This window comes from Fringilla coelebs (assembly GCF_963513975.1).
Source record: "Fringilla coelebs genome assembly, chromosome: 5".
Classification (NCBI taxonomy): domain Eukaryota; kingdom Metazoa; phylum Chordata; class Aves; order Passeriformes; family Fringillidae; genus Fringilla; species Fringilla coelebs.
In genome coordinates this window covers 35,469,539-35,581,330 of record NC_140033.1, presented here as the reverse complement: position 1 = coordinate 35,581,330, position 111,792 = coordinate 35,469,539, and the positions used below count along the sequence as shown (strand labels likewise).

The 111,792-nt window shown below is 38.7% G+C and overlaps 1 protein-coding gene across 1 annotated transcript; it reads right to left on the bottom strand.

Annotated features, from left to right (window-relative positions):
- Positions 1-19,578: 19,578 nt before the first annotated feature.
- On the bottom strand, positions 19,579-107,607 carry LGR5 (leucine rich repeat containing G protein-coupled receptor 5; the record flags this gene model as incomplete). Its single annotated transcript, XM_084206025.1, has 18 exons — positions 19,579-20,669; positions 22,292-22,375; positions 24,054-24,199; positions 28,996-29,121; positions 30,951-31,022; positions 31,894-31,965; positions 32,162-32,227; positions 35,137-35,208; positions 35,339-35,407; positions 35,514-35,585; positions 36,407-36,478; positions 38,823-38,891; positions 41,284-41,355; positions 43,708-43,923; positions 53,964-54,035; positions 55,600-55,671; positions 70,048-70,119; positions 107,393-107,607. The coding sequence occupies 18 exons, from the start codon at positions 107,605-107,607 to the stop codon at positions 19,579-19,581; spliced, it is 2,730 nt and encodes a 909-aa protein (XP_084062151.1).
- Positions 107,608-111,792: the final 4,185 nt, after the last annotated feature.

Sequence of the window (111,792 nt, the reverse complement as noted above, 5' to 3'; positions counted from 1 at the left end):
GTTTGTCCCACAACAGCTATTCCTATCAACAATACCACTTCAGTAAAGGAAAATGCACTTTATCTTTTTTGCCCTTAATGAAATGAGACCCACTTTCTGAAGTTGATACATATACACTGTAGAGAGAGAGAAAATGTGTGAAATCATACCAAAAGGTGGCTGTAGTACCTGTTGCATAGGTGTTTCATTAAGATGCCAGTAAATGAGTGGTCTTCATGGTAGAAAATGAGGCAAAGTAGTTTGACATGTTTCTAGTAGCTTTCAAACCCCTTACTTTATCTGAACCTAAATGTGACGCAGCTCTCTTAAAGGAGGAAAAAGTGAGAAATACTGGTTTTCATCCAGGGGAATGGAGTGTGTTTGTGCACCTTAAGTTCTTTTAAACAGCTCATACTTAATTTTATAATTCATGCTTAAGTATAAATCTTAAAGTACTCAGTTTAATGGCCAAGTTTTCCTGCAGACTACAGAACCAGTATTTGAAAACTGACTCAAACCCTGTTCTTTCCTGGAGTAGGGTGGTGTCCTGATTTTTTTTTCCCCACACTTATGTGGTATGACACATTCCACATAAGTGCAGCATTCAATTGTTCTACTGAAAACTCCTTAAGTTTGATGAATGCTGTCTTACATAACTAGCCAAATATTTTTTCATAGTTTTTCTTTAAAATTTTCCAGATAAGTAGTTGATATTTTTCTGCAGCAGTGTTTTTTAGCGGGATACTATTTTACCTATTCCACTGTTAGCTGTCAAGGGCTAGAGCACTTGCAGTGCTGTCCTGTGTGATCCTTACCTGAGTCTCATATTGCACTTAGGGCTGTTAGTTTGTGACCTTCTTCCCTTGCTGTATAGTGACTTTATAGTGGAAGACGTTTATAAAGGAGACATGAAACTTTACATTTTCATCAGGGATCAATCATGTATACTCTGCCTTAATGGCTTCTCAACATACGTGGAGGTAGGGAAGAGGAAACCAAAAGCCTACGATGTTCTGATTTCCATTGGCCTTTATCCATATTGTTCTGATTAAAATACTCGTGCTGCATGAGCCTTTGACCCAATTGATGCGTGTGTGGCCTTTGACCCAGTCTTGCTTGATGTATATATAAAAGTGGTTGATCGTAATGAAAAAGTATGAAGAAGAAGCTGTATGGTCTTCAGAGCAGCACCATTTATTTTTTACCAAGAAAGAAAAGCAAAAAGCACTTGTGGGTAATGTAGAAGTTCGAGGAAAGAGTTTGTGCTTCTACAGATCTGTCTCCAGGCTCTGGTATTCTAGTAAAAGAGCTTTCTGTTCCAGAAACTCGCTTTCTAGCTATCATTTGCAAAACTTCACTAATTATTTACCGGGAAGCCTTAAATTTACTGAGGGTATTAATTTAATCTACATACTTGTCTTTCAAATTAGTGATCTTTCCTGATCTTTTCTGTTCTACAAGCAATTTCTGATTACAGGCAATGGTGGTGAAGAATTGTGAATAAAGGATAATTCTAGTCAATCAAGCAAACTACTAGCTGCTTAAGAGGAAAAATAAGGGGAAAGCACAGTAACCTGTTCCATAAAGTTATGCTGCTACTTGTTCTCTGCTCAGAACAGCTACTTTATGAAGGGTGGTTTGATTGTTTGGTATTTAGTTTAGGTCTCTGTGGAAATCAAGTGTAGATCTTTAATGGTACTGGACCAAACTACTCCCACTACAGTATTTTTCATTTCCTGGCTCTTGCAAAGGCCCATTAGTATGAGCAAAACATTCAGCTGCATTTGTTAGGAAGAATAAATGGAAATTTTTGTTTTGTTTATCTTCATGTAGGTCTGCATTGAATCAGCTAATCTCATTTGCTGTTGGTTATTTTAGTGCTTGCTAGTTCCCATGGGACAGCTCTTACATTCAGCTGTGGCAAAGGCCCTTACCTCCCTCCTGTACTCCCTTAGGTAAAACATGGCCAGCAGGTTCAGGCAGGTGATCTTTCTCATCCACACTGGCAAAGCCATTCCTGCAGCCATGCATCCTAGTCTGGCTTCCTGGTTCAAAAGAGGTATGGAGTTACTGAAGAGAGCTACTGAGTGGCCACACAGATAAATAATGGATGAACATCCCACATATATGGAAAGGCTGCAAGAGGTGGGCCTTTTCAGCCTGAAGAAACCTCAGGAAGAGCTTCTCAGCGTGTACAAAAGGAGGATGTAAAGAGCCAAGCTCTTAAGCTCTTCTTAATGGTGCCCAGTGGCAGGGCTAGGACCATTTGGTATAAACTGAAATGTGGGAGGTTTTGGGTGAATGTCAAGAGAGACCCTTTTTTCAGCTGTGAAAGTGACTGAGCACTGGTGCAGGTGGCCATAGAGGCAGTGGAAACATTAAAAAGCTGCCTCTGAGAGGGGAAGGCGTAGGACAGGCTTTCAAAATCCTTCAGGCATGTTCCTTGTGCACCTGTACTGTTACTGCTGTGCTCAGTAGCTACAACTCAAAGGGGTAGCTCGTTTCGCAAAGTAGCAATATCCCACCAAACGTTAGAAATTCACATAATCTTCAGACCCAGCCGTGTGAAAAGCACCTTTGAAAACTTCCACATCCTGCAGCTTCCCTGAAGAGCCCAATACAGCCCAAACCCCCATACATTCACTGGTCTGTGCTGCTGTTCTGCATGTATACCCTGTCCAACTGGATGCTTGGATCCAATTTTACAATATACCCAAGGTCAAGATTTATGTTGATCATGAAAGGGTGTTTTTCCTTGGCTCGCTGTTCTCTTGGATTTTGCTATAAATGTTCTGTGAAATGAGGTTTTTTTTTTCCTGTGAGGCTCCAGAGAGCTCACATTGAATTTTTAAGGTTGGAAAAGACTTGCAAAATCAAGTTCAATATTTGCCCTAATACCAGCATGCCCACTAAACCCTATCAAGAACTGTTAGGCCCATTCATTTTTTTTAACAGCTCCAGGGATGGTGACTCCACCACTTCCCTGGGCAGCCTGAATCTCATTATGCTGGTCAGACCGTGACTAAGCCCTTTCCTCCTCGCAGGTAATTTCAGTTCACATCCCATTAAATGTCATTTAGAATTACAGAGCAGTGAGCTGCCTCTTACCTGGGAAGTCTAGACTATGTCCTTATGTGACCTGCTGTTTCACCTGAGACTGGGAAGCATCCTGTCATTTTAAGGAGCAGTCAAAAAGGAGGCGAGAGCAGAAAAGGTTTGTTTTCCAGAACAGAGCAGGAGTGTCAGCTTATCCTTATCTGTAAGGTGACTTACTGTTTGCAAGGAGCCCAAGATCACAATTTAGCTTAAAAGAGGATATAAACTTTAACTGCTGCTTTTTTATTGCATGCAGCTATTTGTTATTGTCCTACCAGTGCAGCAGATAATAAAGCGGAGTATGGCCTGTAACTGAAACTCAAACCTTGTAAAGCTGTTAGCAATGAATTACCAATGTGTCTGTTTGTTCTCTGTTAATGGGAGCATAAAATGCCACCATAAAGTTTGCACTGCTGCACCTGGGGTACTGGCAGCAGTGATTGTATGATGGCTCAGTAAAATGTTGACAAAGATTAAATGGGAAGAAGCCTCTCAGTGTAGTCAGGAAAGCTTGATCTAGCAGAAAATAAGACAGAAAAGACAGTGATGTTGTTATATAAATGACTTGCTTCAGAGTGAGCTGGGGAAAACTATCTGTGGAAAAGGTGATGATTTAAGTAATTTCTCAGTGCTGCTACAGCATGTGATGGCCACAGGTGAGGAACTCCGCCATAAGATAATAATTCTTATTGATTTCTATCTCTGTTTATTTTCATGACTGTCAATCTGGCTTCCATTTGTGACCCTCAGAGTTAGGTTTTCTGATCAGTTTGAGAAAAGTGTGTGGCTGAGGAAAGGTGGTTGAGGAACTTTTAAGAAGGGGTCTTCAGGGCAGTGATGTTTTCTCTTGTTTTGACCGGGGTTAATACAGCATGAGTAGGAAGACAGAAGAACTGCTTCTACTAGCTTCCAATAGGAAGTTTTAGTTGTGATTTTATGTGATGTGGAAATAGTCCATATATTTTCAGCATGTATCTGTAATCACATCAGCTCTCACCTTTCCCTCCTGAGGCTTTCTTTGCCCTTTGTGTTGTGGTTTAACCCCAGTCAGCGACCAAGTACTACACAGCCACTTGCTAATACTTCTCCCTTTTCCATTGGGTTGGGGAGAAAAATGGGAAAGAAGGTAAAATCCATGGGCTGAGATAAGAAATGTGTAATAATAAATAATAGCTTGTAGTATTTTCCTTCCTTTCTCAAAAGATTCTGCTGTTTAGTGCCTCACATGATGACATCATCAATATATTGCAGGTTTTCCAGAGCTTAGAAGGTGATCCCAGCTGGTTGTTTTCCCTATCCTCTAATTGCAGAGGAATTCTAATTTCCCTAGCCTACTAATTCTAACTCCTAGCCTTGTTCCCCAGCATCCAAGCAGTCAGCTGATCACCTGCTCACCTGGGTGATGGCTGAAATCTTTTTGCATATCCCAAAGCTCTCTCAGGGACAGGGACTGAGTGGTTCCCTTTTGTTCTGCCTCTTCCTCCTGCTCTTGTGATGGCCCTGCTTTATTCTCCTTTCCTAAACAAGCTCTCTTGTGTCCATTTCTTCTGGTGAGAAGGGGTGACTGATGCCAGCAGGGGCTGGTGCTCTGGTCAGCTGCAGGGCCTGGGGCCAGGGTTGGAGCTGCAGTGCCTGTCACTACCATCAAATCCAGGGAGGTTCTTTTCCCATGAGGATCCTGGATGGTGCTGAACTGGGCTCATAGCCAGGACCCAGCACGCTGCAGTGATTTGTGTCTCTCTGGAATTGCCAGGCTGATGGCATCCTTTTTCCAAGTATTTTCCTAGTTTTTCTGGATCCTGTGCTTGTTCAGGGGGAAGTTCCAAAATGCTGGAGGTGCCCACTGTCCTCAGCACTTGCCCACACTATCCCACACACCCACCCACTCAGAGCTGTCCAGTCTCAGGGCAGATCTCTGGGTGGTTTTCTTAAGTAGGTGTTCAACAAGACCTGGAGCACAGTCAGAAGACATAGCAATAAAACTGTGCTGGTTTGAGCATCCCAAGGATATTTGGCATTTGCAAGAGCTGTAGTAACTAGCCTGGAGGAGAAGAGGAAGACAAGTGGAGATGTTTCTCCCATGGATTGGCTCTCTGAGGAGAAAAGGTAAAAGATATCGTTATGAATAGTTCCAATAGACGGCTCACAAAGTACGAAGATGACAGCGGTGCTGAGTACAAGTAACGGATTCGTTTCATAACCAGCAATTCTCTCATATCATACACCAGCATTAAAGTACAACGTGATGCAACTCAGATAACAAGCACAACAGCTCTGAGAGCAAGTAAATCAACGTTGTGATCAGGGACTTAATAATGAATGTTTATAACCGGTTTGTTCTAACATGCTATAATCGTTTTTGTTGTTATCTTGACCCTGCATTGCCCCATGTCGGGCACCAAAAAAAAAAAAAAGGACTTTTGTGGTTTAACCAGCCAGCAACTCAGTACCACACAACGGCTTACTCGTGCCCCCTCCCTCCCTGATGTGAAGAGGAGAATCAGAAAGAAAGTAAAATGCATGGGTTGTGTGAGAACAGTTGGAAGTTTAGGAACATATTAATAATTAAAATATAATATGCTAACAATTACAATGACAGTTATAATGAAAAGGGAGAAAACAAAAATAACCCACTTGCCCCAAACCCCCCCACCCACACTCCCAGTGATGTACAGTGCAGTTACTCATCACCCACTGATTGATGCCTGGCCCATCCTTGAGCAGGGATCCCCTTATCCTGACCAGTTACAGTTTTATTGTTCAGCATGGTACCATAGGGCCTGGAATATCCATTTGGCCAGTTTGAGTCAGCTGTCCTGGCTGACCACAAGAAGCTGAAGAGACCTTGACTTTTTATAAGCATTACATGGCAACAACCAAAAAAACCCAGTGTATTATCAACATAATTCTCATACTGTGTCCAAAACACACCACCATAGCAGCTACTAGGAAGAAAATTAACTCTACCCCAGCCAAAATCAGGACTTTGAAGCATTCTGTCATCTTCCTTTGTCTTCTAGAAGAGACCTTAAAGCACTTTTCTCTGCCAGGATAGGTTGGATAGATTTCAGTAGGGAGATTAACACCAGGAATTGCACTGTTCAAAACTCTGTACAGTCAAGAGAAGTCAAACTTTGAAAACCCTTGTTGGGACAGCAGGGAAGAATGGCAGTACATTCTTTACATCACCTGACATAGACCAAAACCACGGAAGAATGCTTTCAAAAGGACAGTGGTTCCAAACTGTGCAATTACAGGTATGATACCATAATTTCTAAAGTGATTGAGAGAGGATCAACTAAGAATCTCTCTACTCAGAGGACAAATTCCATGGTTAAAAAAATTATTATCACAAAAGGCATAAAATGGCTGAGGCTATGCATAGAGACTGCCCTGCAGTGTGTGCAGAGGGTTTGATGATGGATGCAGAAGATAGTGCATAGCATTCTTCTGACTGTGCACCTGTAGCAGGTGCATACCATGGTGCTGTGTTGTCAGAAGCCAAAAGTAGGGGACTTGGATAAAGCCAAAGACTGAATTATGGGTAACAATCTCGTTCAGACTGCAAAGAACTTGGTTTTAGAGTGCATCTGTTTGCTTCAGCTGAGACATGCCGAGGAGGACTGGCATGTGGTGCTTGTGCACCAGCTCAGTGGAGTAGTTTTGACTTTGTAAGTAGGAACTCCTACTTCCATGTGTTTTCTGCCTGTAAAGCCTCAGCATAATCTGATGGATTATGTGGAGATTATTGTGGAGAGAGAAAGATGCCACACCACATCTAATGTAAGTGGCTTTATAATTACATGATAGGAAAATGACCAGTGGAATTCATCTGGGAGGCAAAAAGTATGTGTTTTTTGTCTGAAATCAGCACACATGAGAGGGTCAGGGTTTGTAAAGTGCCAATGAAAATAAAGCACGTGCTTTTATCACTTGTTCAGCGTAATCCTTCCAGAGTTCTATATTGAGTTATTTTTGAAGGCCTTGTGCCAGGGCTTTATCAGATGAACTGAGATCAAAGGTTAGGCTTGATTATTTTTTTTGTGTCTTTCTGCCTCTTTTTCTGCCCAATTCTACTAAGCAGTCCAGAGGCTTTATGTAATGAAAAGCTTTTGTGGCAATGGAGTGATAAAAACTCTCAGCCTGGCCTTCTCAGCTAGCACTTAGAGGGGCACAGAACATGCAGGTACAATGCCAGGATCTGAGCTCGCTCTCTGTACCAAACACTGATTTTTGATGCAGTGGAACTCCTAAGTTGTAATATGAAGAAAAGGCTGAACAATCATCCATAGTAACTTGGAGTCAAGAAGCCTTGATCCAGTCACAAAGCACCCACTGATGAGCCTGGCCTCATCCAGCGCTGGGTTTTGTGTTTCCTAGATTGCACCCAACGGGACAATGGAGTGGACTGGAAGGTCCCTAAGCAAAGTCAAGAAATACACCTAGTTTCCTTGGATATACTGCACCCAGTCCTGCTGGCCACCCTGATAGGATACTAAACCTACACCTTGGACTCCATCCCTGTGAGCCACTGGACTTGTGCCAGAAACTCCAGAAAGATTGGTTGTATTAATGTGGTTGGGCAAGACACAGACTTAAGCTGAGGCTAATAGTTCAGCCTGCTGTTAGCAGGCTTCTGGCATGGTTTGGGCCCATACAGCATCTGTCCCAGTTTTGTTTGGTAAATCAATGTGTGGATCAAACACTGTTCCTGAGACAGTTTATGGACAAGACCATTCTGTTTTGGGGGAAAGAAGGATTGGAGTGAGTGTGTGTAGCTACACCTGGATGATGCTTTGAGGGCAGACAATATCCCCAGGCAGTTTAATTCACAGTACAGAAGTAGCCACTGTGTCTAGAGGTAGGTGGCAAGTTGTGTGCTGGGACTCTGGAGCCAGAGGAGCTCACAGAACCAAGCACACTAACTGAAGGCTCCTGTCTCTTTGCTGGATGGAACTGGGATCCTGGAAGTCTTGAGTGCCCATGTCAACCTTCCCAGGACTGTAGGGTTTAAAAACAAGTATATAAACAGTTATACAGGGCGAAAGAGGGGATGCTTTCTTAATAAAATTATTACTTTTCCATAAAACCTATAGAAACTGTGGTGGTGGTGATGGCAATAAGATTCCAACTTGACTGAGCAGTCAAATGTGTGCAGATGGAGGCACTTTCTAAGACATTTCTGGTTTTGAGGAGAGGTCTTACATTCTTACTGTGATTTGCCCACCTGCACACTTGCTGGGCTGCAAGCATTTAGGTTGTGCACATGGGGGCAAAGCCAGCTGCAGTACTGACCATCTCCTTGGCTTCTCCAGCACAGTTTCTAAGGTCCCACCTGCTGCATGATTTTGGAATCATGAACTGTAAGACATCCATAGATTCAGGACATCCCTGTCCTATCTTCAGCCGTCCAAACACTCTGGATTTAAAGCTTACCTTTTTAGATAGCTGAAGAAAACAGGAATATGGCCTTTCATAAATAATAAACACAGATGTGAATAACAGTGTCCATACACTTAGTTTCCTTGATTTCCTGACCATTCTTCTGTATGGACATGGGAGTCCTCTGCACATGATTTCTTAGCCAGTGTTTTCCCAGATCTGCTTGGCTGGGGTCTGGTTTCTTTGCCTTTGGCTTTCCTGATGTAATTTTCCTCATGCTGCTGCTGAGATCCTTTTCTCTTGTAACACTGGAGTCCTTTGATCAGTTTATCAGTTGATCTATTCTTTGATTGTTTCCCTTCTGCATGCAAAAGGTTTTGCTGTGACTTTCAACCACCTTGCCGATCAAGGATGCTGTTTCGGACTGGAAAACCATTGAAGCCGAAGGGCTTCTGTTGCCATCCTTCTGTCCATCTCCACCCCCACCAAGGCTGGAGAGGCTGGAAAGGTGCCTTCTGACAGAATTCCTCCAATTTGCACGGGGAGTTTTCTCAAACTGCCCCTCTGAGCCTTTCAGAGAAGGGAGGACTCGCTGACCAGAAGCTGCAGAGGAGTGTTTCCCAGCGCAGTGAGGCACACTTGGGCACATGGTGGCACTAAGTGCCTGGCAAAAAGAGGCTGGCGTTCTCCACCCAGCCCTGACTGCCCACGACCTCAGAGCTACTTCCCTGATGGAAGAGGCAAGAGGCTGAGTACTGGAGAGCAACAGAAAGCTGAGCTTCCAATAGGATGTCTGGGAATACTCTCTTAGCAAGTGTCTTCCTCTGTCTGTCATCTGTCCTGCGAATTCTGCTTCTGGTCATATAACACCCTCAAATCCCTTGGGGAAGCTTTTCCTGGAGTGTTTTCTCATGTCTCCCTTGCAAATAAAGCCAGGCCACATTTCTGCTACGTTATTAAAAGATCTATGACATTTATAGAAAATCTCACTCACATTTTAAAAATACATTATTTTTAGAAGGTGATGGCTTACTTTTTAGTCTGGATCCTTCTTCTGAATCTTTTAATGGCTGGTTAACATCACATTGGCAGCCTAGACTTCTGAGCCATAAAAAGTGAAACTTTAATAATTTTTTCCTTATGACAGAGGTATTTGGGATAGAAAATCTGAATGACACAAAAGGAGAAATTTGCCAGGGAGCTCTAAGGCGGAAATGGAGTTGAACAATCTTTTTCTAATTACTGTAATAAGAGTGCCATTATCAGAAATGCTCTGTGCTCTATTGGGAAAGAGAGTTATGTTAATAGGAAACAAAGATATTTGATCCTTCATAGATCAAAGCACTTTTAAGGTGCTGCTGTCATTATGAAAGTCTCTTGGTGTAAGAATGGTACTTAGTGGACAATAGCTCTATTGTTTGTCATTTATTTAAAAAAAAATTAAAAATCAGACCTAACGTTTTATTTATGAGGGCCCAGATTTGAAGAGAAGTGCTTCACTCTACCATAAAGCAACAGTTTTTAGGACTAGGCTGCAGTTCACTGCCTACAAATGTGAGAAATTCTACTGTGCAAATAGGAATATTTGGTATGGGAATAAACACTTACTGAAATCCACTGAAGTGAAGAAAGCTTCTGAATTCTATGCTGCAAAGTCTGTGAGCTTTTTTACCCATTTTTCTTCTTTCTCTTTTTGCTCACTTGTGTTCATGACATAGCTCTGAGAGCTTCCAACTACGCTTTTTGCTTTTTGTGGTGCTTAGACCAGTCAGATTCTGGTCTGAGACCAAAGCTCCAAAGGGCACTCCTAACACATATAATAATAAAAGAACGGAGAAACTGATACTGAGAACAGTTCATCTATGGCTCACAAAATGGATTTCTCACTGTTCAATCCTCTGGGGGGGGAATTGCTTAAAGACCTGGAAAGTCCTACATACAACCATTGTCAACAAATGCCCACAGTCTCATATAAAGAAGAGTGTCAAGAGAATGGGGAAAAGAGAGATAACCTTTTAAAGGGAAAGCAAATCAGTTTTTGTAGGTAGAAAAGCAGTATTCATGGATAAAAACAAAATTATAAATACTGATATTTTACTTTGACCTGCATTTAATTTCTGTCCAAGCTGGTATTACCTATTTCTATTTAAGTGGAGTGAATAGAAGTGTAAAGCTATTTGAATTTTGAATAGTCTGTCAGTTCACCAAACCTAACACTTGATGAACCCAATAAAACACAATTATTTATTGGTTTGTTTGTTTTCTACCATTTCTGTAATACCAATAAAAGGTGTAGTACAATCCTCCCCTGTGTCCAGCACATGGGGCCATACACAGTCTGCCCACTGTCATTTTGGTTTCTCTTTGCTGCTTTTTTGAATGAGAAACTTGATGACTATGAGATTTTTTTAAAGTGTTTTTGCTCCAGCATCTTCAAAGCTTTTTTCTTGTGGGGTTTTTTTTTCCCCCCCACAAAAAGAAACTCAATCTCTATACAACCTCTCTATGTTTGCTCTCCTAGGGATGGGCAAACTCATGTTAAATGCTTTGCTGGTACTTTTAAGCCCAGAGCAAGGAGGGCTCATGACTTTCAGTTGCAAAGTGGTTTGTTTCAGGAAGCCACGGAGGCTGCTTTCAGTTCCAGAGGTGGCATTTCCTGAGGCTCATATTTTGGCACCACTCACTGCACAGACAGAAACCTCTTACTGGAGAGCTTGGGCTGGAGAGCTGGGCACTTTCTCTGAAGAAAACTCCAAAAGAGTATTTTTCTGATATGAAGTCTCTATTTTTCTAAGGTAATTGCACAAGTTTTCTGACCCATGGTGATCCTCCAGAGTTTCCAGTCTGCTCTGACTTTACCTCCCTGCCAAGTTAAAGTGTATTTTTCTCTGACAGAGCACATTGTCTCCTTGTCTTTGTGGTAATGAACACATGCCAAACCCTGCTGTCAGTGGTCCTATCTTCCATCCTGTGTGCTTTATTGCCTTATTTCAGCTCAGCAAGAATGTCACTGTCCCTTAGAGACATAGTCTTCAATGTCTTAGGATTTGGTGTCTTTAGCTCTCCAAGTCCTCCAGTACAGGATGGAGAAAGTCTCCTGGGTGGCCAGGTTGAGCAGGACTGGGTATCCAGGGGAGCACAAGCTTTTCCAGAATGTGTCCTGTTGTCCAAACCTACCAAAAAACACAGAAAAAACACAAAGCCCAGCAAAACCCCCCTAACAAAAAAACCCATGGGAAATTCCAACAATTTGGAGGATTATCTGTACACTGGGACAAATATATATCAAATAAAGCAAATTTCCTCATACTTTGCATTCACAGTAAGGCATTCTGTTATGTCAGGAAACTGTTTTCCCACTTCATGCATTAAAATGTTTTGCTGCAATCCACTCCATGGGTTTAGGGGAATGTTGTTGGATTCATTTTGGATGGTGCACAGAAGAAACAACAAAATTCTCAAGAGGTTGAATAACAAGCATTTGCTTGAAAACTTTAGAACATTAAGACAGACTAAGGTACTTGTCACATTTTAAAAACAGATCTAGACAAAGTAATGAACTTCACAAACTTAAGTGTAACCACCTTTAACTTATCCAGACATAACAAGTCACTTACTGAGGCACTGAATAGAAGTTTTTAGCCTGGATTACAATATATTTTGAGCAGAAGTTAGGAGAAGAAAGAGAGAAAAAGAGAAAGTAGAGAGGAAGAAAAAGGAGGGAGAAAGGTATACAGTCACCATCCTTGGATGCAGTGATGAGACTTTAAATGTCTGCTGTTTGAAGTGATGGTGGCAGTCTTGATCTGCCAGGGCTGGGGGAAGCCCATGAAACCCAAAGTCCAGTGTGTTAATATATGCTCAGGCTCAGGGGGAACACCCAGGTACCTCCTCTGACAGGGCAGTTTGACACTGTCTGATGCAACACTGTGGATCAGGTGGCACTTCAGGGGTCTTGATGGCTTATGACACCTCCTAAGATATGTCAGCTGCCTCTCACATCAGCACAGTTGAGCCACTTATAGCCCATCACAAGGGATGAACCTTCAGACCTACCTGTAAATGCCCCAGTATCTCCCTCAGAGGTAAGTTTTACACCTGAGCCAGTTATGCAATGTAGGATTCTGGGATGATAAAAAGCACTATCCCATCTCCCAGGATCTGCTTCTTATAGGCCCCTCCCTTATCGAGCTCAAACCCCCATTTGTGGCCTCTGGTGGAGGGTGTTCAGCCCCTCTGCACCTGGGCTCTTCCCTCGCATGTCTTTGTCAGCAAAGCACCTGCTGCTTATGCAAATGGCCAACTGCTTCAGCCATTCACCACCTGCATTTCAGTGTCTCACACTGAAGCACTGATTTCCTATTCCAGAATTCATTCTCTGGCCACACAAAGCTCTCTGGAGCTCATTTCCGTAGCCAATCACTAAAGAGACCCAGAAGGAGTTCCCAGAGGGCCGTGGTACTTCCTATGAGAGATGAAACACCTGTTTGGAGTAGAACAATCTCCCCTCTTACTTTTTTCTTAGAAGGCTGGGAGAGCTCCTTCCTCCAGGAATAGGTTAATTCATGAATGGGAAATGCTGAGAATAACTGCAGTGACCTCTATAGATAGTCCTGAGAAGCTGTTGTGATGTATGGAACCAAATTAGTAACTGCAGACACCTGTCAAAACAGTGATTGCATATAGAGAATGACACCAGATGCAGAAGGAGATGTTTGGAACTTCCTTCAAGAATTAGTTTTGGAGTCCTGAGACCTTCAAGGCTGCCTGCAGAAGACTCTGGTATGTACATGCATAAAACTTAGTGGAAGTATTTAGATTCACAGATGGACAGTTTTCCTCTTGTAAACAAAGCATATTTTTTACTTGACAAGTGGAAGTAAAGGTGACAAGTTGCCACCTGTGGACTCTTTGTCTGTGACTAAAGTTTTTAGAAATCCTGGCTATGGGCCAGCTCTCAAGAGGAATATTCTTAATGTTTGTTTTTTCTTATGACTGAGATTGGATCTTTAGATAATTTTGAAAATGCCACAACAAATTTTTTAATGGAGAGAACATACTCATGTTTCCTATGTCTCCAGAGTCACTGGAGCACAAGTCTGTGATTCTCATTATATGAACAAGATGTTCCTAATGTTGATACTGCCTTTTCTTTCCAGTATATTTGCCAGGGTTAGGTATAACACATGGAATCTCTTCTGCTTTATATATTAGCATGGGTAAATTTGCATTTTCCTTTAAAATTTCTAATCACATGTAGCTGGGATTCTGTTCAAGCAGAGACATATAAAGTGTTCAATCAGTTTTCCAGGCTTGGCTTCACATTATTTTTCACAATAACATTGTTGCAGAAGGACAGACTTATCCCTTGTTTGGCACATGTCAGTGAAGGAGAACATGAGGTGCTTATTATGGCTGGTGGGGATCCTGGCCCCTCCCTTGCTGGTGGAAGCAGTACAGCCCTCCTGCAGTTTGAGAGCTGCCTTCTGCAGCACCTGAGCATCTGCACAATTACTCTGCTTCATAGACCTGGAAAGAATTTTCTGACATGCTGCTGCTCTTGTGATTCTACTTCTGTTTTTATATTGTTAGCTTTTTATATCCATGTTCTTTCCCTTCTGCTAACCACTACCTTGTCTTCCAGTGTTTTCCTAAGGAAAACATTACTTTTACTACATTTTAAATTACTTAAGCCCTTCTTAAATGGTCAATCAATGAAATTTTCAGCAGCTGACCTTTAATATAGCAACCTAAACTACAACAGAGAAATGTCTGATTATGATATTTTTATTACAGTTTTACACAACAGTCAGAGGAAAAAGTGGTGCCCCTGATAAGCTGAAATTCCTGTTACAGATGATTTGGATAGGAAACAGTTTGGTATTTTATATGGTAGCAGCTTTCTTGCTGACTTGTACATATAGGTCACTACTGCTGCCTAGGGCATGTAGGTCACAGAGAGAGGAAGCAAATACGGAGCAGCAGCAACAGCAAGGACTGCACAAGTGGCTGGTCTCCATTTGAGATCAATTATGATCACCAGATTAGTCAGGGATATTCTCCCCTCTTTTAGGGGCAGAGACTGAAGCTGCATGCCCACCTGGTACAGCACTGCTTATGTGGTGTCATTCTCTGTGCTTCTCTGCTAGTGTCTGCTCAGGCTTGGCCTTTATCCCCATCCATCATTTTGCAGGCAATCCCATCTTCTTTATGGCTTTCACTGGATCTCTGACTAGCTCTTTTTTCTTGGCCATCTGCAACTTTTCTGGGGACTGAGTTCCCAAATAAAACTCAGTGATGTGTCTAGTGAGCCCGAGTAGAGGCATGCTCTGTCCAGCCTCCCTAAATGACCCACTGCACAAGCCTGCAATAAACTCTCCCTCAGTTGTTACTGCAGAGAACACTACAGGTCTGTAGACGAGTGCTTCCAGAGAGAAGTCCCCTGTGAATGTGGGCTAGCACATTGCCCAGAGCACTGAAATTGTGACCTCAGGCACCACTGCTCACTATTTGATACATAATTAATTAAAGTCGTTCTTCCACCTATCAAGATGTATAACCCTGGTGTCTGTTCTTCCCTTCTGCAGCGAGGCTTTCACCAACCAGCTCATTCTTCCTTTGTAGGTACTCCCTTTCTCTTCATTACTCAAGTTGTACTATCCACTTCCTAAAATAATGCAATTTCATTCTTCTTCCTTATGGTTCCTGGCTCTGATATTGCTTACACTGTCTGGTGCACACATGCATGTGAAATTATCTTTACTTGCTTGTTTTCTCACCATTTCAATGTCCTTAGCCATTACAACACTTCCATCTTTTTGTATCCACTCTGAGCTCCCCATTCCTCACAAAAGTCCATCATGCTTCTTAAAATCTCATGAATATTCATTAATATCTCATTAAATCCCATCCATTTGCATCCTGTCTCCTGAAGGCCTCTGTCCTCCCTGAGTTATGCATTCCCCTATGCTCTTTGTCATACTTCTGGTTTTTGATCCTAAAGAAAATTAATGACTTTCTTATTCCCATTTTCTGCTGGTCCTGTCCTATCCCTAAAAGACTATTGTAAAACTCACCCAGCAAACTTCTTCTGCACAGGCTCATATTCATATGGCAAGTAATGAACAGCAAGGACTTTTTTAAAAAAGAAAGTAGAATTGTCCTGTATTTCAATGGACTTTAGACTAGCATGCAGGTTCTCAGGATAGATGGGGCTGAAATGACCTTCCCCCCAAAGTAGCCCCATCTATCCTGAGAACCTGCATGCTAGTCTAAAGTCCATTGAAATACAGGACAATTCTACTTTCTTTTTTAAAAAAGTCCTTGCTGTTCATTACTTGCCATATGAATTCCTGACTAAACAATTAATTTCTGAGAGTTTTTGCTTCATTGGCATTTTGCTTCTTTCTTTCAGGTACTTCATAGGAACAACCTACCATTGCCATCTCTGCAGAACAAAGTAGGTGTGACTGCTCTGTGCTGCAGTATCTCTTACAAGAACGCATGCACTGTTTCACCTGTTCTTGTCGCCTACAAAATGACAACAAGCTGTGCTTAGCTGCTGCCTGCCTTTAATTCAGCTGAGCTGGGAGTTCTGGTGCAGCCTGAGCAACCTCTTTTAGGCCCCACCTTTCACTGGCCCTCAGCACCTGCATCCATTTCATTCCTGATGGTGCTGCTGCCCTCTGTCACATATCAGATGAGCTCTGCCAGATGCTGGACTATCCCCTCACCGGCCTCACCTGCCACATCAGGGGGCAGAGAGAAAAGAAGGAATGATGTGGCAGAATTCACTGCCTTATGAGAAGCAGCAGGATTAGAAGAGCAACTGAATTGCACCTCTCTTGTGTAGGGTCTGCAGGTTGTGGGTGACTCGTGCCTGACCTGATGCACACCCTTCACAGCTGTGTCACACAGCTGGGGGTGCTGCTGTCACCTGTGGCAATTGTGAGAGGTCATCAGCGAGGCACAGCAGCATGACAGGGAGTGGCATCTGTTCATAAGGGTCTGTGAGTGAAGGTTTGGGAAAAGATTTAGTCTGTGTTGAAATGAAATACTACTATTCTTCTTTTTTCTTTTTTTTTTTTTTTTCTTTTTTTTATGGCACACAACCCGTAACTTATATTTTGTCAAGAATTTCAGACACCTAGGGAGGTTAGTGTAAGCATTGCAATAAATTGGAAAGGATTAATTGAGAAAGCACACCATTTTGTGAGGTGTTAGGTAGTGATTAAATGCTCTTTACTGTGTAGTCACACTTTAATACAACTTATGTATGTTCAGAACACTGGTAGAAAAGAAAGCATGTCACCTATTTACAATCACTACACATTTACATTATATTATTTACAGATAATGAACCTAGTAACATATATGAGCGGAAAATATAGCAAATATCAATATGAAACTGTACAGGGCTTAATCTCATGTCCTTTACTGTAGTTGCATTTCACTGTAATAATAAATACAGTTCTATATTTACACATTTTACTTTAAAAATCTGTTAAATGAATTTTAACAATTTCAAGTTAAAAATATCTGATCAAAATATTTCAAACATGCTTATAAAAATAAGTCACAAAGCCTTTAGGACCTTCTGCAAGCTAGAAAAGTTCTGATAAAAGAAGCTTTTTTAAACTAGCTTTCAGAATTATAACATTATTTTGCTTCTCAAATTTCTTTACAAACTTCTTAAATATAGCAAGCTGAAAGGAACCTCACTGACATTAAGCAGAGCAGCACAGATGGACCCCAGTTAAATTAAAGCTAAGTAAACATGGTAATAGGTATTGTGCAATGGTTGACTGATCCTCTGTTTAATCCAAAGTGGTTTCAGGCATTGTTTCTGCAGCTGTGTGCTGCACTGCTTCAAAAGCCACAACAGATAAAGGATTAAGATAAGTACCCAGCTGACTTTATCATACATAATTTCAGAATTGGTTCATTTTTTTCTCCCTGAAGGATGAACATGTCAGCCAAAGTCAACTGATGCCATCTGTAACCGCAAAACTAAAAATATGCCAGTGTGAATGGACAAGAAAATTAAGGCATATGCACTGTTGGCAGCAAATTCTTCATTGTGAAAATCCATCCTTGGAGTCCCAGGAAGTTTTATATACAGGAACAGATGAACAACAGAGATCATCTGTAACGGATTACCTTAATTGCTGGGCCTAGCCTAACCTTCCTAATGTTAAAAAATTAGTCTCATTCACCTGGAGGCTGAGTGGCCATTAACTGAGCAGTGAATACTGGGCTATTAAATGTTGCTCCTCAGGGAGCTCTTTTTAACAACAAAAATGGGTAAATTTGTGCATTTTTCTGTCTCAAATGATCAGCTTACTTAAGCAAAAGCTGCCAGCTCTGAGAAGAGAATACTGAGATATCCCCTGATGGCTTGGATGACGTCAAAGAATGAGGATGAGGTCTAGTGGCTTTGTTGTCTGAGATATTTTAACAGTAGACTTGGCAAGGACTGAAGTCTCTTCTTTCTAACTAGGATGCTTCTGATGTGTAAACATACATGCCTTGATTCAGCAAAGAATTAACAGTTTTAAAGTCAGAGAACTCTGTTAACCTAATTAAGCCTTTTCCTAAACTAAAGCCATCAGAAGCCCCTGAATTTCAGCAGCTGCTCCAGTATCTTTTTGGCAATACATCCCATATGAATGTAGAGATTTTTTGTGACAGTAATTTCACTAGCTAATGACCATCTCTATTAACAATTTTCACCTTTATTTCTGTGCTGCATATCCCTAATGTCAATTTCCAGTTAAGCATACCAGATTCTTCTCCTCTCAGATAAGTAGTCCTCTGCCTTCAAACTTCTGTATCCCAGAAGGAGCTGCTTATAAACTGTGATAAAATCACTTATTTCTTAAGTTCTTTTAAATTTATGATATTCATATCCTTTTCAATTTCACAGTGTTCTTTACAACATGTGAATGCAATAAGTGTTTGAAATATCCCAGGAGTGCTTGCATCAGTGCTAAGAACACAGATCACACAACCTCTTCACTCCTACTTGATATTGCCTTGGCTAAGGATATTGGCTACCCATATCCAAAAGGACACTGTGACCTCTAAGCCTTCAATTGACTAGTGACTAAGAACTAGCAGCTTTCTAGAATCCCTATTTCATGAGACAGAGATCATGCCATGAGCAGGATTACAGTTTTTGTTCCTAGACAAATTACCTTGAATTAACATTTCTGTCTGAGTGCCTTTGGTGTCCTTTAATAGTTCTCAGCATGCCAATATTTTTACATTGATGACTTTCTATGTAGTATTTTCCACCTTCAGATTAAACAAGTCACCTGCCAATTTTATCATCAGTAATTCTGGGAGTAATTCTACTGGCATGAAAGCAATTCAGGAGCAAACTGTGCAGAACCTCATTAGAAAAATACCCATGTGACAATGCCTTGCCATTTACAATTACATTTTAAATGCTTGACAGGTTTTTGATTAACTTCTTTCACATCATGTTAATTTTTTAGCTTTTGCTAGCAATTAAAAATGTTTTGTCAAGTTAGATGACTTCCAAAATCCAAACCCAGTGCCAGTTAAACCATTTAATCAGCTTTATCAAACATGGAACTCCATTAAAGGGTATTCTGCAGAAACCTTTAGGACTTGAACACGACTACTCTTCCATTTAGATACCTTGCTGAGCAAAGGCCATACACAGATGTTCAGAAAAAACAATCATGGCACTGAAAAACTATTATGAAAACCGAATTGCAATAAACAGGAAAATAATAACCCAAGCCCTGAAAACATCAGGTGATGCTTTGAAAAAATATTACAACTTTAATATGCTATTTTTGTTCTTGACCAACTGATGCCCTTTCTGAGTAGTGCTGCTTTAAAAGAGAGCAGCTGATACAACTGCACAAACTTCAGCAGCTCTCATTTCCTCTCTTCATCCCAGCACTTTGGGAGCAGGCTGAGCAGGCTCAAGTACTGGATTTTCAGCCGGCCGCAAGTTTTGTGGTTGTCTGTTTTCTGAGGTGTGTTGTAATAATTTAGAGGCACTCTACACTCGTATGCACACATTCACACTTACTTTTGGGATTAAAAATTTTGTAAACAGAGGTATTTCCTGTACTGTTTCTGCAACTAGCGACAGGGAACAAACGCGACTGACGAAAGATTGCAGCCTTCTGTCATTTGATAAGAGGGTGGCATTAGGGAACTGCTGGTGGGCATATCATATGATATGCTGGCACTTGTGAAGGTTACCAGTGCCTGTGTTGAGTCACAAGATTGTTTTTCTATGTCTTCTGAATTCACAGAGATCAGACTGGCATGTTTTGATCTCCTCCATATCAAAGTTTGCTTTCGCAGACTTCCCAAATCCTCCTTAAAATGTGGATTGAAAAGTATATAAAGCAGTGGGTTTAGACATGCTGGCAGTGGGACAATCACTAGAAGTATTGACTTAATCACTTCTGGGCTGATAAAAGTGAGGTTTAGTAAGGAGGAAAAAGATAAGAAGGCCACAGGGCAATAAAGAATGCAATTAGTAAAAAGTAGCAAGGCTATATGTTTGACCATAGAGCAATCCCAAATGTTGTCTAGTTCTCCCTTTTCTAAACTGCAGTAGAGCTTTGTATAAGCAACAGTCATTACCAGAAAGCAGAGGGAGTTCAGCAATACCAGCGCTACCATGTAGCCCATAGCGCTGGACTCTCCAAAGGGGAGCGGCAAACAAAGAGGAGAAACCCCATACTCAGTTCCAGTGAGAAGGGGGATCCCTGCAATGATTAGAGCCAGCATAAAGCAAAAGCAAATGGCAAGCTTTATGCTAGCGGCGGAGGATTTTGTTTCAAACTTTGTAGCATGCTTTACAGAGAAGGCACGTTCCAGTGCAGCCAGGGTAAGGAGGAATATGGAAGCCTCTGAAGCAAAAATGGAGAGAAGGCCAGTTATTTGGCAACCGATCCCGCTTTCCCATTGCGCTCCGTACTGAGCAAAGCTGCCAAAAGTGGAGGCATCCACACCAGCCAGCACCCCGCTGGCCAGGCCCATCAGGGCATTTACAATGGCCATCAAACCAATCAGAAGTTTTATGGAGGACATATACAATGGAGACCTGAAAACTGTAGCAGACACCAGTGCATTGCAAATAAAGGTCAAACCCACTATGGTCCACACTCCAATTCTGATCAGCCAGCTACCAAACAGATGGTCACATGGTTTGAAGGGACCTGAAATGCCAAAATAAAAAGGGTAAGGGAAGCCCATGTAAACAAAAAAACCCCCATGGTTTCTAAGACACTAAAGTTCATGCTTCTTGCAGATTCTCAGAACAGCCAAAGAGTGAATTTTTGTATAAAAAGGGAGCTGGAAATTTGCTCTTTCTCTGGAGTAACCTGAGACCTTGATAACATGCTGCTAAATGTGTGATGCATATTGCATTAGTGGTGCACATGAGCCTTGTCCTTCATCACAAGTAGTCTATGAGCTTCTTTTTGTGCCTGGCAGTACTACTGCAATGTGAATGTCAGCTCTTGTAGTTTCAAGAAATGCTGTGATATTTGTCAGTGTGTGAAAAAAGCTGAAAATGTTACCTGTAACTAAATTAAAACAGGTTCCTAATGAGTCCTGGTGATGTAATGGATACGGATGGATGTACTTTGGCTACCTTATAACACGTTATTACACAGTGCAAGGAATCTGTCTCTCTTTGCCTTTGGGAGTGCTGCCTTTTTGGATCTCCTGTGTCTGAAGTCAGGTCATTATGACTGAAGCTTGCTGAATACTTGAAGTATTCTCTATATACTGAGGTGCATATTCTGTGCAGTTGAAGCTGATTGCTCTGCAGTCAGAGAAACATTACGTGTCTTGGTATGAGCCAGCTAGGCAAGCCCCTCACAGCGGCCTGTGCTTTTCCATGAAGACATAAACCCTGCAGCTGAAATGACTTCCCTATAACTATGGCTGTTGCCATAAACATAAGGATCTATTGCATCAGTTTGCAAGTTTTTCTAAGATACTATTTGAAAAATCCAAGCTAAAATGCCTCTCAGGTCTGGAGACAGCTTACCTTGAAGACAGCAATGTTTTAATAAACTCAGAACTTTAGGCCATTGGAGAATATGTGACAGTCAACTAACTCTATTCTTTGACTTTCTGCCTTTTCTATTCCTCTTTATGTAACTTTAAAAAATTTACTGTTAGTGTCTGTTGCAAACAAGAATCATGGTTTAAAATGAATGCTGAAGTACAAGTTGTCACTCGGGGTTTTTTTGTTCATGTTTCACAATGAAAGAAATGCTAGTGAAAATGTTTGCTGAATCAAACAAACAAAACTTATGACTATGGCTGGCTACATTCTACGAAGACAATAACAGTGCTGGGTGTCCTTTGTGAGGGACTGTGCACACCAATGCAGTAGTGATTGCTATTTCCTAGACATAGACCTAAACTGTGTGTTGTTCAAGTTGCTCACGTGTAAAATAACTCTGTGACATTCAGAAGAACTACTTTAGCTTTGCAAAAGACTGAGAGAGCAAAGATTCTGCTGCCTTTATCATCTGCCTCTTAGTAGAAGAGTCTTTCCTCTCTCATTTTCTTGACTGGGTATCAATTCTGGTGAAAAGGGGCCCAGAGCTTGGTGACTGGGCAAAACTTGCTACACTCATGGTGGCTGAATAGTTTTGTGGAATTCAATGCAAAACTGTATATTACAGTGCAATGTATGTGTATTACACTCATCAAATTACTGCACATCATGTGGCTGTCCTAGTGTCTGATTCACAATTTGTTCTGCATCTCAAATATCTACTAACACTGTCCTCGAATTCCTGTCTGTCTGGCAGTTTCATACCTGGAGAAGGTGAGCATTGCACTGAATGATGAGATTTCAAATCTTCTTCAAAGTCAAGAAAAAAGTCCTCAAAATCACGTTCATCTATTGGGGAGAGAAAAACCCAGAACTGTTACTGCAATTTTCAGGAGAAGTTTTTTTAGTAAAAGTTGCAAAAATGACTGTGGTATTTAAGCTCTGGTTCTTGTCTCTTTCCTGCTGAACTGTGAGCAGAAGCAGACATATGCCTACTTGGTTTTGAATTAATGTACTTAGGATTATTTTAAAAGTGGCATCTTCACTTCTGTGAAAATGATCACGTACAGGTACATTCTCTATTGCCTAATTTGCAGCGTGATGACTGCCTAGGAAGGAGTTTAAAATACGAATTCTGCTGTTGTGCCATACTACTAAGAATTAATCAAGTGTTCTGTGTTTCTTTTGTCATCACTAGCACATATTCTTGCCTCTATTCTTGATGAACTCTGAGACCTACTGGTTTGCAAGGGCAGAGATAGCACAGAAAGCAACAGTAAATGTATGTGTGCCCCTACATAACAGATCCAGTAACAGACCTAGTGCTGAAGGGGAAGAAAAAACCAGTAGTCTCATGTCCTGCAGAACAAATGCACTCTGGTAACCCTGGTTATGTGCACAGACTGGGAACAAGAGGCTGGAGAGCAGTGCCATGAAAAGGGACCTGGGGGTCCTGGTCTGTGGCAAGCTGAACAGAGTCAGCAGTGCCCTGGCAGCCAGGAGAGGCCAACCCTGTCCTGGGCTCCACCAGGCACAGCATCTCCAGCTGGGCAAGGGAGGGGATTGTCCTGCTCTACTCTGCACTGGGGCAGCCTCACCTCGAGTGCTGGGGGCAGGTTTGGGTGCCACAGTATAAGAAATAAAGCTGAAGATGTTAGAGAGCTTGCAAAGGAGGGCCACGAGGTTGGTGAAGGGGCTTGAGGGGAAGCTGTATGAGGAGCTGAGGTCACTTGGTCTGTTCAGCCTGAAGAACAGGAGACTGAGGGGAGACCTCATTGTGTCTTCAACATCCTTACAAAGGGAGGCAGAGGTGCAGGCACCAAACTCTCCCTCTCATGACCAGGGACAGGACTCAAGGAAATGCCATGCAGCTAAACCACGTTTAGGTTGGATATCAAGAAAAGGTTTTTCACCCAGAGGGTGACTGAGCATTGGAAGAGGCTCCAAAGGAAAATGGTCACAGCACCAAGCCTGTCAGAGATCAAGAAGTGTTTGGAGAATGCTCTCAGGCACATGGAGTGATTCTTGGGGCTGTCCTGTGCATGGTTAGGAGTTGGACTGGATGATCCTTGTGGGTCCCTTCTAATTCAGCATATTCGATGATTCTATGAAAAAATATGGCAAAGTAGCCACATATTTTGGCTACTACTCATCCTGAAGCCTGTGGGTAAGCCTAGGATGTGTTCCATTCTGAGGCTGGAAAGAAACTACATCTTTGCTGGCCTGCTCTTGTATGGAGTTACGTAGCAGCTGAACTACCCTGCCTCTCATATAAAGGAAAGATTTAATTCACCACATTATTATGGCTGTTATTTGGATGAAAAGATGAGTGAATAAGTGAGTGAGATTTTTGAATGGCAGATCTAAAATAATGAGTTTGCTAAGCACAGGTATACTTAGAAAACATCTTATTAAGCAAGAGACAGGGAGGGGCCACGTCTATGACTGTAAAGAGTATTGGATTTATTTAAAAGCACAGGTTGCTCACAGCCTTCAGGTAGACTTAAAAGCCTAAGATGATGGTTACCTTGAATTTGTAACAGTCCAGCATCCTTTCTATGCAAGTCATCAAGGCTGCTATTATCATCTTTGTTCCATTGGCTGGAGATTCTGTAGTGGCTCTCACAAGCTCCAAAGGCACAGCACTGATAGGCATAAGGCATTTCCATGACCCTGCAGAAGAATAAGGCAGCATACCATGATAGTGGTGAAGCACCAGAGTTACTGGATTGTACTGCTCCTCTACAGTTAACACAAAGGAAATAGTTTAAATATCCACAACTGAAAGCAAAAACATCTCTGAGTAAAAACTGGTCATGATAACGCAAAATGAGAATTCACAAATAAAATTCCTCATTGGAAATGCAGATGGCTTCTAGGCTAATTTTAGAAAAAGCATACTGAAGTTTTCTTATGTGTTTTCATAGGAGACATGTCTTGCTGTTGAGTGAATGTTACTCAGAACTGTATTTCTGCTTTTATAATTTTCAACGATTTTACTGTGTAAATCAACTGTTTCTCCAACAGTTATTTTCTTAATGGTTTCTTTAAAAAAAAAAAAAAAGCACATCCAAAGATCACAGCCCGCCTACCAGGAAAAACCAAAACACTTCTCAAATTAAATTTCTCCACTTCAGGAAGAATGAGATCTTTTGGAAATCAAGCTTTATTCACCTCTCTCCACCTTCAACTCATTTCACAGTAAGATGGCAAAAAGGAGATTGTTTCTTGCGCAGAAGATCAAGAAAGCAGAGTTCTAAACCAAAAGGTGAGTGAATCAGGCATTGTGTGTGAAATGTCACTGAGAGAAAGGTTTTACTGTATTAATTATCTTAAAAAGGAGAACAGTCATTGCAGGACACAGCATACTGAATTCTTTTAGGATCATTTTTATTTCTAGCACTAATATATGTCAGTGAGTTCCAATGATTATGAAGGCTCCTGTTGTCAGAAAAGTGCACATTTCTGCTACACTGTGAATTTAATTCCTTTGTGGAAATGTAAATTCTGGGGGAGCATGGAAGAACTACTTTCTGAGTTCTATAGACTACTTCTATTCCATAGATATATTTAATGCTTTGGAAGCAAAGCTATCTAATTTGCACAGTTCACCAACAGCACATAGCAAAACCTAACAGCTCACCTTAATTCTAAAAGCCCAATATACCAAAAAGTTCAAAGATAAAGAGGTGATTAGAAGTTATTCTGAATTAACTTAAAAGGAATAAAGTAGAACTAGATTCTCCTATCAGATTACTTTCAACAGGTTAATCATGTAAATTAACATAATGAGTGTAATAAGCAACCTCTAACCCCCTGGGAAATCTGCAGAGAAATCAAGCTGAATCAGGCCCAGTGCCAACAGGACTTAGACTTGTGCACTAGCCAAAAGCTCGGTACAAAGGGGAACAAACGGAATCTTAAGTTCTAAAGTGATTTTTTAAATTAGTGCATTTGGAGGCATTTAGGTTCTATAACCTTACATTTCTGTTGGAAATTAACCACAAGAATCTGTACCCTTGTACCCAATACAAAATTTTTAGGGTACTCAATAAAAGTTGAAGATAACCAAGATCCAACTGTCAAGCAACCTCAGGCCAGGATATTTAAATATTTAATTTCTAATGCATTCATCTGCATGCCATCCTTTAACATAAGGGGATTATCTTGATTAAACATTTTTGAACACATTTCCCACAAGCCCTTCTTAAATAAACTACTATTAAACCCACTGATTACTAGACTAACTCATAGCTAATCATCTGGGATAAAAACAATCCCAATCCCCAAACAGAAATTCCCTTGTTTTTGGAACAACAAAATCAATTATCAAAAGCAACACTGACAGTTCTGTGAGGTGATCCCTGCAACTTGTGGCTTCAGACCTTTGGAAGGACATCGATATAGCTGGGGGAATTAACAGTTAGTGGAAATTTTAGGCACAAGAGACTGTCAGAAATGAATTCTATTCTCTGATTATTCAAACAGCTCTATGACAGATTTCCAGATCTTGTGCTCCTCCCAGCCTGCTGGTCTGTCATACACTGGAAATGTAGACTTCCCACATTGTACTGGTCCACTACTTTGATGATGTAGCCAAAAATATCCATGGCTTTTAAATGATATTTAAAGAGAAGACTCCCATTTCTTATCCTCTCTGTAGGTATTTCTAGCATCCATTCTTAAATCTGGACAGTTTATGTTTGTTTTTGTCCCCAGCCTGTGTTATTAGGATATACACATAACCCTTAAATTAGCAAATGCTGCTTAATCTGTGTGCAAAGCCCAACTGCATACAGAGGACAAAGCATACTTTGCAAAACAGGGAGATCTTCTTGGTGACAGAGGAGTTGTTTTTTTCCTCAGAAAAGCTACATTTAACACCAAAAAAAAAAAAAAAAAAGAAAAAAGAAGGAACTTTCAGGTGTGCAGGGCTGGAGGCAGTCCTTTTTATGGCTGGTGCTTATTTGATGTGGGTGATTAGATTTGGACTTTGTCAAATTAAACTCTTAGAAACACTGCCTAACTTTATTTTTATATACTCCTTATCTTACTAATGATATCTGTATCCTTGATAATTTTTTTTCCTCTAGCAAGGAATGCCTCTTTTTTTCTGTTTTTAGATTAAGCAGCAGAGAACACAAGGTCGTTTTCTCCCTCACAAAGGTGTGGAGTTAATGGTGAACAGGAAGGCACAGTTATGATGAATGGAGCAAAGCACTGAGTTCTTTTCAGCACTGAATCAAAGCATCAGATAAAGAAGGAAGGAGTGGCTGGCAGTCTGACTTTGCCTCCTCAAGGCTTGCTGCAATAGGCTGGGCTCAGCTCTGCAGAGTGTACTAGTGCTATTGCTGATGATGGGGAAGGGGATGCTCAGCTCTTTGATCTGTCTGTTTGGATGAATTTAGATGAGTAGAAAGTTTTAATACAGGAATTTGTCTTTAATGTAACCACTGGCTAGTTGCAACAATTGCAAATGGTGAAATTCCATTTTGTTTTAGATCTCTGTTTAAGTTTGGTGCTTTGTGCATTTTCTGTGCAGCGATCCTGTGTGAAATCTTGACCTCATTTTGATTTATGGTAAAAGTCATGCAGACTGTAGGTCAGGATTTTACCCTATTCTCTCCTGACTGGGTAAAACTTGTTCTCATGGATGTTAATCAACTCTAGATATCATACTTTAAATACATTTTAAAAAAATAATTAAGTTAGTCTGACACATCCTTGTTACCAATTTGCCCAGATGAAATACACTGTACTTTCATTTGAGTAATGTACACAATTTTGCTGAAGGGAAATTCATATAGAGCATAATTTGGAGAAAAGAATTGAAAAAACATCTTAGTTATATATAATTCAGTTGAATAATGGATTATTCCAGGACTACTGCAGCATCTCTTATGCCTCTAGGTCAAGGTATATGCATCATTATATATTTGCCAGGTTGGAGTAATCACTTTTCTTATGCTTACATTCTTTTAAAGAAATTTCAATTATTTTAGAATTGTCGCCTGCCTCAGAATTTGGGCAAAGCCAATGAGAGAAGAAAAAATATGGCATAAGCTCAGTCTCAACCAATCACGATTTTTATGGTACTTGCTCCTTGGCCTCTGAAACCTGTCTCAAGATCTGTAATGTAGAAGAGGTTTAAGGCCTCTAGTACTTTGAATGTTAATCTTATAGTTTCATGCACTTGATGAAGACACTGCCTAATTTTCCCTGTGACAAACTACCATTTTTGGGTTTATTAAGACCTTCAAGGCATTGTTCCCTAACCTTGGAACCATTTTTTGCAGCTCTTGTCTCAGGTTGTGTTAACATGCCATCACAGAAGTGTTCTAGGGTGGATCCCTCCAGTGCTGTACACAGAACCCTAATCAGCTCCACGCTTCTGTTCTTCATTCCCTTACTGAGAACTCCAAACACTCCAGTCCCTTTCGCTGCCTGCCCGGACCCTTGGCCTTTTCCAGTGCAAAAGGCAAATCTAGTGAAAACATAAGGATGGGCTCTCCATCTCTGGAGAGACTCAAAAGCTCTCTGGGTGTGGTCCTGGGCAACAGGCTGCAGGTGCCCCTGCCTGAGCAGATGGTTAGACAAGACAGCCTCAAAGGTCCCTTGCAACCTCAACCACTCTGTGATTTTCTTACTATGTGCACACTGTTTAGTTGTTTCGTATTTTCTGATACCAAACTTTTTACAGTAAAACATGAAAAAGTATATGCTACACTTGGCATCTTCTAATTAAAATATAAAAATGAAAGGAGAGTTAGGGGAAACCCCCAAATACCCTGAAGTCAGAGACAAAACCCTCTTTGTCGTGACCCTGAAATTAGTTTAGTTGGTTGTGCTAATAATAATAGTGCTAATAATGCCAGGGTCGTGGGTGCAAGTTCCATACAGGCCATGGTCATCCAGGACTGTAAGAGCTGCAAATGATCTTTAGAGGACACTTCCTTCCTGTATCACAGAGGACCCACAGAAATTATTAGTATTAAAGGGTGTTAGAAATACTGGGAAAATATTATCTGAATCTTAATCAAAAGATTACAGAAAAATCATATTCAAAGAGAAGAGGTGAAATCTTTTGGTCTTTCAGCAGTATGTTCTTCCCTGGTATTTGCTGTGTTCTCATGATGTATAATGGCAGTTCTGTGAGCACAGTCCCGTAGAAGAAGGACATATCACTAAGCTGCCAGCAATATTGTTTTAACAGCTTTTGAAACGTATCACCAGGAAGCAGATGTGGCTCGTACTAAGCAAGTACTGGGGTTAATATTTCAAAACCTTCATAGTTTCTTCAGTTGAAAGTGAGCATAATAAAAGAAGTCTATCATTTTTATCATATTTGCTTTAGTTTTAATGGCACAGATCAAAGACTGACAATACGAAGTAACATGCGTTACACACTGACACACCTTCCATTGCACATGAACACAAATGTGGCTTATTAGTTTTAATGATATACTCACTTGAGTTCTGGAAAATTTTCAGATGTTATCAAACTTTGTAGGGCATGATTTCCTGTTAATTTTAAATGAGTTAAGCCATGGAGCCCCGTCACAGGAAAAGAGGACAAAAGGTTGGATGACACATCCCTGCGTAACAGCAAATAAAAATCAGCTTATGGTTTTCATTTTTTTTTTCAGCACTAGAAGTGTCACATTGAAAAAATAGGTTAAAGTTTTCTAACTCAATAAAAAATGACTGTATTAAACAGAGGCCCCAGTGAATGCAGCAAAGCTGCAGCACTGCTCAGGAGTACTCACCTTTATGTCTAGCAGAGAGATAACAGTAACATCTAGTAGTTAGTTGGGTCTCTGTTCCCAAATTTTGACTCAAAGCATTCATAGTGACAGTTTTGAGACTAGCATATGAATTTAAAACCTTCTCCCTAGACTGTTTGAATTCAAAGGAGCCACACAGCTTCCCACAGATTAAAAGATTCAGTGGGATGCTACAGGGCATGGCTGCCCTGAAAGCTGCCCAAGGAGCAGGTCAGGTGTGTGGGGAAGATGTGCATTTCAGGAAGGGACAGGTCTGGGCTGGAGCAGAGGCAGATGACATTTCCAAGCTGAAGGTTCTCTGAGTGGCTGAGGGAAGACAGAGCAGTGCAGACGAGCACAGATAGGTAACGTGGGGAAGGTAAAACAGGTGAACGAAAAAGTGGTCAGGAAGATACAGCAAAGTAGTGAAAGAGGGGGAGTCCAGAGGTACTGTTTTCAATTTTGCTCTCTCTCCCATTTATTCAGTGAGTCTTTTCAGTCCTCCTCACAATAATCTACTCTGCAATGCTTCAGGTGGTCAACAGTCAAGGAGGAAGAAGGAAAGTCTTATGCAGTTGAAATGCCTTTATGTACAGGAAGGTCTGGACTGTACACTGAAATCCAAGGCCTAGGCATAAAACAATGCAGTTGACAGACTGGGCTTCTACCTCCCTGGCTTAGTGTGTGTTTTCTTGCACACAGCACCCTTAAAGACCAAAGGTGACATTCAGGTCCTACTGCAATGCTAGAAGTGACCACTGACCTGAGGTGGACCAAGGTTAGAGACTCCCATTTCAGGGAGTACACTGTGTTACTGGTGTGTTCAAGAGCTTTTTTCTTTAACCCCCTCTGACAGTTGTATGTTACTGTCCAAAGCTACAATTTACTGCTCACCTCACAAAGTTCTGAGAAGGTCTCTGTGGGCATTTGTCAGTGCACCACTCAGAGGGCTTTGCACATCAACAGAAATGAACACCTCTCCAAATTTAGGTTTAGCAGCTACCAGATTATCTGTGAGCAAACGCCCAGCATCATACTTTTGTGACAACCATACAGCAAGATGACTCCAGAGGGATTTTTTATCATCTTCCCCATACAGCCAATGCCTCAGCAATTCATATCAAAAGAGCATTAGAGTGACAGTTGGAAATAGGAAAAAAAAAAGAGTAAGCACTGAGAAGTGCTTGTGAACAAGGCCTGCAAAACTGGCTGTGGATGTTTTGACCACGAACTGCTCTGGCTGAACTCGCTAAAGAGGAAAAACTATTTCATCAAATGAGGAACAATGAAATAGAGATGAATTCTGGAAAAATTTTCTTATTTAATTTTTAATCCAATTCCTGAGGCCTGATACACAACCAACAGGAAATCTTTACCATTGCTACAACAGATTAACTGCTAATAAATTGAACTAAAAGAGGCAGGTTCACTGATAGTCTTCAAGAACCCCAAATGATTACAGTGTTGTATGCAATTTTGCTGTAATACCTGTGTGAATTGGGGAAGTACAAGAAAGCAGGCATTTAGATATGGATTTAACAGACCAGATGATTAGAACAGAGAAACCCTCAATTTCTGCTGGGGCACCAAGTTATTAAATTTTTGCATGCTTTTGCAAGAAAAATGCAAAAATTGAATGTATAAGATATTCAAATACTTACAGTTTGATCAGAGATGGTAAAGAGGAGAAGGCATTGGGGTGAATAGTTTTAATTTTGTTCCAAGCTAAATCCCTACAAGAAAAGTGAGTAGAAAATTACATACTCACAGAGTGAATATGGAAGTTTTCAAACACTTGATTAGGAGGCCTAAATATAAAAAAGGTATCAATTACATGCCAATATTTTCAATAAGCTCTTACATATCTCATAGTGCAAAGTATTTTTTAATTTTTTATTAGTCAGTTGTGGTGTTATTAACCTGGCAGCTTAAAATGTCCCAGTGCCTGCCACAGCCCAAGGCATTTCAGTCTGCCTCACAGCCTCCTAATGCAGCAGAAAGAAGGGTGGGTTATATGGACTAAGTCTTCTAAAACGTTCTCATGTGACTAAGAGAGCAGCAACCCATGGTCAATAGGCTTAACTTTCTAATCTCAATTTTCACTGCCCCTGAAAAGTCAAAGAGACTGAAAGCAACTCTTAAAAAAATGTATGGCTTCAATTCTGCAAAAAATTCCAACCAGGAGTAAGTTTTGGACAAAATTACTCCTCTAGCACATGAGTCTGTGTGAAAACTGGAAACCTGCACATGATTGGACTCCACATCTTTAGATGCTGTTCTCTGTAAAAAGGCTTCCCACTCCCTAGAGCTGATTATAATGTGAACCTGCCAACAGATACCAGCTCTGGCCCAGTAAGTCTCTCTACTTCCACCAGAAACATTTAGAAATGACAGTTTTTATGGCTATAAGCTTAAATATTTTAATTCATTGCTGCAGGTGCTAAACCTCAGAATGTTTGCTCTCCTTTCAGAGTTATGAACTCAGGGTGAAAGAGCATAGTGAGGAAAAACTGAAATAAGGATCTTTAGGGGTACATCATGAGCAGACATTTTACAGCCTGTATTTTTGAGAACCTGTGTGAATGTCTGTTAGGGGGTACTCACAGGGAGCGAAGAGCAGCCAGCTGCCGAAAGGTGTCTGCTTTGATTTCAGCGATTTCGTTGTGATGCAAGTCACTGAAATAGCAATAAAGATCTCCTCAGTTTCAAAGACACTTGGAAGGCACTTTGGGGTGTTTTAGATTGTGCTTATGATCCACTTCAATAAAGTGTATCTGGGGTATGTCAAATCAGCCAGCAATAACCAAGTTAATTATACTCAAACACACATAGAGGCTTCTTTTTGAGCTTTTCAGGGTGGTTTAACACTTACATTTTTTGGAGTTTTTTACACGCAGTAAAACAGGGTAAATCTTCCAGTAGGTTATAGGACAGATCCCTGAATTATACAAGAAACAAATAGATTAACATCAAAAGAATGTTAAAAGAAAAATAGCTTTCATTGTAGACCTTCATGCTCAATTAAAAATAATTTCTTTTTATCCACAGTCACAGAAGGGTACAAACTCACTTATTTCTCATCTGTCACATTTTGATTTCTAAGTGAAGAGAAGAAATGAGAGGAAAAGGCAAGATTTATTAACTCCATACCCACATTTGCAAATTCCTTCCATTGTTTGAAGATTTCCTGCCTGAAGTGTAGACTTCTGCTGAGTGTTTTACAGCAGTATCACAGATTTCATCTTTATCATGTTTAAATTCTGACAAATATTTTAACATTTTAAAATAATATACTAAGCATATATACTCATACTTTTTTAGAGAAGATCCTGTATTTTTCTGATGAGAGTCACAATCAGCTTCCCATTCTACACTTTTAATTAAGCTGTATTGCCTCTGATCCTTAGACAGCTACATCTTATAACTGACGGAAATAGTAAAAAAATATTGGAACTAACTTTGAAATCAATCACTACATGGGGGAAAAAAAAACCTTAAAAAGACTTGAGCCAAAACTCAACAAATTACAGAATAACTGAAACATCTGGCCTGATTTACAGTATAATATAACTAATCAAAACCAAGCCCAGGCAATTTGCAGAAACTGAAGGGGGAATAAAAAGCAAGCAGACATCAGCCCCCACCACCCAAGAGTCACATCCAATATATATATATGTGTGTATATATGTGTGTGTGTGTGTGTTGTTCAGGGAAAACAAAATGGGAAATTTGAATGTGAAAAGAATAGAGAAAAAAAGCTTATGTCTAGAATTAGAAAAAATGTCCTTTTTCACAGTTATCCAGTATTATCACATGAAAGAGATTCACTTTTCACTTTGTAAAATTCCTCTGACTTCTCAAATTCCCTAAAACTGGTTCCACATCTCCACCTATTTAAACCCTTGGTAAAACTGTATTTTCACTGTTATTTTTCCAAGAGGGGCATTTGGACTATTTTATATTTGATTAGTGGAAGTAGCGCAAGTAATGACCGAGTGTGTCTTTAAGGTGTTCTACTCTGATTTTACTCTGTAGAAAGGCAAATATTGGTATGTTTGGGGTGTGGGGTTTTTTGTTTGGTTGGTTTTTGTTTGGTTTGGTTTGGTTTGGTTTTATGTGTGTACAAAAAAAAAAAAGGTACACTGTGGCCCAAATCAGATCAGACATTACAGAGGAGGGTTCAAGTGAGCTAGAGGCTTTTAGGCCAAGGTAAAGAATGTTTTGTATGTCTGGCAGACACTGGCTATTTTGTCATCCAGAGGTTTATCACTTAGGTCTTCTTAAAGATATGTTACCAGATTGAATTTTGTCCATACTGACCCCCTCCTCACACATGGCAAAAACACCTGAACTTGACACCCTTCTCCCCCCAGTTTCTGTCAGAACTCCAGGAAGTATTTTATATTTGTTTATTTTTAAGGTCTTTTTTCCCCAATTTCTTAATACATGAGGCTCTTGGCAGCAGCAGAGGACAAGTGGCTTTGTTTTCTATGCCCAGCCGTGCTGAGGGAGCCTTTTCAGGGCTGCTGGGACCGGGCTCTCACAGACACCTTTCCTGCAGGTGAGCACACATCCAGGGAGCCTGGTGCTCATTCATCTCAGCAGGATGCACAAATTGCCGTCCAAAGCAGCGTTTGCACTTGGATGTGAGTGGAGTGTATTTGTGTGGGAGTGTGTCTGAGCCAGGGAGCCCCTGCAAGGCTGCAGTCTCCTCGTAAGGCACGGGTGGTGGGTTCAGTGCACAGCCAGAACTGATGTGCAAAGTGAAATGGGGACTCAGCAGGCTCATTCCAATCTGGCAGCAATGGGGAAAGAGCAGCTCTTGAGTATTGCAAATTGCTGATAAATCAGTTCCCTCCTCTCATAAGTATCAGCTTGAATTATTTATGGTAATATTCAAAAACAAAAAATGTGAATTTCCAAGGGTCAGTCCTACTCTACTATGAACTCTGTAAGTTATTAATTCCTGTATTATTTGTTTGCACTCCGTTTTGAGATTATTTATTGGTTTTGAATACAGGACATATTTAAACTTAATTCTGTATGCAGAATTTTTTTTCTGGCTGCAGACTGTCTTTTATCATTCTGGAAATGATTATATTGAGTCCCTTAACTAAAACTTAATTTTTTTCTGGAAATGTTCTTGACATTCACTCTGGTATTCAAATAATGCGTTATAATTAGTGCTATTTCAATGCTGGCCAGAGAATTAATACCAAATAGATTCCTAGTGACGTAATACGTAGAGGAAAGTGCTTTTGGCTCATTCTCAAAGAAGCGGACACAATGATTACTTTCGTTAGTGATTAAGCAAACTCGAAGGAAATTTCCAAGCTAAAATAATATTGTGTATTTAGTATATAAAATATGCCCAGCGATGTCAAAGCATAGTCTATTAAAACTTCAGTCAGCTACTTATGTCTGGTTGGGAAAGAAACTAAAAGAGGAATATAGCAAATACTCAAAATTGCTGTCCTTACTGACATTTTCTATTCACTTCAATGAATTATTTGCCTTAGTGAGAGAAAAATCCCAAACTAGGGAGAAACAGAATGAATGAAAATAAGGCAGGTCTGTCTTTTTTTAAACAAAATCAAAAACCTTTTTATCTTTTCCTAAAAATATGCTAAGTAATTTTCTTTCTCAGCAATGTATGAGAAATCCTAATTGGTAAGTGGGTTGTAAACGTTTTAAATAACACAGGGGCCAACTCCCTGAGCTGAATTCCTAAGAAGTAATGTGATACACAAAAATAGCAGTAATTGGGTAATTTTGAAATCATAATAGTTTCATTTGTCTATTAATCTCTTGCATTAATGTCATGTTAATAATCTTGCTGAAACGTACAGCACTTGGAGATTAGGTAACTGGTCACAAGCTGATTTGGGGAGAGAGGTGATCTGTGCTCCTGTGAGTGTCCTGTTGAAAGAATTTATGAAAAACAATTACTTTTTGAAGACTGAAACCCAACATTTTTTTAGCACATGCTTTGCAGTAAGTCAGTATACAAGAAAATAAAACAAAGGAGAAATACTTCTCTAGCACTTACAAACTCTCCAGACTTGTAGTCCCTGTCAGATCAGGAAACTCTGTTAACTGTGAAGCACCATTTAAAGTCCTACAATTAAAAAAAACAATTTCAATAAAATTATGGTGATGGAAGTGTGGGACAACTCTAGTATTGCAATATAAAAAGACAACTAAAATAGGAAGTAAACACATACAGAGTTCTTAGTTCTGGTAAGTGTTGAAAAGCAGATTTTCCAACGAGCTGGATAGGGTTATCATAAAAATGTCTGAAAAACAAAAAGGATAAAAATACATTTAATGAAAAATATTTTAAAATATTCTAAATATATTTTTATACCATAATCAAATGAGTAAACTCTCTATGATGAATCATGGACTATGCCCCTCGGGTTGTAGCAGAGGTGACCTTCTGGGCTTTTCTCACCCTCTAACCTATATTCACCAGCTACATGTCACATTTTGAACATTCAATTAGTCCCTGTTTTCCTGTTTTAATGCCAGAAGTCGGTCAACAAAGTATTCTCTCTCCCTCCCAGGTTTGCAAAGACAAGATTTCACATATGAAGAATTTTGTTATGACCTGAGACAAATGTAAGGATAACACACGAAGAAGTCAGAACTTCCCTTATTCAGAAGAGTTTCCCTTGCCCTCTTGAAGTCATGCTGCTTTTGCTCATGGAATATTACTCAAGAAGAATCATTATTTTTCTTACACTTATTTTGCCATTTCTTAATTTGAAGTTGTCCATTAAGTTCATTTTCATGTAAGACAATGGGAATTCAGAATGGAGTCCATCAAGAGTAATTTTTACCAGCTTTTATGTTGCCAGTAATGCCAAGAGATTTGGAAGTAACCATTCAAATAAAAGGTCAAAGGCCAGAGACCACTACTTGCTTTCCTTAATCAGGGCTTGAAAACTGCCATTCTCTCCACGAAGCTGGCAAGATACGAGCTTGTTTGCTTGTATGGTGATTGTGCTACAAAGTGTACTCACAAAAAAAGCTATTTGACAATTGGCCACAAATATGATACTTAGTTCCACATTCTCTAATACAAAGAGTCATTGAAAAGATTCTTATCACTTACATTGTAATAAGTGAAGGGTTACCCACAAATGCACGCTCAGGTATTGACTTGATGTTATTGCTATGAAATCCCCTACAAAGAAAAAAACGTTTACATGATATAAGGAAAAAAAAGTGAAGACTCAGTCTGTGATCACAATGCACAATGATGGTTTTCTGTTTGTAGAAAGAAAAGTGTCTGTATGTAAAGGTATGTCCTTGTTTTCTGGAATAAGACATAATTGAAAAAAACAAAAACAAAGGAAAAAAAGAGCGAGAAGAGAAGAGAAGAGAAGAGAAGAGAAGAGAAGAGAAGAGAAGAGAAGAGAGCAAAATTGCTGAAATTCTGCACTTCTCTAAATGAACAAAACCATTCAGGTGAAGTAAACTTCAAAATGACATTTTAAAATTCAGGGTATATGCATGTATGTATATTGATATAATGTAAATATACAAAAGAACATCAATAGTTAGATATTAATAATTAGATAGCTAACAATATATTTCCCCCTGTGCTTGTTAAACTGCAACTGTTTTTTTGCTAGATGGCACAAGTCTATCAAGGAAATTATTTTATACACTATATTGTAATGTAGGTGCTCTCACAACCACCTTTTTGTTGAGATATTTTAAATGTGGACACAAACAAAATGTAATTGTGTCTGCTGGATAGAGAGCCAAATCTTTGTCTCATCATTAATTACTGGATTTCGTTCATATGAATAATTCTCTATTGTGAAAAACAAAAGGAACAACTAAGATTTCAAAAGAACAATGATGATTTGTGTGGGAAACTCCCATTAGTTCAGTCGGGTATGAAGAAGGCTTCCCAGCTTAAATTTATGCATTACTAAGCCTCCAATTGTTCACTGAGGCAAGCACTCTTGGCCATTACTTGAACAGGTCCCACATTATTGGTTTTAGTTGTTTAGGCATTGTGCTACTGGTGATGAGCTGCAGAGCAAGGCTTTGCATCCCTGCTTGCTTTGCATGCAGGCTCTAAGCAGAAGAGCATCTCATCTAGAACCAGTAAACAGACTGGCTTTGCATGGGATCCCTTGCACGGCAGAAAAAACCCAAGGAAATGGCATGACTACCTCCCAGAGCAATGTCTGCTACTAGCTGTGCACAAAAAGGTCACAGTTTGTGTTTTCAGCACAAACTCTGAGAGAGACACGAGGTCCCACCCAGGAAGGTGGCCCTGCAATGAGCTGAGCCTCTGCGGGGCTGCCTCTGGGTCTGTGAACACAGGATCAGCTCCCAGGGCCACACAAAGCACAGAACCACACAGTCTCATGTCTGTGCTGCAATTGGGAGGGCAGGATGCAATTTCAGATCCCAAATGTTTCTTGCACATAGCTGATACTCAGAGGTGAAATCCTCAGGGGGCCAGTACGTAACCTCAGGCACTTCAGGCGGTTTGCTGGAGCATTTGGTGCAAACTGAGCTACCCCTTTTTGGCTACTGACTCCAGAGGTCATCAAAAAGGCAATCCTTTGAGGTCACTGGATTTCATACCAATTATTTTATGGCATAAACAGCAGCTGAGAACATTTGGACTGGGAAACTCATAGTCCTGCTGCCTCTTGCAGAGCTGCATTCTGGCAACACTGGAGGTGCTGAGCAGGTGTCCACAGTATCTGGGGGTACCTGTTCTGGAAAAAATCTCGGGTGGCTACTTAAAATTGGCTTTTAGATCAGTTTGTGATGTAGCAGGGGTACAACCATGTCCAACTAGTATGTGATTACTTATTTTTGTTAAAAATCTATGCTGATAGTACCACTAACACAGTAAATAAATCAAATGGAAAGAATTTTGAGCATATGCATTAATGAGTACATTGTGTGTATGATGTGTGAACATTAATTACTTTCAATTTTTAAAAATGAAACCGTTTTTCAAAATAAATTTGAATAATTTAATTTCGCTGTTGATTTTCCTGATGCAAACTATGCCTGTGCATACAAAAGTGTTTTATTCACAACCTTACAAAGAAATGACTATATATATAGAAAATAAATTGCTTTTAATTTAATAGAGGTGAGGGAGGGAAATTGGTAAAATTTAATTAAACCTGATGGACTAATAAGGTTGTCATGCCTTCTTAGCTAGAACACTAATACATTGGATAGTTTGCAAAATCTAACTCTTGTGTTTGGGACTAAAAGTGAATTAATTGTGTTTGTTGTTTACTGTATTCCAGAAAGGAAGTTCCTGGAAAAGACCCACTACACAAGGCAACATAAAAGTAGAAGTTGTCAGAGCTTGAATGGCCTAAACTGAACATTGAACATTATTTTTTATGTATGTTGGCATGCTTATTAGTTTTTCCTAGGATATCAGTTTTTAAGGATTACTGATAAAATCACCAGCATTAAAAAAAGAAATCATATACTAGACAAAACATCCTTCTTCCTAATTTGAGCTCTGTACTTACAGCTCTTTTAGGTTTGTTAGTGTCCTGATAGCAGTGGGGAACTCGTCCAGACTGTTGTAATTTAAATCTCTGTGTGAAAATAGATATTATTATTTTGGTTATGCACTGCATAACAGATAACATAGCATTGTTGGCATTTATAATGAACTATCATCTTCTATGCATTGAATAAATACATACAGTAAAAAGACAGGAAATCCTCAGAAGTGTATGGATATTTTCCAACAAAGTCTATTTAGAGCATGTTATCATTCCTATTTTTATCAGCATTCTATTTTTAGTTACATTTTAGCTATTCTGTAATAAAAAAATTGTAAGTAAATTCGAGTACTACTAAGAGATTTGCTGTTTTATAAATTGCCCACCCTTAGCATTACATTCAAGTATTAACAGGGAAAAAAGTCTTTCAAAACAATATTCAATGGTTTTGGTGATCTGCACTTTACATGCCTAATACATTTCTCTATAAATATTTCTAACTGTATTGTTAGTTCTAAGACTTGACAATAGACAAGAGAATAGTTCTAATCAGACAAATTGTAAAAATGATAGTGTAGCTACCATAGTGACCTCTGTTTCAAGAAATGCTCATGCCGTAGCAGTAATTAGACTTTATTCGGGTAATCTGAACGGATTATAGGTCTATTTCTGCTTTCAGCATGACATATGCATCCTTTAGCATTTAGGAGATGGCTGAAACCAAAATTGAGATATGCCAGTTTACTGTGATGCTCTCTGGCAACGCTTTGTGAGGAAAATAGTCTGAAAAACTGGAGCAAAAGCCTTTTAAAACAGACAGGCAAAACCCAAGCCACAGTTTACAATAGATTGAAATTGAAATAGTATCAGGCTGAAGTAATGCAGGCAGGAAACTGCTGTCTGAACTCAACAAGGCTTTCCTTCCTGCTTGTAAATCTCTCCTGCTTATTGACAAAAAGAGATTACAGGCATGTACGGTTTGGTTTTGCCCTCTAGTGATATGTGATTTCCAGACCTACGCCTCAATGCAAACAAATGATCTTAAAGCTGGCGTCCATCATTTACACCAAGATCTCTCCAGATTATCTTGAGACTATCTGGGAACTGGTCTGTACATTATGCAATTACTGTGCTTGAGGCAAGTGCTACACTGTCCTGTTGCAGGGAAGTGGCTGCACCTACATTTATTCCTGGGTTTGTGATTGTCCTCTGTGTTTTCATCTCTCTCGTGCCAGGTGGCTGGGATTGAGTTTGCAATTACTTATTCCATTGTTCTGTTTTTCCCCATTTGTGACCAAGTGCCATGTGAATATCACTTAAATAAACAAAACAAACCATTACATTCTCCCTCTTCCTTTCCCGTCCCCCTTTCCGGCGCTACACTAAGGGACTTCCTCTCAACTCACAGGCGGCTAAAAGTCCAAATTGTAAAACTGCAATTCAGTGGCAAGGGATCAGTGCAATCAAACTGGTGATAAAAAAACCCCAGAAGCCCAAACCTCCTTGCTTCCTAATCTCAATGACAGATGAAAGTGGGCAGTAAACAGGCTTGTGGATGGGAAAAGCAAATAGTCGCCTTTAGACTAGCAATATCCATGTCTGAAACAATTTGTTTCTCGTAACTGGGTTTTTAACCTCTGTTCTGGTTGGATAAAACTTCCAAAATCACTGAACATGATGCAGCTGACTGCAGCAGGTGCGGGAGGAAGCACACGCAAAGTTTTACTGTCCCTGTGGCATTTCTGGGGTCTGGGTGACTCCAGCAGATAACATCTGTATTTGACTAACTGTAGCAAAATAATTTCTGCTAACCATTAGCACTGCATTCCTGCTTGGTATTTTATGTAGAGTATGTTTTTGCTGGAAAGCTCAAAAAAAATTTGAATTGATCTAAACACAATTACAGTGGAAACTTGAGGAAGTTTCAGTCTTTACCAGTGCTATTCTTTATCAGAGCTCTCTCTACAGATGAAAACTTGGATACAACTGAAACATTTCACCCACTTGTAAAGCACATGCATAATTTGACTACCTAGAATTTTTGCTTTTTCCAGGTATAAAAAATTACACCCACCTAATCTTATAACTCTCCTCTGTGGTAAGATCGTTGCTTAATGTTAAAGCTTTTCACTGCGACAATTTCCCAATCTAGCTATTAGCCTTATTGATTGAACAAGACAAATAAATAGCACTAAACTAGGCAACCATAAGTTCATGAATAGTCATGCTCAACACAGTTTTCAACTGTCTTTCAAACAATTTATCAATTGACAATGCTTATTAAAAAGGCAAACTAATTTTATAGCCAAAAATAGGGTTTACTACCTAGAGTCATTGTGAACTATCACTTAGATCCTGTAGCAATTAGGCAAGCCAAAACCCACATTTGGCTTTTGGGCTATTTTTATTCTTTCAGAATATTAATGAAAACACTCTAAAAAAAAAAAAAAAAAAAAAAGAAACAAATAAGAGGTCAACTCACAATGTCTCTAGGCTGTGGAGCCCATCAAAGCATTTCTTTCCCAGGGAATAGATTCTATTGTTATGGAGATGTCTGCAGGGGAACATTAAGCACACAGTCAGGAAAGTACACTGCACACAGTGGACTAAAGCGAAATATTTGGATGGTTAAATCAAAATTAACTTATTTTCAGGCATGCATTGATTATATGCAATCATGCTTTTCCAGGAGCATGTATAGGTGACATCTCTACCACCCACCATCCATTCTCCCAATACCTCTCCATTTGTTTTCACAGAAAGGATCTGTTTTAAAACCACCTAGACTATTCAAAAGTGTCATATCTTGTAGTTCCAGGCTGGGGTTTGCATAATGAACAGACATATTCTCAATGATAGCTAATTAGTTAAGTAACACTCCTGAAAAACTGTATGTGGGGTGTGAGGTGTATATTTGGTATATTTGGAAGATTTATATTCAGAGTGTTAGAGGGTATGGCCCAAAAGAGCAGCCACTGAGGAGATGGATAACACAGCAGACAGGTAAGGGGCATTAGGCTTGCAGAATGCAAAAAGACACAAAGCCATAACACAAAAAGTTGTAGCTTCCCTTAAATGAGGAAACCAAGTAATCTTAGAAGTGCTGTAACTTGCCTTTCTTTGAAATTATGAAAATCAGTAACTACTTCCTAAAATATTTAGCACTTGAAAGTAATTTTTATATATTTTAACCAATTTTACCCCCTCCTCCCTGCCACCCATCTGAAGACTGAATTCTACCTATTTACATCTTTTAGATTGACATGGAAAAAAACCACTCTGAGTGAAGCTCATTGATGTGAGTAGATTCAACTTGTAGCCACTTCAGGTCATTTAATTTAAAAATAATGCCTTTTCCCCAGATTTTTCCTTTTATTTTGTCCTCAAAATCCTATCCCTGTAGTAGAGGAAAACTAAGGGAGAAGGGCTTTAAGAGGAAAGAAATACTGTGAATGAGTGGCTGCCGGGCCCTTCATTATACTCTGAAAATATTGTTAAAGATCAGAGGCTCTCTGAATGTTCTGCAGAACCTCGAGAAATTGAGTTTACCTGTCCATCAAAGGCAGGGATTGGGACAGCAAAATAAAAATGTTTTGTTGGTTTTTCTTTTCTAGGAAGAAACCTAATCAACTCTATATTTTTAATGACTACTCTGACCTTTAATGCTTTAGTTAGCATGAAGAGTGCATCTTCAAATTCCAGTTGTGTTTGGATGTTTAATTATAAAGGTTTTGACTTGCTCCAATTGACCATGCACTTTTCCACTGCATTGAAAGTTTGCCATACTGTATAGAATAGCAACCCAATGAAAACAAAACCACACACAAAGATTTTGATGAGCTAAAAAGATCAGCTATTGTAGGTTGTGAGGAATGATTCAATTATTAATCACTATAAAGCCCAGATGATTAGAAATAAGCAAGACAGAGCTTAAATAAGGAAACTTAATTGAGCAGAAGCAAGCATGCATGAAAGGAAATTATTTTCCCCTGCATTTCTTAACTGTTCTCTTACCACTGCATTTCTGGTAGGGGTCTAGAGAACAATGTTCAAGACAGCCTCTTGTCTTTTCCATTGCTGCTATAAGTTTAGAAGGTCAACCAATCACAAGTCCATCCATTCTTTAACTTGAATGGGATTGATATTTAATGTAAAGAAAAGGCAAAGGCTTTGCAGCACAGGTCAGGTGTTTATTCCCAATTTTGGGGCCCCATGGAGACAGAGGCAGTGACTGTAGCTGTCAGTGGAGAACCCTGATGTGTGCCAGGTTCAATGCTTACAGTGGGGCTAGAGTATGCTACAACATGCTGTGTCTTACATGGCTTATGACAGTCTGTATAGCTTGATTATGCAATTCTCTCTTTAATAATGTTGACATTTTCCAAAGCATCTTGAAATTACTTCTCCATTAAGTTTCTCCAGCCAGTCTAGATTTTTTCCATTTGGTACATTCCCAGAAGATAAGAAGCAGAAACCATGATTCATATAACACCTTCCAGATTTTGGTGCCAGCCGTGTATGTTTCAGTTAGTTGAACCGGTATGCAAACGTAACCAAATACAAAACTACATATACTTTCTATGACAGGAAATGCATATTTTTTTCTACTGGATAGCATTCTTTCCAAGTTCACCAGAAAGATTTCCGTTCATTTCCTGTTTCTAATCTTCCCTCTTTCAATCTTAGCACACAATGCACCCCTTCCTGTTTGTTTTGCTGACCAGATAGGGTGATTTTTAATTCCTTTGAATATTTTTATTGAGATGGAAGCTTTGAAGGTAGATCAAAACAAGTTGTTTAGCAAATGCTGGTCAAACTGTACAAAGATGCAAAAAAATCTGTTTCTCCAAGAGGCCAATGACCTGCAAGAAGGCATTGTGTATAAAAAGCAATCAATAAAACTTACAGAACTACCAAACTGGAGAGGTTTCCAAAGGCATAGTCTGGTATGTAATGAATTTTATTCAGTGCCAATGTCATTGCCTGAAGTGCAGGTAAACTCCTAAAAGCTTGGACGGGAATTTCTGTCAAGGAATTATCATCTAGCCACAGGTGTCTAAGGGAGACCAAGCCATTGAAGCAGTTGGGGGGTACATAGTTGATGTGGTTGGCATCCAGACGCCTAGGAGAAGAAGAAACAGAGAAAATTGACTTCAAGAAAAGAAAAGTATCTTTGCAAAATGGCTATAAGAAGTTATCACCATGAACATAACCCCAAAAGATGGGCATGAGTTCCCACTTCCAGTTTCCATTTCCTGGAGATTCTACATTCACATCTTGCTTGCAGCCTTATCCTTGAGATCTAAAATCATGTTTACATGTCTGCTTGTCAGCTGGCTCTGCAGAGACAGCTCTCCTTTGGAGCCATCAACTCACTGAGAGCACACACTGATCATTTTAGAGTACCCTCTAAAGACTAGGTATGACTTTGTTTCCTTTCCCAGTTGTTTGAAACCATAGAACAAAAAAGTGCAAGAAACTCATCCAGAGATTCTCTTTCAGAACCTACAAATCACTGAGCTGCAAGATAATTTGGATTTCCAAATGTTAAACACCCATTCCAAGACCCATAAATAGAACTCACTTCTGAGTCTCTGGAGGATCCTGCTTAACCTTTCCTTTAATATTACAGAGTTATAGAATCACAGAATGAGCTGTGTTGGAGGGGACCCACAAGGATCATTGAGTCCCACTCCTGGCTCTGCAAAGGACCATCCACAAGAGTCACATTGTGCACCCAAGAGCATTGTCCAAACACCCCTTGAACTCTGTCAGCCTCGCTGCTGTGAACACTTCCTTGGGAGCCTCTTTCACTGCAAATATTGTTTATCCTAATGATTCTAATGAGAACTGAAGTTCACATTTTTATAGCAGTGGAACATAATGCTTTTTACCTAGAGATTAGTATTGCCAATCTGATGTATTTGTATTGTAAAAGAAGTTACTAAATGCACCTCAGCTGCTGCAGAGCCAACAGAGGGAGCTCAACTGCACGTTGTACCTTTGCAGAGTCTGCAGGTGATGCTTTGTTCTTACATTTGTGTAATTAAGGATTAAAGCCAGCAAACCTTTTCAGATGTGGTGCAACAAAAATAATGTCATCTATTCACTGGCTTATGTTCTTGCTGTGTTTTGCTTTTTCATTGTGATTCTTTCAGGGAAAGATTTAAAAGTGCACTTCAGATTTCTGAAAATTTGTGAAATATCCAATTGGGGATGTGGGCCTTGATAAACTTTTTCTACTTTTAATGCATTGCAGTGACTTATACCTCTTCCATAACATGAAAGCTGGGCTCTAAAAATTTTCATGAAATGTTTAGAGAAGAGTAATTAAGTGAATGGTAAAACAGAAATAAATTTAAATAGATGTTTGAAAATAGTACAGAACAGCCACACCTGGTGTACAAAGAAGTAATTCTGTACAACCTAAATTTGGTCTCTTTGAGAGAAATGCAATACTCTTTGTGGTGGGCATGCTAATCTCTTTATTTAAAGCTGCTTCCTCATTTACAGTCATGTAAAATGTCAGGTCCATTCTATCTCCTGTTCCATGCTGGCCCTACCTACTTCATGAGAACAAATAATGACTGCTAAGGCTCCGTGCCAGGCTGGCAAATAACTGAGACAAGGTCAGTTGGAACAAATTTATAAGGTTCAGTGTCAAAGCCCTTGTACAATTAAATTTTCAATATAACAACTGACATTTCAGGCAGTAGAGACAGAGCTTCCAAAATAATTCAGTGGTCTGTCAACAAATGGGTAAGGCTGGAAATGTTTAGAAATACTCATGTTTTTCTTCCTCCTTTCCTCAGGCAACAACCATGTTATGCCTGTGTTTTCAAATAAGGTATAATTTGAATGAGTAGATGAGATTTCTTTGTGTTCAGTCAGAAGTAAATTTCTTCCCTGGGTGATGCTGGTATGTAAACTAAGAAGTTACAGTTGCCTTAGTTTGACAGTTTCCCTGATTAAAGAATGGAGGCTTTATTCAAGCTCCATGTGCTGCAGTATTGCAGTTAACATCTCGTTCAATAGGAAACCTGCCTGTGGAGCCCCGATGTCCCTGCTCACTCCACGGGAGTCACTCACAGGATGCCTGGCTGTGTGGAGAAGCCAACAAGTACTTGTTTGTCTGTAACCCTGTGGCTGAAATGGCAATATTTCTGCTGTCGTCAGTGTGACCATGATTTTTATCCTACCAGTATTTCGTAGCAAATCAAGGAACAGATTTTTTTTTTTTAATAGCTGAAGTTTCCAAATATAAACCCACCACCGGCTATGTAAATAAAACCCACAGAACAGAAAGAAAAACAGAACTGCTGTACTGTAAATGAAATTCCAGATAGTTGAATTATTGTTTAAGTAAAGCTTGGAAGAAACAAAAAAGCTGCAATGATTTGTGCTTCAGGTTCTGTAACTGGATTACATATCCTGCAAGTACTTATAAGAAGTACTGCCTCAAGTGCTCTTTCGTTATCTAATCTTTTTTAAATTTCCAAGCACCGTTTTCCCTCTTGCAGATATTAAAAGGTTTCAGTAGTGGTTATGTTTCCTGTCATAGTGTAGGTAATGCACACTGATGTATAAAGGACTGATCAAAATCACCCTTTTCAGCCAATTGTTTTACATGTGTTGATCAAAGTTTTGGCACTTTCAGAACTAAACCCATTAACTCACAAACATGACCCTATTTAAAACTGAAAAATATATGTAGATAACATGTGGTGAGTTTGAAAGCTGCTATTATATTCCAGAGAGAGCTAATTTAGGGAAACAGAAATACTTGATCTCTTCAGATAGGCAGCATGTAAATAAAGCAGCCACTACCAAATTCACCATGAACTTACTTAAAATGTCTAAACCTTTCAAAGCTTGAGCTATGTGGACTGTAACCCACTAGTGTTTCTTGTGACACACTGAATTCTGTGACCATGTGCACAAATTATGGAAAGATATTGTCCATGTAGAATGAAAACCTCATTTACTGGTACAGACAAAGGCAGTTGTTTGAAAAAGATTTGATTTGCATTTTTGTATCAATTTAATATGAATGGATGCTAAGTTTCATACCAGTGGTAGGTTTCTAAGGGAATATATATATAAAATTTTTTCCCATTTTCTGTATCTTCTCTCAGAAACAGCTACAACCTGGGTATATCTCATAACCAAAAAATTACTTAATATCTTGTTGGAGTGCGTTGCTTATTCATTAAGGTTTAAATCAAATGCTAGATAGGAGATCAGGAAGGAGATTTCTCCCGAGCCATTTTCCCCTCTGAAATGAGCAGCTATTACACAGATCGCCTCATTTTGATGGATGAGGGCCAGAACACAATGAAAAGTCTGGAGAAGAGGGAAGCCACAAAGAAGTCAAGGATAAAATGTTTCTTTGCCTGTTTAAGTTTAAAGTAGGAGAGGTAAGAGCACAGGAAAAGAGACTGTACCTAAGAGGTAGGGGAGGCAGAGAACTGGGAGCACAGGAGGACTGATTTTGGGCATGGTGGATTAAAGAAGGTGGAACTTCTCTGTCCTGTATCACCTTCCTCTTCTGACCCAGCTCTGTTATGCAGGGAGCCTCAGTCAAGTTTCTCCATGAAGTATGGAGCAATGATGGACAGGGGTTGTGGCCAGGACCTGTCTGGGGAGGGCACAGAGGCCAGGAGAGGGGCACTTGCAGCCCACCATCTTTGTTAGCGTGTCGGCACACAGACTCTCTCAGGGGTTTGTTCACAGGATTGACTAAAGTACCATTTAGGTAATGGCAAGTGACATCTAAACTAGCTTTGAAAAGTGGATGTAATAAAAATAGAGCTGGCTGTTGTAAGCCATGTTTTCCAAACCTGGTCTTTAAGCAGGATATCCCCTTTGGTCCACAGGGGAAAATGCTAGGACTATTGTAAAAAGCTTAATTAAAACACAACAGTCCAGCAGTTCTCACATCTCAGTTTTACAGGACTGATGCATGGCAACAAGAAGACCAAAACAGACAAATAACAAGTTTAGGAGCATTTGTTTCTCTCCCACTGCTCAGTTTTACATGAGGAGGTTTCTGCAGCCCTGGAAGTTTCTCAATCCGTGGTGTTTCTCTTCACATTCAGATGTGCTGCTCAGGGGTGTTGGTAAACCTGCATTCAAAATGCATTTTAGGTAACCTTGCACTCCTACCTTCCTCTCCTTGGTTATCTACCCAGAAAAATGTCTGTGACTGAGGGGGGTGGTCTGATACTGTACTAGTGCTTGGTGTTTCAGTCACTCTTCTGCTGCCCAGCGCCCTGGGGCTGCAGCAGCCCGGATGGTGAAGGTGTGCAATAAACCAAGGAGACTGCAACAGCGAGTTTTGAGACATCTTTGTGTATGTGTAGACATGTGCATGGGTACAAACAACCTCAATTTCAAATGTGGGAAATTCCTCCTCTGGGAGTTTGTGGGTACCTGTTGAGGTACCCGCTTTCTTAAGAAGGATAGTACCTTCTGTAGCCTTCATTATCATGGGGTGAGACATGGAAAACCACAACTAAGGCTCCTGTCTTTTCATGAAAACAGTTCTCTGGAGAGAATGTGACTTCATCAAAGTTGTTTGGTCTTTCAATTAAAAATCTGGATTATTAACAGAAGCATCAAAGTGGAAAATAATTGTTCAAATTTAACATTTCTGGGGGAAAAAAAGCCCTGGTTTTTTATTTTAAGCCTGAACTGGAAAAGTTGCTGAACTATGCGCCCTCAAAGTCTTCCAGTGCTTTTTCAGGCTAAGCATGGAAACTTCTCTTGAAATGTCAAATATTTGGGAGAGTTAGGGAGACAATGAAAAATCCATTTGCTGACCTGCTCCAGACAGGCAACTACTGAGAACATCTGAGATGAATTCTAGATAATATTTTGTGTCAAACCTGGTGTCAGCATCAGGTGGTCTATAAATACTGAAATACCCTATAAATAAAAGATAAGAAATCTACAAATTATGTTGGAAAATTCTAAAAAAATTAATTTACACTACTTGGCCATTACTTGTAAAGTTTAACTAATTTACTTGACTAAATTGCAGTTTTGCAGGTTGTTAAGGGAGAAAAGATGGTTTATTTTTTCCATCTGTCGACTGTTTAAAGTGCTTTGTGGGCTATTCTGCCCTATTTTTCACTATCAAAGCAAAAGTCCTTTAAATGTCACAGGAATGAGAGCAAGTGATACAGTAAGTAATGCTTGCTTTGAAATGTTCTTCATGACTTGTGTGGCATGGGCAGTGAGACAGCATCTGACCTGTTCTTAATTTTGATTATTTGTGTGTCTGACAATGCCACAGTAAGAGCTGTTTAGACATCATTAACAATGATGTCTAAACAAGAAAATAAATAGAAAGGAAGTTTCATCTACAGTATTCACTGCAAAGGGTTGTGTTACAATAATCTAAATAAAAGAATAGCAGAAGCTTTTCCATCTGCAATGCCAATTACCATTTCCTCCTTTATTTAGCAACATTTGAAAATGGAGATCTGCAGCTTTTCAGTGGCTAATAATATCAAATATATATTGACATGTTTGGGGAAAAAAGTTTAAAAATACTATTGATATGTCATTGCCAGTTTTTGACCAAGCCCTCCCTGCTTGTTCAAAAATACTGAAATTATATGTCAATTCTGTTTTATAAAGGGTGCAATCAAAAATAAGACAGTTGCACTACAGAAACAAAGATACCTACTTAAACAAATACCTGCATTAAATGAAAAAAAGTTTGACAGAAAAGAAGCTGCTATTTAAAAATGACGCTTGAAAAACACATCAATATACACATGTGAGAAGTTTTTGAACTATACATATATATTAAAAATCACTAAAAGTTTTCTTGATTTAAACACAGAATGGAGATATTGATGATGCGCAAAACACAAAATCAAGAGATTTCCTTCTTATAGTCTGTTCTAAAGAAATACATTTGCTCAAGGTGACTAATAGGGATGAGAGCGTTTGAGTGACTCTTTGAACCCTGCTGCCAAGTACCAAGTTGTGACACATCAGTGGTTGTGTGTTCCTCCCTTTCAGTCAAGGTATCTGCACACTCTTTTGTGCTTGACAGAAATAAATGCCATTTCAATTGTTAGGACCAGCAACCCGGATAATTTGTGTTCACACTAGATTTCAGAGGAAAATTATGGTCTATACAAGAATAAAGATACCCTTCTGCTCAAAACCACATCTCAAAATCAGCATGTACTCGTTACTTCCTTGATCCTCCTGCCACGCAGGGAATTAGAGTCCTATGCAAACATTGCCCAAGCTCTGGTAGCTGAACTCATTTATTAATCAAAGCAGCACATCGCTGGTTTTGACTACTGAACTACAAAGACTTTTATAAAATTGGAGAATATTTTAATATTGTTCAATCTTGGTTTTTTGCTTCAGTGACAGGAAAAAAAAATTCATTCATTTGTTTAGGTTTTCTCATAGATTTTTCTTGTCAAAGGTGAAATTCACAAATCTTATGTGTTTTGGGTTAACTTTTGTGCCTATTTTGCATTTTATAGTAATTATTGAGTAAAATCTGCTGTCTGAATAAGATTGATCTGTTCTAGGGGTAAGTCAAGCCTTAAGAAATTTATGAATATTTGTCACTCAAACTTGTCATATCATTCTACATACTGGCAATAAAGTGGAAGAAATTGTTGCTTGTTCCTGCAACATATCAGCTCTTATTCTCTGTACCACAGGCCATTTAACATCAATTAATGGTTCTATCAATATTGACACCTATAATGTCATTTTTTAGCCTGTAACTGGATAATAAGGAGAGGATATCATCCAGAAATACACTGGATGCAAAAATTTGTGACAAATTTGCATTACGAGTGAATGTGGAATATTAGTGTGTGCATATGTACATATTGGGCACACATGCACAATTAAACATGGATACTTCTATAAAAAGGATTTTAACATAATCCTCTTTGCATTTATTAAGGTATCAAGGCAGTTGCTATGGTTTGCCCCTTTGCATGACTGCCTTTCTTGAGGAAAAACCACAAAAGGAAGAGATTTGAGTCCCATCACCAGCTTTTTTTTCCCCCGCACATATGCTAACTAAAGCAAAGGGTTAATGAGGCATTGAGAAATCATGCCACCTGCAGACCTAAACATAATAAATAGAAGAAGTTGTTATCTTATAGAAACTCCTTTTGAGAAGGCTTTTAACCTCTTAATTACACTCTTGAAAAGACTCCTGCTATTTCAAAGGCTTCAAGAAATAATTCCGATTGTAAATCAGAAACCAGTGCAAAACAACCTTGAGAACAGAAAATTCCTAAACTATAGGAAACAAGAAATTGAATCTGTGCACACCTTTATCTGGCAGGCACAACCCCTTTTAAGCAAACAAAAGAATAATAGTTTTCTTTTCCTCAAAGAGGTCTCTTTTGCCAGTGATCGTTTTTCAGGTGATAGTAGTTTTTCTGTACAAACCCCTATCATTCCATCTTGGGTCTGCTAGGCAGCTGTCTAAAGGTTTCTACTGACCATTCCTATTCTCCCTCTGTTTTATTGCAGTCCTTTAAACAGACTGCACAAATTCCAGTTCACTTCTTCAACTTCTTCACCCAAGGAAAAAAATATTTGCAACAAAGCCTGAGTGAGACTGTCATTTTGTTTAGCAACTGTACTGAAAATTCAACAATCTCTTTCAGAGTAACAAAGGAACTCTTGTTGGCTTGGCTTATCATGTTTTGGTCCAGAATGTGTATAGAGTGATGTGATCTCAGCAAGATTTTTTTGTTTGTTTAGCAGAAACAAAACCTAATATAGTCACTAGACCAGCATTTTCTCATGACTTTTTCAAAGATCAAAGGAAAGAACTGTAACCCCAAAAGTATATGGCTGAGATATTTCTGTCTGTGTCTGGTCAATAAAGAAAAAAAGCACTGACCAAATAACAATTATAAGATAATTAATTCTTAGGGCTGTTTCACCTTTAGAAACCTTAACAAATGCTTTGTTTATTAAGGAGGCAAATGTAGTTCAAGACAGGCATAAGAACATGGGAGCTAATACAGTAGAATGTGTGTCTGTGTAGTGCTAAGTTATACACAGATGACATGATTTTTCTGTTATTTTTAAATAAACTAATTTCATTAATTCTGGTCTTCAGATTTTGGCTGAACAAAATGTATATAAAATATATTAACTTTCTGGTGGAACTTCTTTACCTCCACAAAAAAAAAAAAAAAAAGTAGTTTGTTCAACATAGCACATTTCTCAACCAACACATCTTAACTCTAACCAGATTGGTACAGATGCCGATTCTATCCTTGCCAATGTCAGACTTTTACTTGTGATGTTGGTGATCAGGGCACATTGTAGCAACATTTCTTGTGAAAGCTACTTGAACTTCCAGATTGAATTCTCTATTTGGATCTTGTAACGTTTTAGGAAAATAATTTTATTTCAGAGTAATTCCATGACAATGTAAGGTGGTCAACTAAAGCATAGAGAAGAGTCATATGACATTTTCCTCCGAGCAAAGAAATGCTTTTCTGTTTTCAATCATCTAGATATGTCACACTGCAGATTAAAAATCAGTAGCTTCTTTAGAAAATGTTGTGATTTTTTTTTTTTTGTATCAGGTGACAATACGATTTTGTGGGTAGTTCAGGAACTAACTCAATTTACTGCATCCTCTGTTTAGACAGCAAAAACATCTTCGTGGTTTCAAAAAATGAAGTGCAGGAGAAGAAACTCTTGATGCCGAAGTGCCTGAACAAGAACATGGCAGATGAAGTCCAGTATACACAGCTGTCAAGAGAGGTGCTGAGGGAAAAGGCAATTCCAACTTCACAGGACAAGTTCTTGAGTAGCTACTAACATGCTAGAAAGAAGTCCTGCAGTTGCAATAAGAATGAAAATAACAGCTTAGCATTCAGTAAAGGTTAAAAAAATTACACAAACCAAAGTTTTGAATTAGTAGGAAAGCAAAAGAAACCTCATCAATTTTTGCCCTCTATAAACCCATGGTGCCAAGCACTTTAAACATTCTGTACAGGGCTTATCTCTCCTTCACTCATCTCAGATCAAATATATGAAAACTGAAAAAGAGTTCAGCAACATGACAAGGATGGCAGAGGAATGGAAAAGCTTCCACATGAGAAACAATCCTAACTGATTACATCTGAAAAATTGACTAAGGGAGATACAAAAGAGGTCTATAAATCTGGTGTACATGAATACCAAAGTGCTGCTTCCACTTCGTCCTGATGCTTCAGAGAGCATCAAATGTGGTGAAAAGTTCCAAGTAGGTATCAGAAGGTACCTCACCATGCTAGCTGATCAGCAGACATGCTGTCACAAAAAATCATGAGTGTTTCACTGGCTCAAATTGCAATTGTACAAACCCATTGAAGAAAACCCATTCGCCACAACAGACCCAGTGAGTCCCTGTGTGCAAATCTCTGGCTGCTGGAACAGTTTACCAAAGCAGTATTATACTCTTTTCTGGACCCTGTTTTCCTTTGGCATCTGTGATTGCAGGCTGGATGCTGGGCTAGGTCAGCTTTTAGCACGACCTGGTACAACCATTCTTATAGGGCAGAAGCACACCAAAATAATTTCATTCATACCACGAAGCAGCCAATCTTCACTCTTGGTCTAGCAGTTCTGGCAGCAGTTCTGTTAAAACTGAAGCTCGTGGACTGAGTCAGCATGGACAGTCAAGAACTATAAATAGAGAGGCCTGCCTGAAGCACAGAATATAATTAAGTATCTTCTAGTACACTTTGTTTCATGAGTTATTAGTGTTGTCCATAGAGCTTAAAAAGAAAAAAATTACACCAAATGGAAAAAAAAAAAAAAAGGGAGTAATTTGGATTCCTTTTCTTCCCTGGTAAAGAATACTAACAAGAAGCCATGTTTTTGACAGAAAGCATGGCAGGCCAACAAGTGTCTTTTCAGATGTTGAACCAGTCTATAACATTGCAAAGAAACTGCCACTGTAATAAAATTACTGGAATGAAATCAATTGCTTTTGATGTTTAATTGACAGTACAATTCTCTTGAATAGCAGCTCAAAGCGAATTAAAAGAAAAAGTTGATTCAGCACAGTACAAGGCAATATTAACAGATGATTATTATGTAATTGTATATTACTGCTCATGCAAGGTTGCAAATGGATTCATCAGGTGTACTCACAGAGACTGCAGGCTGCGCAGGTTCTGCAGCGCTTCGGTAGGGACCTGGCGTAGCTGGTTATTCTGCAGCATCCTACATTGTGAATAGCACAAAAGCCAGAATCAACACAGTAAAGATCATTTCTTTCTACTGCAAATTTCCTTCCAAGCTTACTTTCTTTGTACTGGTCCTACTTCAAGATTAAAAAGAAAGTTACACAAACAGTCCATTCCCTGCCCCTGTCAAAGGCCCGCTCTCTTCAAGGCAAACAAGTACCTGTAGCATATTAGCTTTGTTAACAGCTAGACATCAGCTTTGAGCAGGATTTTCAAAGCAGCTAAGGAAGCTAAAATAATAAATCTGATTTGCTTTCAGTAGGGCTTGTAACTTCCTAATTGCCTCCAGTGATTCTCAAATTTTCATTCTCATGCACTGGTATTGTTCTCCTTCTGAAATGATTCTATTCTGATAAAGCTGTGGAGGACTGACTCTTGAAATCCTCACTCAGGAAAATGCAACAATGGCAAATCAACTCTTAATTGTGTGAAACATTTGTGATTTAGTTTGAATAAAATTTTATCTCTATAAATAAACTGCTAATTTACTTTCAGAGAAATAAATTTTTTCATCCCAAAGGTTGCTAGCAATGACTTGACAAATCTTTTTTCTCAAATATCACATCATTTACCTTGCAAAGATTGAAAAATCCTTTTCCACTCCTAGAGAATATTTTCCTCCTTTTGAACATGGTTTCATTCATACTACCTAACACCCTTGTTTGGACCAACTCCTACATATACAAATATTCTATGGGGATAAGTACAAAGCAGTACATGCTGCCTTCAAAAGGAGGCATATTCAATGGGACATTGTAAATGAAATAATTTCTGGCAGGCCTAAAACTGCTTGGGCCAATAAGAGCTAAAGCTTGCCAACTTAGGAGTAGATGGAGCAGGAATCTCTTCATACTTCTTTTCCTGCTAAGTGTTTTTTTCAGGAGAGATTTGTACAGTAGCACCAGGCCTGGCTTGACACTGCCTAGGAGGCTGGTGCTCTTGTTAATAATACAGTTTCTGTGAACTTTACATGGGCAAAGATCCCCTCTAGTGTAAACACTGTGAGATGTAGCCTGCTAGTAACTATATGTACTGTCTTATTACTCCAAGTTATGCAATTTTGTAATATTTCCAATAATTTATATGATAGTTATTACATTGCAAAGAACAATATATGAAATGGGAACTGTGTTTTAAATTGCATTGTGTTGTACACAACAATGTTTTTTCCCCCATGTCTCTCAAAAAAAGGAAACCCTCAGTTTTGTGTGATCATGAAAAGTTCAGCTGAAATCAGGACTTTTGAGATAATTAAAGAAACTATTAACTGAATCAGTTTTTACCTTTGATATTGTACAGAGACATCTACTTGATGAGCAAGTTGTTTTTAGAAGGCTAATAATGTTTTCCAACTTTTGTTTAGGATACTTTCTATGTGAAAAAACAAAGATTTAATGATGTTCATATGTATCTTCAATTGAATTGTTCAAAATGAGCGGATCAAAATATGTAATTTACTTGATCAAAACTTCACTGGTTAATTAGTTCCCTAGAGCATTTAGGAAATCAGAAATATATCAAACAACACACAGTTTACTTACAGCACTTTAAGACTGAAAAGGCCAGCAAATGCTCCCTTAGGAATGTATGTCAAGCCATTTCCTGCAAGACGTCTGCAAAGTTTGAAAAAGGAAAAGAGTGAATAGCTTTTTCTCTTCATGTGGAATTAATTTGGTTGCTAACAAGTGCAACACAGCTATGTTTGAGCAACTGATGCCAGAGGCAGTCATTTAAGAGCCTAGTTTTTTCATTAATGCGCTTAAAAAAACTAACAACAAAACCCCCCAAAAACCAACAAAACAAAAACAAAACAAAAAAAGACCCAAGAAGACAACAAAAAAAGAGAAATCTGTAACTGCACCATTGGTTCGCTGAGAGCTGGACTGCAGAGAAAAAATTCAATTTCATTGCAAATTTGGCTTATGGTTTAAAATGTACATAGAATTATTCATATTCTTTTCAGGGTTTAGAACAATCCCAGCAACTGAAATACAGACATAGTGACAACCATTAGCATAGTGACATTAGCATAGGATTTACAGGCATGTACTTTTGGAATTGTGCATGTATGATTTCCATGAACATTCTACTCATTTGCACAAATATAAAAATATATCCACATAGCAATGATTAGAGTTCATTCTGAAATAATTACACGTAAAACTGCTGTATTGGTGAAATAAGTTTTCTCTGTAGCACATGTGTAATAGTTTGGCAAAAAGTGTATTTGCTAAAATCTGTAGGGCTTTTTCCCCCTATTTCTACTGCATCTTGCTCTCAGATTGCCTGAAGGTATTTTACAGACCTGGGTAAGTACACCAAATAACTCTGTAAAGCATGTTATGCTGACCAAAAAAAGGAAAAAAAAAAAAAAAAGACTGCATCAATCTGTGAGGTTCGTGTCTAAGAAAGAGAGAATCTAGTTATGAAATAATGGCATTCCTGTGTTTCCCATCAGTGCAACTCCAGAGCATCCTGGAAATTACTCAAAGCCAGGTTGGATGGGGTTTTGAGCAACATGGTACAGTGGGAGGTGTTCCTGCCCATGGCAAGGGGTCGGATTTGGATGGTCTTTAAAGCCCCTTCCAACCCCAACCACTCTATGATCTTGCATTCAGCCTTCTGACATCACAACTCAGCCTGAATTTGCTGTGATACCTGTACCCTGCCTGGAAATCTCACTGGCAGGGGACAACTTCCTAGTAAAGTTACTTTGAGTCAGTAGGGCCCCAGTGTATACTCCTGGCTGACAAAATTTACAAATTGATGCGATGAAACCCCTTTGCAGAACAAGTTGAGACAAGTGGAATTGTATGCCCCATCAGCCAAGATATTGCACACCAGGATTGCAGAGCCCAGCTGATGTGATACCAGAGCTGACACTTGATTCAGCCTCAGGCCCCTGAGGAAAGAACACAGGACTAGTTCCAGGAAGTTCCTTAGGTACCAAGCTGCCAGAGAGGAACCTGCAGTGCTGAAATAGGCACCAGATTTACCAATACTATTCATGGAGAAGGCCAAGTACTTTTGAGTGGAGCCCCAAAGATCCAGCACTGACTGGCCCCTAAATGCTGTCTTCTTTTGGGGTTGGGTTTTCCTGGAGCTAACCACGGGGTCCTGTTCACACCTTGTTTTTAGCCACTGCTTTCATACAGAGAATAAAAAGATACATTTGGCTATATGTAAAAAAAAAAAAAAGAAAGAAAAAGAAAAGAAAAATAAACATCTAGATCTTAGTTCCAGAGATTTTTCAGGAATTTTCAGTCAGGAAAGATTATTTCCTGTACAGATATCCCAGCTGAACCATGTAACCTGTAATGTTGAGCTAGCTCTCTCTGTTACACGAAGGTGATTGTGCTCTGCAATGACAATCACCATCAGGCAGAGCTGCTGGGCTTGTCTCTCACTGCAGAGTGTAGTGGTGTCTGATCTCCAGACATCTGAGAACTGGGCACATGCAGCTGAATTCCTGCAGGCAGATGTGCAAACCAAACCTGGTTTGCTCTTGCTCCAAGATGAGGCACTCACAGGCTCAGATGTGAGGGCCTTTTTTCAGATGTGTGAGAGCCCTCTGCAAGCTTCAGCTTTCATTCTGAACACAAATGGCAATGACTTTTGGGATGTTCTTGGATCAAGCAGGCATGTACTAGGTTAGGCACACCAGATTGTGCTCCTGGAAGTAAATGCCTTTTGTAGATCACTAACCAGTAGAGGCTGAGACCTGTCTAATTCTGATTTCAGTTCTTGTGAGATGATCAAAAGAAAACCTAAAGAATACTTCATCCCTACAGCACCTTTTTGCTCTGGCATTTTAATGACATGACTGGACACAATTCTGGACATGAGCTTGGTATGAACCAGAAAGTTATGGGTTTCTAAAACCTTACTGGAAAAAAAAGAAGGTGCAGGTATTGAGATTTTCACTTCAGTTACTGCTGTGAGTGTCATATGGAAAACTTGGTAAAGAGCAGAGAACTAAACCCACCTGTCTGAAGACTCAAGAGTGTGCTCCTTCAGGCCTCCTCCCCTTCCTCACTCACAATTGAGGCAGTGCAAATTGCCAAATGCACCACATTTTAATACCCCACCTTTGGACTTAATACTCTTCACAAAGTGGCCTAGCTGAGAAAATCAGACCTATTTAAGAGCTTTTCCAATTACCAAGCATGCATCACCTGACTGTAAATGCAGGACTGTGGCAATGACATTGTGCAGCTTTGAAGTTTTACTTCAATGGCTATATACTCACTTTTCCCAGCTTTGGAGCATCTTTGTGGCTCTCCACAGCACGCCTTAAGGTTTGGCATTTTTTGAAAATGCACAGCTGTGTTCCTGAACTGTTCTGAGTGGTAGTTACCCAAACTGTTAAACCAAAATGTAATTTTTAATACTTGTGGGTTTTTTCAGATTCCAACCCTTTTAAAAATTTTTTGCTTCTTTTCCTTTTAGATCACAACTTCTTAATTGTTAAAAATGTCTTGTACAAACAATTTAGACAGATGTAGAAATAGCATGTTAAACTGTTTGGTAGGCACAACTTCCATATTTACTCCTTATGATTTTTTTTCAACCTCAGGTCATTCTTGAAGTTCTGCCTTGAATATTTTTCAATTTGAAAAGAGCTCTCACTTATTTTACAGACAGTAATTAGAACTATCTTATATGATATTCCTCTGCTGATGCAGCAGCAGATCGTGCTCTTCATGTACAGTCCTTTGTACTTCAGCACTGGGTTACATCAAGTATATCACAAATGCCATGTATGGATATGTATGTCCTTGTCTCACCAAGGTCTCTCACCAAGCAACCTGACAGTGTCAGGAAAGGGAGACATCTGGCAACAATTATTTTTGTTGTAACAATGTTGTCTGGCCTTCATTTACCATGCCAAACCCTTTTCCATGAAGCACTTTTCATGGTTGTCTCTGGAACAAGCTCAGCAAACGCACCTATGCATTTGAAACCACTTCTGGCACAATAGTAGCATCTACCCAGCCCATTAGAATTCCCCATCACTGCAGTATTTGGAAAAAATCAGCAAAAATTATTAATTTAGATGGTTGTCTAATTCTTTTAGTATTCTTGGATAAAAGTTAGCTTATCAGTCCTTTATGTCATGCCTCAAAGCTCAGGAAATTTGGTTTATTTATTCCTGATAATTTTTAATGTCTTCCTTTTAGCATTTTCTTGTTATTAGTGTGTTTCTATGCTCAGCCTTGGCATAAGGGAAAATTCATCCCTTTGTTGACACTACAGTATGGATCAAGTGTCTACCAGGGTTCACTCTTCTACACTTCAGTTATTTTGTTTTCTATTACCTATATTACTTCAGGGAAGCTGCACAGTATTTTACTGAATTTTGGATGTACTTTGCATAGTAATTTTAGTCTGAATGGGTAAGTATAATTTTCCCTGGACAAATGAAAATGGACACAGTATGTGCTTCTATAGCTGAGTATTTAGGTAATAATTTCTGAGAGCAGGAATGAAATTGGTTGTTTTTAATACTTACATAACCAAATGGTTGACTCTTTTTGTTTGAACAATTTTAAATATCCATTTTAAAAAGTTCTTTTATTTTAAGCACATCTGACATTAGTTTAAAAATCTCTCATATTAGAGATATCCCATTAAGTACATTTAGGGTTAAATATATCACATCTCTTTAATGAAAAAGTAGTCAAAAAGGTTCCTATCTTTTGCATTATGTTGTTACAGATTTAGATTTTACTCGCACTGTTTTGAATAATCTTGCAAATTAATGGAGGCTGGAAAAGTCTACAGAGAAGAGCCACCACATATCTCCTTCAGCACCTGTTACTTCCTATGCTTGGAGTCAGGATACTTTTGGCTTAGGCATAGTTTTTAATACTAATGCAAGTTTCTTTCTAAAAGATGTAAAGTAAATTACCTGAGAGAAAAACAAGTGGCCTCCCTACTTTTAAATGGCATTAATTTATAAAATATCTTTCAATGCCACTGAGCTGCACTGGCAATCAGTGCTGACTGTTGGAATAGTTGTAGTGCTGCAGGTCATGTTCATGGTCTGTGGTCAGATTTAAGAAAAGATGTGTCTGGCTCTCATTGAGTGCTCCCCATCTGTTGATCCCTTTGACATATTATGACCTCTCTTGCAGTGTCATAGTTCTGAGAAATGGTGATCATCCAGTCAAAAGAATATTCCCAAACAAGAGAACTAAAGCTCCAAAAATTATCAGAAACTTTGTTCTTGTTTTCCTTTGATTGAAAAGAAAATCTTCATTCATCAGAAGAAAGCAAATAAATATGAGCTGTGATTGAGAACAGTCAACTTCACATTTCTAGTACAATAATTTTTCTTTGCCAACTCTAAACAGCTTTTTGTGTGGATGTTTTCTGCACCAGGACAAACTTTACCTGGTACCAAGCATCTCCTCTATTACTGCTGGGATGAAGGTGAACTTGAAACGCTACAAAGTCTTCTCTACAGATAAAAAACTGTGGCATTTATTACAGACAACACATTTCCACTAACTGTAGAAGGAACCTGTGGGAAATCTAACCCAGCTACTTCTCGGTCTGCAGAAGACATTGACAGTACAATATTGGTAGTGGCTGCTTTCCTTCTCTGCTTAAGTAAGATCTAGTCCAGCAAATGCTGATCAAGCATCTGTGGAGTGTATTTCCAAATCTAGTAGTATCAAAACTAAAGAAAAGACATGAAAGGTAGGTAACTGTCTCCCTGGGAAAAACATTGATCCATATTCATGCTGTGTTCTAACAGGATTAGCACAATGGAATTTTCCAGGTTACTTATCAAATATTGCAAGGTGTTGAAACACAGGAGAATAGATGACACTGGATCTCAGTGTGACTCAACATGTAATGGGAATAAACAATGTAAAAGGAGTCAAGCTTCTCTTTTACAAAGTGAAAAGGCAGTGAAACTGTCGTATTGCAGAACCGATACAATTAAGTAGAAATTAATTACACTCAAATTCTGATAAATATATTTGACTCATAGCATTTTCCAGTAAACTATGATATGAATACCAGACTGACTCAATGTTTCTAGACTAATGCCAGTGCATGCCCTTTAATACAGATTAGGTTACATGTCATTGCATCACTTGTGTTGCATTATATTTAATCAGTTCCCATGTAGTGCAATATCCTATACAGAATGGAATGGTGAATCATTCTTCAACTGTGCAAAGATACAGAGGGATTTCTACAAGAAGAATTCTGTGAACTAGAATCCTTTCTGTACATCTCTGACTCTGCATTTTACTTCTGTTGCTGATTTTATTTAAGGAATGAGAGCAAAGACTGCACATGCTAAGACAAGGTTATCATGGATAGGTTTATATCCATATATCTATATCTGTATCTATATCTAAATCTATGACTAGGTTAATATCAACAGAGTCACAGTCCAGTCAGTTTTATATGTTTTCTTGGAAAATTGATGTTCTGTTCATCATTTACTCCATTATATGCTCCAGCTAACAACCTCTCCAGAGAGAAAACTGAAATCACATAGAAGAATCTTCTTTTTGTGAATATAAATTGAAAGTTCAGAAGGCCTGAGATAGTGAAAAACCCCAAAAGATGGGGTACCACATACAGATTCTGCTGTATGTGGTACCTTCCTGAATTTGGTGTTAAAACACTAGTATGTAGAAAATTCCATTAAAATTAATGTAATCATGGCCTGTGTCTTTTATACTTTGTGTGCAGATAAGAAACTCTCTTTTGTAATTTGAAACTTCTTTCTTAAAAGCCTGCTCTGCCTCCTCCAACTGCCATAATTGTTCTGAATACCTGATAAAGATCCATGGTGAAATATCAGTCTCATTGAAGTCAGGGGAAAAATTTGTGCTGACACAAGTAGAAATGGGGCTCTCATTTGCATCCTGCCACAGTATCATATTTGCCAGTAATTTACTTCTCTCCAAGGAGCTGCACCAATAACACTACTATCAATGCTAAACCTACAACCCAATTTCTAATGGAGGAAATGGCTATTTGGGGAGGAACAACCTGGAAGTATAACAAGAAAACATCAATTTCCAAATCTTTTCTAGAACAACTTGTTCCAGTATAAAAAAATTGCCTTTTTTCAAGAAAGAATATACCAATCTTGAATCTTACCTCAATTTTGTTTCCTGTCAAACTTTGTTAAAGGTACACAAGCACAGAACTACAGATATATTTACTCCACTTATATAAATATATAATCAATATAAAATTTATATAGTTTTAATTCTAATTTTCTTTAGCTTACATATACATCAATAGGTGACATGAAACACTCCTGCTGCTTACACCAAAACAGCTTTGACAATATGGATATTCATATAGCACTTAACCAAAATCAACTAAAACTTTGAGATAAGAGTTTGATTTCATATGTATTAATGATTATTCTCAGGCCAATGCAATAGAAATGTATGAATTAATGGGTGATTAATTATACTGTTAATAATTCATGGATGATATCAGCATATATTTCAAAATGGTTTTTAAGAGTTACTTGCTAGCCTAGGAATTTAAATGTTAGTCTGTATTTTAATTATCTTTTTATATTTCAATCTGTCATGTTAATTAAAACTATAAAATTATGGTAATATAAAAAGAAATGTGAGTCAAATGATCTATTAAAAATCTCATCTCAGAGAGATCAAAGAAGAAAATGTAAAGATAGTCTCCTTTCTTTAAACAAGGGGAGAAGAGTGTGCAAGTCATAATCGTGCTGTATGTTACGTTTATTGCTACTTAGAATTTAGTTGGAAATTCAAATATAACACAGTCTGCTCTTGCTTTAGGGCCTAATTGCCTTTTAAAATGCATGTGCCAAATTCTCATAGGGTGTAAACTGGAATAATTCCAACAGACCTAAAGCAGTTGGAATGAAATCAGTGTGTATTTGATCTTGAACTGGCTTTGATGAAACAGATCATAGATTTTTGTCAGTTAAGAACATGGTTCAAAACATACTGTTTCTTTCTCCACTTAAAAAAGGCACAGACTCTTTTTGCATCTGGCACGGTGGTGATCCAATCACTGCTAAAGGCAACTGATCTGTTCCTTTGTGAAGCTGTCCCTCGCCAGCACTGACAGCATCAGGCCCTTCTGCTGAACAGGTATCCAAGTACCTGCCTCCCAACTGCAGCAAGGACAACTGTCAGGAGGGACTCCAGCACGGCCAGGACATCCCACACTGACTCCTGGCTGTGGATCCCACGGATACAATCATTAAGAGGCAGCACCTCCATGGTTGAAGAATGTTGTCACCAAATCACAACTCTCAGAACTATCTTTAAATTGTTAAAATTTCTTTCTCAGTGTTTAAATGCTACAGCAAGATGGAGCAATTAACAGTGGCTCATATAATATTTCCTGGGCTGGGTCTCCCCAGTGTCATTTACACTTCTGATGCTGGTTTTATCCCAGTAGTGTCAGTATCATTAGAAAAGGCAGGAAATAATAATCATTAATAGCAGGAACTGGCTGAAGGGTACTGCAGCACCACACAGTATGACCAGACTGAAAACAATGAAAAATGTGTTAGCTGTTTAGTCATTTCAGTGTGATAGGCAAAGAACACAAATTCTGTATATCCAGGTTTTGAGATTGCTGCTGTTTTCTGAGTGGTTCAATGAGGTAACTGCAATGAATTCTGGAGGAATTAGGTTTACTCCTCTTTGGAAATTCAAATGAAGAATTTGAATATAGGGAAGAATTTGAGAACCTTTTAGATATAAATGTTATATGGTTTGAATTCATTACGCATCATCCTAAGCAAGTGAAAAAAACCTGACCCATGTAGGTACCAAAAGTTCTCCCTGCACTGAAATTAAGCAGTCTACAAACAGGCTGAACTTCCACTGACTAAAAAAATGAAATTATTTCTGCATACTTGCTACTGCAGCACACACAGCATGTGTAAGACTTAAATTAAAATCCTGCCTCAGGATCTACAGATATCTCGCACGGTTCACCCTAGTTTAATTAAGTGTAATGTCACTATCTGTATTGATCGCAAAACACAAAAAGCACTTCCAATGACTCTTTTTGATGTTCTAAACTAGCTCCTAATGAATATTGCTGGATAATAAATTACAAGTACCAGAAAGCATTTATAAGCTACAAGCCAAAACCAGACTTCAACAGACACTCAATAAGAGTAACGCAGCAGCACTGTGTTAGGTTTCTTGGATATCAACTTAGAACATGTATTGCTTCTGCTTGCAAGCATATCTGAATGTTTTCCGTTTTCTTTTATCTTTTTCCTACCCCACCATCTCCCCCTATTCCCCTTTACCCCACAAATGCTGAGCAGTTTCAGTGTAAAGGTTGCTCTGTGCAATTTGCATTAACATTTCCAGAATAATTATCTGTCAGCACAAGCTATACAATAAGCAATGCAAGCAGCTCTGATTTAGTAAGGCATTTGCTCTGTTGTTTTTCTCTCTCCTTCTTTTTTTTTTCCCCTGTTCCTCATCTTGTTATTCTTGATAAGATGGCAAAAAGGGCAGTTTGGAGGATGTCAGGCTCACACATCCACATGGGCGAGTTCTTTGTCGTTACTTGCTTTGGTGGCATCAAAGGCAGGGAGAGCTCCAGAACACCAGGGCCCTCGCTTTGTGGATGTAAAGGTTACAAGTTGTTAGCTCATACAGTAGGAATCCTCTGTGCTTGGGTTTGTTCTTTTTTAATAAAACTAAACTGTGCATGCAAAAACTAGGGGAGAAAACTTGCCACTGTTTCCAACTGATTAACTAGGTAAACATCTTACTGTTTTTACCAATGTATTTTAAGACAACTTGTGCATTTCCCTCTGTCAGGACTTTGAGTGCAGCTCCATATTAAAGAGAAGTTGGGAAACCACAGTCCCCAGGTATGAACAAAATCTGTCTTGCAGCAACAGAATTTACAGTGTGCCATGGGCCATTTGCTGGACTGGTGACAGATATTTCTCACTGACAAACACCATGTATTGAACACAGTGACACAGTCTGATCTGCACGATGCACACATGAAGCGAAGAAACCAAATTTGCAATTTATATGAAGAAGCTGTATTCACAACTTAGGTGTTAGATTGTGCACGGCTCTGAAATTATCTAGGGGATCACAAGTCATTTAGCAGTGATGGTTCTTGAAACTTTAGCTGATGGAGGTGACACAAACCAATTTCTACCAGGACCAGCTCTGCTAAACCCTGCTGTGCAAGAACTGTAAAACTGGTATTGAGGTGACATTGGAATGTGTGGATAGTTTGAGACCACTAGATGATACTCTATTTTTATTTTAGTTTTGCATTTCAGTTGCCAGCCTTTTTACTCTTGCCTTAGGGGTTTTTAAATGCATGCAGATTAACCTTTAGGAAATATTTTAGTATTTAATGTTAATGTTCCAAGATTGTTGAAGTAAATTACATGACTCCCTCACTTTCTGAAAAAAGTTTTGGACTATGGCTGCAGCACTTTCATGTTTTCTACCAGCTTACATTATAGTTAAAAGTACAGAGTCTTTTTTCAATGCTAGTCCAAATATGCCTACACCAGTACATAATGGAAGACTGTACAGGACCCCAAGAGCAAATGCTTTCAGTCTTCAAAAATGTACATGACCAGAGATCCCAGTCCCACAACTCAGTCAGTGGGGAAAAGAACACCTAGTTACCATTAACCCTTTGAAAACCTCTTTGCAGCAAGAAAGAGCAAACAGAGGGAGAAGCAAAAAGAAAAAACAAAAAACAGCCAGCACATAATGGATCATGCCTGGTAATTTAGGACTTTATTTTCACATATACAGTGGTTTCTTGACAACTTTTGGAGTGTAAAGGGATTTCAACACAAATCATGGTGAGATTCACATAATACATCTCTTACATACTGTATCTGCACTTTTGCACTTCTGTATTAGAGTAAATCGTACTTTTAAAGGGATTTTTGCCTGAGAAATCACTATAATAATGCCAAGATCAATCTAAAAACTTTGTAGATATATTTATTTGCTTTCAAGATTATTTTAAAATAACCATGGGTGTCAGAAAACATTCTTGTGCTTGTATGTAGATTGCAAATTATTTGGGATGACTTCATTGCTTGATTTTGTAGAAAAGAGGTTATTTGGGACTGTCCTGCTCTGTAGTAAAATAATTGTAATACAGCAGCCTTTTGTTGCTCTTTTACTAAAACACCCAATTTAAGTTGCTGAAAAATAGCAATTTACTAAATATCACTTGAAGCTTTGCTTATCTGTGGAATGTTCCTGGGTTTAAAATTAAAATTAAAGCTTTATATATGTGCATATGTGGGAGTCTGTGCATATATTTATGCATATCTATTTATATGTGGATATATATCTAGTTGGAGAGATTTTGTAGGTAGGTCTGATTCAAATAGTTTTAAATTATTATTGGCTTTCTTCCTCATGTTTCATTGAGACATTAATTTCTAAAATAAAATAGTTTCAGGCACTGCTTTGAAGTGCAACTAATCACAAAATATCAGGCCTGCACTCAGATGTAGTTGCCTCTAAAACTGTTAAGAGTCTCCCCCTTTAGATTTTTTTAAAAATCTTTTTTCCATTCATTACTCTAATTCACTGCTCTATTAGGACAGGCATTCTATACATCCTGTATAATGACATATGTCTAGAAATAATCCACATGAGAGCGAGTCTTGGATTTGGTTGGACTGATAAATATCTGCAGTTATTTTGAATTTATAATGAAGAATTTGACTTAATAGTGTTGTACAAGTTCATGCAGAGCAACTTGCTGATAACCAAGTAGCTGAAACATACTTCTTTCTTGGTGGGAGTTCTGTCATATATGCTTTAAGAGAAAATTAAATCTGAAAGGCCCATCATTTTCACAAATAAAAAAATTTTGCTCAGAATTCATTATTTTGAGAGTTAGAAAGTCTCAAGTACTTCAACATTTCCCAAAATTTCAGAGGAACATGCACCTGAAAAACACTTTCAATATATTTTACTTTGGTGATCATAGTCTTTGGCTACGAATAAGAACCAGTCATGATCATGAAGTTTGCAAGAATGCTGCATGTAGAGGTGTCTAACCTTGGCTGTAAACGTGGATCAATTCAGCCTGGAAGGTCAGAACTGGCTAAACACACCTGTCATATATGCCACTGCTTTGGAATCAAAACAATTAGTTTAACTGCTTTAACAAAACCTCAGTTCCTTCAGGATAATCACTTAAAAGTATTGCCAAACCAGGCAGTAAGGATGTAACATTTAAGCTAAAATTCAGTGTTCAGTCATGAGCTTTTTATGTTTGAACCAGATCTTTAATAAAGGGATTAGTAAGACTTTTTTCAGCACTAGAAAAACCCTAAAAGTTGCATTTCAAGCTCCTGCTGTTGTGTACTTCAGAGATCAGATAGACGTTTCTAAGATGGATTTTAATTTTATGAAACATTGCTTTAGTAAAGATCTCATAAAATCTTACTTTAACAATGTCTGAATTATGGGCTAAATTATGTTTTTCAAGAGTACCTTTTAACTGAGCCACACAAACCAAACAGATTTCTCAGGTAATCTAGGAAAAAAAAATCACGTGGATGGGAAAAAAAATTTCATATGCATAATCACTGCTCAAAAATTAATATAGGGGAGCAGAACTACAGTGGCTGTTCTCCCCCACTTCAAAACTGAATAAAATAAAAAATTCCCTTTCCATTGTCTATACATTTTTCTATATAATACTAGGCTGAATTGCCTTGCGTGCCTCTGAACACCAAACGATCTCAGCACACTGAGAAGTTGCCTCACATCAGTTGCCTTGCATCTTCCAAGGCTTCAGTTTTTTAAGCTTATTTTAAAAGTGAATACAAACTAGAAGGAATTAATGAAACCTCACTAAACTAATGAGAAATAGAAGTTATTGGCTGGTGTGAAACAAATTGAAGAGTTGATTGTGTATATGTGTAGAACAAAACACAGTAAAAAATAAGTATCTTGCTGGTACTACCAGCAATGAAAGACTGGAATTGCTTAATCTGGAGCAGAGCCTTTTAAGAATAAGGGTTTAATATTTTCAGTGAAAAAGGTAGGCCCAGCACAAAGAGAAGGCAAGAACTCTTTCAAAGGTCTTGATTAGGAAGCTGATGTACACCACAGAGCAGTTCTCCAGGCAGTGACTTTAAGTCTTACAATTTGGGCCATTTAGCTGCCCAGGGAGGTGGAGTCACCGTCTCTGAAGGTGTTTAAAAAAATAATGCATGTGGCACTCAGTGCCATGGCTTAGTTGATAAGGTGGTGTTAGATCACAGGTTGGACTTGATGATCTCAAAAGTCTTTTCCAACCCTGCTGATTCTGTGATTCTGTGATCTAATCATTAAATGAAACAGTGAAGGTAACCTAGATGAATTAGAATTTCCTTCCAGGAAAAGCCCAAACTTTCATTTAATTTTTTTCCTTTAATGGTCAGAAAGCAATTGGGTTGGCAGGTTTTAGTAGGGTTATTGAGAGAGATTGAACAAGCAAACATGAGCATGATGAAGAACTCCACAAGCAGGGGCTTTGAGGCATGATTCACTCCATATGAACTTAATATTGTTAACACTTGGTGTGTGACCTCCCTCTGTATTATATTCCTGTTTGTTACATTATTTGAAAGTTGTACTAATGGCAAGACAGATATTGATAACCCAAGAAAAGGAGTAAGTAAAGGAAGAGAGATAGAACAAAATGAAACAGAGCTTTCCAAATAGAAGTGCTGAGAATAATAAAAATAAGAAGGAAAGGAAAACCTGCTTGCAAATAGGGTATTGTCTGGAGTTAACATACGAAATGGCTTTGATTTTTTTAGTTTGGTGGTTGGTTGTTGGGTTGGGTGGGGTTTCTTTGGCTTTTTTTTTTTTTTTTTGGCTTTTTTTTTTTTTTTTTTTTGTAAGTGCTGGGTGGAAAGACCAGGTGGCAAAATTCAATTGTGAGTTAGCGAGGACAGTGCAATACCCACCTAAATTGGAGAGGACTGTACACATTTCATAGCTTAAAACAGATCATATGTTTGCAAGAAGGGTAGCACTATGACTTTGCGCATCTTACATGGATTTTTTGGCATGTTAGCAGCTAAGCACGCTAAAAAAAAAAGCAGGTCTTCAGTTCTAAAACTTAAAAGCCACATTTCATAAAAGGCTTTTAATCAATATTTAGAGGTACTCAGGCAAATACAGGTGCCACCTTTTTTTCACAAGATCTATGGTGCATCAGTTATAGAGTCTCCATCACTCCTCAGAAACCTAAATTTTCTTTTAAGCCCAGGCCATTATAACTAGAGTCACTGCCAAATCCTCATGAGTCTCATGAATGCACAATACTTTTCACTTTTGGTTAGTCACAATAACTTCAAGCCAACATTCCTCTTTTGATGTTGAGCTTGATCAGCTAGTTTTCCCAATGCACTTTTTCCCCATGGTGAATGTAGTAGATAGTGTAGCTAAGCTTTTTGCAGGATTCTGCACTCCACAGTCAGCCTTCAGGGATGCTAAGTTTAAGAGTAAGGAAACAGTAATTAAAAGTGATTAGGACAAGAAGCCTCCATGCTATGAAATGTGGACTCAATTGTCCTTGACACTGGCAGAACAAGGCAGCAGGTTTTGGTTTTGATTACAGCTTTACTTGGGATTTTAATAAACATGAGCCAGTATTCAAACTTTTAATATCCTGCTGCTTAACTATTTCCAAAAAGCAATCCAGCTCTTTTAAACAGTCCTTGTTTAAAAATTTTAATTTGTTTGGCTCTGTCTCTGCTTAGAGAAGTTGTAGCCTCATGGTAACTCTTTTATAAGTTCATTTCCAGAATCACAGCAATTGTTTTTTTTTCAACTAAGTGTTTCCGCATGTGCCAAAAGTGTCAGGCTGACAAGCTTTCCTGCACCGTTTTATCTGGTTCCCACAGTAAGCATGAGAGACAAACATAGGAATGTGTCTAGTGCTGACTAGGCCATCAAGGATACAATGATACTTACAGCTCTTCCAGGAAGCGGAGATTGTGCACAGGGTTTGAGGGCAGCTTAGTAATGTTGTTCATACTGAGATCACTGTAGGGAAAAACAGACAGAGACTCAATACAGCATGCCACAACTGTGGCATCCAGCTGTTCATTCCACACATTTTTAAGTACTGCATTAATAAAAATTAGTTCCTCTGTCAGAATTGATGAATCATTATCTACTTAGCACGTTAAACGTTCCCTTTTCATACGAACACAGCTTTGTCAGACTAATACAGGCTGCAGCATGTTCCTCATTTCGAGAGATTTTGGAATGTTTATCATGCTCTATAAATCAGCTACAACACTAAACAACACTTAGTCGACATAATTTTAATAAACCACTGTACTGTATTGAAATGTACTTGGAGTAGTACAGGAGAATCACTATGATTTTTGTTGTTGTTGTAGCACTGTAGTACACTTGGTTTACTAAAGTAGACAGGCAAAAGCAAACAGATACAAAGTATCTGCATCATCCTTAAAATTTCATTAATATGGAAACACTTTGCTGTTGCCATACAGCCTGTTGCATGGTCATACTGATCTGCCTTGCCTCACACAGGCACATCAGGTGTCCCCAAAACCCAACTTGACTTAGAGAAATGACATATTTTTAAATAATAAACATTCCCTTTTTGAGTGCTCTTTTGTTACAGGTACTCAAATTGCATTAAATAAGTGAAATGAACCATAAAACAAGGGTGTAATGTGATCCTGCTCTGTAACACACTTCCTGGTGGGGTTCCATGGTGGTAGTTCCTGGTACAGGAAACTACCAGCAATATCAGCTCTGTCAGAGCTCATTCAAGCTATGTTTTAGACTAAATTTAATATAATACCCTTTTATTCTTAACTTGCCTTTTCATTGTTTTCCACTGTCTTCCCCATGCCCTACAGTATCATTATAACTGCTTTTCATTCAGTGCCAAGACTGTAAACAAATTGCATAATAAAATTCTGCGTGGAAGATACAACTTACACAACTGTATCAAAAATTCTGTAGATTCTTAAAATAAAATTAGGATTGACCTGCATATTTTATGTAAGCATTATACAGTAATTTAAAACTCCCCACTATTTAAACATATCTATGCATTTCTAGCAGTGCTTATAGTTTCCAGCTACTTTTGGTAGTATTTAGATAACTTTATTTCTTCCAGCTGTTGAGAGCTTACAAGGTAAATAAGTTATCTGTACTTTGGTGGGTAGGCATCCTATTCCTACTCCATCTAGTTCTTATTACTCACAGTCTGTTTCACATTATAGAATATATGCTTTTAGTCAGCATAGTTAATTTAGATGTTTGATCTTTTGGTGAATTTTAAGATGTATAATTTAAAAACATACTTCACGTAGAGATTTTAAAAAAAAGGAAATGTGTTAATACTTTACAACAATTATCAAATCAATACTGAGTAAGGTTTCTGCATTCACTTCAAAATCAAAGTATAATTTGAGAAATGTGTACTTATTAAATTCATTTTTTATTGTAACACTTTATCACCCAATTCTTTCGTACTGTGTAGCAGGTTATTGCCCTTTCACTTTGATAAAGGCTCAAAGGATTTATTCTGGCAAAGGAACAAAAACATGGATTTATTTGGCAAAAGAAAAACTCATCCAGGTAGTGAATTATATACTACTGAATATTAAGATAAACCCAATATTTTGACAAGATCATTTTGATTATGATATTTTCAACACATGTCTTAATGGGTTTTTGAAAACATGCCAAATCACATTTTAGACTTAAAAAAAGCCAGCTCTGGTGGAAGATGGGAATGATTCATCTTCAGACACACATGTATTTAGGGCATGCTACAAACCCAGCATTAACCAGTGCTCTGGCTGATGAGACAAACCTGAAGTCTGCTTTTCTAGCATATTACCTTCTATTACTAGCAGGCAATACTGTTCTACTTGTATCATCCAATGACAAACCAGTCAGAAGCAGTCTCCCCAGGCCCTAATATCTTAAGAGGATTAGAACAAGAGAAGGTGGCTTTCATTATGTGCTTTGATGACCAAGGAGAAAATCAACAATAAGTGCATTTTCCTTAATAACATCTTTAGACCCCAGAGGTGGATCTGCCAACAGTGAACTGCTCGGTCCTATTCTCCTTTTCAAACTCCACTCATGTGGTAAAGTATGTCTACCACATCATATGATGGAGGAGAACATCTCCTTTTTGGCAGGGTACACTGAAGCAATTTCTATCTCCCTTTAAACCTCCCAGTTAAATAATTTCCTTCTGTTAGATTGGTTACTTTTTTTTCACACAATTCTTTTCTTGGAACATAACATACAAAGGTGTTTTTGTGCAACCAAACTACTAAACATTACCTATGCGTATTTCACAGAATCATGGAATTGTTTGGGTTGGAAAAGACCCTTCAGGTCATCCAGTACAATCTTCAACCCAACACTGCCATGTTTATCACTAAACCATGCCCCTAAGGGCCACATCTATGCATCTTTTAAGTATTTTCAGGGATGGTGGAGGTAACAGGAATTATTCTCCAAGCTTGCTCAATAATCTCTTTTTAAAGTAGCTTTTAAGATACCAGCAACTAATACACAGGACATTAGAGTATATGTTGGCAATGTGCTATTCTTGTAGCTGTAATGGTTTAAGGATATAAGGCAGACTATGGTAGTGAGAGGTAATATATTTGATGAGGCTAGCTGACACAGTTGAAAAAACTGAGAAACTTTCAGGCACAAAAATTGAAGCTCTCTACTTCTTCCAGCTGTACCAGTTGGCTAAACACGTGACATTATTTCTCCCAAAAAACCCCCACATCCCTTACACTGGCAAAGCAGTAGTTCATCTGCGCTCACAGTTTTTAAATTCAGAATATTCTTTTGTTTCAGAATTACCATGAATGCATTTAATCCAATTTTTCTTCACTGGAATGAGTGAGAGAAGTGCTATGGCACCGAGTTACTTCTGAGAGGTGACTCAACAAAAGTGTTAATGCAATGGGTCTTGTGCGAACAACACTGCAAAATTTGGGCTTCTGAACAGAAATTCCTCACAGTGCTCTAGAGACAAATAAAGGAGGTTCTCAGAATTTTGGTTTGCTAGCATTTTGGACTTGCCAAGAAGACATGGTTAGGATGAGATTTACAGCCATTAGCTAGATCAAGCACAGCTAACAGCCAGAAACAGCTAGGTGGTAAAATCTAGGGTTACATCATTACTATGAAAACCAGTAACAATTGCAGAGAATATATCTTATGTCCTGCACACATGATGGTTTCTTTCTATCAAATGGGTTTTCTGATTTCTCCTTTCAGTGCTGTAAAAATTAGCAATTTTCTCTCTCTAGGAAAGAGAAGGGCATGAAAGCTGGCTTGCACATCAGCATTTGCAATGTAATGCTTAAAAATATTAAAATCAAGGTACTGGAACTTAAACTATCCTCAGTGGAATGGTTCTGATTTTGTATCAAATCTTGGTAGTCTCTCACAAACTACAATGATGAAAAACTTAGAAGTATTTGAGTACTGAAAGCCTTTAAATAACTCAGTGTAACAGAACTACACCCACCTCACAGCATCACAGCACATACAAATCCCACTGATGACAGTAGGAGCAATATAGTAAGAGTACACCCTAAATTTACAAATTCTCTGAATAGAGACAGCCATAGCCCCACCTTGGTGAAAACCACCATGAGCTGCCATATCATAGTAAAGAAAAGGTAATATGCTATTTTAAACAGTGAGATGAATGCATTGTCACTTCTCCCATCAGCATTCCTGCAGCCTGTTTCCAGCTGCTGACTATAAAGGCAACATACCAGCAAATGAAACTTTCATCTTTTCAAAAGATAAGGAGCTTTGCTTTAGTGACTGCTTTGGCAACATGACTCACTATAATGATATCTTATTTATACTCTGGACCAATCAATCACCATGTAGCGTCTCTGGTGACTTGTTAAAGGAATCCTAGCTCTGATTAAATCTTTGAAGACCAGAAAATACTGAAAACTGCATCATGCATCTACCTGTTTTTTTCTGGGTGAGTGGATGAGTAAATGAGCATTTGCAAAACAGCACCCAAGAAGGCAAATACAGGTCTTTGTTTCCCCCAGTTTTATTGTCCGTGAACAAACACACTGAAAAAACATCTAGTTACCATCTTAAAAGTGAGTAGTTCACAATGAATTCCAGAAAGCCAGTAAAACAAGTTGAGTGAACTAGTTCTTAACATATAAGAAATGAGTCTGCAGGCCTCATTACTAAGCTTTTATTAACTGTTATTACAAGAGATGTTTCAGTGACTATTCATCATGGAAGTTTGGTTTTTCATGTTATATTTATGTCTTTTAAAGGAGAACAAAAGTATGCCTAGGGATACATGCTAAACTTCTACTAGGCTAAATATCTATTATACTGAATAGTACAAACTTGTCTATCCATTCCAGGTCTAATGCAATAATCCAATATTAAAGATAAATATTTTTGTAGCCAATTTATTTAAACAGTTGCAACCTGTTTGATTTAAAAAAATTATCAAGATTTTTTATTAATTTTGATTCTTCTAAGCTTGCCTTATCCAAGATGTATTAACAATTCTTTTTATGGAAGTTTTTGACAGATAAAACACTCTCATAAAATACTGTCAATAGACTGAAGGTAGTAGTCCCTTAGTTGTTACCAGCTGAGAACAGTTTCTAAACTAAGACAATTTCCTTAATTCATTTAGAGCAAAATTTGACACTGGCTTACATGTAGTAACACAAAATGATGAAAACAGTTGAATCCTACATCTGCTCTTCCCTTGCTCTGCCTATCCTTTTAACACAGCACTCTTGTTTCTAGTACTGGCAGGATATAGCTAATATCCATGGTAAGATGGAAGAAGATGTTGGCTATTGACAGCATGCTATCTACTAATGCAAATGCTTCATCCTTTATGGAAAATATCTTCATATGCTACAGCTATATTAAGGAGATAAATCTATTTGCCAACACTGTAGTAATACAAGTTCCTGTTTCCTACAAATAAATTGCTACAGATGTTTTCATTTGAGAATATCAATAAATAAATATAAAAATAATTACTATCATAATGATAATAGAATAATAATTACTATCAGAAAGGGAACTAAGACACCTAATGCTAAGTGACATGTTCACAGTCAAGCAGATGTTTATGCAACACGACACTGATGATGAGTTGTCCAGCACTGTTTTCATTGTTCACACTGTCCAATCATGGCATTTACACTAATTTACCGAAGTTCAATGCATAAGCTGTCAATAGACTAAGGAAAAAAACATATTTTCATTTTATTGTTCCTAGATTACATTATCTTTCAAAGTCAACATGAAAATTGCTAGTCATGTATTTGCATGTTTAATACATGCGGAGCAGCACAGGACAGAGTATGAGCGTGCATAAATAAGCATTTTAAGTGTTTTCTGGCAATTAAACCATAGCACTTTTCATAACTATCTTCAAACTTCATCTGTGATTCTCTGAAGAATGCTATAGCAAACTATGATTAAGATACGAATTTCCACTGCATGATTCACATTTGAAGAGTACATCTTTGTATTTGGAAAAATCTTCTGGAAGAAGTAGTACATTAGTAGGAAGAAGCAGGAGAGAGAGGCATTATAGACATTACTGAGAGTAGAAATCTCACAATCAAGATATTCAAAGTAAATAACAAGTGACAATAGCATTTCTGCCCTTCTGTATATTAAAAATGCCAAATGCTATTATTAAGTCTTTTAAAATCCATTACCGTGTGTAATATTGCAATAGCAAATTAACAGCAACAGATCCCATGCTACAGGTTTACATGGAAGGGGTATAAGGCTAAAAAAGGATTGATTGCTTGTTTACACATTTGTTACAGAAAATTTTTGTTACTTGACATTGAAGCTCACTCCTTCCAGAGACCCAACTCCTTTGTATTGAAACATGTCCTGCAACAAGCAAATGATGATGTGTGGTCATGTGCAGTGAGCCTGTGTGCCTGCACACTTCTCAGTGTGTTTCATGCCAGTAAATGGACAGTACTCCCTCTGTGCCTCTGTGCTTGTTCCAGCCATCACAATTGTAAATAGATATATATGGTAAGGATCAAGCACCTTGAATTTAGGGAAACCTCAAAGGTGATCCAGTAAGGTCAGGAGGGCTCTGCCTACATCTCTTCTGTGCTGTTGTCTATTGGCCTATATAATACTGGATCAGGGCAAACCAGGCTGACAGGTCATATCTGGATCCAACACAAAGTAACAAAATGCTTTGGCCAGACTTTTTCAGTCCCAACACCTGTCACTGAGTTCCTCTGTTGTCACAGACAGCAAAATTTGGCTTATTACTGCAGAAGCTCTGTAACAGAGTGATTTTAAACACCGTGCAATATTCCTGAACACAGGCAATTCTTCCATATAAACATCCATCAAAGTCTTACTTATATCTGGACTGCAGAACACTTGCAAAGCAAACAGTATGTGCATGATTAATCTTTTCAGGAAACAATTTTGCCGTTCAGTTTATCCAAGACTCCAGCAGAGGGAGCAGGTCAGAGCAAACAATTAGGGTCAAAAAAAGAAAGTAAAGATCAAAGATCAGACCAAACACACCCAATGCTGAATTAATCTGACAAGTATCTGACATATTATTTAGGTAAAAAGACTCTGGCTCTCTGTTTTTTTTTTTTTTTTAATATCAAATTCATGATGCTCACTAGATAAAATTAACCATTTCCTTCCAAAGCTGATTCATGGCTGTTCATTTGAGGTTGAAGACTCAGTTTGCTAAGGAATAATTACCAGGGTAATTTAAAAAAACATTCCAACATGTCAATCATTTGGTATACTTAGCTCACATATTACAAAACTTAAATATCTAAAGGAGTATTTTATCATACAGAAGCCAGCAGAGGCAGTTAAGAGAGGACTGGATGGAATTCCTCTTCCACCCATGCCCACAGATCGTATTAGTACATTTTTACTTTGTGAGTTACTTGTTTCTGCTGCACTAGTTCATACAGATTATATGAGTACTGCACACATGATTAATCTTGTTCAAATACTGAAACAAAATACAACAGGAAAGTAATATCAGTTTTTATTGTAATTTATGAAGACAACTACTGGCATGTTTATTGTGTTTTTCATTACTTGTTTGTTTATAAAGTACTGTTTATCTTATTTTGATGAAGAATAGCACAGTTAAATTGACAAGAGATATGTATTAGATGTAACCAAGTCTGGGGAAAAGAAACCCTTGGTTTCAGAATATTTTCTGCCACTACAGATGTTACTTATTTTTTACAACTATTTGCTACATAAATGACAAAAATACATTTTTTTGTTATTATTTTTTGTTTTGTCTTTTTTTTCTTCTCCTGAATGACTGGACACATTCATCCATATTAGAAACGGGGTGTCCAATTTTCTTTTAATCCCCTGCCTATAATTTCATCCTTCTGGTTTCAATGAGGCTGTTTCTAAATTATGGTTATTTATATGAGAGGAGAACATGTACAAAAAGCACAGCATAGTTTGATTATTGACATGCTACACCTTGTCTACAGCAGAAACTAATTCAAAATATATCTGAGCACAAAGATTCCAAATATAACCCTTAAGTTATAAAGTGCAAATTTCTAAATTAACTATTATGGCTCACCAGTAGTGAATTGGTCTGAATATCTAACCATAAATTATGTACAGCACAGATGATATGTTACACAAACCAATTTTAAAACTCATCTTCACCAAAATACCCAAGATAACCTCTGTGAGCCTTCTGAGGGTGAAAATTAACCATGATTAGCCTGATTTCATTCGTAACAAGACGCAGTTTAAGTAATTTATTTTGTGCATCTTAACTTGCCTCAACTCTATTCCACAGCACAGATCTGAAGAATTTAAACGCAAAGAGCTTTGAGAGCTCTACTATAAACACATTTCAACAGTGATGGTGTGAGCATGAGTATCTGTGCACAACAGATCTGTGCATTCAGGGCAGGAAATACATCTCCTACACTGCACAGTGCAAAGGTCCCCAAAGTACAGATGAGTGAGCTGGGTCCAGAGCTGGAAGATGCACTACCACACTGGGTACCCTCAGAGAAACTAATTATCCCAGGTACAGCAGGATGATGCTATCACTGTTCCAATTTCATAACACCAGATCTCTGCACAATGCCACTTTGTGCGAAATAGTGGATATATACATTGGGTATTCCCAAAACAGCTCACTGCAAAGTACACATACTCTGGGTGAAATTCTGGATTAGTAAAGGAGATGGCAAAAATAAAAGTGAGTCCATGCCTTTAATTTCAACTGATCTTTTCTTTTTTATTTGTTAGATGATTTAGCAGTAACATGCTGGTAAGTTTCTTCGCTACTCTTATCCTACAAGTTTCCGTTTTCCTATGCCTTGGTACTGAATCATAGACACAGAATCATAGAACTGTTTAGGTTGGAAAACACCATTAATATTATGATGTCCAATCATTTTAGCAGAGCACTGTCACTTCTGCTTTTACTACCGCTTAGTTCTACCTTATGTACAGTAATTGAAGAGTTCCAGCAAAGAAAATGATGCTATGCTACATTACACCTACTATAGTTGTCCTTTGAAGTACTAATTTGATCATTTTTGTGCTGTTGCTTAGCTGAAATAATTATCTACAGAATCTTCTCTTTATTGCATGGACAGCCCAATGGATGTCATATCATCAACATACTCAGTTTCATTCAATATTGCTACCAAAAGAATTTCTCCTGGTCTCTCCCCTAATCCAGAACTGCTCATTCTTTGTAAATATGCTGTTTAACCAGAGTTGGCAACTGATCTATATTTAAAAAAATATCCAGCAGGAAAAAAAATGTTTTTAATTGAAATCAGTTTCCTGAATTGGTTCACTACGTTGGTGTTTGTGCCTCCACAAGCACAAATACAGAGGAGAAACACATAAGAAATGAAGTGGAACTGGTTTATTTCAGTTGGCAGTTTTGGCTTGGACTAATGCAGGCTGATCTTATACCTAGGATGTAAATATTATAAACATTCGTCAGACATAGAAGTTGTGGATTTTTTTTATATGCACATGTTCCCTTTTTGTCTGACAGAGCTTGTATGCTGAAACACAAAAGGCCTTTAGATCTGCCAGCTTCTGGCTGGCTGACAGTCTTTTCCAACACTTCCTATAGAGCTCAGAGGAATGACAAAGCTGTCAGATCTTTCCCTGACTGGTTGAACATCCACATTTCTGCAACAGTAAGTGCCAAGAAATATGTATCTTAATTCTTACAAAGATAATGCACTTAAAAACACTGTATTTCTCCATCAGGTAATGATTTATTTTTTTCTTAAATAATCAAAATTCCCATTCATCATGAGATGCCTTCCCATGGACTGGTCTAAAACAGTCTTAATATACATAAATACCAGATCCTTAATCATATACTGACATTACTTGTATCTAGTCTCCACACATTTTCTTTGCTCATAACTGATCAGCTGCCCTTCAGATAGGCAGACTACTGAAATACCCAAGCTAGCTTTAAACAATTCAGGTCAAGGAGCAGTGTTGAGACGTTCTAAGCCACTCTAACAAGGAGAAATGTCCAGTAGAGAGACTTCATGTTTTTTATTGAGCTGGCACATATTTTTTATGTGCTTATGCCAGCATAATCCTTTTGTACTAGAAAGAGCTGCACTCTTTCTAGTACAAAAATGTGTTCTCTTTTGAGAAATTATTTCCTTTTACAACTTAAATTAATGGGATCAGAGCTTTACGATTAATATGTGGAGGTAAAATACTTCACAACTATTTCTGTTGAGGTCAGCTGAGCTGTTCAGAGGATAAACCAGTACTTATTAGGAGCAGAGGCAGCACCCTGATCCAGAAAAAATGATCCCTGTTTCCTTCCTTTTATTCACAGAGTTTACATAGTCCACTGTTTGGAAACCTCATTTTGAGGGCAATGACCCACACTTCTGGTGATTGTTATGATGATCACAGAAAACCTTTCAGGGCAAGCAACTAACTGGTGCTGTTCAGTCCAATCCTCTGCCCTGTCTCTGATTCAGGCTTCAAATATGAGTTTTGGATCTTCCTGGAGACAATATCACAAAACATCAGTAGCCAAAACAAACCTTTACCAAATGTAAACTGTTGCTGCCAACTGTCTTGCACCTGTGTGCAGATGTGAAACAGTGTGTCCTTGCTGCACCTGTCTGGTCTGCCTATTTTGCTCAACAAAATGAAGGTTCCAAGATCTCTTTTTCTATTCCAAATTATAAAAATGTTGGAAACAATCAGTTGCCCTGTTATTTACAAGTCATAATACCTCTAATACAGCAAGTCAATGTCAGCACTAGAACAGTGCCTGGGGGTAAACAGCTGGCTCCACTGGCAGCAAAACTCCCAGTGACTCCCATAGATGGAAGACATCATTGCAGGCCTACCAGTTCCTAATGCCAGGTTCTACCCAATAGGCAGTATTTCATAGTTGTGGAAATTATGCAACAGCACACTGGCTTGCCTGAAATAGTGCATGTAGTACTCGTAGGTTCACAGGGAATTTTTCAATGTATTTTTTTCAGCCATTTTATAATTTCTAAAATCTGTTGAGTTGAAGGCAAGATGTCATGTAGGTCACTAAGGATTGGAAAGTTTTTGGCTGTTACAGCCTTGCTTTGTTTTCTGTTTGGTTGTCATGCCTGATCCAATTTTTTCATACTTAACTTTTCATTCCTGGTGTTTTTTCAGAGTGATGAGCTGATTCTGATCAATTTTCCTTTCTCACCCTCTCTTTTCCATAGTCTTTGCTCAATTTTTCTTTAACATCAAGCTTAGGTTTCCAATCAGCTCCATCAAAAACCAGAAGGATTACTCAGAATAATGTACATTGTGATGGAGTGAGAGACTGAAATGTTAATGGTTAAAGGCTCAAACAATTGGCCATTTGCAAAAAGCATTGGGTGTTTTCTGAGGTAACAGGTGCAAGGTAACAGCCCAGGTGCAGCGGGTATGAGCACCAGAGGATGACCACCACAAATCAACCTTTGTTTAGCAAGAAGCTGGGATTTGAGCCAGCAGATCCTGGGAGGTGGGGTAGTGCTTTTTATCATGTCCTTTTTATGCAACTGGCTCACGTGTAAAACTTCCCTCTGGGGGAGAGATACTGGGACATTCACATGTAGGTCTGAAGGTGCTCATCTCCTCTGATGGGGTATAATTGGCTCAACTACTCTAATGAGAAAAAATTGTCATGTCTTAGGTGTCATAAACCATCAGAGACCCCCAACACACCCCCAGACTCATTTCTAGGTCCTTCCACCAGAAGACTGCACGTGAACCGCAGTGTTGCATCTGACAGTGTAAAATTCCACTCCAACCCCCCAGAGGGGACACCTGGGCAATCCCACTTGAACCTCACCATTTCTTAACCCATTGAACTTTGTGTTTCATGGGCTTCCCCCCCCCACCCCCAGCAGACCAACACTGTGACCATCACTTTGATCAGCAGACATCTAAATTGCAACAATCAAGATTCATTGCTGGATCCACGCGTGGCAATATCTTTCTACCCTTACCCTTTCTTCCTCTCTTTCTTCTAACTTCTCAAAATACAATGTAAGCTAGACAAAAAAATACCTTGTAACTGCCTCTTATCCATATCTGGATGAGTTCAAGTTGCCTAAGTTTATTTAAAATTTGCCAAGTACCTTATTCTACCTTAATATTCTAAAGTTTGCAAGTAAAAGTTTGGTATTGAATGTCTGGAGAATTGTGTTTTCTTCCGTGCATCCCCTGGTGTGAATCAAACAACACTCCCCTTAACCTGTGGAGAGGAGTGGGACGTAACAGATTGTTCTTTCTGGGTGAAGATACACCATCCTTTTTTAAGAATAGAAGCTTTAGACAATCTGGGAGCTCTCCGATAGGTTTAGTTTGGTTTGCAATGAACAGCTAGCACAGATGAACACCACAGCACTCAAGTGCTACATGACATGGGCTTCTTATGACCACTGGTCAACTCACACAAGACAGTACCTGCCACACGCTATTATTCCTGCTCTCTGTTCCCAGATGGTGGCAAAATGGATGCCAGTATGAAAATGGTGCAGATAGAAATGATATATGGGACAGAAGTCAAAGCACTCACTAAGCAGAAGCAGGTCTTCTGCTGAGATGTATTGTCCTATTTTCCACATTCTGCAGAATCCAGTCAGCCTTCCTTTCCTTTCATGAGGAGTTTGGAGTTGGTGGGATGCACAATGATGTTCTCCTTCACACCACACACAGGGTATAAAGAGACTACAGCAGCTCACATCCTGGCTTTGCTCTCCTGTCCTATGTGGGGAGTGATGTCCAGATTAAAGGTGAAGGATGCCCTCTCAGTCATGGCCTTGGCATTTCAATCTCAACTTTCCCGTACTTGTGACAGTCTGGAAGACAGCACCACATGGTTTTACATGCATAAATACTGTTGCTATTAAAAGAAACACAGAGGGGATTTTGTGGGCATTTGTTATGACTGAAAACCAGAAATCTCTCAGGAACTTCAGGAATATAGCCCCAGCATTTCCTTGCATAATCCACCAGAGATTCCAGAGATTCCCTTTTCCAGAACTGTGCAGCAGGTTCTGTCACTTTTTCATTTGTGCAATTTTATAAGGCTCTTCAGAATTCTCATCTTGAATCCTGCAGATTCTGAACAGCATGGGCAAAAGCAAGGACTTCAAGTCATCCTGATCTTAAATTAAAACACCTTTAACTAAAACATGGTCATCTAAGGTTCATCATCTTTTTTTCCTAGGTCAATCCCATAATGGATATATAATGGATATTTTAAAATAAAAACATATGGTTTGAAAATGAGTTTTTAAATAACCAAAGAAAAGAAATAACATAGAAACAGGTTTTAGAATTTCTGTGGAATAAAGGACATTATTTCAAAAAATTAAACTCAGATGATTTGTCTTCTCACATGTATAATGTATGAAGTTCCTTTTCTTTGAAAGCCACTATTAGAGAAGGATATGGTTGCATGGTTAACAAATGCTATGAGGCAGAGAGACTTTCTTGATCAATTTTTCAATTCACTAGAATTTTCAGACTCGTATTTCACCATTTCCAGCTCCCATATTAAAAATCTATTAGCAGAAAGCCCATTGAAAAACTGATCATGAGCACAAGAGACTTTTTCTGGAAACACTTCTATTCAGTTCTCATGCCTGAACAAAAGCAGATTGGCACATTCAGTTATATACAAACGCCTTTCAAAGGGGCCACCCCCCCTTTCCCATAGCCACGCGTTTCAGGGCTCTGTGTGCTGAAGGAAGCCACTGAAAGGTTTGCAGGGGTGGGGAGACCAAGGGCTTCCACCGAGATCCTTCAAAGTCCTCCTTCTCTATAGTGGGAGGATTTCCCTCGAAATCCCTTTCAATAGCATATTGATGGCTTTGAAAGCTTAAATGGCATTTGTCAACCATCAGTAAATCTTGAAAACTGTTTCTGCAAATAGCTCAACTCCAAGTCTCAGATTTTCTCATTAATCTGCACGTAAGGCCACTGAAGACTTTTTCAGAGCCTAGATAATGCCTGGATTAAAAGATCCATTCAGAAGGGAAAACTTTAGCATTCACCTTGTGTACATAGCCATTTCACCAGTGGTATTCATGGGTTGTTATTTCAACTCTGCATTTGTCCTGCAAACAAGACATTTTGCCACAAAGACTTGGTAGAGACATTCTTCAGTGAATTACTGAAACCTAGCCCCACTATTTGTCATGGTTTGTTATTTTTATCAAGTGTAATCAGTTCAAACAGAAACCCTAGACTGACAACTTTACAATTATGTTACTATTTTAAGACTGGAAGGTATGTTTCTTCTAATTCAACAAAAAAACTGATTAAAGCACAACCTGATTGCTTTATCTAACGAAACAGTCTAAAATTTCCCTTAAGCAGATGTCAGAAATTTTTTGTTTGTTGTATATTGAAAGTACAGGCAAGAAAATTATATTATTCCTTACTAAACATTCATAATTTATTATATTTTATAAAAACTTTACATACTTTAATAATTTCTAATATGTTACATACTGCTTTGTGTTTCTTTTAGGACAATGCAGTTTTAATTTAACTTTCTCCAAAGGAAGCTGAGGAACAGGCCTTAAACCTTCAAAAACCTGTGCCCCCTACACACAAACATTTTTTAGGCTGCTCTTACATCCCAGGGACATTTTTTTGTTCTCTTTTTTTTTTTGGTTTTTTTTTGGCATTTTTTATCCAATAGCTTAAACCAGAGTCAAAGTATGACCTACTTTGACAGGCACAAGGCGTACTATTATTATTATTATTATTATTATTATTATTATTATTATTATTATTATTATTACTACTACTACTACTACTACTATTATTACTATTATATGGTAAAAATGTTTAGGCACCAAAGAAAAGAAGAAAAACAGAACATCACACATTGGAGACCCTAGGCAAACTCTGAGATGCCAGTAATGCCAGTCAATTTTTTTTATACTTAAAGAAAAAAAATTTCAGACGCCGGTCAAATTTCCCCCAATCCAGATAGATCTCATTGTTTGAACAAACAGACCTTTCCACCATATTAGAAAATTTACTGTGGATGGCAAGGACACATATCCTGGGGATCATTGGATACACAGGATACACAAAGATTATCCTTTTATGATTTTGGAAGGGAGAATGTTGCTATGGAACATGAAAGAACACAGGCGTACACCGCTGCTCTCAAGGTGAAGAGCAAAAACAGAGAAGTTTATTTTTTAACTCCAACACATATAGTTTTCCAAAAGTGACAGTGGATTGGAGGGTGACAGTGCCACCTCTCCAATGACACTAGACAACAGTCTATCAAAGTTCTCTTCCTCCATAAAGGAATGCACAACAATGTGCTACTTACAGAAAGTGTGTAAAAAAGTTCTCTAAAAGAATGTCAACATCAGAAAGCTTAGAAAAACTTAAAAAATCAGGTCGACAGGAGAAGCTTAGTCAAGTCCGTCCTTCCTTCCTTCCTTCCTTCCTTCCTTCCTTCCTTCCTTCCTTCCTTCCTTCCTTCCTTCCTTCCTTCCTTCCTTCCTTCCTTCCTTCCTTCCTTCCTTCCTTCCTTCCTTCCTTCCTTCCTTCCTTCCTTCCTTCCTTCCTTCCTTCCTTCCTTCCTTCCTTCCTTCCTTCCTTCCTTCCTTCCTTCCTTCCTTGTCACAATGTCCCACACTTTTTTCACTATCAAAGGAAGAAACCTTGTAATTTAAATTTGAAAACTCTCTGCAACTTGGATATGGCATCACAGATCATCCACACTCTGCCCAGCTCATTGTGAACCTCATATGAAGCCTGTCACACAAATTGAAAAAGGTGTTTTCTACTCCAAATGTCCCCCTTCACACATGTTACTGTGTTAGCAATCCTGCAATTCTGTGTGTCTTTAAGATTTCTGGGGGAACCATGCCATGGCTCTGGCATGACTAAAAGTAAACTAAACTGCCAGATTGTTTTAGCTGTGCTTCATCACTTGAGATCACTTGCCTGGCTCCCAACCAACAGTGTTTGCACAGTAGAGGATGCACTTCCTGTAGAGCCCTAATCATATGCATCCTACAGAGACCCCTCAGATAACCTGGAGTATCTTAAATGGCATAAGGCAGGTATGGGTGACCAACCAAATGAGAAGACAAAATGTATGCACAGTACTTATACTAGGGGTAGAACAAGGAAAATAAGTGAAGAAACATGATTCCTAATCTGCACCAATACAAGTTTTCTGACATCAGAAGTATACTGTAATGCCTGGTTGATTATTCCAGCTTTTCTTTTAGTGAAAGAAACTAGTTTTCTTTACATGGAAAAGTGAGAAGCTGTCTTTACTTTTGTCAGAACATTTAAAGACTTGTGACTTGATTGTTGGTCCTTCTTTTATAAAATATAAATAGGTAGCTCTTTCTAGAAATACAGAAAATTTAATAAGGACGGCTTAATAAAAATTAGTAAAACCCTAATGAAGGTGAATGCGATTTAGGCTGTAACAACAATTAAAACAGCTTTGAAATCTCTGATCCCTGTAAATCAAAATGTGTTTCCTGAAAGCAGAGCTTAGAGAGTCCAGTTTCATGTAGATTTCAATCTTGTATTCAGACTCCTTTAGGCTCAATGAGGTGGAACAAGTTTTTCTCCCATGCAGTTTCTTAGGTGTCTCCAGATAAAAACCATCCTTTTTGGTAAGGTTACTGCTCAGGTAAGGTCAGGCTCAGTGATTTGCTGATGGTTTCCAGATGGCTCAGAACAAGGGCAGAGCTCACACATATCTTCCTAAAAAAGTCTACATAGATCTGACTTCATATGTGTGTTGAGCTCTTTAGGACTAGGAGTGATATTGCAAAATTGTGAAATGTGTAACACTGTTTTTCTGCACCATTTTGACAATTATCTATTTCCATATTAGCACAAGAAAGTGGTAATAGCTCAGCCTCGCAATGAACAGAACACTATGGAAAAAGGACATTCATAATTAGTGTCAGTGATTTCCTCCTGTAAGAGCTACAGATAATCTCATTTCCTCGTGCTTTTCATGTCAAAAAACTCTTAAGGATTTAGGAAACTAATTTCTGTCCACCTCAAAAAGAGGCACAAAAGCAGTCTCCAGTCCTTCCTCAGGTTTAAGAATAAAAGCTGTAGGAATCAAAACTCTAGCTCACATCCCAGAGAAAAAGTGATGTAATTCAAAAGCCTGAAACAGAATTGCTATGTCTTCTCTTGAGAGGGCCAAGGGAGCAACTTCTGCCCACCCATATGCAAGAAGGATGTTTATTGCCAACAGGTGGGGGGAATTACGTGCTTGCTATCTTTTCCCTCCTGCACTTTTTGAACAACAATATTGAATTGTGCAGTACTTTTCAAGGAACAACATAAAGAGGTAACTACTAAGTAGGAATTGAGGAGATTGCAGAGTGGGAGACAATTTTGCTGTGGCACTAAGCAATGCAATAAGGAAATGAAAATATACGTTTGAATGTCAAATCAATGCTTTATTTGTGAAGCGGTGTTGCCTCCTTAAGCAAAACAAATAAATATTCCCAGGCTAAACACAACTCTCAGTGCTATTTCAATGAATGCTTTTACTTTTTTACAACTCTTATATCAGTTTTAATTTTTGTTACCATGTTCTCCCATGGAAACTAACATAGCTTTTGCCATTTTATGTTGGAATACACTGCAGATTATCACAATGTCACCATATTTTAGGACGTAGAAAGACAATGGAAAAATTTGTTATATACTTCAGTTTAAGCCTGCTATAATACAGGAACAGAGCCTTTTATTTTTCCTCCAAATACTATTCAATGCATCTTGCTGGCAAGGGAAATTAATTTTCCAATCTCGGTCTTTAAAGGATATTATTTTTTTAATAGGAGCGTCTTTGAGATAGAACACATGCCCCTGTTTCTCTATCCACACCATAAAATGGTTTTCCCATTCATCACCAATAGCTGCTTTTCTTTTTTTTTTCATGTGAAAGCTTTTATAGAGCCTGCCCCTATACTTTAGCCCTTCCTGACATAGTGGATCCACAATCCCAGTTATGGTTGTGGACTGCAATGCAACTGTAACATAAATGATAAATAGAGTCCTTAAGCTTATCTGACTTTTTAAATAAAACTTTGAAAATACAAAGAGGTAGGTGGACAGAATTATTAAGCAAGCTGGTTGCAACTGCCTGTTGAACTCATCAATTCATATATAAAGATGAGGAAATGTAGGGGACGACAGATATTAAGAAAGAGGGATTCTGCAGCCTATGGAATTCAGTAAGATCTGAATGAGCAGTTTGCCTGGATAAAGATGGCATGCCATTATGTCTGCATATTAAGGGGTTTACTTTGAAACTTTTGCAAGACATCTTGATTTATACTGAAGTAGAAGGGCCAAAGCCAAGGAGGAGTGACAGCTACCAGGAAACTCAGCTGAGGAATACTACATCACAGCACATGTGTCAGGCTAACAGTCACAGTTCAGACCCACAGAACCATGCAATTGTTACCTAATAGAATCAGGAGACTGGGATCTCCAGTAATGGCTTTGGCTATGGCTACAGAGTTCTTGATTTCACTATTATGGCCTCAGAAACTCTCATCTTGAAGTCTTATGGCAGCAGCAGATCTAGACATTAACAAACCACTGAATTATTCTAATGCAATTGTGGAAAAAGATATTAAAATACCTTGTGAAATCAAAGCATCCTCTCAGAATGGCAGATGTACTGTTTACATGGAATATGCTTTTTCCATAAAAGAGAACAGAAGCTAAATACACTAAAACTCATGTGAAATTAGTCTCCAGAAACATGTAGCTGCATAACATTATAGATCATGGTGAACAATGATATCCCAGCCCAAAAAAGCACCTTAATCAGGGCCTCTCTCCTATGGCACCATCCTATTTTCAGTTAACAATGTTTTCAGATGAGCTGAAAAGGGGTACTTTGCTCCCACCATTATAATTTCTGCTATTCTTTTCTTTACCCTTTACAAAAGCATGAAAGCATTGGATTGCTAATTACTTCTATCTAGCCTATAGGAAAATTAGTTTATCTTCCTGATCAAAGCAAATTAGGCAGATCATGGCTGATTAGAATGCAACAGTAAAATCTCCATACTTTCTATTCCACCCCCTTTTCTCTCAGAAATGGGGCCTGTGTCAAATATGTAGGTATTTCCCACGACCAGTCTGGACTCGGTTTCCAACGGGCTCTGGGGCTGGGACAATGGTTCTTACACAGACACTGAAGTTCTTTAGTTCAGTCATTGTTCAAGGAAAGAACTGGTAACCCCTTAGCTAGCATTTGATGAAACATCTAGATTTACATATTTCCCTAATTGCTTTTTTTGAATGTGAGTGAGATTTATCTGACCAGAGTTAAACATCTCCTTTATTATACTGCTGAAAACACAAGCCTATGCTTTCCAGACAGAGCTGCACTTGGTTCTAACCCCGGCATTAAAACATTGGTTTCCTCTACACTGGGACAAAGGGATGTCTACCTTCACTTCTCAAAGTACTATCTAAAGAAGGCTTGAATACTTGCTTCCAAGGTGGCTGCTGCATCACATTGCAAAACTGAATACCATTGCTCCTTCTAAGTAACTGAATTTTTCACCACTCTAGTATTTTACTCTTCACTTTTTACCCTTCATAACTCATTCCCCTTCAGTTTGTGTTCTATGGCTTTAACAGATGAAAGCCAAGCTATATGGCCACTTTATTTATAACCAATTACTATAAATTAACAGTAAATCTCACATTTAGCTCCATTTAAACATCACTATGCAGCTGCCCATTTGAAAATAAAATGGTTGCCTTCTTTCACTTCAGTGGGCACAATACAAAACATCCATTGAGCTTCTCCTTTATTGCAGCTGCCAATGCCCAGCCGACTTTTAACAAACCAACCAAGCGGAATAACAATGCAGCTGCAACATTTTATGGTATTTCTGTTAGTTCTCTTTTGAGACTGAAGGTGTTAATTAGGAATCAAAGAATACAACCCTGCCAGCTTTCTTTCACAAACTATACTCTGGCCATTCCAGTTTTCAGAAGGAAATAAATCTAATAAAAGGACAAATATGTTGTTTGTCACACCAGTAACGTGTATTTAAGATCCTTTGATCACAAGCTTTTTATGTAGTCTTGTCAGACAGGCTGAAAATATTTTTTCCTCTCTTTTCTCCTTTCTTCAAGCTTTTCTGAATACTGATTTAGGATTGTCTGAAAAGGTGAAAAAAAGATAGAAACTGGAATGCTCGATGGGTTAAAATGGGTTTGCTGAGAAAGCCAGCTTTGTATCAAATAAAATAATTGCTCACTTTTCTGATTCAGGTGTAAGTTGTTTTGAAATACAAATGATCTGTTCCTGTTATAGAGTTTAGTAATTCTTTAGTAAAAAAGTATCATTTAATATTTCAAGCACTTAGATATATGCAGGTGTTTTAATATTAGTACATCAATTATTTTGTGGAATCTCACTTTAAATCCCAGAATATTGAAAAATATTTGTAACATTCATATATTTGCACATACCATACAATACATATTCGATGTTTTAGTTACACTTGTTAACCATAATTATGTTAGATGCATTCAAAGATAGCAGCATGTGTCACTATCTTTAATCTTTACTTGAAGTTAAAACCTTAAAATAGGTTTATGAAGTTAGCACAACTGAGAATTAGTCAAGCTTGCTAGCTTACCCAGCAAGAGCTTTCACTGTTAAATACACAAATCATGCCAAAATCCATTAATCCAAAATCCATTAATCCTTTCTGCCAATCCAGGGAATGGCAGAAAGAAGATCTGGTTGTTGATTTAATGATAATGAATTGAGCAGGCTCTTAAGGTTACCTGCAGAGTTTGCTAAACTGTAAAACAAAGTCAATTTTAATAAACACTTTTTACAGAAGTATATATAAGTTTTCTTCAATTTAAACACCATGTAAGAGAAACATACAGCTGTACTTACTTGGTTATACATTTAATATAGTTTCTTATAATGTTAAGTATATATAGAGGGTGGTGATTCTAAAACATATCTGAGGGTTTGGATATTTGATAATCCAGAAACACAGAACTGCCTTTAAAATGTTAAAATACAAATCTTAGCAAAAATAAGTTCTGATGAATGCTGTCATGCTGTATGTATCATGTAAAGTGCAGTTTCTGGCTACTGTAAGAGACTCATATTGAGATGATTCAGTTATAAAGGTACATGTTCTTTAGTGTCCCAAGAGTACCATTTCTTACATTCTGAAATTTTAGAAGAGCAAAACATAAAATTGGAAGATTTAGGGGATTTTTGTAAAATACAAATATGTTCACTTTTTTTTTTTTGGTAAAGGGATAATATGAGATGATAACCTATTAATTTGGTTGTCTGCTGTTTTACTTGTTGAGCATTGGTTGTGGATGCAGAATTTGGTTGATTTTCACAGCAAGCAATGGCAGCTGGAAGACAGAAGAGAATATTGTCTTTCTGCATATGGAATATGGTAAAAACAGCAAATATATTTGAAATTGGCTGCTGCAATCACTTCTTACAATGCTTTTGTTCTGTTGTTGCAGCATAATAGTGCTATGGTATCCAAAGGAACGGAATTATTTTTGTAGTAAGATATCAAGTATTTATACATAAGCCATACTTCTTTCTATAGGGTAAATAATTATTATCAATGTTAATAATTTGTTCTGGATTATATATTTCATGGCTTTTTCAAACTGAGGTGATTTTCATTGGTAAGATGATATCTGATGAATCTTTCACTTTCTTAAATGTGACCGACCTTGTGTGCTCTATAAGCTAATGATATATATATCTGGGGTGAAGTTTGCCACTAGGCAGACAAAAATGTTTTCCCCATTCTTTAATATGGAATAAAGGGAATTTTTTTCCTTATTTAAGGAAAAAGCTTTTTACCCAGTCATTATTTTGAAATTATCTGTGTGTATATATCTGAAAGTTGGTGTATACACTTCACATTAACTAGACTCACAAATTCAAGACCTGTGACTTTTAGAGACATGTCTGAGTGAAATTTTTTCTCTCGGTTGACTACTAAATTGAAAAACTGTAAATGAACTCAGATTATCTGAGAATGCTTGGGTGCTCAGCTTTGCTAAATTCTAGATTCATCTGCAATACTCTGAAGAATTTATACTGTGTCTGTTATAAGCATTGCCAATGAAATTTTTACAAAATATTGTTCACCAACAATACCAAATTAATCAATGGAAAAGACTTTTGCTGATGAGCACATGACTACAACGAAATCAAAGATAAGAAAATCCTGTCCTTATGGCTTTCTGTAGGGTCATTCTTGCACAGGAACCTGGAATGGGGCAAGGGCACTTGAAAAGTTTTCTGATCCCCTTTTTCTGCTCACTGAGCTCCCAATCTGTTGTCTCTGTCCATTCAGCTCCGCTGGTCTGGCTGTTTCTGAGGCAACATTCTACAGTGCATCAGTGAAATGAGATACATACTTTTCAACCAAAAATGTGTTTATTTTTAAACTAGATTATCTCACAGAACTGGTCAGGAGCACAGTCCAACAAACAGCTGAGTCAGCACAGCTGAAAGAGATGGAGCCTACAGCAGGCGTGGGGGAACAACTGGCTCGAAGGTGAGGGGAAGGCAAATAAGAATGTCTAAACATGTCTCTGTTTCAGAGGGACTCTTAATATGGAAGCACATTTTTTCCTGAGTTTTCTCTTCCAACTCCATTCTTACAGAAAACTTTGAGCACTGTCTCCTTCCAATTCTGTGAATTCAGAAACTTAACTAGCAAAGACAAGTAACTCCTACACAGGGAATTCTGCTGCAGAAAGCAAGTTCTTTTCCCAGTGCCCTGCCCTGCTAAGCAAAATCAACTGCACTTGAGCCAGGACTCTCAGGAGTCAGCACGCATGCTGGCACCTTGGAAATTCACTTTTGGTGGTCTACTTTTTCAAAGTTTCTTCTCCTCACAGATCTAGCCAGTCCTAAATCTGTTTCCTTCCACAGCTTGGAGAAAGAGCCCATTTTGGTTTCTTCTGCTTTTGAAAGATGAAATTCTGTGCTGGTGGGACCAAAAGTGAAAGGGTATAGATTAAACATATCAGATAATAAAGCATACAAATCACCCTTTTCCCACCCTCTTTCTCATATCTTTCACTGAAGCACTAATGCTGTAAGATTTCATTACTACCCTCAAGTACAATCTTTGGACTGAACCCTACATGTCCTCAATGTCTTCATTCTGTTGCTCTTTCAGGCAGAGTAATCAAGAGCAAAGAACAAACTGGCTCTCAAAGATAGCTTCTGCAATGATAGCACTGATTTCAATTACTCTGTATATTTTTCCTTTTGATAAGTAAATAATTTTTAAAAAAATGTATTCATCAGACAATCACTATTTATGTTGAAAAGTCTAATTTAAAGGAATTTTAAAAATCCGAAACAATTTACTGTAAGAGCAAACAACGAAATAAATATTATAAGGCTCAAACATATGCCAAGAAGCTCTTTCCCAGCCTCTATACAGGCACACACAATATCTCTATGTATTCCATCAAGTGCAACTTAGACAGGAAATAGTCTTCTTCATCTTATCAGGTAATGTCTAAAAAATAAGACATTTAATTCAGATTCAATAGCTACAAAAATCTTCAGAAAAGTCTCTTCCTAGATCTGGAGCAGTAATCTGAGAAGCTTGAAAAAGTTTTGTTTTCTGGTGTAAGGCATTTCAGATTGTAAAGAATAAAGGTTGTAAAATCTGTGTAGGCACTTAGAGATGCAAAGGCAAACAGATATACTGGGAAAGGAGCAGAAGATATGGGGGTAATAGTCTCACAGCTGATTGCCTGATGTCACCCCAGTCACAGCACAATCCATCTTTCCTTCCAGACACAAACCAGCTAGGTCAACAGCTGTATCCAAAATAATGTCACTGCCAGACTCTCCTGGACACAGGATATCTTTGTAACCAAGGAAAAATTTAATGTACAGCTGAGCAGTATTTCCAGTTTGACAGAATGAAGGATTCGGATACTGAGGAAAAAATACACTAATATTTGTATCTTAAGATATTTTACACTTGACAGATAGGACTTAAAGGGTGTGTGGAGGCACTGCACTATAGAGAAGCACTGTAGCTGAAATCATTACCCTGAAGATGCACACATTGGCATTAGCCTACACTTATGTCTCCAGAAAACACAGTATGTATAATAAAATCAAATAATTTTACTGGTGAGCTTTACTTAGAGCTAGCAAAGCTTGTAGTTATATTGTCATGTCTTCTTCATGTGATAGTTAAGAACACAGATGTAATTTTTTTAAGATCCAAGGACAGCAAATGACTTGAATGGCTGAACTAAACTTACAGTTCTGACAGACCGTCATTTTTAACAGAACTGAGAAGGAATGGATCAGTCTGAACAGCCCTCATCCACCTCCAGCCCCCTTGGGATGAGACAGTGGTATATGGCAAACCTCCTCAGAAGCCAGACAAAGACATTTTAAATTCTCTGCTTGACAGTTCTGACTAGTGGAACAATTCCCTACCTATACATGAGCAGACTGCTTTTCTAAGAAGCAGTGTAAGGCCTTTCTTTGTGAGCTGTGTTGCTGTCTTAAGTAACCTATGGAGAAAGATACTTTAAAATAGAAAAATATACTTCTAGCCACCCCTGCTCCTGAATTTTAGAAGCAGCATAAATGCTACTCCAATATCCCTTGCTGAATTCTTCTTTGTAAGTAGTCAACGGCATCACATGCTCTGTGAAATACTCATAGAGTAGCATGAGGAACAGAACAGGTATTCAAACTGGTAATCAGCCTTTTATTCATTTTAATATCACCCAGCCTTATGTATATACTTACCCAGTGACATCCCAGACTTGTTTCTCTACAGCAGAAATCTTGCATTTTATTAATTTATTGACATCTATTTAATGTCATATGTTTCAAGATATTATTCAATTGGTCTAAAATGGACTTTCATTTGTCCAGTTTGAATATTTGTCCATCAATCAGCCTTTTATTCATTTTAATATCACCCAGCCTTATGTATATACTTACCCAGTGACATCCCAGACTTGTTTCTCTACAGCAGAAATCTTGCATTTTATTAATTTATTGACATCTATTTAATGTCATATGTTTCAAGATATTATTCAATTGGTCTAAAATGGACTTTCATTTGTCCAGTTTGAATATTTGTCCATCAATATTGTGTCTCATGTTAATTACTATGTTAATACTCAAAATATTATGTTAATTTATTCTCTGAGTGCTTGATAAAAATTTTAGTTTATGATGTCATGCCATCAGTAAAGATAACAATTATCTTGCTTATCAAAACATGTAATTATGTATTTTTTACTAAAACTGGCAGTCAGAGACAATTGCATGAACAAGACTGTTATGAAAAAAGAAACCAATATTCACCGGAAATAAAACTCTTGATTTTCCAAGGTCTGCATTATCTACTTTGGTGGATGATATAAAAGAGAACATAAATGAATGTTGTTGGGGTTTCTTTCTATACTCTTAAAACCAAGTATTACTGAAATCAATCCCCGTAGTTCTCTCTTTAGAATTCCCCCGACACAGAACCAAACATTCAATGTCTTTTTTAACTAGAAGTGAAGAGATACATATAGTACATCATTAAAATACTAACTCAAGAATTATATGCTCTGAAGCAGCACTGCAGAATCATCTCATGAATCAACTTCAAAGCTTCTATTATGCACTCAAACTACTGAAAATTTTCACCTCATATTTCATCTTCATCAATAATTGTGCCAAACTGTATAAAGAAAAAAATTGAACTCTCTTTGTCCTCTGTCATTCTTCCACTTGGTGCAGCCCTGTTTGTTTTGGGTCAGCTTGCACAGCCTTGGACTGCGCATTCCCAACGTGCACCCAGGGTCACTGCAGGAGCAACAGGCCTGCTCTAATTGCACCTGAGGGGACTGACTTGGGCATTTGCTTGTCACTCTGCTTGAAGACTTCAGTTTACCCAATGATCCAGGAGCTGCTCCAAGAGTTAAACTGTGTACAGATGCACCAGCTGCTTCGTCCACTCCTTAGACCCGTTTTCTAAAGTGTCCTATTGGTTAGTGCTGGCCCAAGGCATTTCACTGTAAACAGACTCAGCAGCATAGAGGAACACTCAGTTCATGTCCAAACCTGCTAATAAATGTTAAATTACTAAGTTGTTTAATTTCTCAAATTTTTTCTGACAAGCCATTTACAGGTAGAGAAAAAACATTTATCTATAATAGTAGTAGTGATATTACTAACTAAAAGAGCATAGACCTTTGCTGGTAAGGTGTATTTTTTTCCTGTATGTCTTTCTGTTATAATTCTCCTCTGGCTGGGACATCCATCCATTTACCAAAATCACACTGTTAAATGACGACTCACAGATTTCTCATTTTCATTTGGTTGATATTGAACAACCACCTTAATACTGCTTTATAAAAACTGTGAACACAACTTAATGGAAGCTCACCATACTAAATAATCCAAACCACTAATGAATGTCATTAACAATTAATTACTATAATTGATACTTTGGTAATGACTCATTCACTAAATATTAAAAAAAATCTGCTTGTGTATTCAACATATAGAGAAATTTGGATAACAAGGGAGTAATTTCCCTTAGATTAGACTCATCACGCCCCAACAGAATCCTCTGCAATAAACTAACTGTGACATACCAGGAGTTCCATCCACATCATTGAAAGGAGTTTCAGTTCTGGCTTCACTGGAGACCAAATTGGCTCATAATTAGTTTTCAAAACCCTTATCAGAAGGGATTAAACCAGCAGCACATTGAGAGCAGGGAGCATTTCCTTATAGACTTCCCACACAGAGATACAACACTGCAAATAATAACATCCAGTAAATCTGGATATTACAAATTCCTTGTGAAATCTGATGCTCTTCCAGCACTGCTCTATGGAAAGACAGGCAGGAACATAGAGCTGCATGACTACAAGACACCGCATCCATGATTGATGACAAATGTAGAAAACAGACCACATCTGGATTCAGGTTTATGGGATTCTTCACAAATTGACCAGAGACAGCCATTGAAGGCAGAACAGCTGGGGCACCAATATGTACAGAAATGTGATTTTGATAACTCTATTTGGTATGACAGTTGTTTCTACCTATGAGTGTAATGAATGTACTACAGCACAGTGTAAGCATCCTCCAAAAAATCATGTTGCTCTGTTCACTTAATGCTATCAACAATGGCAGCAAAAGGACTCAAAAACAAACGAAATTCCTTCCTCCCTGAAACCCCTGCAAAATTTGTACAGTTGACACAAGTCCCTGACACAACATAACTCACCTGCCTGAGTCTGCATCCTGATGCAAACAAGGCAATAATGATGATCACTAAATGGTATCCCTAAAATCTTTGTTTCAAAAGAAAAAACGGAACTTTGATAATTTAAAAAAGATGGACAATGTGCATACTAATGATACAGTAGAATCTTTTCTGTCAGGAATTGGCACTTTAAAACCAAAGCAAATGCTTAAATTTAATTATATTTATTAATACTTTTCAAAATCTTCAAAATTTTCAGATTCAATTTATTTTAGCAGTACCAATTCCACACGATTAAGTTAGTTCCATTAGTATAAGCATAGCAGAAACTTCATGAAGTCTTCTTTGGCATAAATCTACTAATTTACCTACATGGAATGGCACACAGAAATCTGTGTCACCAGTGGGTGTCTTAGGTTGTTCAAAGAATCACTGGCAAAACCAGGTTTAATGTTAAAGTGAAAGCATGACAAAGCTCATTGGCAAGGTTCACTCTACTGCTAACTAGATGGTTAAAGCACACAGAGAAAAATCAGACTAAAATCTAAAAATTGACAAAAATTATCTCTGTGGAGGCTGAGGATGAAAAAAGGGTAAGGATTAAAAGGAGTAAGAGATACTCCTCCTCTTAGTCACAAAGTTTAGAGCAAATCTGCCTTCCAAACTTAGCCCTAGACTTGACCAATGGCTTGCACCTAAAGAGTTTTAACCACATTTAAATTTAGCAGCACTTAACAGCCTAATTTAAACAAATTGTCAAACGATTCAATAGAATTTGCTATAAGCACAATAGGAACTCCTTTATAGAGCTACCTTATTAATCTAACCCACTTAAAAATCTAAGGGAGAAACATTTGCAGCACATTTTCTATAGCATAGGCACACTCACACAAACACCTAAATGAGTATAGGTCTGTGATAAATTCCTTTTTAAGTGCAGTACTCATATCAGATGCCTTTGCATCTTCTCTACAAGTGAAGGTTTGAGCCTCAAGGAGTGGTGTATTGACCCAGGTTCTATGGGTGGCATTTGGCAGTGATCCTCCAAGTATAGCAAACTTGAGAGTTCACCGTCTCTGAGAGATGTCCCACGCAGAGGGAGACTCTTGGTCAGAGCCTGCTGTGAACATGAAGAGCCCAAAGGGTCTCACTTAGGACTGCTGTTTATAGTCACAAGGGAGCTGGCTTTAGTCACTTTAGTAATTGCTTTAGTTGGCTTTAGTAATTTTCTGTTGTGGTCACAATTTGGGTTGGTAACTTTCTTTGAAAGTTTGATAGCAAAAATGTTGTTCCATTTGAATTGTCATTCAAGCAAGAAAAATAAATTTCCATGGCTGTTCATTAAAAAACAGGAGCTCATTAGACAGAACTAGTTCCTGGGAGCAGACAGAGTTTCTGATAAGCAAAAAAGGAGATTAGGCCAGGTGCTGTTCATCAAAGCTGTGGGCTAACAAGCATCTCTGAGATCACAGGGCATATTCAGTAAACATTTTTTTTATTCTAAAAACATGTACCTCAAGATTCCAAGAATGTGTTTAACTATGTTCTGGACTGTCTCTGGCCTTCAGGTAGTTAGCATGCTCCAAAGGGGTTGTCCTGGTCTTTATTTTCACATCTTCTGTCTTGGCCAGACGGAAGTAAAGTTCTGGCACTTGACAGTTCACACCTCTACATGTGGAGGTATGAGACAAAGTGAAGCCTCCATATGCTGAGGAACTTACAGTCTTCCCAGATGCTATCCTCGATCAAGAGCTTTCACATTGTTCCTTTTCAGTGCTAGGCCTAAAAAAGACCACATGAGACCCTTTCCTGCTACCAATTACTCTTCCACAGTGCCTCACACTGAAGTTGTAAAAACACCTATCATGAGCACTGCATGCCCTTACTCTTCACCCCACCACAACTACATCCTCAGGTCTTATCTCCGCTAAGGAAACAAATGTTTCTGGTAACAACTCTGCCACAGTAACTGTACCCTACAAAGTCTTATTGCATACACAGGGCAGGAACGTGAATTGTGAATTTAGAATTTAGTGCAAGACTGGAGTGCCACTTCTCCTGAGGGTTTAGATGTTTAAAATTGGTTGAGCTACCTGAAGAGAGGTACAAGTCACTACTCTACAGCACTGATACAGGCAGATTCCCAAGCAACCGGCTGTCTCTTTGTTCTCCATGTACTTTTTGTTGCTCTGTCAAGCTTCCTGTAATTGTGTGTGCCTGTTACAGGTTACAGTCAATCCAGTGAGGCTTTATGCAGGGATACTCTAGGACAGGAATGTACTCCCTGCGACCCTTGTCAGGTCACTAAGTAGAACCTGCACCTCTTCTGGACTGCTTCCAATTTCTTGTCGTTGCACAACTTCAGCACAACTGCAGGCAATACTTCCATATTGCACCAAGTGTATGGATCCTGTATTTCCCTGTCAGCAGGTCAAATATTACTCTCAGATGCCTGCACAGACTTTACTTATTCCAATACGAAACTTAGATATTACAGAATTCAGGTCACATAGACAGCCAAGAGCAAAACTGAAAGGCAGACATACACCCTTCAGAAGAGAATTCCTTGGGACCTCCCTTATTTTACCATATCATACTCACAATTAGCACCTAATTAAGTATTCTTAATCTACAGATCTCCAGCTTTGTCCAGCCACCATCAAATTAGTCAAATTCAGATGTAGGTAGTTGTCCCAGCCATCACATATATGGAGTAAGACTAGAGAAAAGTTGCATGATTTACTTGAATCCATAAATTACTATATCCAGGAGCAGAAGGACTGAAAGGTTTCTCTACCTGAATCCCAGTTATGGCTAACTGATCACAGTCCCTGTCCCCAGAAGCAGTTTCTGTCTTTTTCTCATGCTCCCAAAATGACAATCTCTGTGAATTAGGGTGTTTAAGAAACTTTGGTTTCTGTGTCTTCATAAGGATAAATCTTATTTCTGGACACTGGACAACTTGGTCTCACCCTCCACTACAAACATAAATGCAGCCTCATCTTATGTGAGACCAACAGGAGAAATATTTAATTTCTGAGGCAGCCTCCACACCAAGCTGATTAAGGATCAAGCTCAAAGGCAAGTTACTCATCAAGGTGGTTCAGGACATGTAACTTTCAATCGTGGATGAGAGAGAACTTTGTCTTATCTTACTTGCTTCCTTTGCCAGCTGTGACCTTCTCCCCTCAGGGTACACAGAGACTCATTTACAAACTCAGTGAATGCCAAATCAGTGCAGCTACACTTCCCTTGATGCTGACATCATCTCACATCTGTTCTTTCATTCACTTACACTAGCATTTTTATTATGCCAGGATCCAGAAGGCATGGTACAGCTGGCATCGTAAGATGCCTACTGCTGCAGAAACAAGGGCTAGGAAAGTCCTATTTCTGTGTTATATCAGTGCTCTAACTGTTCTATCCTCAAACAAAACAGGCTGAAGTGTCAGGTGAAGAAACGAACAGAATAAAAAAAGAAAGACAAATAGTAGTACCAAACACCAGCTTTACTTTTCTACCTCCTACCTCCCCTTCATAAATAACAGCATCAAATTATTGTACACTTTTCATGGGAAAATCTGTATGACACAAGCACAAAAAAAAAAGGGTTAAGCTTATTCATAATCATTATGCACATTAAGTCCCAACCCAAAAAATACTTCTGCATTACTTAAGTAATTAGTGAGTAAGTTCAGTAATTTCACTAAGCATGGTTACTCTCAACAAAATAGAAAACATTTCATCAGGTGTTATCAAAAGCAGGGAGAGATTTTGTATGGTGGGAATTAGAGTTGTTTGTGCTGGTTTAGACTGATAGATACTTTTAAAAATTTGTCTGACATCTCCATGCACACAATATTATATCGCCTGTACAAAGCCAACTATACTTCTGAAGCATAATGCAAAACGTTTCAGCAATTTTTAATCAAAATGTGTTCTTAAAATTATTTCACTGCAACTACATAATTTAATACCATTGGAGGAAAGTGCATTCCAGATAAAACTAAATATTCAAATCAGTCAATTTTTGAAAACAATGGTACTAAATGATTTATGATATACATAATGCTTTAGGCTGTGCAATGAGACAGTGGTGGAGAACAGCTTAATGAAACTATTCCCCACAAATGAGCTGACACATGGGAAAGGGATGATTGTTTTAGAATTATTAAAGGTCTTGATCAACAAACATTTGCACATGTGATTTCAGTGGAACCACTCCTGACACTGAAGTTAAGTATCTGGATAAGTATTTGCAGGACTGAAGCCAAATCATACAATTGGACCCAAACTAAGAGCCCATTTGTTACCAATAAAATCCCAGTTTGGGAGTGGCTGATTATTATAATTATCATTGTTGGATAACACTACATTTCAGATTATTTTTTGCAGCAGTGACTAGACATGAAAATATAACTTGTCCTTTCAGGGAATGACCTCAGTGCTGTGGGCACAGCCCCTAAAACCCAAAGCTCATAGCTAAAATTTAGTAAAACATAGCAAAATAATAAATTTGGAAGGTGATACAGAATGTACTGTCTGAGCAAAGCCGGATAAAACTGCACCAGTTCCTGGGAACTTGCATTGCAATCCCATTTCAATACTGCTTAGAGATCCAGGGATTGCTGGTGCTTAGTATAATACGAGCTGGCTGGGGATCTTTTCCACCTAAATGGCAAAGACATTCCAGGACAGTATTCCTACTTGGGTGCTGCTGCTTCTTTCATACGCATTCTAAGGTCTCTAATTCAAAATTTACTAGATATTGCCTGTAGACTTTCAGGAAAAAAACAAAACACTAGGACTAAGTCAGGGGTACCATGAGTTCCCGCCCTATATAGCTGAAGCAGTTCACTATCTTTGTACTTTTTTTTATTTAAACCTCAATTCGGAGACACAGAAGAAGACACTCCTTCAGCAAGGGTCAGCGACATCATTTCAGGCCCTACCCCTCCCCAACCATATTTATGGCTTTTATGGTTCTCGAGGCAATAAATTTCTCACATCTGATCAGTAAAATTGTACAGAAGATTCTCAGGTTTTCTCAGCAAACATTACAGAGAATAAAGCATATGGATTTGCCACATGAATTGCTAAATCTCTGAGGAGTAAGCATGCTTTGATCACATCTTATTTTTTTAAAAGATGTTAGGGTATTTTCTTCTAACCAAAGTCTAAAGCTGTTCTGGTATGTCAGAAACACCACATCATGTTCTGCCTTCAATCAGCTTACTTGGAGCCAAAGGAACCACACCTTATTTACCATGATTTTTACTGGGAAAAGAAGCAGATCTGCTGGACAGTTCAAGTACGGAAATCAGGGAAAACACCATAAATTGTATTAATCATGACCATTTAAATAGCCAGCAGAGAATTAAGAAAGCAGTGCATGCGGATGAAATACTATCTTGGCCAACACACAGAATAAAAGAAAGTGATCTGGACTACTGAAAGATTGGTAGCAATTTTAAGCATTTGAAAGACAAATGACATTGCAGAAAAAGCTGGGTTAACAAGGGAGCACTTGAGGGAAGTCTAATCTCTGCTGGCATGCTGACTGGGAAGGTCAGCCCAGTGCACGCGTTCTCAGCTGGAGTCAGGCTCCCTCTGCCCCGCCAATTGTCCAATGTGCTTCAGATACCAACCAAAGCAAAGGTGCCTTCAGTCTGTCAGCGCCTTGTATTCTCCCAGTTTAAAGACAGCTTCCTTTTCCCTGTCAATTTATGCAGTGTTTCCACAGAGCAAATGCTAAAGGAGAGGGGTAATGTGCGAGAGCCCTTTTTTCTTTCAGAGCAGCAAAAGGCTCTTAAGGAAGCAGTGTAAAGAGTTATTTTTAACACAGTATTCTCAAGTGAGAAGAATGATATTTCAAAATACATTTTCACTCCAAATTTTTCTCAAAGAAACTGACTTTGACTTAACACACTATGTTTTGAAATTTAAAGCAAAATATCTTGAAAACTAGCAAATATGATTCTTTGCTAGTTTGTCACTTCTTCAGTTTTTGTTTACCTCTAATTTATTGACAGGTATATTTCACCTTTGCATATGTGCTATTGCCATGAGTAGAGAGGAAATGTTATGTTTCTTTTTCAAAAGGAAGATTTAGCGCCAAATTCTAAATCCCGAAACTGGATTCACCTTCATCCTCAATCAGGACAAGATTCAGATTACTAATTGAAACCACATGACAATTAATTAATTTAAGGTCTATAAAGTTTGTAGCTGTGTAAAGAAGTACTTCCTAAGAAAAGACAGACATTTTATGAAATACCTAGCTCCTAATTCTTGTCAAGGGATATGGAGGGTGCGAGAGACTTTATAACTCATGCTGCTGTTTGATCTCTTTGAAAAACCATGGTCATTCCCAAAATACCTCTGATGAAGACAAAGACAAGACCTGAATTGCACTGTGAGATCAGAAAGACTAAAAGGATGCAGATTTACCCCAAAGGATTGTTCTTTATGATTTTGGGTATTCCTGCCACAGAAATTACTATATTTCTTATTTCAGAAGCATTGTCAATTTCTGGGAACATACTTCTTTACCTTCAAAATAGTAAGTAATCTTTTCATTCAGGTTCATTGCATTTTTCTTTCTTTTCACCTTTTATGTTTAGTAGTCTTAAACACTTCAGAGTCTTTTTTGACTGTGCTCTACAGGAACAATTATCATCAAATACAATAGCATAGCAATGAATGAAGTGGAAGGACAAAATTTACTTGAAGATTGATAGATTTGAAGCCTTATAATATGTACTGATATTTTCTTCATGGTTCTATTGTAATAATATCAATGTTATCAAAGTTTTGAGAAATAATTTTTCTTAATAAATTATTTCTATGAAAATTTAAAAATTGTATGAATCATATTTCACCAAGTGTTAGCACACATATTTACAATGTGCCTAAATTTAAACTATAATGTAAAAGGCAACATGCTGCAATATTTATATTTGTATTCATGCATGCCTCTGTCAATCTATGATGTTAACATTTTGCAAACATTCTGCTTATCATTGACAGGTTTTGATCACAAACATAGTATACAAATTGTTAGACAGCCCTGGCAGTTATAATAAATTTACTTTTTTGTATTGTCCAGGCCCAATACAAAGAACCTAAAAATCTATAAATGCTGTCATATTGTCATCACATGAGATTGAAAAGAAAATTTGTTTTCATTACTAAATTAGAATATTAATAAATATTCTTGAACAGGAGTTTCCAGTTTCACACAATTTGTAAGGAGTAATTATTTAAGTAAAGTAGGACAAGCCTGTGGGTTTAGGATTTCTTTATGGCTGGCTTTGTCATAAACTTTACCTCTAACTTTGAGCAAGCCCTTCACCACTTCAGTTTTCCACATCACAGCAAATGGTAACAATATTTCACTAACTCATGGGTTTGGTTTGAGAATTAATGAGGGTCCCATGTGCAAAAGACCTGTAGATTTTGTCTTCTTCTTTCCACTGTGAACTGATAGGAAAGTGACCTGTTCTTAATTTGAAACAGAGACTCAGTCTTGCCCTTCATCAGCACATGGAATTCTCATTTATGTCAACAGGAGTTGCATTGAATACACCAAATACATTACTTAGCCTAAAAGTAAATGAAGAAAAAGGAATGGAAAGAAACTCATGGATTCTCCTTGCCTGCTCTTAAAAAGTCTAACAGTTCATGGCAAAAGACACATAATCATAAATAAAAATATTTTTGATGGGAGGAAAGAATTGCTGCCGGGGATTATAAATGAGAATGGAGAAAATTGCAGCAGGTCCATCTGTAGAGTACATTTAGCTTTGCTGCAAGAGCACCATCATAAAAAATGATGGTACATGCAAAATTCAGTCACTATAATATATCATTCTCTATAGACATTTGTCTCAAAATAAAACAAACCTTTAATGGCCTCAGCATTTCAGCTTTTCCCACCATCTCCAGTGCGCACCAAGAAAACCTTTTTCTCCCATGTTAGTGTTAAACTAAGATAAAAAGTTCAGAAATTTAAAAAAACCAAAACAACCCAAAGCTTTAAAAGCTCAAACTTAATCCAAGGTAGTACTAAACACTGGTTTTGATCAGATATATGTATGGTGCAAGAACAGAATTGACTGAAGAAGATTATTTTTTTTCTTAAAAGAAATTAACTGTGAGTACACAATTTTAATCTCTTGCTTTGATCTGAGGTAAAATTTGTCACAGCAGAAAAAGACATTTTTAGGTTTTTGGGAGAAAAAAAAACCAAAACAGAAAGGAGAATAATCAAGAAGCAGCTGATTGGCCATTACCAAGCTCAGGGAGGCAAACATGCCTATAACAAGCAGGCATGTTTTAAAATTTGCCATTGCTTAGCCATCTACAGACAACGAGACCTGACAGTTCTTTACGGAAGGCAGGCAGGAGTTCTGCATAATTAGGCAATAATTAATCAATCCAAGGATAGCAGCTTTGTAAATTTGGAAAACAGTAAGTGTAGCTGCCTATGTGTATAAACTAGTCTTTTATACTTTATGCAGCCTGCATGCAGTCGTGGTCATTTAAAAGTCTGCCTGTCCAAATAACATTTTTTCACTTCAGGGTGTATGTTACTGAACAGCAGAGGATTTTTCACCGGAGAAAGACATTCCTTCTGAAGGACAGAAGGATTTAGAAACAAAAGGGCAGACTAGATCACAATCCTCCTATGAAGCAGGTTACCAGAGGCAGAACCCCAGCAACGGTATTTTGACATGGCCACATGTATGCTCTCTTTTTTTCATAAAACAGTCAAACAGTAGATTCTCTCATGCTTTTCTGGTTTTAGCATTCCTCCAAGCAGTGACGAATTTAGGGTCTCTACTTATTAACACAGGATGTGTACAGCTTAGGTATGCCTTTATACCATCACTGTCTACCTTTCTGCTTATGGCTTTCCAAAGCACCAGAAAACATTGCATCTTATGTATACCCCAAATCAGGACCTGCTACTTCTGGAACTAGTGGCAGACTTTGTATGTGTTTTAAGGACCTGTATCTTTATCACACATAGCCAAAGTTTTGCTCTACTGTAAGTGCTTGTTCTGTAATACTGACTGCTAACTCCTGCCTCCTAACATTATTAATAGCTTTGTTTTGAAATGTTTCTGATAAAATAAGCTAAAAATGATTTTAAGAAAAATTTCAGAATAGTATTTACATGCATAGTGTATATGAAAAAGGTCTTTCAGCTGCTCACCTCTTTATAAATATATGTTATTTTCTTTAAATTAGGCTTTCCCCTAATATATACTTAGATTTGGTTGGTTGCACTTAATTTCCACCTTGTCCATGTTGTCATGTTTATACTTTGCACAGAAATCAATTTCTAGCTTACTTTATTCTTTTTTTTCAGATGTAAGATATGTTTTATGTCCTTTGAAGTATGGTACTAACAGAGAAGTGCGCTCAGAATGATTACTTTAGTACCCCAGACACATAATGCTGTGAAAGCATCTTCACAGTAACTATAGCAGCAAGCATGTTAACAGCATGTCAAAATATGGAGACTGGACAAACACGTTCAAAACCAGACATACTTTATGCTGGGCACGAAGAATAAGCTGTAAATTAACAACCTACTGGTCATGCAACCACAAAAGCTATGCAATCAGTAAGGAGAACAGCAAAGGAACACTTGGAGCACCAGCACTTTCTAAACACGACACCACGGGAGGCTCAACGACGAACATGGAGCCCAAAAAAAGGAAGCCAACAAAGTTTCACCGCGGTTCTGCGTGGGTTTTTTGCCAATACAGAGTTTCTCCGTTCTCGCCGGCTCCGTCCCTGCACGCTGTAACTCAGCGCGCCCGAGATGCAGCGCAGTCCGCAAGCACCGCAGCCCGTGCCGGCGGGGATGCCCTGTCAGGCGGGCGCTGCGAGGCCCGGGGGAGCCTCCCGAGGGGCGGGGTGCGCCGGCCGGAGCCCGGATCTGGACACCGGCACCTGTGTCTCCACACAGGCGCTCCGGTCCCCGAGCGCTGCGCGCCTCCCGGGAGCGCGCTTTATTCCCTGCCTTTGCTCCACCCGAGGGGAGATCTGTTAACGATTAAATCGGCAGCGGCCGCAGTTCAAAGCCCTGTCCCGGGAAGCAAAGGTGAAGATAACGTCCCGGAGGATCGCATCGAGTTTCTGCTGTTGCAATCGCTTTTAATTACCCTCCAAACGGCACATCACACAGCGATCCTCCGGGCGCCGGACCGGGCACCGCGATAGCCAGACAACTATAAACGCTTTACAACGCGCCCGCTGATTAAAAAGCGATTAGAAACTTATTTGAAGTCTGGTGTTCTCTCCGGGCACGGAGCGCCTCCTGTCAGCGCCGGAGGCCGGCCCGAGCCCTCCCGCCGCCGCCGGTGCGCCCTGGCCGGCCGGCCCGCACTTACAGGTAGGAGGTGAAGACGCTGAGGTTGGCGGGCACGGCGGTGAGCCCGCGGTCGGAGCAGTCGGCGCGGAGCAGCACTCCGTCCAGCTCGCAGCGGCACGGCGCCGGACAGCCCCGCGGGCGCTGCCCGCCGCCCCGCGCCCCCCGCCGCAGCCCCGGCGGGCACAGCAGCAGCAGCAGCAGCAGCAGGGTGCGGGCAGCGCGGGTCGTCGCCATGGGGCCCGGGCGGTACCTAGAGCCGCCGGGCGGCCGCTCTCATGCGCCGGGGCGCGGCGGGGGCGAAAGGCGGGAGCCCGTCTGGGCTCGAGGAGATCCTGCGGCCGCCGCCGCCGCGCCGCTGTCTGTGGTAGCATCTCAGCTTACACGCTGCTTTAAAGCCCTGGAGCCGGCACCGCGCGCCCGCTGACGCCGCCCCAGCCTTGCCCGCCGTAGCGCAGCGGGCCCTGCCCGCGCCGCCGTGCGAGCGAGCGGGCGGGCGGGGGCGGCCTCGGCCCGGCGGGCGGGCGGGAGGAGGGAGCGGGGGAACACCGCCCTCAGCCTGCCCTCCGTGCGGGCCGCGCCTCGGCGCTCGCCTCGGGCCGTCATCTCACATTCGCGGAGCGGGTCAGGCTGCAGGGCACCGCAGTGGGTCACCCTGCCCAAGCACTCATCCCGGAGCGCATGGCGCAGGATTGCACCCGGGCAGTTCCTGAGTACCTCCAGTGAGGGAGACTCCACAACCTGTTCCAATGAGAGATTCCCCTGCTCAGTAAAGAAGTTCTTCCTCATAGCCGTGTGGAACTTCCTGTGCATCATACAATCGTAGGACCATAAGAATAACTGAGTTAGAAGGGACCCATCGGGATCATCGAGGCCTAATTCTGGCCTTGCACAAGACACCCCAAGAAACACTCAGTGCATGAGAACATTGTCCAACTTCTGCCCATTGCCTTGTGTCCTGGTGGTTGGCACCAGAGAGAAAAGCCTGCCTTCACTTTCTTGGCACTCCCGCCTGCCCATTGGGTATTTATAGACATTTATGGGGTGCCCTCTCAGTCCTTTCTTCTTGAGGGGGAATCCTCCCTCAGGGCAGGGATGCACGTGGTGGACATTTTTAGAAGGTGAGAGACCAGGCGGTTGTGGACCTGAGGCCATGGGGTGAGGGATGCGTCTCTGGGGTGATGGGACAAAGGACTGGGCGCTCTTGTGGGCTAGACCTTATTTAGTTGGTGGTCCCCTGCAGACCATGGTCATGGTCAATGATGGGGATCCACTCTCTTCCCTCACCATGTAGTTATATCACAGGCTTGCCAACAGTCAAGAATTTTCTAAAGGAGACTGGCTGCTGAGGGAAACTGAGTTCACAGTAAGGCTGCCATTGAAAGCTTCTTGCCAGAGGTTCTCCTCAGGTAGTGCACAAACTTGCCTTTGTGCTCCGTGTCTGTGAATGAGTGAGGAAAAGGTGAGGATAGCAAGGTTTTTAAAACCTTTTTCCTCCAAATCACTTTTCAGTGTGAACAAAGTTGGCCATAAACTCCAAATTTGAGTCTAGCTGTGAGTGCTAGAACCCAGTCCTAGCCCGATTCCTGTTTAGACTGGTAACTAAATTGTTGGTCAGGCTACTCAATATGCTTTGGAGAACATTAGCTAAAGGTTTTCTGCTACGCCCTCTTTGAATCTACAATTAAGTCTGAAATGAGAGCCTAATGAAAAGGCCAGCAAAATGCTTTTATATTTTACCCAGTTTATAACACCTGTTTTCACCTCTGGACTATAATCTGGTATAATCTGAGTTGAAGAATGATCTTGTACTGGAACTTAAGTGCTTTATTTGAAATAATAAAAAAGGAATCTTCTGCCTGGCTAGTTAGACAGGCCAGAATGTTTTGGCCTATGGGGCTGCTGTGAAACTTTTCCCCAATCATCACCTTGTCCTAAGATAACAAAACCAGTGGTTGACAGCATAAAGTGCCTGAGAAGTGCCCAAAGAGAAAAATTCTCCAGGAAGAGGATTTTTGGATTTTTCATTCTGTGTCATGATATGTGTCCAGGAGACCTCTTTCACCAAAAGCTCTAGCTGTCTTTTGTCCATGTCTATAAGTTTATATTTTTCATAAATATATATAAGTATACATTTTTCACAGTATTTATGTAACTGGAGGCTTTTATGCCCTTCTCTTTTTTTTTTTTTTTTTTTTTTGTTTTTTTGTTTTTGTTCTAGAAAGACAAGAGTATATTATTTCTTCATTTTCTGTTGTGGATTTATCAGCTTGCACAAGATTTCTGAAGTTAGACAGACATACATTTACTCGTAGTGAGGGTTCAACTGTAAGACTCATCCTCCGTATGTTATTTTGCATAAATACATTTGTTGAGCTAGTAGCTTTCTTTAAAATACTTAATGTACTTCTATACAGTTTACTTAAAGATTTTTTTTTGAAAGTAAAGTAGCTTGAAGATTAAAAGAAGGATTTTGTAAGAATGGATATGGTTAATTCCTACCTTTGTACATATAAACTAGTCTGTACAGTTTTTCCTTTTCATGTTTCTCACAGGTCTCTGGTTCTCCATGAAGGAAAAAGGAAAACAAGAGTCTGTTTGGTGACATCTCTGGGAGGTGCTGTTACTGTTCCAAAAGGCCATTGGGACTCTAAGGTTTCCTGTAGGTTCTAATATCTCACCATAATGTCCCAGTCACTTGAAGTGACATCCATGGTACAGCCATCAATGGTCTTCAGCTTTCATCAAGGCAGTACTCAAAATCCCTCAGGGATCTCAGCAGAATGTTCTCTTGAACCTGTCTTCCCAATACTCAGGCAAAACCCTCGATCTTTTCAATATGATATAAGATGTGATGATGCTCTAGCCTAAGGTATAAAAAGTATCTTTATGAAATATTACCTACAAGTAAACAAAATTATATGTTGTGTTGTATATTCTTAGCACACACAAAGTGTAGCAATTCATATGTTAAGAATGCACAGCAGATATTTATATATATATTTTTGATTTGTATATATATATTTAACATCATTACTTACAGCATGACAGATTTTAGACTTATGTGAAATTTGGGTTTAAACTATAGGACTGTAAAACAAAATCTGTCCATCTAAACTACTCCCTGCTACTTCCATATTGTAAAATTAATAAAATCATTTTTTCAAAGTGTGGCTAAAACATTTGACAATGAAAAATTATGCTTAATCCTGAAATGATTGGTTGTCCCAGCCAAAATGGAGTTTATATCAGAAATGTTAACCAATCTTGCACTAGCAAAAGGTAGCAGCTAGTTTAAATATTAAGGCAGGTCCAGTACAGAGCCAAAGTAAAAAGCACAGCAGCAAAGAAAATGATAGTTTATAGCTGACTGTAGCATGTTTTTCCTGCCTATGGATGAATGGTAGATTCCTAGAAGGCAGTAAGTACAATTGTGTGTTTAGACTGTGGGGAAAACAAAGATCCTGTGCAGGGTGGGAATTCTTTTTCTGCCTATTGGGATAAGAAATTCTTCATCAAATGTATTGAGATCCTTACATTGACAGGGTTCAGTGGGCAAGGTGCAGCTCCACAGCCCTGAGGCTGTTTTGCTGGTGAACAATACAGCAACTGCCCACTGATCTGAGCAGAAGGATCCTTTCCTCCTTGCAGAACACCTCCTTTGTCCTTTTATCCCAGCTAGCCTTGGAGAATGGTGCATGCCTTAAGTTTTATTGCTATAGAGGCTTTCTGTACATACAGCAGAAAGGTGTTTATGTGCTGTGTTCAGCATGTTTACCTGTTGGTGTATGTTCCTGTTCATTTGCATCACATTATCTGTCCCATTTCGTGGAGGGCCTTGAACTAACACAAGTATTTGCATCCCTTTATTAAGCCATACAATGCTCTTCAAACCAAGGCAGATGGCACTGTTTCTGTTTTACATAGTGATATGAGCTGGTACCTGATACGTAGGGTGGTTAGGGTAGAGTCCCTCTTTGAACCAGAATGAAATACAGGACTTTTAATTGCCCTGGCTCAATATACCAACTGGCTACAGCTTTTCAGTCACAATAATATTATGGATGGTTTTATTTAATCCTTATGGATTTGATTTTTTAGGGTTTCATGCTATTTAAGACATGCTATATCATGCCTTATTAGGAACAGTCGATTTCATATTGATTCTTTAATTTGGCACACTGCCATCTAGCTGTACACTTCCCTCAGCAGTTCTGTACTCAGTGTGGTGGAAGAGCTGAGGTGAAACATCTGACAGCAAAGATTTACTTGGATTCATCTGAAATATGCTTCAATAGTCAAGTTTCTAATGGGAAGAGGGAATAAAACTAGAAAAAAGGTATTTTTACTGTTACAATTCATATGGAGACAGCTGTCTTACATGTGTAATTTTGAAGTAAATGCTTGCATGAACATTATTTT